The 144,179-nt window shown below is 42.8% G+C and overlaps 2 protein-coding genes and 1 long non-coding RNA gene across 3 annotated transcripts; 1 reads left to right on the top strand and 2 right to left on the bottom strand.

The window, feature by feature from the left end:
* Positions 1 to 1,102: 1,102 nt before the first annotated feature.
* lyrm9 (LYR motif containing 9) lies at positions 1,103 to 2,911 on the bottom strand. Its single transcript, XM_014214974.2, has 4 exons — positions 2,660 to 2,911; positions 2,163 to 2,325; positions 1,919 to 2,011; positions 1,103 to 1,810 (listed from the first exon to the last, which is right to left on the bottom strand). The coding sequence occupies exons 2-4, from the start codon at positions 2,286 to 2,288 to the stop codon at positions 1,796 to 1,798; spliced, it is 234 nt and encodes a 77-aa protein (XP_014070449.1). The 5' UTR covers positions 2,289 to 2,325; positions 2,660 to 2,911; the 3' UTR covers positions 1,103 to 1,795.
* Positions 2,912 to 23,953: 21,042 nt separating this feature from the next.
* Positions 23,954 to 120,799, bottom strand: nlk2 (nemo-like kinase, type 2). Its single transcript, XM_014214972.2, has 11 exons — positions 119,168 to 120,799; positions 76,418 to 76,547; positions 76,182 to 76,237; positions 60,067 to 60,173; positions 59,804 to 59,889; positions 58,257 to 58,466; positions 57,171 to 57,272; positions 34,056 to 34,142; positions 32,263 to 32,461; positions 27,505 to 27,598; positions 23,954 to 26,909 (listed from the first exon to the last, which is right to left on the bottom strand). The coding sequence occupies exons 1-11, from the start codon at positions 119,602 to 119,604 to the stop codon at positions 26,855 to 26,857; spliced, it is 1,563 nt and encodes a 520-aa protein (XP_014070447.1). The 5' UTR covers positions 119,605 to 120,799; the 3' UTR covers positions 23,954 to 26,854.
* Positions 43,057 to 49,015, top strand: LOC123744746 (uncharacterized). Its single transcript, XR_006771206.1, has 3 exons — positions 43,057 to 43,198; positions 46,040 to 46,187; positions 48,965 to 49,015. It is a non-coding gene; the product is annotated as an uncharacterized lncRNA (long non-coding RNA).
* Positions 120,800 to 144,179: the final 23,380 nt, after the last annotated feature.

Below are 144,179 nucleotides of genomic sequence, written 5' to 3' on the forward strand. Positions count from 1 at the left end.
TACTTTGTGCCCCCTTAGTGAATTGATGACCCATTGATGAACTCATTGATGAACAACAGCCCCATTGTCTCTTCTATTGATTGCCTACTTACAGTGGAAACGTACTGTATCACGTTCCACAGAACAATTTACAGGTGATATTTTGTTTTACTTGACTTAGCACCTTGTGCTTTACTTGCATAAAAAGGTTGGATGGAAACTTGGTTAATTAAGCAAGGCCAGAGGGAGTGTGATTTATGGCCAATATACCACGGCTAAGGGCTGTGACGCAACACGGAGTGCCTGGATACAGCCCTTAGCTGTGGTATATTGGCCATATATCACAAACCCCCAAGGTGCAGTATTGCTATTAGAAACTGGTTACCAACGTAATTAGTTTTGTCATACCCATGTTATTCTGTCTGAGCTACCATAGCTGTCAGCCAATCAGCATTCAGGATTTGAACCACCCAGTTTATAATGAAGAGTTTGGCGTTCGCTATAAACTCGCAGTTACAAGCTGCCTCGAATTAACAGCGGTTGCACGATCAATATCCACCTTCATAACATGGATGAAGCCTGAGCTGGAATGTGAAGTTAACTGAAGCTAGCTAACTTCAGAAAACCCTTAAGAGTACACTATAAATCTAGCTAGATGTACTCAGGCTTTTTAGACATTAGCTAGCTTCACATTCCAACTCAGGCTTCATCCAGGTAGATATTGATCGTGCACACGCCGCTTGCTCGAGCGCCGAACTCTTGCTTGAGACAATGCTGAAACAATCCATGTTGAGTCTGTGCCACATTTTCATTTTTGCCTAAATCAAAAAGGGAAAAAGTTAACCATCAAATTCATCAGTGGGCCATTACAAGTGTGGTCTTTCTTACACATATCGTTTCTTTGGTGTGCTTATCAATGCACACGTCCCTTTCCCCCCAACTCCTATGATCAAATACTTGTAAGCTAATATTATGTCATGAAAGCTTTACTGCAAGTTAAGTTTCAAATTAAGTCTATGGTACAAATATATTTTTGGTATTTCCTCAAATATTGTACAGGTAATGAAGGGATGATGACACAAACTTTACAAGAGGGAGGGAATCAAATTTTACTGGAAACACATTGAACTTGATATTTTTATTTGGTACATGAAAACTTAAGCAAAAAAGTACATTGTGTGCACCCAGTCATCGTACACTGATTTGTATCCGCAACAAGTCAATTTGGTGGAAAAATTAAAACAAATTCAGATTTTAGAATTTTCACATGAAAATCTGACGCCAATTGTATGGAAACGTAGCTAGCGTTGGTTTACATATGATAAATACAGACTCAACATAACTCTCATCCTGCTACTGTATTGTAACATTGGCAAATATACAAACAGATTTTTGTAGTAACTATAAATACACATTAGATCAACGTAAGTGGACAGCATGTGCAAATCTTGCTTTGAGGACTAGAAGTGTCAGCTACACTTATGTCAGTGTTCCCCAATCCTCTACTTCGGGACTACCAGACAGCCCGCATTTTAGTTCAAGCCCTGCACTAACATATCTGAATAAACAAATCAAACCCCTTGACTAGTTGAATCAAGTGTGTAGTGCAGCATTAAAACAGAAATGTGGACTGTCCATTGGTCCCTCAGTAAAGAGGGTTGGTAAACATCACTTCTCTTATTGCTACATTGCATGATGCATCTGTCCCTGGGATGTTTCTTGCATGGCAGAACAAGCTAAATCCTGTTTTGATCAAGGCTTGTTCCACATGGAAGTCTCATGGAGCCAGCAGTCTTGTCCTCTTATTTCACACATCTCATTTCTTATTATACTGGAAAACACAACAGATTGAGAACTTATCAAAGTTAGTCTTTCCACATACTGTTGTCTGATTGGTCAATTAAAAAATGAGTTTGAAAACAGCAAGGGCAATGCTCACTTTATCGAGAATCCAATCTGCATCTGATATAGCTCTTTGTATGATCAGTTGAATCCTCTCAGGATCGTCTTCGTCTGTGTGACTATTGTAACCCTAGTTTGATAAAAAAAAAAAGCTAATTGTTGACCAAGTTTGGCCATTATAACCTAGCTCTTTGTAACATTCAATACCATCAGATATGTCTAAGTTATACACTACGTAGCCTACGCTGTAACAACTGTAATGGGCTACAATCAGACTGTACCTGTCTTATAGCATGTTGATAATGTTGCTGCATTGCACGGGTTGGCAATTGCTTGCAACATCTAAGAAGGTAACGGTACAGATGAACCGGTGTACGAACCAACTCAGCGCCTGGTAATGGGGGCATACTGCCCGTGCAGAATTACTTCCTCCTCAATATGCTCCTGTGAATAGCAGGACAATTAACTGGGCACATTTCAGGTAGTCTTAATTGGAGTCACACATTGATATTGTCAGAGCTCACAACGCCTACAAAAATGTTTAATGTTCCAAGAATAGCATTAACATGATAATCGAGCAATCTGCTGAAAAACGCAGCCCGACAGCAAAAAATACCATCTGCAACGCTCCTGCCCTACAAGACGTCAATAAATGAGATGTGCTTGCCCCTTTGGAAGCGTATATCAATTCATTTTATGTGATCAATATCAATTGATACCGTCGTATAAGTTAATGATCAGATTCAGAATGTATGTTAAATTGTGACTGTAGACTTACAGGAAGCTTGCGGTTACTGTACTTTTTCACAACACTGGTGGCAGACAGGCAACTTCCGTTTTTCTTTGAATTAGCCTACTGTTCAAAGTAAAGTAGCGTTATGTCCACTGTCATCTTTTTTAAACAATATTAGTTAGTAAATAAAGCCTGGTAAATGAATAGGCATGCGGTTAAACTGTAATAGGCAAGCATGAAATTCGTCGTTAAATCGAGGTCGAGTTATAAAATATTTGTGTACTCTTTAAACCAACACTGACGGAAACATAGAACGTATAAACAGTTCCTGAATGGATATGGATATTCTGTCAATTATATTTTCAATGTAGGAAATTCATTCTGAATACATTTTTTTTGCTAATTCTAAAATATTCCAATATTTCAGAAAATATAGTGCATCATAATATTGGGCTATGGAAATAACATATTTTGAAGAAAACAGAATGCAACAGGCTATAAACCTATTCATAATTGAGCAATAATCTCTTCAGGAATCTAAGACTTGGAATAACCCAACACCCACAACATGTTGACACAGGTGCTTTCTACGTACGTAACAACGCAAACCACAACGCAAACCACAACACCCCCACTGAATAACGCATAAATAATCTTGCTCTTCAACGGAAAGCTTTCATCCTCAGGTTTCAGATGGCACTGTGCCATCTACAGAGAAAATCCTACTCTGTATCATAAAATACAATCCTAGTTTAATAGCTGCTTTGTGTAGTGTGAGGTGGTGATTGTGAGTCAACTTGACTGTCCGCACCCCAGCCCTGTTGGATGAGTCACAGGCGTCCAGCTGGTTTGCCACAAGCCCCTTGTTTCAGGGCACCTAGGCAAAGGTTTTCACAGTTCTGCTGTGTGTGCTGATGAATGACCTCATTGTGGAGGGGAGGGAAAAACAGCAATGGAATGATAGAGACTGGCCACTGCAGGGAAACAAGAATCACCCCCGCCTGGCTGTCTGTGTGCCCTGTGCAGCGCTGCTGAGACCTGACCCATCCACTCCATCAACACAGTCACTCCCACAGGATTCCCCTTTACCTCAGGTGAACACTCATGTTGCTGTCCCTTTTGACCCTCTGCTAGCCAAAATAAAAGGATTCTTGACAACAACCCAGAGAATTGACATTTTCTAAGCTATGAGATGACCTTTGAAAACAAGGGTACACTGTACAATGCCATATTGAACAAAATAAGAAATTAAAAGTATGTGGTCTGATCTAAACGTCTCCTTGTTTTGCTTCGGAACACCGCAGGTGCTACTAGTGACTAGGAAATACCTGTTGTCTGTTACTGACTAGACCACACTATGCAGTGGGGAGTCAAAGACTCAGTGTCCCCCCCCTCCCTCAGCAGGGCAGTGTTCCCTTTAACCCCCCCCCCCCAGAGGATCAGTGTTCCCTTTCCCCACTCCCCCGGTGGGGTCAGTGTTCAGAGTCTGGTCTTGAACCCGATCAAAGGTCTCTGGAGAGACCTTAAAATAGCTGTGCAGTGACGCTGCCCATCCAATCTGACAGAGCTTGAAAGGATCTGCAGAGAAGAATGGGAGAAACTCACCAAATACAGGTGTGCCTGCATTCACTGCCTAAGGTGCTTCAACAAAGTACTGAGTATAGGGTCTGAATAATTATGTAAATGTGATATTTCAGGTTTTTTCAATTACTAAAAGACATTTTTTGCTTTGGCATTATGGGGTATTGTGTGTAGATTGAGGGATTTTTTTTTTTTTAATCAATTGTAGTGTCACGCCCTGACCTGAGAGAGCCGTTTTTCTCTGTTTAGTTAGGTCAGGGTGTGATATGGGATGAGCATTCTATGTATTTTGTTTCTATGTTTTGGACAGGTATGGTTTCCAATCAGAGGCAGCTGTCTATCGTTGTCTCTGATTGGGAACCATACTTAGGCAGCCCTTTTTCCCTCCTTGAGTTGTGGGATCTTGTTTTTGTGCAGCTGCCTTTGAGCAGCCCCAGAGCATCACATTTCTTTCTGTTTTACCTGTTTATTGTTTTGTTCGATTTTCCTTCAATAAAGTATGTGGAATTACCGGCACGCTGCGCCTTGGCTTATTTACGACAGGGAATTCGAGGACAGTGATCGTGACATGTAAAATAACATAAAATGTTGAAAAAAATCAAGGAGTCTGAATACTTTCCCGAAGGCACTGTGTGTGTGTGTATACACACTATATACCACACCCACAGCCACCCCCCCTTCCCCCACACACACCAACAACACAAGCACCCCCACACATACTTCACACTCATCACATGCTGCTGCTACTTTATTTTACTCATATTACTATCTATCCTGATGCCTAGTCATTTTACCCTAGAGGTCTTCACGAAGCCACTTGTACCCGAATACCCGAAACCCACTCCGGGACCTGATTGGGTCCGGATCCAGAATTGTAAATAACGTCACGGGTCTGGGTCGAATCTGATCTGATTGTCACGGGTATGTTTAATTTTAACTGACTTGTCCAGAAGGACCCATATAAATCCTAACACGACTGCTGCAGTAGAGAGAGAGAACTTTATAATTTATGCTGCTGCTCTTTTCTTTTCACAAAAGGGGCGTGAGTAGCTTGTTGTTGGCCAGCCGTAAGTGGCAATAGGCAACAGTCAGAGCCTCCAGGTGGGGAAAAAGTTAGCAGATATCTAAATCAATGGAAGATGGAATTAAAATGGAATAAAAAAGTTAAAGGAGAAGGAGAGGCTACAATGACCAAAAGCCAACAGTTAGGCTGCTATTAATAGCTATGGCAGCTATTAGTCTACTATAGTGCGAGTCAGCTTGGTTGGTTGCGGTCTCTCCTCTCTCCCTCCCTGTTCCATGTCACTCGCTCACACTCACAGTTGCCTATACACACAGCACAGCCACTGCTAGAGCGTCACCTCTACCTCCTCTCCTTTGCACTTTATCAGTCCTGCAGTGCCCCCAGGCAATAGAAATGAGTTACATCCCATGATCTATAATACATTCATTACATACTGTATTGAACAGTCTAGGTACATTTTCATAATTTTCCTTCCATTCACAAACAAATACATTTATCTTACTGGAGAAAGCATCTGAGTGAGCAAAACAGTGCCCTTCTGTCTCTATGTGTAGGCCATCTATCTGATGCTGTCTGGTCATGAAGCGTATGACCTTCTTGCCACCGTTGCATTGAATGCAAGGGAAGCCAGCGAGCATTTGGCCTCCCTTGATAAAAAAGTATAAAATCATAGCCAATCAGCATTGAGCTAAACTGAGTCAGCTCAACTGTGAATGCTCCTGCGCACAAAAAAAAAAAGTGTCAAGGGAAGCCAGTTTGGATTTGGCTTCACTCCGATCTCTTCGCATCAAGAGAAATATGTCATTAACAGAAATACTTGATTGTTGCTCAGGCAACACACACACACACACACACACACACACACACACACACACACACACACACACACACACACACACACACACACACACACACACACACACACACACACACACACACACACACACACACACACACACACACACACACACACACACTGTCTTGTATAGCTAACCTTGTGGGGAACAATTTATTCCCATTCAAAATCCTATTTTCCCTAAGCCCTAACCCTAGCTCCTAACCATAACCCTAATTCTAAACCTAAACCCCTACAAATAGCATTATACCTTTTGGGGACTAACAAAATGTCCCCAGTTGGTCCAGTGTTTGTTTGTTTACTATTCTTGTGGGGAGTTCTGGTCCAGAAGTCCCCACAAGTATAGTTAAACATGTCCACACACAAATCAGAACCATTGACAGCCACATCATATTTAGCTTCTGTTGATTGGTCTAAATTGTTTTTGGTATATTTTAGTTGTCACTAGCGGACTAAGCATAGGTGATTTGATGATGTTAAAATGGTGCTGGAATAGTGGAGGCAGCTCCTGTTTTCGTTGCGACTTACTCTCCGTGGTGACTTACTCTCCGTGGTTCTAAATCAATAGTTGTTTAGCAGGCCAAAAATGTCTGAAACATTAGTCAGTTGTCCAACTGAATGTATCTTCCGCATTTAGTCCAACCTCTCTGAATCAGAGATGTGCGGGGGGCTGCCTTAAACAACATCCACGGCTTCAGCACCCAGGTAATGGTGGGTTAAGCGCTTTGCCCAGGGGAAGAAAAAACGATTTTTACCTTGTCAGCTCGGGGATTCTATCCAGCAACCTTCCAGTTACTGGCCCAACGCTCTAACCCCTAGGCTACCTGCTGCTTGACCATGTAACTGTTTGTTACATGAAATATGCTTTGCGGACTTCACCTGACCAAGGTCACGCTCCAGTTTTGTTATGAAAGAAAGGCGTGGTAGAATTTATTCTGCCACTTTCATATTGTCTCGGCCTTAGGCCTATATACATCACGGTCACAAGGCGTATGAACTAACAGGTTATAGAGTAAACAACGCAATTATCACAGCACAAGTTGTAATTTGGAAATGTTGTTTCTGGGTTGGTTCCCCAGTGATTTTATCCACACACTGTGACTGGCACTGACGTTCTTTAAAAGTCACATTTAATGAGTTTATCCACTGTACTTCAAATCTATACTTTTCGAAAGAACTTGCATTTTTTCTAACGCACACGAGCACGTCCGAGGAGTCTATATTCAGAACCACATTCCTGTAAAGCTTAGAGATGATCGAATGTTAAATACTGTTGAAGTATTATGGCTACAGGTTCATCTGCCTCACCTAAAGCCCATTCTTGTGAGAAGCTGCTATAGACCACCAAGTGCTAACAGTCAGTATCTGGATAATATGTGTGAAATGCTTGATAATGTATGTGATATCAACAGAGAAGTATATTTTCAGGGTGATTTAAATATTGACTGGCTATCATCAAGCTGCCCACTCAGGAAAAAGCTTCAAACTGTAACCAGTGTCTGCAAAACTGGATCAGGTTGTGTGGTGGCTAATTTCTGCATTACCAAATGAGGAGAGTTACAAACTTCACACACCAGTCAGAGTTATACTTAAAACTACATCTTTAATAATTAAGATGCTTTTGCAAAAGCACTTTGACTTTCAATGATGCGCTATCTCTAATGAACCATTGAAAAGTGACTACACAAAAGTACAAAGATCTTTTATAGCCAAGATACACCCCTCTCAACATACATGACGAACCACAGATACATAGAATGGGTCACAAGGTTAAGTTTTGTATGAAAGATATCTGTAGAACATAGCCGACAGCAACTGCTGTATCAACAGTGTTCATTGTATAGACCAGTGTCTGGTCCTCCTACTCCAAACTGGAACCGTCCCTCCTTGGTACGGTATGGAACAGAACCATTAGCTCATGTCCTCTGGAATGCTCTTTAGGAGTAATTATCAAAAGACATCACAAATCTCCTCTGTCAGTGTTCTCTCATAGAGGCCCATCCTCAGTAAAACATACACACATACCTCTGTAGACAATGTTCCATTCTGTCCTCTTCCCTTTCTGATATTCTGCATATCACCAGAGACATGTAAAAGACAAGCCTGACCTCTCCCCTCTCTGGGCCCCATGTGACTGAGCCCCAGCTGAGGGAAAAGTGCAACTGAAAGACACCAGAGTCCAAAGGGATACATTCTAATGACAATTATCTCACATAAGCATATTATGCAAATAAAACATCTTAATTATCTATGTTACCCAACTAATTCTGATTCATCCACCACAGTTGTCAGTCAACCTACCAGGGTCGTTACAAACAGCACAGGAATTAAATCATCAACATGTATTGATCCCATTTTTACTAACGCTGCAGATATTTGCTTTAAAGCAGTATCCAAATCCATAGGATGTAGTGATCACAATATAATAGCCATATCTAGGAAAACCAAAGTTCCAAAGGCTGGGCCTAATATAGTGTATAAGAGGTCATACAAGAAGTATTGTAGTGATTCATATGTTGATGATGTAAAGAATATGTGCTGGTCTGTGGTGTGTAATGAGGAGCAACCAGATGCTGCACTTCACACATTTATGAAACTACTTTTTCCAGTTACTAATAAGCACGCACCCTTTAAGAAAATGACTGTAAAAACTGTTAAATCCCCTTGGATTGATGAGGAATTGAAAAATTGTATTGTTGAGAGGGATGAGGCAAAAGGTATGGCAATTAAGTCTGGCAGCCCAACTGATTGGCAAGTGTACTGCAAATGAAGAAATAATTTGCAGTATCATGGGGGGGTGTCAATGTAATAGTCTGGTGGCCATTTGATGAATTGTTCAGCAGTCTTATGGCTTGGGGGTAGAAGCTGTTAAGGAGCCTTTTGGTCCTAGACTTGGTGCTCCGGCACCGCTTGCCGTGCGGTAGCAGAGAAAAGTCTATGACTCGGGTGCCTGGAGAGTCTGACAATTTTATGGGCTTTCCTATGACACTGCCAATTATATAGGTCCTGGATTGCAGGAAGCTTGGCCCCAGTGATGTACTGGGCCGTATGCACTACCCTCTGTAGCGCCTTACGGTCAGATGCCGAGCAGTTGCCATACCAGGCGGTGATGCAACCGGTCAGGATGCTCTCGATGGTGCAGCTGTAGAACCTTTTGAGGATCTGGGGACCCATGCCAAATCTTTTCAGTCTCCTGAGGGGGAAAAGGTTTTTCTCGTGCCCTCTTCACGACTGTCTTGGTGTGTTTGGTCCATGATAGATAGTTTGTGACTTGGACAGGTGTGTTAGCTGGGGCTGGGGCATAAGTGTGACACCAATCAGTCCCCCGAGGACTGGAGTTGCCCAGGCCTGTGCTAGTATCATGTTGTGGGGATATTTTTCAGCGGCAGGGGCTGGGAGACTAGTCAGGATCGAAGGAAAGATGAACGGCGTAAAGTACAGAGAGATCCTTGATGAAAATCTGCTCCAGAGCTCTCAGGACCTCAAACTGGGGCGAAGGTTAACCTACCTTAAGCACACAGCCAAGACAACGCAAAAGTGGCTTCGGGACAAGTCTCTGAATGTCCTTGAGTGGCCCAGCCAGAGCCTGGACTTGAACCCGATCAAACGTCTCTGGAGAGACCTTAAAAAAGCTGTGCAGCGACTCTGCCCATCCAATCTGACAGAGCTTGAGAGGATCTGCAGAGAAGAATGGGAGAAACTCACCAAATACAGGTGCGCCAAGCTTATAGCATTATATGTAAGACTCAACGCTGTTATCACTGCCTAAGGTGCTTCAACAAAGTACTGAGTATAGGGTCTGAATACTTATGTAAATGTGATATCTCAGTTTTTTGCAATTACCAAAAAACAGTTTTTGCTTTGTCATTATGGGGTATTGTGTGTAGATTGAGGGGAAAAAAACAATTTAATAAATTGTAGAATAACATAAAATGTGGGAAAAAATTAAGGAGTCTGAATACTTTCCCGAAAGCACTGTGTGTGTGTGTGTGTGTGTGTGTGTGTGTGTGTGTGTGTATAAACACTATATACCACACCCACAGCCACCCCCCCTTCCCCCACACACACCAACAACACAAGCACCCCCACACATACTTCACACTCATCACATGCTGCTGCTACTTTATTTTACTCATATTACTATCTATCCTGATGCCTAGTCATTTTACCCTAGAGGTCTTCACGAAGCCACTTGTACCCGAATACCCGAAACCCACTCCGGGACCTGATTGGGTCCGGATCCAGAATTGTAAATAACGTCACGGGTCTGGGTCGAATCTGATCTGATTGTCACGGGTATGTTTAATTTGAACTTTAAGTTAGGCTAGCGAGCAAGCATTTTAGCCAGGTAGCCCAGTACAACAAAAAATAAAACGTACTGTATGACAGAGTCATAGGCCGGTTCGTCAACATGAAAGAAAGGAGGATGGCATTGGCATTTCTCTACAAGTAGAGTGAGCATACATGTTTTTTTCTATTTGCATGAACGCGCACACACACACACACACACACACACACACACACACACACACACACACACACACACACACACACACACACACACACACACACACACACACACACACACACACACACACACACACACACAGTCTTGTATAGCTAACCTTGTGGGGATACAATTTATTCCCATTCAAAATCCTATTTTCCCTAAGCCCTAACCCTAGCTCCTAACCATAACCCTAATTCTAAACCTAAACCCCTACAAATAGCATTATACCTTTTGGGGACTAACAAAATGTCCCCAGTTGGTCCAGTGTTTGTTTGTTTACTATTCTTGTGGGGAGTTCTGGTCCAGAAGTCCCCACAAGTATAGTTAAACATGTCCACACACAAATCAGAACCATTGACAGCCACATCATATTTAGCTTCTGTTGATTGGTCTAAATTGTTTTTGGTATATTTTAGTTGTCACTAGCGGACTAAGCATAGGTGATTTGATGATGTTAAAATGGTGCTGGAATAGTGGAGGCAGCTCCTGTTTTCGTTGCGACTTACTCTCCGTGGTGACTTACTCTCCGTGGTTCTAAATCAATAGTTGTTTAGCAGGCCAAAAATGTCTGAAACATTAGTCAGTTGTCCAACTGAATGTATCTTCCGCATTTGGTCCAACCTCTCTGAATCAGAGATGTGCGGGGGGCTGCCTTAAACAACATCCACGGCTTCAGCACCCAGGTAATGGTGGGTTAAGTGCTTTGCCCAGGGGAAGAAAAAACGATTTTTACCTTGTCAGCTCGGGGATTCTATCCAGCAACCTTCCGGTTACTGGCCCAACGCTCTAACCACTAGGCTACCTGCTGCTTGACCATGTAACTGTTTGTTACATGAAATATGCTTTGCGGACTTCACCTGACAGAGGTCACACTCCAGTTTTGTTATGAAAGAAAGGCGTGGTAGAATTTATTCTGCCACTTTCATATTGTCTCAGCCTTAGGCCTATATACATCACGGTCACAAGGCGTATGAACTAACAGGTTATAGAGTAAACAACGCAATTATCACAGCACAAGTTGTAATTTGGCAATTTTGTTTCTGGGTTGGTTCCCCTGTGATTTTATCCACACACTGTGACTGGCATTGACGTTCTTTAAAAGTCACATTTAATGAGTTTATCCACTGTACTTCAAATCTATACTTTTTGAAAGAACTTGCATTTTTTCTAACGCACACGAGCACGTCCGAGGAGTCTATATTCAGAACCACATTCCTGTAAAGCTTAGAGACTGTTGAAGTAATATGGCTACAGGTTCATCTGCCTCACCTAAAGCCCATTCTTGTGAGAAGCTGCTATAGACCACCAAGTGCTAACAGTCAGAATCTGGATAATATGTGTGAAATGCTTGATAATGTATGTGATATCAACAGAGAAGTATCATTTCAGGGTGATTTAAATATTGACTGGCTATCATCAAGCTGTCCACTCAGGAAAAACTTCAAACTGTAACCAGTGTCTGCAAAACTGGATCAGGTTGTCAGTCAACCTACCGGGGTAGTTACAAACAGCACAGGAATTAAATCATCAACATGTGTTGATCACTTTTTTACTAACGCTGCAGATATTTGCTTTAAAGCAGTATCCAATTCCATAGGATGTAGTGATCACAATATAATAGCCATATCTAGGAAAACCAAAGTTCCAAAGGATGGGCCTAATATAGTGTATAAGAGGTCATACAAGAAGTATTGTAGTGATTCATAGGTTGATGATGTAAAGAATATTTGCTGGTCTGTGGTGTGTAATGAGGAGCAACCAGATGCTGCACTTCACACATTTATGAAACTACTTTTTCCAGTTACTAATAAGCACGCACCCTAAAAAAGCTGTGCAGCGACTCTGCCCATCCAACCTGACAGAGCTTGAGAGGATCTGCAGAGAAGAATGGGAGAAACTCACCAAATACAGGTGCGCCAAGCTTATAGCATTATATGTAAGACTCAACGCTGTTATCACTGCCTAAGGTGCTTCAACAAAGTACTGACTATAGGGTCTGAATACTTATGTAAATGTGATATCTCAGTTTTTTGCAATTACCAAAAAACAGTTTTTGCTTTGTCATTATGGGGTATTGTGTGTAGATTGAGGGGAAAAAACAATTTAATGAATTGTAGAATAACATAAAATGTGGGAAAAAATTAAGGAGTCTGAATACTTTCCCGAAAGCACTGTGTGTGTGTGTGTGTGTGTGTGTGTGTGTGTGTGTGTGTGTGTGTGTGTGTGTGTGTGTGTGTGTGTGTGTGTGTGTGTGTGTGTGTATAAACACTATATACCACACCCACAGCCACCCCCCCTTCCCCCACACACACCAACAACACAAGCACCCCCACACATACTTCACACTCATCACATGCTGCTGCTACTTTATTTTACTCATATTACTATCTATCCTGATGCCTAGTCATTTTACCCTAGAGGTCTTCACGAAGCCACTTGTACCCGAATACCCGAAACCCACTCCGGGACCTGATTGGGTCCGGATCCAGAATTGTAAATAACGTCACGGGTCTGGGTCGAATCTGATCTGATTGTCACGGGTATGTTTAATTTTAACTGACTTGTCCAGAAGGACCCATATAAATCCTAACACGACTGCTGCAGTAGAGAGAGAGAACTTTATAATTTATGCTGCTGCTCTTTTCTTTTCACAAAAGGGGCGTGAGTAGCTTGTTGTTGGCCAGCCGTAAGTGGCAATAGGCAACAGTCAGAGCCTCCAGGTGGGGAAAAAGTTAGCAGATATCTAAATCAATGGAAGATGGAATTAAAATGGAATAAAAAAGTTAAAGGAGAAGGAGAGGCTACAATGACCAAAAGCCAACAGTTAGGCTGCTATTAATAGCTATGGCAGCTATTAGTCTACTATAGTGCGAGTCAGCTTGGTTGGTTGCGGTCTCTCCTCTCTCCCTCCCTGTTCCATGTCACTCGCTCACACTCACAGTTGCCTATACACACAGCACAGCCACTGCTAGAGCGTCACCTCTACCTCCTCTCCTTTGCACTTTATCAGTCCTGCAGTGCCCCCAGGCAATAGAAATGAGTTACATCCCATGATCTATAATACATTCATTACATACTGTATTGAACAGTCTAGGTACATTTTCATAATTTTCCTTCCATTCACAAACAAATACATTTATCTTACTGGAGAAAGCATCTGAGTGAGCAAAACAGTGCCCTTCTGTCTCTATGTGTAGGCCATCTATCTGATGCTGTCTGGTCATGAAGCGTATGACCTTCTTGCCACCGTTGCATTGAATGCAAGGGAAGCCAGCGAGCATTTGGCCTCCCTTGATAAAAAAGTATAAAATCATAGCCAATCAGCATTGAGCTAAACTGAGTCAGCTCAACTGTGAATGCTCCTGCGCACAAAAAAAAAAGTGTCAAGGGAAGCCAGTTTGGATTTGGCTTCACTCCGATCTCTTCGCATCAAGAGAAATATGTCATTAACAGAAATAACTTGAATTGTTGCATCTCATTGTGTTGTCCTCGGGAGGCTAGCTGGCTAGCTAAAGTGGACCCTTTCCTATATTAGCCATGGATGGAGATAGGGATTTGGACTTGGATACGGGCCAATGATTATAATGGTGATTCTGATCCAACCATAAATTGATACATTGTGTCCTCAGACTGAGAGGATAGAAGTTCAATATGTAGCTAGATGTAGAAGGCTAATGTTAACTAGCTAACGTCGCCCATGAAAGGAAGTTAGGCTAGCGAGCAAGCATTTTAGCCAGGTAGCCCAGTACAACAAAAAATACAACGTACTGTCTGACAGAGTCATAGGCCGGTTCGTCAACATGAAAGAAAGGAGGATGGCTTTGGCATTTCTCTACAAGTAGAGTTTTTTTCTATTTGCATGAACGCACACACACACACACACACACACACACACACACACACACACACACACACACACACACACACACACACACACACACACACACACTCTCTCAGTCTTGTATAGCTAACCTTGTGGGGAACAATTTATTCCCATTCAAAATCCTATTTTCCCTAAGCCCTAACCCTAGCTCCTAACCATAACCCTAATTGTAAACCTAAACCCCTACAAATAGCATTATACCTTTTGGGGACTAACAAAATGTCCCCAGTTGGTCCAGTGTTTGTTTGTTTACTATTCTTGTGGGGAGTTCTGGTCCAGAAGTCTTCTGTTGATTGGTCTAAATTGTTTTTGGTATATTTTAGTTGTCACTAGCGGACTAAGCATAGGTGATTTGATGATGTTAAAATGGTGCTGGAATAGTGGAGGCAGCTCCTGTTTTCGTTGCGACTTACTCTCCGTGGTGACTTACTCTCCGTGGTTCTAAATCAATAGTTGTTTAGCAGGCCAAAAATGTCTGAAACATTAGTCAGTTGTGCAACTGAATGTATCTTCCGCATTTAGTCCAACCTCTCTGGTTGGACTCATTTAGTCCAACCTCTCTAAATGCTGGTCATTTATGAACATTTGGACATCTTGGCCATGTTCTGTTATAATCTCCACCCGGCACAGCCAGAAGAGGACTGGCCACCCCTCATAGCCTGGTTCCTCTCTAGATTTCTTCCTAGGTTTTGGCCTTTTTAGGGAGTTTTTCCTGGCCACCGTGCTTCTATCCCTGCGTTGCTTGCTGTTTGGGGTTTTAGGCTGGGTTTCTGTACAGCACTTTGAGATATCAGCTGATGTAAGAAGGGCTATATGAATACATTTGATTTGATTTGATTTGATTTGGCTGCCTTAAACAACATCCACGGCTTCAGCACCCAGGTAATGGTGGGTTAAGGGCTTTGCTCAGGGGAAGAACGACCGATTTTTACCTTGTCAGCTCGGGGATTCTATCCAGCAACCTTCCGGTTACTGGCCCAACGCTCTAACCACTAGGCTACCTGCCGCTTGACCATGTAACTGTTACATGAAATATGCTTTGCGGACTTCACCTGACAGAGGTCACGCTCCAGTTTTGTTATGAAAGAAAGGTGCGGTTGAATTTATTCTGCCACTGTCACATTGTCTCGGCCTTAGGCCTATATACATCTCGGTCACAAGGCGTATGAACTACAGTGGGGCAAAAAAGTATTTAGTCAGCCACCAATTGTGCAAGTTCTCCCTCTTAAAAAGATGAGAGAGGCCTGTAACTTTCATCATAGGTACACGTCAACTATGACAGACAAAATGAGAAAAAAATATCCAGAAAATCACATTGTAGGATTTTTAATTAATTAATTTGCAAATTATGGTGGAAAATAAGTATTTGGTCACCTACAAACAAGCAAGATTTCTGGCTCTCACAGACCTATAACTTCTTCTTTAAGAGGCTCCGCTGTCCTCCACTTGTTACCTGCATTAATGGCACCTGTTTGAACTTGTTATCAGTATAAAAGACACCTGTCCACAACCTCAAACAGTCACACTCCAAACTCCACTATGGCCAAGACCAAAGAGCTGTCAAAGGACACCAGAAACAAAATTGTAGACCTGCACCAGGCTGGGAAGACTGAATCTGCAATAGGTAAGCAGCTTGGTTTGAAGAAATCAACTGTGGGAGCAATTATTAGGAAATGGAAGACATACAAGACCACTGATAATCTCCTTCGATCTGGGGCTCCACGCAAGATCTCACCCCGTGGGGTCAAAATGATCACAAGAACGGTGAGCAAAAATCCCAGAACCACACGGGGGGATCTAGTGAATGACCTGCAGAGAGCTGGGACCAAAGTAACAAAGCCTACCATCAGTAACACACTACACCGCCAGGGACCCAAATCCTGCAGTGCCAGACGTGTCCCCCTGCTTAAGCCAGTACATGTCCAGTCCCGTCTGAAGTTTGCTAGAGAGCATTTGGATGATCCAGAAGAGGATTGGGAGAATGTCATATGGTCAGATGAAACCAAAATAGAACTTTTTGGTAAAAACTCAACTCGTCATGTTTGGAGGACAAAGAATGCTGAGTTGCATCCAAAGAACACCATACCTACTGTGAAGCATGAGGGTGGAAACATCATGCGTTGGGGCTGTTTTTCTGCAAAGGGACCAGGACGACTGATCCGTGTAAAGGAAAGAATGAATGGGGCCATGTATCGTGAGACTTTGAGTGAAAACCTCCTTCCATCAGCAATGGCATTGAAGATGAAACGTGGCTGGGTCTTTCAGCATGACAATGATCCCAAACACACCGCCCGGGCAACGAAGGAGTGGCTTCGTAAGAAGCATTTCAAGGTCCTGGAGTGGCCTAGCCAGTCTCCAGATCTCAACCCCATAGAAAATCTTTGGAGGGAGTTGAAAGTCCGTGTTGCCCAGCGACAGCCCCAAAACATCACTGCTCTAGAGGAGATCTGCATGGAGGAATGGGCCAAAATACCAGCAACAGTGTGTGAAAACCTTGTGAAGACTTACAGAAAACGTTTGACCTGTGTCATTGCCAACAAAGGGTATATAACAAAGTATTGAGATAAACTTTTGTTATTGACCAAATACTTATTTTCCACCATAATTTGCAAATAAATTCATTAAAAATCCTACAATGTGATTTTCTGGATTTTTTTTCTCATTTTGTCTGTCATAGTTGAAGTGGGGATTGACACACATTCTGTATTTTGAAGACTTGAATGGACTGGTGCTTGGATAGTATGGGAAATCAATGGACAAATGGACCTAAATTTGCCTCAGAGAGTACGCTTTAAGGAAAATACCCACTTTAATCACCACTGTCAGACCTAACACCTATAACCTCATGACTATGGGTTAAGGCCTTTAAAGAATGTTTGTTGGACAAATGGACCTACATTTGCCTCAGGGTATGCTTTAAGGAAAATACCCACTTTAATCACTACTGCCAGACCTAACACCTATGACCTCATGACTATGGGTTAAGGCCTTTAAAGAATGTTTGCTATGATGAAAATGACAGGCCTCTCTCATCTTTTTAAGTGGGAGAACTTGCACAATTGGTGGCTGACTAAATACTTTTTTGCCCCACTGTAACAGGTTATAGAGTAAACAACGCAATTATCACAGCACAAGTTGTAATTTGGCAATTTTGTTTCTGGGTTGGTTCCCCAGTGATTTTATCCACACACTGTGACTGGCATTGACGTTCTTTAAAAGTCACATTTAATGAGTTTATCCACTGTACTTCAAATCTATACTTTTCGAAAGAACTGACATTTTTTCTAACGCACACGAGCATGTCCGAGGAGTCCATATTCAGAACCACATTCCTGTAAAGCTTAGAGACGATCTAATGTTAAATACTGTTGAAGTATTATGGCTACAGGTTCATCTGCCTCACCTAAAGCCCATTCTGGTGGGATGCTGCTATAGACCACCAAGTGCTAACAGTCAGTATCTGGCTAATATGTGTGAAATGCTTGATAATGTATGTGATATCAACAGAGAAGTATATTTTCAGGGTGATTTAAATATTGACTGGATATCATCAAGCTGCCCACTCAGGAAAAAGCTTCAAACTGTAACCAGTGTCTGCAAAACTGGATCAGGTTGTGTGGTGGCTAATTTCTGCATTACCAAATGAGGAGAGTTACAAACTTCACACACCAGTCAGAGTTATACTTAAAACTACATCTTTAATAATTAAGATGCTTTTGCAAAAGCACTTTGACTTTCAATGATGCGCTATCTCTAATGAACCATTGAGAAGTGACTACACAAAAGTACAAAGATCTTTTATAGCCAAGATACACCCCTCTCAACATACATGACGAACCACAGATACATAGAATGGGTCACAAGGTTAAGTTTTGTATGAAAGATATCTGTAGAACATAGCCGACAGCAACTGCTGTATCAACAGTGTTCATTGTATAGACCAGTGTCTGGTCCTCCTACTCCAAACTGGAACCGTCCCTCCTTGGTACGGTATGGAACAGAACCATTAGCTCATGTCCTCTGGAATGCTCTTTAGGAGTAATTATCAAAAGACATCATAAATCTCCTCTGTCAGTGCTCTCTCATAGAGGCCCATCCTCAGTAAAACATACACACATACACACATACCTCTGTAGACAATGTTCCATTCTGTCCTCTTCCCTTTCTGATATTCTGCATATCACCAGAGACATGTAAAAGACAAGCCTGACCTATCCCCTCTCTGGGCCCCATGTGACTGAGCCCCAGCTGAGGGAAAAGTGCAACTGAAAGACACCAGAGTCCAAAGGGATACATTCTAATGACAATTATCTCACATAAGCATATTATGCAAATAAAACATCTTAATTATCTATGTTACCCAACTAATTCTGATTCATCCACCACAGTTGTCAGTCAACCTACCAGGGTCGTTACAAACAGCACAGGAATTAAATCATCAACATGTATTGATCCCATTTTGACTAACGCTGCAGATATTTGCTTTAAAGCAGTATCCAAATCCATAGGATGTAGTGATCACAATATAATAGCCATATCTAGGAAAACCAAAGTTCCCAAGGCTGGGCCTAATATAGTGTATAAGAGGTCATACAAGAAGTATTGTAGTGATTCATATGTTGATGATGTAAAGAATATTTGCTGGTCTGTGGTGTGTAATGAGGAGCAACCAGATGCTGCACTTCACGCATTTATGAAACTACGTATTCCAGTTACTAATAAGCACGCACCCTTTCAGAAAATGACTGTAAAAACTGTTAGATCCCCATGTATTGATGAGGAATTGAAAAATTGTATGGTTGAGAGGGATGAGGCAAAAGGTATGGCAATTAAGTCTGGCAGCCCAACTGATTGGCAAGTGTACTGCAAATGAAGAAATAATTTGCAGTATCATGGGGGGGTGTCAATGTAATAGTCTGGTGGCCATTTGATGAATTGTTCAGCAGTCTTATGGCTTGGGGGTAGAAGCTGTTAAGGAGCCTTTTGGTCCTAGACTTGGTGCTCCGGCACCGCTTGCCATGCGGTAGCAGAGAAAAGTCTATGACTCGGGTGACTGGAGAGTCTGACAATTTTATGGGCTTTCCTCTGACACCGCCTATTATATAGGTCCTGGATTGCAGGAAGCTTGGCCCCAGTGATGTACTGGGCCGTACGCACTACCCTCTGTAGCGCATTACGGTCAGATGCCGAGCAGCTGCCATACCAGGCTGTGATGCAACCGGTCAGGATGCTCTCGATGGTGCAGCTGTAGAACTTTGAGGATCTGGGGACCCATGCCAAATCTTTTCAGTCTCCTGAGGGGGAAAGGTTTTTCTCGTGCCCTCTTCACGACTGTCTTGGTGTGTTTGGACCATGATAGATCGTTTGTGATGTGGACAGGTGTGTTAGCTGGGGCTGGGGCATAAGTGTGACACCAATCAGTCCCCCGAGGACTGGAGTTGCCCAGGCCTGTGCTAGCAACATGTTGTGGGGATATCTTTCAGCGGCAGGATCGAAGGAAAGATGAACGGCGTAAAGTACAGAGAGATCCTTGATGAAAATCTGCTCCAGAGCTCTCAGGACCTCAAACTGGGGCGAAGGTTAACCTTCCAACAGGACAACGACCTTAAGCACACAGCCAAGACAACGCAGGAGTGGCTTTGGGACAGGTCTCTGAATGTCCTTGAGTGGCCCAGCCAGAGCCTGGACTTGAACCCGATCAAACGTCTCTGGAGAGACCATAAAAAAGCTGTGCAGCGATGCTGCACATCCAACCTGACAGAGCTTGAGAGGATCTGCAGAGAAGAATGGGAGAAACTCACCAAATACAGGTGCACCAAGCTTATAGCATTATACGTAAGACTCAACGCTGCCTAAGGTGCTTCAACAAAGTACTGAGTATAGGGTCTGAATACTTATGTAAATGTGATATGTCAGTTTTTTGCAATTTCTGTCTAAACTACTGGCACACAGCTCGGACACCCATGCATACCCCACAAAACATCCCACAAGAGGTCTCTTCACAGTCCCCAAGTCCAGAACAGACTATTGGAGGCACACAGTACTGCATTGAGCCAAAACTACATGGAACTCTATTCCATCTCACAGCACCACCATCCATATTTCTGTCTGCTTGGTTATTTTTTTACACATCTAAAATTAGCATTGGAGATATATTTGAACTATTAGTTGTTAGTATTGAATTAAAGGACTAACAAATACCTAAATATATATAGCATTAAGATTTGGCACTGATTATAAAAAAGATATGCCTTTTTTATAGTGGGAGTGTGACTCCGTTAGCACATGGCTTTTCCCAGTGTAATTGGTTTGAAGTGATGTCAATCACGAAGGGGCAGTGCTCCACCTGTCAAGTTGAAAGGTGACAAGAGAGTGAGGAGATATCTGTGGGGGAGACATGGCGAGCAGGTCCAGAGGGGAACGTGGCTTCTGGGCTTAGCAATATTCCCTGCAAGCTTGATCTTAACACAAGCTTAATTATTTTGTGTTGAGTTCACCTTGTGTAGACCTGCCGGATATAAAAGCATTTGCATAAACCTAAAAGATTAAAACTGCTCACATTCTTATGTTGAGAACATTTAACTCTGTTATCAGTAGCAGAGGTAAAAGAAAAGGTCACGGATGCTGTGTCCATTAAATATATATTTTTTTGCACATTGAACTACTTGCTAGTATGCTTTCTTTTAGATATTTCCAAGTTTTTAGAACAGATAATTTCTTAAAAAAAAAAAAAGATTTACATTAGTCAAATCCATTATCAAATCTTTTTTACAGATTCAAACTTTTAAATTGTCCAATTATTATGTTTATAATGTCCATACTGGAGACGTCATTTGCTCTGGGAATAAAAAGGGGAAAACTTGTCAAGTCGTGCTTGATGTTGTACAGAGCAACACAATGTTTAAACCATCATAACTTTTTACAGGATACAGTTAAACATTTTTCATTTATTTAACCTTTATTTAACTAGGCAAGTCAGTTAAGAACAAATTCTTATTTACAATGACTGCCTAGCTCAGCCAAACCCTACCTTAACCCGGATGACGCTGGACCAATTGTGCACCACCATATGGGACTCCCGATCACGGCCGGTTGTGATACAGCCTGGGATCGAACCCTGGTCTGTAGTGATGTCCCTAGCACTGCCTTAGACCACTGCGCCACTCAGGATACAACCTTACAGTGAAATGCTTACTTACAGGCTCTAACCAATAGTGCAAAGAAAATGTGTGTGTGTGTGTGTAGGTAAGTAAAGAAATAAAACAACAGTAAAAAGACATTTGAAAATAACAGTAGCAAGGCTATATACAGACACGGGTTAGTCAGGCTTATTGAAGTAGTATGTACATGTAGTAAAGTGACTAAGCATACATGATGAACAGAGAGTAGCAGTAGCGTAAAAAGAGGGGTTGGCGGGTGGTGGGACACAATGCAGATAGCCCGGTTAGCCAATGTGTGGGAGCACTGGTTGGTCGGGCCAATTGAGGTAGTATGTACATGAATGTATAGTTAAAGTGACTATGCATATATGATAAACAAAGAGTAGCAGCAGCATAAAATAGGGGTTGGGGGAGGGGCACAAAATGCAAATAGTCCGGGTAACCATTTGGTTACCTGTTCAGGAGTCTTATGGCTTGGGGGTAAAAACTGTTGAGAAGCCTTTTTGTCCTAGACTTGGCACTCCAGTACCGCTTGCCATGCGGTAGTAGAGAGAACAGTCTATGACTGGGGGTGGCTGGGGTCTTCCTCTGACACCACCTGGTGTAGAGGTCCTGGATGGCAGGCAGCTTTGCCCCAGTGATGTACTGGGCCGTACGCACTACCCTCTGAAGTGCCTTGAGGTTTGAGGCCGAGCAATTGCCTTACCAGGCAGTGATGCAAACGGTCAGGATGCTCTCAATGTTGCAGCTGTAGAACCTTTTGAGGATCTCAGGACCCATGCCAAATCTTTTTAGTTTCCTGAGGGGGAATAGGCTTTGTCGTGCCCTCTTCACGACTGTCTTGATGTGTTTGGACCATTCTAGTTTGTTGTTGATGTGGACACCAAGGAACTTGAAGCTCTCATCCTGCTCCACTACAGCCCCGTCGATGAGAATGGGGCATGCTTGGTGCTTGGTGCTCCTTTTCCTGTAGTCCATAATCATCTCCTTAGTCTTGGTTACGTTGAGGGATAGGTTGTTATTCTGGTACCACCCGGCCAGGTTATCTCACAACATTAGACCTGTTAATACTCTAATCCATCAAGGTCTCACTGTTATGAATCCAATAACTACACTACAGATATTGCTGCAATCTCTTTGTCTAAGGGTCCTTGGCCTAATTACATGGTCTGTAACCTGAATGAATGTGTGCATTTTCTGTTGTTTTTGTCAGCAAACAGTTTGTGCCTAGGGAGACAGCAACCTTCCAGGGCCAGCTCTGTCTCTCTTGACCTCATGGTCAGCCAGTCCAATCAGATTATTGTTGGTTCAGATGGTGACTAAACATGTACAAAAAGGAAAAATACAAAAAGACATGCCCAAACTAAAGATTCAAAAGCCAAACGAAAGGCTTTATGGCCACTAAACAAACCCAGCAGCCTCACGGCTTGCCAACTGGTACACTGGCTGAATATCACCCTAATTGGCAGCACCTGATTTGTTTATCCACCATGCTCAACACCTGGATAAGGTTGCTGCTGCCCCCTAGGGGAATGGAGTGTGGAAGTGTATCCTGGACAATTAGTTTGTCTATGTCCTAACACAAACCTTGTACCTACAAGTTTTACATTCCATAACCTCTCCCTCCAACCTCCTGGAAAAACCAATTTGACCATTTCATAGCCTAGAATTAAAACATATCCTACACGTGGATTTATTTGTCCCTTTAAGGAGGGTTCAACATTTGACCTATAATAATTATATTATGCTCTAGTATCCTCCAGACCTATTCAATGAATAAGCAACTATAGCTTCAAACAATGTTCAACATTCTTTATTTTTCTCAAGGAATTGTCTTAATTTACTTCTTCAGACATACAGTTTCATAGACAATAAGGTGTGTTGAGGTTAGACTTGCACAGAGCACCTATCATTGAGATTTTGTCTATATTGATATTCACTTGCCCTCAATGGAACATAAAAGGGTAAAATCCAATGTGAAAGCAATGTGTGATTTGATTGTATATCAGTGTGATCACAAGTTTTGGAATTGCTTAGACTGTTTAAGCTAATGTCCTCCAGTGGGTGGCAGTAAAACTCATGAAATAATCACAATTTTACATTTTGGTCATTTAGCAAATGCTCTTATCCAAAGCAACTCACAGTAAGTAGTAAGTCGAACCTACAACCTTGGCGTTGCAAGATCAATGCTCTACCAACTGAGCAACACGAGACAACACAATCAACCAGGATGAAATCAGACATTATGTATAATACATGATCTACATAACAGTCTAGGTCTATACTGAAGCAGGAAGAAGAATAACAAGAGCCACAGCACTGACGTTCTTTAAAATGTCACATTTAATGAGTTTCACCACTGTACTTCAAATCTACACTTTTAGAGACCGGACATTTTTCCCAAAACACACGTGAGCACATCCGAGGAGTCATTTCTGGTCTCAACTTCACATTGGCTTTAAGGTCCTTGTAAGCAGAGCTTTATAGATATATTTAACGTAAATTGTATTCAAATTACATTACCTCTGAGTATAAACTTCAAATGTCTTATAAAAATGTGTGACAGCACAAGTAGTACCTATCCAAATTTTGCCCAAATATCAGTTGCAGAGTTCAAGTTAGTCTCTCTCACAGCACCACCATCATATTTCTGTCTGCTTTGTTATTATTTGTACATATCTAAAATTAGTATCAGTGGGTTTTTGTACCTAATTTCAACACAAAATCTCTTCACACACAGATATTACACAGGGAGACGGGGGGGAGGGTCATAGACTATCAAATATATGACTCAACGTCAACTAACAGTCTGGAATCGCTTGGCTATTGATAGGGTCTTTTAATACAATGACATGATGAATCCTACCTCTGGCAAATTTAAAATAGTTTTTCAAATGAGTGAAAAAGAAAATTAACTGTTTTTATATATAAAAACAGTTAGTTTTCTTTTATATATATATAAAAGATGTAAGGGACATTCAAGTTGTATTTTTAATTCTCCACATGAAATGATACATTTGTGGAGGTAAACAAACCAAGTAATAGAGCTCAAGAGGTAGAGAGCAACATTGTCATTCTTTATATACATATACACACAGTAGTAAAGTGTTTCTCTAAGGTAGAAATAATAATAAGAAAAAAGCCTTCTACTTCAATATATCCACAGCTCTGCAGTACACACAAGACACAATTAACATAATTGGTTGTGTTTTTTCGTTTGTTTTCTGAATCATTTTTGTTTTGGATTATTTATGTCTTCTACATGTTCGTGTACAGGGGAAAACATAAAAAAGACAAAATAAAATATATACATTTATATGCAAGTCTCAAAAATAAAATAAAATGCACAGCCCTAAAAATGTGCAGGCTAATACACCTATACAGCAGTATTGTTTTGAGTTTTCATTTATTTATCTTTATCCTCCATTGTAGATTTTGTTTAAAATCTATTTGTTTTTCACCTATTGACATATCATATTCCATGGATCATGAGAAAGCATGCCATTGAACATTGACTGAAAGAAATAGAAAATAATCATCTAAAAATATATTAAATAGTTTTCTTCTGAGAGTTTATTTTATTGGCGTAGGTGCAGGTGTGGGTGACATGAAACATCGCAATGGGGAGTGAGGCTTAAAGTAGACCTAATATTACTGGGTAAATTATTAATTGACCTTATTAATTGATGGGAATATCTATCTCTTTGACACCATTCTTGATAAGGTGACACCCCCTAACCTAAGCAAGTCACTGTAGTTAGTTAAACATATTAATTTGCACGTGACAGGACACACGTATAAGCAACACACACACCCCACTTGTTAGAACCTTATGGAATAAATCAACATCTTCCAGAAATGGAAGTATCCCCGTATCATCAAACATCTATTTTTTTTTAAATCTTGGTTTCGCTTTCTCTTTAGAATAGTTTAATTATTTTGGTTTGGCTGATCTTCGTATTATTTTTCTTGTCTGTCTTTAACTAGGTATGTATTGACAGAACATGGACATGCAGTGTATAGTAGGACTATATATTCAGAAGACATGGCAGGGGAACCAGTGAACGTCTGTATCCCTTACACTCTTAACATGCCTGTTCATATGGTACAGTACGTTTAACAGCAGATTACTTGAATTCGGTCTCTCAGAGCCTCCAGAGAGAAAACGCAATGACCAAGTACCACCCCAACATGGCCTTCTTGTTCCTGTAGCACAAAATCTGTGCCGAATACCACAATGTCAATATGTACCCTAAACTACTTTGTGTCTGTCCCCCGTCATGTTACTGTACTTCTACCCAGAGCGGAGGATCTCTTCAGCTCTCAGTGGCGCTTCCACTAATAGCCTATTCTTTGATGCAACCACATTCCATGGTTCCCACATTTTACCCAGCTAATACTGACACAGCACCATACTTCCACATGCCCATACTTGGGTTAGTCATGCGAGTGTGTGTGCCAGGTGGGGTGTGAGGGGTTCTCGCCATACGTATGGCAACCAAGTGGCATGCAGAGCACACACCTCTTCACAAATACTGACTTCTAACCCCGGGGGACAGCAGGCATAGAACAAACAGCAATAGAGCAGGAAAAACAATTGACAAAACAAACAATGAAACCCTCTGACTAAACTGTTTAACAGTACACCACAAATAAATAAAAAGCATTATCTCTAATTGAACGTTGTGATTTCTGGGCTGGGGTTAACTAGCGTGAGCAGGTAGTGTCTTAAATCCTGTGCTATATATAAAAAGAACACCCTTTCCAGAACGCGTCTCCCTCCTTTAATAAATAAGTGATGACTATGCATGTATGGAAGTGGACGGGAGCTGTGCGTTGCCCTCTGGGACTGCAGGCAGAGACTACGAGGACTCTCTGCAGCATACGGTCTCATCCCTGGCTTTACACACACTTTCAAGCCCACGAGGTTGGCCCTTATACCAGCTCTGCACAATGTTTGTATGCACATGTGTGTGTGCATCCATTTGTGGCTTTGCATCTACAGAGCAGTGTGGGCATACACACATAGCACACTGTAAAAGTCCCTCCATAACCCAGTCAGCAGTGGTTGGTTGGGTTCATTTTAAAACTTCATAGTTAGTATTACAGTACACACACAGTGGACATTGCTAGTCCTAGACTCCAGTGAAATGCTACACAGGGTGGGGTTTCTTCTTCATGTCCTCAGTAGTCCAGCACGGGGCCGGGGTGTGGCCCAGACAGCAGCTATTCCCACACCAGGGGGGACGGGGGCATCTCAGAAGGCTGAGCCACAGTGGAACTGTCAGGGAGAGACGGGCGAGAGAGAGAAACATTGAGGGAGACGAGTGAAAGAAAGAACAAAAGAGGAGACAGAAATAGATGAGGGGACAGGGAGAGATGGAAAGATATGTTCAGTCATTGGCACTGCCTCACCACCACTTTCTGTTTAATGAGCAGCATGCATCTACTGTAGAGGACCTGCAGAAAAAGCGATTAACTATTGCACCAAATCCTTCACAATAACTCTCAGCATGTTGGCTGGCAGGCTGGAGGTAGGAGGAAAACTCACAAATCAGATGTTGTAGGCCGGTAATAACAAACTGCAAGGAGAAAGACGTATTGGTTGCCAATGAGGAAAGCTGGCCAATGCTATGGACTGTTACTGTTCTCATTGTGACACAGAAGGACACAGGTATCAAGGTGTGGCAGGTAGATTATGCTGAGGGAAGGTAAGCGGACATGCTCACAGGACCAGGTCAAGTAGGGTCAATGTCATCTAACAAGCTATCAAGTTCCTAAGAAGTGGCTAGCTTTCAAACTATTGTAGCTTAAGTACAAAAATCCAAACAATGAAGAATATTGTGGTATCCACCGGCAGAGGCCTCTAGTCTTACCTGATAAAGCTTTTGAAAGCGGCTGACTGGGGGTTGATGCAGAGCGGCACTCTGTTCCCCTTCTGCTGTTCCAGGATAAACTGGTGAATGATCTCTGTGGAAGACAGAGACAGAGTCAGACTCAGGGAGATGGACCGAACACATTCTTTACAGTTACACCGACTTTCAAAGTAAGCTTTTTAACCGGGGCTAACTTACTGTGTTATACAGTATTTAGGGCTCGTGTTTTAATTTGGTAAAGATCTATTTTGAATTGTGGATTTTCACTTATAAAACACATGGTTTGTACAGTTGAAGTCAGAAGTTTAAATGTATTTGGCTAAGGTGTATGTAAACTCAGTTTTTCACAATTCCTGACATTTAATCCAAGTAAAAATTCCCTGTCTTAGGTCAGTTAGGATCACCACTTTATTTTAAGAATGTGAAATGTCAGAATAGTAGAGAGAATTATTTATTTCAGCATTTCTTTCATCACATTCCCAGTGGGTCAGAAGTTTACATACACTCAATTAGTATTTGGTAGCATTGCCTTTAAATTCTTTAACTTGGGTCAAACGTTTCGTGGTTGGCTTCCACAAGCTTCCCACAATAAGTTGGGTGAATTTTGGCCCATTCCTCCTGACAGAGCTGGTGTAACTGAGTCAGGTTTGTAGGCCTCCTTGCTCGTACATGCTTTGTCAGTTCTGCCCACAAATCTTCTGTAGGATTGAGGTCAGGGCTTTGTGATGGCCACTCCAATACCTTGACTTTGTTGTCCTTAAGCCATTTTGCCACAACTTTGGAAGTATGCTCGGGGTCATTGTCCATTTGGAAGACCCATTTGCGACCAAGCTTTAACTTCCTGACTGATGTCTTCAGATGTTGCTTCAATATATCCACATAATTCTCCTTCCATGATGTCATCTATTTTGTGAAGTGCACCAGTCCCTCCTGCAGCAAAGCACCCACACAACATGATGCTGCCACCCCCGTGCTTCACGGTTGGGATGGTGCACTTCGGCTTGCAAGCCTCTCCCCTTTTCCTCCAAACATAACGATGGTCATTTTGGCCAAACAGTTCTATTTTTGTTTCATCAGACCAGAGGACATTTCTCCAAAAAGTACGATCTTTGTCCCCATGTGCAGTTTCAAACCGTAGTCTGGCATTTTCATGGCTGTTTTTGAGCAGTGGCTTCTTCCTTGCTGAGCGGCCTTTCAGGTTATGTCGATATAGGACTTGTTTAACTGGATATAGATAGATACTTTGGTACCTTTTTCCTCCAGCATCTTCAAGGTCCTTTGCTGTTGTTCTGTAATTGATTTGCACTTTTCGCACCAAAGTACGTTCATCTCTAGGAGACAGAACGCGTCTCCTTTCTGAGCGGTATGAAAGCTGTGTGGTCCCATGGTGTATATACTTGTGTACTATTGTTTGTACAGATGAACGTGATACCTTCAGGCGTTTGGAAATTGCTCCCAAGGATGAACCAGACCTGTGGAGGTCTACAATTTTTTTTCTGAGGTCTTGGCTGATTTCTTCTGATTTTCCCATGTTCCCAGGTACACCTCCAATTGACTTAAATGATGTCAACTATCCTATCAGAAGCTTCTAAAGCCATGACAATTTTCTGGACATTTCCAAGGTGTTTAAAGGTACAGTCAACTTCGTGTATGTAAACTTCTGACCCACTGGAATTGTGAAATAATCTGTCTGTAAACAATTGTTGGAAAGATTACTTGTGTCATGCACAAAGTAGATGTCCTAACCGACTTACCAAAACTATATTTTGTTAACAAGAAATTTGTGGAGTGGTTGAAAAATGAGTTTTAATGACACCAACCTAAGTGTATGTAAACTTCTGACTGTATTTAGTGCGGGGCCGGGGAGATTTCTAAATACAACTGTATTTAGAAATCACGTGGTAAAATGGTAGTTGCATTATATTGATCTGATTATTTTGCTCATTGGGGTTCATTAAAACAAGCGTTGTTGTGTAGATACCACTTAGGACGAAGTAAATAGTTGAAATAAGTACCAGAGAGTACAATATCTGAAGTAAAAGTAAAATGCTATTCATTTCTTTTTTTTGTCACAGGCCTACTCCAGGATATCTGGCACCTGCACTAAGGTTTCAGATGTATTGAGCTATGTTTTGTCATTCATCACATTCCTGCAAACTCCAGCCATCTGTCTTTTGCTGCAGAGGAGGAAAGTGTGATTGCATTAAACAATTGATGACAAATCATCTTAACATTTCAGTCATTTTTACCAGTTTGAGCATGCACGTTTGTGTGTACAGTACATGTGCACACACCAAAGGCCTCTAAACGCTAGCAACTAAAGTGGTGCACTAGAGGCCAGTGCAGCAGTTTGTCAACAGCTTGGAGCTAGCCAGCAGTTAGCCTACCACCAGGCAGAATGGCTAATCTCTCAATGGAAATAAGGGGCAAGCGGATTGAGGGATGGGGGGGGGTGGAGAAGAATGGGGGTGGGGAGGAAGAGGAGTAGGAGGGAGGGAAGAGAAGGGGGTGGGGAGGAGTAGGAGGAAGAGAAAATAAGGGAGAGAAGGAGGAGGGAGAAAGGCTAGGTTTATTTCGACCACCCTCCACCAGAGTAAGCCTGCTTTTAGAAGACAACCTCACTAATACCTGCTGACAGAACAGGCCACCACTGATCTGGGTCTCCCCCTATGTAATGATCATGCTGTTTAAAAAGCTTCTTGATATGTAAAGTCCATGGAGAACAAGAGCACCTCCTCCCAGCTGCCCACTGCACTGAGGCTAGGTAACACGGTCACCACCGATAAATCCATGATAATCGAAAATTTCAATAAGCATTTCTCAACGGCTGGCCATGCCTTCCTCCTGGCTACTCCAACCCCGGCCAACAGCCCCCCCCGCAGCTACTTGTCCAAACTTACCCAGCTTCTCCTTCACCCAAATCCAGATAGCTGATGTTCTGAAAGAGCTGCAAAACCTGGACCCGTACAAATCAGCTGGGCTAGACAATCTGGACCCTCTCTTTCTAAAACTATCCGCCGCCATTGTTGCAACCCCTATTACCAGCCTGTTCAACCTCTCTTTCGTATCGTCTGAGATCCCTAACGATTGGAAAGCTGCCGCGGTCATCCCCCTCTTCAAAGGGGGTGACATCCTAGACCCAAACTGTTACAGACCTATTTCCTGCCCTGCCCATCTAAAGTCTTCGAAAGCCAAGTTAATAAACAGATCACTGACCATTTTGAATCCCACCGTACCTCCTCCGCTGTACAATCCGGTTTCCGAGCCGGTCACGGGTGCACCTCAGCCACGCTCAAGGTACTAAACGATATCATAACCGCCATCGATAAAAGACAGTACTGTGCAGCCGTCTTCATCGACCTGGCCAAGGCTTTCGACTCTGTCAATCACCGTAAAACCAAATGCATGCTTTTCAACCGTTCGCCACCCGCACCTGCCCACCCGGCTAGCATCACCACCCTGGATGGTTACGACCTAGAATATGTGGACAACTATAAATACCTAGGTGTCTGGTTAGACTGTAAACTCTCCTTCCAGACTCATATTAAACATCTCCAATCCAAAATCAAATCTAGAATAGGATTTCTATTTCGCAACAAAGCCTCCACTCGCGCCGCCAAACTTACCCTAGTAAAACTGACTATCCTACCGATCCTTGACTTCGGCGATGTCATCTACAAAATAGCCTCCATTACTCTACTCAGCAAACTGGATGCAGTCTACCACAGTGCCATCTGTTTTGTTACCAAATCACCTTATACCACCCACCTCTGCAACCTGTATGCTCTAGTCGGCTGGCCCTCGCTACATATTCGTCGCCAGACCCACTGGCTCCAGGTCATCTATATGTCTATGCTAGGTAAAGCTCTGCCTTATCTCAGCTCACTGGTCACGATAACAACACCCACCCGTAGCACACGTTCCAGCAGGTATGTCTCACTGATCACCCCCAAAGCCAACACCTCATTTGGCCGCCTTTCCTTCCAGTTCTCTGCTGCCAGTGACTGGAACGAATTGCAAAAATCGCTGAAGTTGGAGACTTTTATTTCCCTCACCAACTTTAAACATCAGCTACCTGAGCTGCTAACCGATCGCTGCAGCTGTACATAGTCCATCTGTAAATTGCCCACCCAATCTACCTACCTCATCCCCATACTGTTTTTATTTTATTTACTTTTCTAATCTTTTGCACACCAGTATTTCTACTTGCACATCATCATCTGCTGATTTATCACACCAGTGTTAATCTGCTAAATTGTAATTACTCGCTCCTATGGCCTATTTATTGCCTACCTCCTCATGCCTTTTGCACACACTGTATATAGCCTTTTTTCACCCTACTGTGTCATTGACTTGTTTATTGTGTTATTGGCTTGTTTATTGTTTACTCCATGTGTAACTCTGTGTTGTTGTCTGTGTCACACTGCTTTGCTTTATTTTGGCCAGGTCGCAGTTGTAAATGAGAACTTGTTCTCAACTAGCCTACCTGGTTAAATAAAGGTGAAATAAAATAAATAAATAAAATGGATGCAATGGATGGATGTCTATCTATCACCCATTGAAACTAATTAGCTTTAGCTAAAGCTGCATCTCTTTGCAAACCCAGTGGAAAAACATAACCCAGCAACATAAAGGGGATAAAAACGGATGAGATAGATAGGCCTAAAACAGAGGATAAAATGATCAAAACAACAAAACTTGAAAGGGCTAATTCCCATAGTACAACTCTGCCCTCTGCTGGTTAGTCGACAGACTCACCTTTGACCTGTCTGACGGAGGTCAGATTCTTCTCGAAGCCGTCGTCGAACTTGGGGTTGGTGACAGGCTCGAAGTCGCTGGTGTAGACGCGGCCAGAGGAGGTGGTGTAGCAGCACTTACACATACAGGTGTGGTACCTCAGTCGGCCCTCGTCCAGGTAGGGGTGGGCCAGGGCATCCTTTGCTGAGATCCGTTTAGACTGAGGGAGGGCCAAACACACACTGATGTACACAGACTACACACACACTGATGGAATACATACAGGACTATGAAATCCCTCCAAATCAAATGGTCTGTTTGATAAAGCATTTGCTGGCTCTCATAAACAGCAGTCTACTGCACATTCTCTCTCTTTCGAGGACACCCATATTAAAACTAGACCTTGGAATCAAACCAAATCAGCCTCAACTGAATAACCATCTGACTAGTCAGCAATATCCCACTTAGATGTGCCAGATTGAAACGAGGGGCGAGAAATACTGCCCTCCGGTCTGGAAAAAGACACCCGAAAAGAAAGGTTGGCTTATTTCCACATTACAGATCTCAATGAGACAACCCTGTATTCAGTAGGCCTCGATAACTCGATGTATTTGGCCACCATCATTACCATATGTCAGATTCCTCCTAATCTGTTAGTGACAGAGCCTCAGAATCATTACAGTGCTCATCTTATTTCCCCAGTCAGTCAGGAGATGCCAAGAAACACCACCGCGTGTGTTCTGTCAACGCTAGCTGCTAGTAGGGTTTCTGCACACACACTCACTCACACACACACCATGGATGTAGGACAAGCATGCAACATTGTTTGGTTTTAATCATCTCCTAAGTGCATGAATAAGTAAACGTGTGGGTCGGGGAGAGAAGATGGCATAGTTAATCAACCTCCCTTTGTTGCATAAGACAGTGAATAAGCGTCAACTCGTCAACCTAACTCATGATAGGAGGATGTTGTTGCAGGGCAGTAGGGTCAAGGCAGTGCTCTTTAGGGGTTGGACTTGGAGACATATGCACTGGGGGAACAGTCTTACACCCTAGCTATTCATCTTTCTGGATTGGCCACTGGCCAGAGGTGAAAGCCTGCCATTGAAGCCAACGTCATTCAATTGAAAGCTGGATTGTTGATTACAGTCAGTGACAGTGGTGTCTAGGGTTACCACCACCTTCCACATGTTCCCTTTGGTCAGGATGTTGAATTCAGATTTTTCCAATGTGTAGTGGAGTTGACTGTACAGAAGTGATGCAAAAACTGTCTTCGTACCATAACGTATACTTGTACGTTTTAGGAAAATAAGGTATGTTATTTAGGCAGAAAGCCAAAAAGCTGCTTCCGTCTGTAAGCAGGAGCCAAAACTCTTGAGTAGTCTTTTTTACATCTCTAGATATGGTGTCCAATCTGCAGGTCATTTAGCCTTTGAACCATTACTTGTAATGAGGATATTATTTTTGTTTAGACAGAAATGGCATCCTATTACTGTGGAGTATAATGATCTGTTTCCCCAACAGGCACGCACGCTCGCGCACACTCTCTCTCTCGTTTACCAAAGCTTGTCGGGACACACAATTGATTCCCATTCAAAATCCAATTTTCCCTAACCCTAACCCCAAAACCTAACCTTAACCCTAAACCTAACTACTAACCCCCCTAGAAATAGCCTTTTTCCTTGTGGGGACTAACAAAATGTCCCCAGTTGGTCACATTTCTGTTTGTTTACTATTCTTGTGGAGGCTTCTGGTCCTCACAAGTACAGCTAAACATGACAACACACACACACACACACACACACACTACTCACCGGATCGAACACAAGCATCCTGCACAGGAGGTGAACAGCTTCGTGGGTGGCCTGGCTGGAGAGGGTGTACAGGACAGGAAGGGATGGCTGCAGAGACAGGAAATTACATACAGTCAGTCAAATAGTTACACCATCAACTTAACCAAATAAAGCTATTTCAATGCTGGCCTTGTTTTTATTACATGCGGATTTTAACAATTGTGAAAACAGCTTGGATGATAATATCACGAACTGTACATTCAACATGAGATTTTTGACATTCAGAAGAAGCATCTACCTGTGAAGGCAGTGTAGATGGTAGTACAGTTTTTGTACAGCAGTCAAGGGCTACTGCATACATATTTCAATGTGGATTCAATTGAATTGCGTCCTACAGTAGATCTTATCTGTGGCATCAAAGCCAGCCACAGCCAACGATTTTACAAATCTCTCCTTCACTTCCAATGGTCTTCCACGCTGCCGCAAAAGGGATCTTTTAAATGACAGCACCGCTGTGTGCTTATCTCTAAGAGTAGGTGGGTCCAAAAGTTATTTTTACACTCTAATTGCTTTCCTGCCCCATCTCTCTCTCTCAAACTCAACAAAGTTGATTGAAAAATCCATTGGTAATCACCTGTTTAGGTTTTGCAGGTGCAAACCCCAACTGGTGATTCACACTCTCCAGGAGATGACTTTCTGTTACAACACACACTCTCCAGGAGATGACTTTCTGTTACAACACACACTCTCCAGGAGATGACTTTCTGTTACAACACACACTCTCCAGGAGATGACTTTCTGTTACAACACACACTTCTCTCTCCGATGTGTTTCAGGAGAGGGGGAGGAGGAGAAGATAAGGAGAGGAGAGGGGGAGCAGAGGAGAGGAGAGGGGGAGGAGGTTGATAAGGAGAGGAGAAGCAGAGGAAGTGGAGGAGAGGAGAAAGAGAAGGGGAGGAGAGCAGAGCAGAGGCGAGGGGGAGGAGAGCAAAGGAGAGGGGGAGGAGAGCGGGAGGAGAGCAGAGGGGGAGCAGAGCAGAGGGGGAGGGAAGGGGGAGGAGAGCAGAGGCGTGGGGGAGGAGAGGGGGAGCAGAGCAGAGGAGAAGGGGAGGAGAGCAGAGGAGAGAGGGAGCAGAGGAGAGGGGAGGAGATCAGAGGAGAGAAGAGAGGGAGGAGAGCAGAGGCTTTTAAAGCTGCATCCTCAGGACAATGGACATGAAATGTTCACCTTTTTTCCAAGGCTGCATAGTGTGTGTGGTGTGGGTGTATGTGTGCATGCGTGCGAGTGTGTCTATGTTCCATTGGGCAGAGTTGATTGCAATGTGTGACAACTCCAGTGATAATTAAAAGTGGACCCAAGTTCTCCGTTACCGGAAGTAGGATTTTCACCTATTAACTCTGTGCTTTGTTTGTGTGTGTTACATCAGTGTGTGTGTGTTACATCAATGTGTGTGTGTTACATCAATGTGTGTGTGTGTTACATCAATGTGTGTGTGTTGCCATGGTGGCAGCGCATTGGGGCATGGTGCTGGGCCGAGAGAGAGAGCGTGGAGGTGCACAGTAGCAATAGTAGGCATTAGTCTGGGATTAGCAGGGGATGCAGTTCTAGACAGATGAAGGGGGAGGAGGGCTGGAGAGAGAGAGAGGTGAGGCTGGACCCCTGTCCCACTCCCTGTCCCGGCCCCATGATGCCACCTGGGGCACCACAATATTAAACAAACAATGACTCAGGAAAAGACTCTGAAACAGCCATGGCGCTGTTTCAGTCTAGACATCACTCAGAAACTCATACTGTGGCAAACACTGTGAAGGAAGAGACTGTCTAAGAGGAAATTAAGGCCCTTTTTAAAGACAACATAGAGATATAGATGCATCTATCTACTTACATGATACACTACATGAACACAAGTATGCGGACACCTGCATGTCGAACAGTAAGCCAGCGTTCCCTTTCTGACTTACGAGAAGAGAGAGAAAGAGGCTCCAGGTTGGTTTAGCTCTGCTCTCTTCTAGGCTTAGCACTAGGAACTTTCCTCAGCTTAACACAGATGAGCCTCCTGTGTGGTGAAACCCATGTGACCCCTACCCCCCCTGCATTCCATCTTCTCCTCAACCCCCCCAACACACAAACAACACACACTATGCCCAAAGACAGTACAGTATGAAGACACACTACCGGTCAAAAGTTTTAGAACACCTACTTACTCAAGGGTTTTTCTTTACTTTTACATCGTAGTATAATATTAAAGACATAAAAACTATGAAATAACACATTTGGAATCATGTAGTAACCAAAAAAGTGTTAACCTCTTACATCTAGACGTTCCGCTAGCGGAACACCTGCTCCAATATCCAATGATGGGCGTGGCGCGAAATACAAATTCCTCTAAAATCCGAAAACTTCCATTTTTCAAACATATGACTATTTTACAGCATTTTAAAGACAAGACTCTCGTTAATCTAACCACACTGTCCGATTTCAAAAAGGCTTTACAACGAAAGCAAAACATTAGATTATGTCAGCAGAGTATCCAGCCAGAAATAATCAGACACCCATTTTTCAAGCTAGCATATAATGTCACAAAAAACAAAACCACAGCTAAATGCAGCACTAACCTTTGATGATCTTCATCAGATGACAACCCTAGGACATTATGTTATACAATGCATGCATGTTTTGTTCAATCAAGCTCATATTTATATAAAAAAACCAGATTTTTTACATTAGCATGTGACGTTCAGAACTAGCATACCCCCCGCAAACATCCGGTGAATTTACTCAATTACTCACGATAAACGTTCACAAAAAACATAACAATTACAGAACTCCTCTATGCACTCGATATGTCCGATTTTAAAATAGCTTTTCGGTGAAAGTACATTTTGCAATATTCTCAGTAGATAGCCCAGCCATCACGGCTAGCCATTTAGACACCGACCAAGTTTAGCCCTGATCAAACTCCGATTTACTATTACAAAAGTTTCATTACCTTTGTTGTCTTCGTCAGAATGCACTCCCAGGACTGCTACTTCAATAACAAAATGTTGGTTTGGTCCAAAATAATCCATCGTTATATCCAAATTGCGGCGTTTTGTTCGTGCGTTCCAAGACACTATCTGAAATGGTAAATCAGGGTCGCGAGCATGGCGCAATTCGTGACAAAAGATTTCTAAATATTCCATTACCGTACTTCGAAGCATGTCAACCGCTGTTTAAAATCCATTTTTATGCCATTTTTCTCGTAAAAAAGCGATAATATTCCGACCGGGAATCTCCGTTTAGCTAAACAGAGGAAAGAAAACAAAGCTTTCGGTCGACGCGGGCACGAGCCTGAGTCTCACAGTACTGTAACCAGCCACTATCCAAACGCGCTACTTTGTTTCAGCCAGAGCCTGCAAAGCCACGATTCAGCATTTTGCCGCCTTCTGAGAGTCCATGTGAGCCGTAGAAAGTGTCACGTAAGAGCAGAGATCCCCTGTAATAGATAGAGATAATCAACAAGGCCAAGAAATAGTCAGACAGGGTACTTCCTGTACAGAATCTTCTCAGGTTTTGGCCTGCCAAATGAGTTCTGTTATACTCACAGACACCATTCAAACAGGTTTAGAAACTTTGGAGTGTTTTCTATCCAAAGCTAATAATGATATGCATATTCTAGTTTCTCGGAAGGAGTACTAATCAGATTAAATCGGGTACGTTTTTTATCCGTCCGTGAAAATACTGCCCCCTAGCCATAACAGGTTAAACAAATCAAAATATATTTTATACTCTTTATAAATCTTCTTACGGCTAGGGTCTATTTTCCTGAATTTCCGTCTGACAGACGTGCCCAAAGTAAACTGCCTGTTACTCAGGCCCAGAAGCCAGGATATGCATATAATTGGTAGAATTGGATAGAAAACACTCTGACGTCTGTAGAAATGTTGAAATAATGTATGAGACTATAGCACAATTGATATGGTAGGCGGAAGTCCAAAGAAAAACAAACCAGAATATATCATTGTTTTTAGGTCCCAGGCTCGTATAATGGAAAGCTATGGGTCCTATGCAATTCTAGCTTCCAGATTGCAATTCCTATGGCTTCCACTAGATGTCAACAGTCTTTGTTCAAGGTTTCAGGCTTGTTTCTTCCAAAACGAGTAAGAATTTGGAGTTTTTATACAAAGAGTCTCAGTGGAAAAATCAGTTTGTTCGCACGCAACAAAGAGGACGTGCGCTAATCTTACATTTCTATTGAACATACTTCTTTCCGTATGAAATATTATAGTTTATTTACATTTTAGGGTACCTGAGGATTAAATAGAAACGTAGTTGGACTTGTTTGAACAGTTTAGCTGTAGCTTTTCGGATTCCTTTGTCTGCATGTTGAACGAGTGGATTACTGAAATCGATGGCGCCAACTAAACTGACATTTTGGGATATAAAGAAGGATTTTATCTAACAAAATGACCACTCATGTTGTAGCTGGGACCCTAGGGATTGCAAACAGAGGAAGATTTTCAGAAGTAAGTGATTTATTTAATCGCTATTTGTGATTATGAAGCCTGTGCTGGTTGAAAAATGTTGATGTGGGGCGCCGTCCTCAAACAATCGCATGGTATGCTTTCACTGTAAAGCCTATTTGAAATCGGACAATGCAGTTAGATTAACAATAATTTAAGCTTTTAACCTAGATAAGATACTTGTATGTTCATAAATGTTTAATATTACAATTATTTATTTGAATTGCGCGCCCTCCAATTTCCCGCTGACGGGACACCTAGCCCTATTATATAGCCACCCTTTGCCTTGATGACAGCTTTGCACACTCTTGGTATTCTCTCAACCAGCTTCATGAGGTAGTCACCTGGAATGCATTTCAATTAACAGGTGTGCCTTGTTAAAAGTTAATTTGTACAATTTCTTTCCTTCTTAATGCGTTTGAGCCAAACAGTTGTGTTGTGACAATGTAGGGGGTATACAGAAGATAGCCCTATTTGGTAAAAGATCAAGTCCATATTATGGCAAGAACAGCTCAAATAAGCAAAGAGAAACGACAGTCCATCATTACTTTAAGACATGAAGATCAGTCAATATGGAAAATTTCAAGAACTTTGAAAGGACCCACTTGCTTGCATAGGACCCACTTGCTTGGGCCAAGAAACACGAGCAATGGACATTAGACTGGTGGAAATCTGTCCTTTGGTCTCTAGTCCAAATTAGAGATTTTTGGTGTGGGTGAACGGTGTGGGTGAACGGATGATCTCTGTATGTGTATTTCTCACCGTAAAGCATGGAGGAGGAGGTGTTATGTTGTGGGGGTGCTTTGCTGGTGACACTGTCTGTGATTTATTTAGAATTCAAGGCACACTTAACCAACATGGCTACCACAGCATTCTGCAGCGATATGCCATCCCATCTGGTTTGGGCTTAGTGGGACTATCATTTGTTTTTCAACAGGACAATGACCCAATACACCTCCAGGCTGTGTATGTGCTATTTTACATCAGGGGCAGCCAGGGCAAGCTGCCTGCCTCTCCCACACCCTCCTCTCAAACATTGTCCTCTCTCTCTGCCCCCATCCCTCAGCACGACAAACAAGTTGTACATCACTCTGCCATACAACAACAAAGCCTTCCCAGGCTACAGCAGGGCACTGTGAAAGGAAGAGTTGCACCTGGGGATGTATGGTGGTGTGGACAAGTGGATGTGATTCCACTGTTTACTCATGCAAACCTGCTGCTAACGCTAGCTAGCTAGCCAGCCTCCTGGAGCTAAGAGATGAGACTGGTGAAAAATGGGATGGGCCAATAAAGATGTAGGTAATTATTTGAACAAACTGCCAGAGACTAGGGTTCAACCAGCGTGTCAACGCCATATCAGACTGTTCTGTACAAAGATTTGGAGAAAGGGGAAGGCGGGTTTATTTGGATTGTGTGTGTGTTGTGTGTGCTCCAGCAGCAGAGTGAAGTGTGTGAGTAGCAGCCTCTGGTAACTTCTCTACCCAGACGGACAGCTCAGGTAACAGCAGACTGGCAGTGAGGCTTCCTGTTTCAGCAGAAAACCCTGCACTTTGCTTTGCCGTGGTTCGAGGGTAGAGCAGAGTGGTTGGGGGGTGTGCGTGCGTGTTTGCATGAGAGAGAGCGAACGACAGGGAGTGACACATACACAGTGTGTGTGCGCGTGCGTGAGTGTGGCGAGGGTGTGCTTAGCAGCTTTCAAGACCTTCTCTGATTTCTAAACTCATTTGGGATGGGGTATTGACCTGTCTAAGCCTCCATAGCAGGGTGGGTGAGGGCTAGCAACCTGGTGTGTTCTATTTTCCCCTATACATCTCATATGACTGGACCAGTTATTGCAGTCCTTTTATGGATGGCCCAGGGTGCATCCCAAGACTCTAAAGTCGTGTCCTCTTCTCATCTCCTCTCTCCCTCATCTACAGCTTGCTCTGAAAACAGAGTAGGGGTGAAGTGATATGGTGGATGACGACCTGGAATTTGCGCTTGCCCGTCTTGTTCTCTCACACCAGTACAGATGAAAGAGAGCTGTTGAGGACAGGAAGCTCCATTAGAGTAGTGAGAAGGAGAGGAAGCTTCATTCGAGTAATGAGGAGAGGAAGCTCCATTACAGTAGTGAGAAGCAGCGAGGACACGAGAGGAGAGGGAGCTCCATTAGATTAGTGAGAAGGAGAGGAGAAGAATCTACATTAGGTTAGTGAGAAGGAGAGGAGAGGAATCTACATTAGGTTAGTGAGAAAGAGAGAAATCTATATTAGGTTAGTGAGAAGGAGAGGAGAGGAATCTACATTAGGTTAGTGAGAAAGAGAGAAATCTATATTAGGTTAGTGAGAAGGAGAGGAGAGGAATCTACATTAGATTAGTGAGAAGAAGAGGAATCTACATTAGGTTAGTGAGAAGGAGAGGAATCTACATTAGGTTAGTGAGAAGGAGAGGAATCTCCATTAGGTTAGTGAGAAGGAGAGGAATCTCCATTAGGTTAGTGAGAAGAAGAGGAATCTACATTAGGTTAGTGAGAAGAAGAGGAATCTACATTAGATTAGTGAGAAGAAGAGGAATCTACATTAGGTTAGTGAGAAAGAGAGGAGAGGAATCTACATTAGGTTAGTGAGAAGGAGAGGAATCTCCATTAGGTTAGTGAGAAGGAGAGGAATCTCCATTAGGTTAGTGAGAAGAAGAGGAGAGGAATCTCCATTAGGTTAGTGAGAAGGAGAGGAATCTCCATTAGGTTAGTGAGAAGGAGAGGAATCTCCATTAGGTTAGTGAGAAGAAGAGGAATCTACATTAGGTTAGTGAGAAGGAGAGGAATCTACATTAGGTTAGTGAGAAGAAGAGGAATCTACATTAGGTTAGTGAGAAGAAGAGGAATCTCCATTAGGTTAGTGAGAAGGAGAGGAATCTCCATTAGGTTAGTGAGAAGGAGAGGAATCTCCATTAGGTTAGTGAGAAGAAGAGGAATCTACATTAGGTTAGTGAGAAGGAGAGGAATCTACATTAGGTTAGTGAGAAGAAGAGGAATCTACATTAGGTTAGTGAGAAGGAGAGGAATCTCCATTAGGTTAGTGAGAAGGAGAGGAATCTCCATTAGGTTAGTGAGAAGAAGAGGAATCTACATTAGGTTAGTGAGAAGAAGAGGAATCTACATTAGATTAGTGAGAAGAAGAGGAATCTACATTAGGTTAGTGAGAAAGAGAGGAGAGGAATCTACATTAGGTTAGTGAGAAGGAGAGGAATCTCCATTAGGTTAGTGAGAAGGAGAGGAATCTCCATTAGGTTAGTGAGAAGAAGAGGAGAGGAATCTACATTAGGTTAGTGAGAAGGAGAGGAATCTCCATTAGGTTAGTGAGAAGAAGAGGAGAGGAATCTCCATTAGGTTAGTGAGAAGGAGAGGAATCTCCATTAGGTTAGTGAGAAGGAGAGGAATCTCCATTAGGTTAGTGAGAAGAAGAGGAATCTACATTAGGTTAGTGAGAAGGAGAGGAATCTACATTAGGTTAGTGAGAAGAAGAGGAATCTACATTAGGTTAGTGAGAAGAAGAGGAATCTACATTAGGTTAGTGAGAAGAAGAGGAATCTACATTAGGTTAGTGAGAAGGAGAGGAGAGGAATCTACATTAGGTTAGTGAGAAGAAGAGGAATCTACATTAGGTTAGTGAGAAGAAGAGGAATCTACATTAGGTTAGTGAGAAGAAGAGGAATCTACATTAGGTTAGTGAGAAGGAGAGGAGAGGAATCTACATTAGGTTAGTGAGAAGAAGAGGAATCTACATTAGGTTAGTGAGAAGGAGAGGAATCTACATTAGATTAGTGAGAAGGAGAGGAATCTACATTAGGTTAGTGAGAAGAAGAGGAGAGGAATCTACATTAGGTTAGTGAGAAGGAGAGGAATCTACATTAGGTTAGTGAGAAGGAGAGGAGAGGAATCTACATTAGGTTAGTGAGAAGAAGAGGAGGAATCTACATTAGGTTAGTGAGAAGAAGAGGAGAGGAATCTACATTAGGTTAGTGAGAAGGAGAGGAATCTACATTAGGTTAGTGAGGAAGAGGAGAGGAATCTACATTAGATTAGTGAGAAGAAGAGGAATCTACATTAGGTTAGTGAGAAGGAGAGGAATCTACATTAGGTTAGTGAGAAGAAGAGGAGAGGAATCTACATTAGGTTAGTGAGAAGAAGAGGAGAGGAATCTCCATTAGGTTAGTGAGAAGGAGAGGAATCTACATTAGGTTAGTGAGAAGGAGAGGAATCTACATTAGGTTAGTGAGAAGGAGAGGAATCTACATTAGGTTAGTGAGAAGGAAAGGAGAGGAATCTACATTAGGTTAGTGAGAAGGAGAGGAATCTACATTAGGTTAGTGAGAAGAAGAGGAGAGGAATCTACATTAGGTTAGTGAGAAGAAGAGGAGAGGAATCTACATTAGGTTAGTGAGAAGAAGAGGAGAGGAATCGACATTAGGTTAGTGAGAAGAAGAGAAATCGACATTAGGTTAGTGAGAAGAAGAGGAGAGGAATCTACATTAGGTTAGTGAGGAAGAGGAGAGGCATCTACATTAGGTTAGTGAGAAGGAGAGGAGAGGAATCTACATTAGGTTAGTGAGGAAGAGGAGAGGCATCTACATTAGGTTAGTGAGAAAGAGAGGTTAGTGAGAAGAAGAGAAATCTACATTAGGTACACAGTGTGTGTGCGCGTGCGTGAGTGTGGCGAGGTGTGCTTAGCAGCTTTCAAGACCTTCTCTGATTTCTAAACTCATTTGGGATGGGGTATTGACCTGTCTAAGCCTCCATAGCAGGGTGGGTGAGGGCTAGCAACCTGGTGTGTTCTATTTTCCCCTATACATCTCATATGACTGGACCAGTTATTGCAGTCCTTTTATGGATGGCCCAGGGTGCATCCCAAGACTCTAAAGTCGTGTCCTCTTCTCATCTCCTCTCTCCCTCATCTACAGCTTGCTCTGAAAACAGAGTAGGGGTGAAGTGATATGGTGGATGACGACCTGGAATTTGCGCTTGCCCGTCTTGTTCTCTCACACCAGTACAGATGAAAGAGAGCTGTTGAGGACAGGAAGCTCCATTAGAGTAGTGAGAAGGAGAGGAAGCTTCATTCGAGTAATGAGGAGAGGAAGCTCCATTACAGTAGTGAGAAGCAGCGAGGACACGAGAGGAGAGGGAGCTCCATTAGATTAGTGAGAAGGAGAGGAGAAGAATCTACATTAGGTTAGTGAGAAGGAGAGGAGAGGAATCTACATTAGGTTAGTGAGAAAGAGAGAAATCTATATTAGGTTAGTGAGAAGGAGAGGAGAGGAATCTACATTAGGTTAGTGAGAAAGAGAGAAATCTATATTAGGTTAGTGAGAAGGAGAGGAGAGGAATCTACATTAGATTAGTGAGAAGAAGAGGAATCTACATTAGGTTAGTGAGAAGGAGAGGAATCTACATTAGGTTAGTGAGAAGGAGAGGAATCTCCATTAGGTTAGTGAGAAGGAGAGGAATCTACATTAGGTTAGTGAGAAGAAGAGGAATCTACATTAGATTAGTGAGAAGAAGAGGAATCTACATTAGGTTAGTGAGAAAGAGAGGAGAGGAATCTACATTAGGTTAGTGAGAAGGAGAGGAATCTCCATTAGGTTAGTGAGAAGGAGAGGAATCTCCATTAGGTTAGTGAGAAGAAGAGGAGAGGAATCTACATTAGGTTAGTGAGAAGGAGAGGAATCTCCATTAGGTTAGTGAGAAGGAGAGGAATCTCCATTAGGTTAGTGAGAAGAAGAGGAATCTACATTAGGTTAGTGAGAAGGAGAGGAATCTACATTAGGTTAGTGAGAAGAAGAGGAATCTACATTAGGTTAGTGAGAAGAAGAGGAATCTCCATTAGGTTAGTGAGAAGGAGAGGAATCTCCATTAGGTTAGTGAGAAGGAGAGGAATCTCCATTAGGTTAGTGAGAAGAAGAGGAATCTACATTAGGTTAGTGAGAAGGAGAGGAATCTACATTAGGTTAGTGAGAAGAAGAGGAATCTACATTAGGTTAGTGAGAAGGAGAGGAATCTCCATTAGGTTAGTGAGAAGGAGAGGAATCTCCATTAGGTTAGTGAGAAGAAGAGGAATCTACATTAGGTTAGTGAGAAGAAGAGGAATCTACATTAGATTAGTGAGAAGAAGAGGAATCTACATTAGGTTAGTGAGAAAGAGAGGAGAGGAATCTACATTAGGTTAGTGAGAAGGAGAGGAATCTCCATTAGGTTAGTGAGAAGGAGAGGAATCTCCATTAGGTTAGTGAGAAGAAGAGGAGAGGAATCTACATTAGGTTAGTGAGAAGGAGAGGAATCTCCATTAGGTTAGTGAGAAGAAGAGGAGAGGAATCTACATTAGGTTAGTGAGAAGGAGAGGAATCTCCATTAGGTTAGTGAGAAGGAGAGGAATCTCCATTAGGTTAGTGAGAAGAAGAGGAATCTACATTAGGTTAGTGAGAAGGAGAGGAATCTACATTAGGTTAGTGAGAAGAAGAGGAATCTACATTAGGTTAGTGAGAAGAAGAGGAATCTACATTAGGTTAGTGAGAAGAAGAGGAATCTACATTAGGTTAGTGAGAAGGAGAGGAGAGGAATCTACATTAGGTTAGTGAGAAGAAGAGGAATCTACATTAGGTTAGTGAGAAGAAGAGGAATCTACATTAGGTTAGTGAGAAGAAGAGGAATCTACATTAGGTTAGTGAGAAGGAGAGGAGAGGAATCTACATTAGGTTAGTGAGAAGAAGAGGAATCTACATTAGGTTAGTGAGAAGGAGAGGAATCTACATTAGATTAGTGAGAAGGAGAGGAATCTACATTAGGTTAGTGAGAAGAAGAGGAGAGGAATCTACATTAGGTTAGTGAGAAGGAGAGGAATCTACATTAGGTTAGTGAGAAGGAGAGGAGAGGAATCTACATTAGGTTAGTGAGAAGAAGAGGAGGAATCTACATTAGGTTAGTGAGAAGAAGAGGAGAGGAATCTACATTAGGTTAGTGAGAAGGAGAGGAATCTACATTAGGTTAGTGAGGAAGAGGAGAGGAATCTACATTAGATTAGTGAGAAGAAGAGGAATCTACATTAGGTTAGTGAGAAGGAGAGGAATCTACATTAGGTTAGTGAGAAGAAGAGGAGAGGAATCTACATTAGGTTAGTGAGAAGAAGAGGAGAGGAATCTCCATTAGGTTAGTGAGAAGGAGAGGAATCTACATTAGGTTAGTGAGAAGGAGAGGAATCTACATTAGGTTAGTGAGAAGGAGAGGAATCTACATTAGGTTAGTGAGAAGGAAAGGAGAGGAATCTACATTAGGTTAGTGAGAAGGAGAGGAATCTACATTAGGTTAGTGAGAAGAAGAGGAGAGGAATCTACATTAGGTTAGTGAGAAGAAGAGGAGAGGAATCTACATTAGGTTAGTGAGAAGAAGAGGAGAGGAATCTACATTAGGTTAGTGAGAAGAAGAGAAATCGACATTAGGTTAGTGAGAAGAAGAGGAGAGGAATCTACATTAGGTTAGTGAGGAAGAGGAGAGGCATCTACATTAGGTTAGTGAGAAGGAGAGGAGAGGAATCTACATTAGGTTAGTGAGGAAGAGGAGAGGCATCTACATTAGGTTAGTGAGAAAGAGAGGTTAGTGAGAAGAAGAGAAATCTACATTAGGTACACAGTGTGTGTGCGCGTGCGTGAGTGTGGCGAGGGTGTGCTTAGCAGCTTTCAAGACCTTCTCTGATTTCTAAACTCATTTGGGATGGGGTATTGACCTGTCTAAGCCTCCATAGCAGGGTGGGTGAGGGCTAGCAACCTGGTGTGTTCTATTTTCCCCTATACATCTCATATGACTGGACCAGTTATTGCAGTCCTTTTATGGATGGCCCAGGGTGCATCCCAAGACTCTAAAGTCGTGTCCTCTTCTCATCTCCTCTCTCCCTCATCTACAGCTTGCTCTGAAAACAGAGTAGGGGTGAAGTGATATGGTGGATGACGACCTGGAATTTGCGCTTGCCCGTCTTGTTCTCTCACACCAGTACAGATGAAAGAGAGCTGTTGAGGACAGGAAGCTCCATTAGAGTAGTGAGAAGGAGAGGAAGCTTCATTCGAGTAATGAGGAGAGGAAGCTCCATTACAGTAGTGAGAAGCAGCGAGGACACGAGAGGAGAGGGAGCTCCATTAGATTAGTGAGAAGGAGAGGAGAAGGATCTACATTAGGTTAGTGAGAAGGAGAGGAGAGGAATCTACATTAGGTTAGTGAGAAGAAGAGGAATCTATATTAGGTTAGTGAGAAGAAGAGGAATCTATATTAGGTTAGTGAGAAGGAGAGGAGAGGAATCTACATTAGATTAGTGAGAAAGAGAGAAATCTATATTAGGTTAGTGAGAAGGAGAGGAGAGGAATCTACATTAGATTAGTGAGAATAAGAGGAATCTACATTAGGTTAGTGAGAAGGAGAGGAATCTACATTAGGTTAGTGAGAAGAAGAGGAATCTACATTAGGTTAGTGAGAAGGAGAGGAATCTCCATTAGGTTAGTGAGAAGGAGAGGAATCTACATTAGGTTAGTGAGAAGGAGAGGAATCTCCATTAGGTTAGTGAGAAGAAGAGGAATCTACATTAGGTTAGTGAGAAGGAGAGGAATCTACATTAGATTAGTGAGAAGGAGAGGAATCTACATTAGGTTAGTGAGAAGAAGAGGAATCTACATTAGGTTAGTGAGAAGGAGAGGAGAGGAATCTACATTAGGTTAGTGAGAAGAAGAGGAGAGGCATCTACATTAGGTTAGTGAGAAGGAGAGGAATCTACATTAGGTTAGTGAGAAGGAGAGGAATCTACATTAGGTTAGTGAGAAGGAGAGGAGAGGATCTACATTAGGTTAGTGAGAAGGAGAGGAGAGGAATCTACATTAGGTTAGTGAGAAGGAGAGGAGAGGCATCTACATTAGGTTAGTTAGAAAGAGAGGAATCTACATTAGGTTAGTGAGAAGGAGAGGAGAGGAATCTACATTAGGTTAGTGAGAAGGAGAGGAATCTACATTAGGTTAGTGAGAAGGAGAGGAATCTACATTAGGTTAGTGAGAAGGAGAGGAGAGGAATCTACATTAGGTTAGTGAGAAGGAGAGGAGAGGAATCTACATTAGGTTAGTGAGAAGGAGAGGAGAGGAATCTACATTAGATTAGTGAGAAGGAGAGGAATCTACATTAGGTTAGTGAGAAAGAGAGGCATCTACATTAGGTTAGTGAGAAAGAGAGGAATCTACATTAGGTTAGTGAGAAGAAGAGGAATCTCCATTAGGTTAGTGAGAAGGAGAGGAGAGGAATCTACATTAGGTTAGTGAGAAGAAGAGGAGAGGCATCTACATTAGGTTAGTGAGAAGGAGAGGAATCTACATTAGGTTAGTGAGAAGGAGAGGAATCTACATTAGGTTAGTGAGAAGGAGAGGAGAGGAATCTACATTAGGTTAGTGAGAAGGAGAGGAGAGGAATCTACATTAGGTTAGTGAGAAGGAGAGGAGAGGCATCTACATTAGGTTAGTTAGAAAGAGAGGAATCTACATTAGGTTAGTGAGAAGGAGAGGAGAGGAATCTACATTAGGTTAGTGAGAAGGAGAGGAATCTACATTAGGTTAGTGAGAAGGAGAGGAATCTACATTAGGTTAGTGAGAAGGAGAGGAGAGGAATCTACATTAGGTTAGTGAGAAGGAGAGGAGAGGAATCTACATTAGGTTAGTGAGAAGGAGAGGAGAGGAATCTACATTAGGTTAGTGAGAAGGAGAGGAGAGGAATCTACATTAGATTAGTGAGAAGGAGAGGAATCTACATTAGGTTAGTGAGAAGGAGAGGAATCTCCATTAGGTTAGTGAGAAGGAGAGGAGAGGAATCTACATTAGGTTAGTGAGAAGGAGAGGAATCTACATTAGGTTAGTGAGAAGGAGAGGAATCTCCATTAGGTTAGTGAGAAGGAGAGGAGAGGAATCTACATTAGGTTAGTGAGAAGGAGAGGAATCTACATTAGGTTAGTGAGAAGAAGAGGTTAGTGAGAAGGAGAGGAATCTCCATTAGGTTAGTGAGAAGAGGAGAGGAATCTACATTAGATTAGTGAGAAGGAGAGGAATCTACATTAGGTTAGTGAGAAGGAGAGGAATCTCCATTAGGTTAGTTAGAAAGAGGAATCTACATTAGGTTAGTGAGAAGAAGAGGAGAGGAATCTACATTAGGTTAGTGAGAAGGAGAGGAATCTACATTAGGTTAGTGAGAAGAAGAGGAGAGGAATCTACATTAGGTTAGTGAGAAGAAGAGGAGAGGAATCTACATTAGGTTAGTGAGAAGGAGAGGAATCTACATTAGGTTAGTGAGAAGGAGAGGAATCTACATTAGGTTAGTGAGAAGGAGAGGAGAGGAATCTACATTAGATTAGTGAGAAGGAGAGGAGAGGAATCTACATTAGGTTAGTGAGGAAGAGGAGAGGCATCTACATTAGGTTAGTGAGAAAGAGAGGTTAGTGAGAAGAAGAGAAATCTACATTAGGTTAGTGAGGAAGAGGAGAGGCATCTACATTAGGTTAGTGAGAAAGAGAGGTTAGTGAGAAGAAGAGAAATCTCCATTAGGTTAGTGAGGAAGAGGAGAGGCATCTACATTAGGTTAGTGAGAAAGAGAGGTTAGTGAGAAGAAGAGAAATCTCCATTAGGTTAGTGAGAAGGAGAGGAATCTCCATTAGGTTAGTGAGAAGGAGAGGGATCTCCATTAGGTTAGTGAGAAGGAGAGGAATCTACATTAGGTTAGTGAGAAGGAGAGGAATCTACATTAGGTTAGTGAGAAGAAGAGGAATCTCCATTAGGTTAGTGAGAAGAAGAGGAGAGGAATCTACATTAGGTTAGTGAGAAGGAGAGGAATCTACATTAGGTTAGTGAGAAGGAGAGGAATCTACATTAGGTTAGTGAGAAGGAGAGGAGAGGAATCTACATTAGATTAGTGAGAAGGAGAGGAGAGGAATCTACATTAGGTTAGTGAGGAAGAGGAGAGGCATCTACATTAGGTTAGTGAGAAAGAGAGGTTAGTGAGAAGAAGAGAAATCTACATTAGGTTAGTGAGGAAGAGGAGAGGCATCTACATTAGGTTAGTGAGAAAGAGAGGTTAGTGAGAAGAAGAGAAATCTCCATTAGGTTAGTGAGGAAGAGGAGAGGCATCTACATTAGGTTAGTGAGAAAGAGAGGTTAGTGAGAAGAAGAGAAATCTCCATTAGGTTAGTGAGAAGGAGAGGAATCTCCATTAGGTTAGTGAGAAGGAGAGGGATCTCCATTAGGTTAGTGAGAAGGAGAGGAATCTACATTAGGTTAGTGAGAAGGAGAGGAATCTCCATTAGGTTAGTGAGAAGGAGAGGAGAGGAATCTCCATTAGGTTAGTGAGAAGGAGAGGAGAGGAATCTCCATTAGGTTAGTGAGAAGAAGAGGAATCTCCATTAGGTTAGTGAGAAGGAGAGGAATCTCCATTAGGTTAGTGAGAAGGAGAGGAATCTCCATTAGGTTAGTGAGAAGGAGAGGAATCTCCATTAGGTTAGTGAGAAGGAGAGGAATCTCCATTAGGTTAGTGAGAAGGAGAGGAATCTACATTAGGTTAGTGAGAAGGAGAGGAATCTACATTAGGTTAGTGAGAAGCAGCCCGAGTGCCTGTACTTCTCTGTGGACGTTCTCGCTGTCTGGGAGAATAAACAGATGTAATGACGTCGCTGATTCAGCTCGGAAAACCTTGTCTTTAAAAGCGGAACTCGCTCCTTCTGCCATGTTTCACTTCTCTCTTCCCCCCCATCCTTCCCTCCCAAGCTCCAAAACCCCAGACACCCATTGCGTAAAAAGGAACCCCTTCTTCCCTCTTCAAAGCTCCTTGGTCAACCTCTCACCCTCTCTCCTGTGCCCTCTCATCCACCTCTCGCAGGTCCTTCACCTCCTCCAGAGGGAAAAGAATGGGGGGATGAGGAGGGCAGGGGCTCTCTGTGATGCTTCATTCTCTCCACCTCTCTGATCTTCACAAAGACCCTGTCCTCTTACGAGAATACGTAGCTCGCCAAACTCTCCAAAAAACCTTCAAGTGTGTGTTGACCTCTGGCTGCATGTTGTACGCTTTGAACTTGCATCTGAAGGAACAGCTAAAACCAGGGCTTTTACAGAGATGTTATGTACTGAATGTGATCAACTTGTGAATAATCATCCACAGAAAGGTGTAAATCAGCCACTGAACAGCCACCCTGCAGGTAGAGCATGGTTGGTAGTGATGGGGGAAAAGAATCCATAGTTACATATCAGGATATTATTTTTGATGATATACTGTATCATATTGTTTTCACAATATCACAATATTATTTTTGTGCTAGTTTGCTGTACCTCCACCAAAACTCAAAGCTTGTTCTCCATATTCTTTTTAAATAGAGAGCCAATTTGTTTTCATGACTCTCTCATCACTCTGCAGCAGACATATGGTTAGCAATATTTTTGCAACATCGAATCGTAATAAATACACAGTATTGAATTGCAATACATTTAGAATCGTGAGAATCAGGGAGGGGGATTCAGATGAACAGCCACCCTGCAGGTGGAGGACCAACATGATTGTTGGGGGTGTAAGATTAACTCCAGATGCTAATATATTTCCTACCACTGCATTTCTGTGAGCGTCATACACTTTTTCAGACTACCGTCAAGCCCCCTCCCTCCCACCTCAACCGCATGATGGCACAATGTGTCCTGGGACTGCACTGGTGGCAGGAAACATGATCCCTTTTGGCTCGCACCCCACCACCATCCTCCAACCCACATCCCCCATCACTCCCCTAACCCTCCCTCCTCTCCATATGCTGTCCCTACCGGCCCCAGGTCTGTAATCTAAACGTCAGTCGATAGACATGATTAAAACATCCTGCTCCACGCATTGCCTAGCCTGCAGGAGACACACACATGGGAGGGAGCGTCGAGTGACAAGGTCATCTAAATGTCAGCGTTTGCTTACAGTGATGGTGGGGGTGGGTGGTGGCCGTATGCATGCACCCACACACACACACAACACGGGGTAGGGAGATGGCAAGGAGGTATAAGAGTGGCCTGGCTTGTGGGTCGATGGGAGGCAGGGGGCAAAGGCACAGTGCTTGCTCTGCAGTTCCTGTTCCCTGCAGGATACCATCTGCCCAAATCAGACATGGAAGACTCACAGAACACACACCCAATACCAATCAACCATTGGCTGGTTACTAGCTATGTCATTCCATTCACAGAGACCCGACCCACTTACGCAAATCTGTCAAGCCTTAGTAATGAAGACAAGAGCTCCAGAGGACTGTAGGATCACACTCACACACACACACACACACACCAGGGCTGTCCCTGACAAGACAAATCTTGGTGACCAAAAGTAATCTGTTCTTTCAACCAATTGATTGGTCGAAATGTTTAAACGTGTATTTTTCCATATATAGACACACCGTATGTGTTTTAATAAAGTCAACTATATATGCATGGAGCTTGTCTGATACTTTAAGCTGACTGTTGAAATAAAACACAAGAGAGAGCCAGATATCTAGATAACCAGAAGAAAGAAAACTTCACCTGACCCAACCATTCTCCTCCTGCTCCTGCTGGCTTTCACAGATTCTGCCATTACTCTCCTGAAGTTGCCGGTAATGGGCTGCACGAGGAGTCGGCAACCTTTCTCATGTGGAATGGCAATTTATTTCACCATTTCTACTGATCTGCGTGCCCGTTATGGTTTTCATCTGCACATTTGTGGAATAGTTTCATTTATTTATAATAACGTCTTCATATCTCAAAATCATTGTCATGTGGTTAATCAAATACTATGAAAATGATACTTTTTAGGTTTGTAACTTCTATTCCCATTGCCAACTATGTAAAAATAGCCTACATAAAGCCAATAAATAAAAACTGCAGCATGCAGGTAGAAAATATCCCGATAAAAATAAATATCCTATAAATCACATTGGCTAAGCATGGCTTGTCTGCAATGAACTTGAATCATTGTATCAACTATTAACTTGGGTCCAGCCAGAAGCTTGCACTAGCGAACTTGTAGCATTGGATAAAATATTCAGGGCCCTCAGAGTTTCCCGCGCCAGTGAGCTTGGGACAGACACAGATGTAGGCTACTTGCGAAAGGGATAAGAAGCAGTGCTTGACTTGGCCAGGAACTCACCAGAGCTGAGTACAGACACCTAATGCGTTTGAGCCAATCAGTTGTGTTGTGACAAGGTAAGGTTGGTATACAGACGATAGCCCTATTTGGTAAAAGACCAAGACAATATTATGGCAAGAACAGCTCAAATAAGCATCATTGCTTTAAAACATGAAGGTCAGTCAACACGGAAAATTTCAATAACGTTGAAGGTTTCTTCAAGTGCAGCCGCAAAAATCATCAAGCTCTACGATGAAACTGGCTCTCATGAGGAACCAGGAGTTCATTAGAGTTGACTGTACCTCAGTTATTGCAGCCCAAATAAATGTTACAAAGTTCAAGTAACAGACACATCTCAACATCAACTGCATGATTTATTTTTTATTTTTTTTATTTCACCTTTATTTAACCAGGTAGGCTAGTTGAGAACAAGTTCTCATTTATAACTGCGACCTGGCCAAGATAAAGCAAAGCAGTGTGACACAGACAACAACACAGAGTTACACATGGAGTAAACAATAAGTCAATGACACAGTAGAAAAAAGGCTATATACAGTGTGTGCAAAAGGCATGAGGAGGTAGGCAATAAATAGGCCATAGGAGGGAATAATTTTCAATTTAGCAGATTAACACTGGAGTGATAAATGAGCATATGATGGCAGCGAACGGTTGAAAATCATGCATTTGGTTTTACTAGCGTTTAAGAACAGTTAGGGCCACAGAAGGAGTGTTGTATTGCATTGAAGCTCGTTTGGAGGTTTGTTAACACAGTGTCCAAGGAAGGGCCAGAAGTATACAGAATGGTGTCGTCTGCATAGAGGTGGATCAGGGAATCGCCCGCAGCAAGAGCGACATCATTGATATATACAGAGAAAAGAGTCGGCCTGAGAATTGAACCCTGTGGTCGTCCCATAGAGACTGCCAGAGGTCTGGACAACATGCCCTCCGATTTGACACATTGAACTCTGTCTGCAAAGTAGTTGGTGAACCAGGCGAGGCAGTCATTAGCAAAACCAAGGCTATTGAGTCTGCCGATAAGAATACGGTGATTGACAGAGTCGAAAGCCTTGGCCAGGACGATGAAGATGGCTGCACAGTACTGTCTTTTATCGATGGCGGTTATGATATCGTTTAGTACCTTGAGCGTGGCTGAGGTGCACCCGTGACCGGCTCGGAAACCGGATTGCACAGCGGAGAAGGTACGGTGGGATTCAAAATGGTCAGTGATCTGTTTATTAACTTGGCTTTCGAAGACTTTAGATAGGTAGGGCAGGATGGAAATAGGTCTAACAGTTTGGATCTAGGGTGTCACCCCCTTTGAAGAGGGGGATGACCGCGGCAGCATTCCAATCTTTAGGGATCTCGGACGATACGAAAGAGAGGTTGAACAGGCTGGTATAGGGGGTTGCAACAATGTCAGGCAATCATGTCATGTCAGGCCATCATGGTTGAATTGCTGCAAAGAAACCACTATACTAAAGCGACACCAATAAGAAGAAGAGACTTGTTTTGGCCAAGAAACATGAGCAATGGACATTAGACTGGTGGAAATCTGTCCTTTGGTCTAATGAGATTTTAGGTTCCAACCGCCGTGTCTTTGTGAGATGCAGAGTAGATGAACGGAGGATCTCCGCATGTGTGGTTCCCACCGTAAATCACCTACAGTGTCACCAGGAAAGCATTTGATGGTGTGGGTGCTTTGCTGGTGACACTGTTGGTGATTTATTTAGAAATTAGAATTCAAGGCACAATTAAGCCGCATTTCTACCACAGCATTCAGCAGCGATACGCCATCCAATCTGGTTTGCGTTTAGTGGAACTATCATTTGTTTTTCAACAGGACAATGACCCAACACACCTCCAGGCTGTGTAAGGGCTATTTGACCAAGAAGGAGTGTGATGGAGTGTGGCATCAGATGACCTGGCCTCCACATCACTTGACCTCAACCTAATTAAGATGGTTTGGGATGAGTTGGACCGCAGAGTGAAGGAAAAGCAGCCAACAAGTGCTCAGCATATGTGGGAACTCCAAGACTGTTGGAAAAGCATTCCAGGTGAAGCTGTTTGAGAGTATGCCAAGAGTGAACAAAGCTGTCATCAAGGCAAAGGGTGGCTACTTTGAAGAATCTATTTGTTTAACACGTTGTTACTACATGACTCCATATGTGTTATTTCATAGTTTTGATGTCTTCACTATTATTCTACAATGTAGAAAATAGTAAAAATAAAGAAAAACCCATCAATGAGTAGGTGTGTCTAAACTTTGACTGGTACGTACATAAACTGTGTATGTATGCATGTATGCATGTATGTATGCATGTACGTACGTACGTACATACATATGTAAACTTCCGACTTCAACTGTGTATGTATGTATGTATGTATGTATGTATGTATGTATGTATGTATGTATGTATGTATGTACGTACGTATGTGAATTATAAGTGAAATAATCTGTCTGTAAACAATTGTTGGAAAAAAAAACGTACGTACATACATACATACATACACAGTTGAAGTCTGAAGTTTACATACTTCGGTTGGAGTCATTAAAACTCGTTTTTCAACCACTCCACAAATTTCTTGTTAACAAACTATAGTTTTGGCAAGTCGGTTAGGACATCTACTAAAATGACATCTACTAAGTCATTTTTCCAACAATTGTTTACAGACAGATTATTTCACTTAATTCACTGTATCACAATTCCAGTGGGTCAGAAGTTTACATACACTAAGTTGACAATGCCTTTAAACAGATTGGAAAATTCCAGAAAATGATGTCATGGCTTTAGAAGCTTATGATAGGCTAATTGACATCATTTGAGTCAATTGGAGGTGTACCTGTGGATGTATTTCAAGGCCTACCTTCAAACTCAGTGCCTCTTTGCTTGACATCATGGGGAAATCAGAAGAAATCAGCCAAGACCTCAGAAAAAAAATTGTAGACCTCCACAAGTCTGGTTCATCCTTGGGAGCAATTTCCAAATGCCTGAAGGTACCAAGTTCATCTGTACAAACAATAGTACGCAAGTATATACACGATGGGACCACGCAGCCGTCATACCGCTCAGGAAGGAGACGCGTTCTGTCTCCTAGAGATGAACGTACTTTGGTGCGGAAAGTGCAAATGAATTACAGAACAACAGCAAAGGACCTTGAAGATGCCGGAGGAAACAGGTACCAAAGTATCTACATCCACAGGTAAACGAGTCCTATATGGACATAACCTGAAAGGCCGCTCAGCAAGGAAGAAGCCACTGCTCTAAATCCGCAATGAAAATGCCAGACTACGGTTTGCAACTGCACATGGGGCCAAAGATGGTACTTTTCGGAGAAATGTCCTCTGGTTTGATGAAACAAAAATAGAACTGTTTGGCCATAATGACCATTGTTATGTTTGGAGGAAAAAGGGGGAGACTTGCAAGTCGAAGAACACCATCCCAACTGTGAAGCTCGGGGGTGGCAGCATCATGTTATGGGGGTACTTTGCTGCAGGAGGGACTGGTGCACTTTACAAAATAGATGGCATCATGAGGACGGAAAATGATGTGGATATATTGAAGCAACATCTCAAGACATCAGTCAGGAAGTTAAAGCTTGGTCACAAATGGGTCTTCCAAATGGACAATGACCCCAAGCATACTTCCAAAGTTGTGGCAAAATGGCTTAAGGACAACGAAGTCAAGGTATTGGAGTGGCCATCACAAAGCCCTGACCTCAAACCTATAGAAAAATTCTGGGCAGAACTGACAAAGCGTGTGCGAGCAAGGAGGCCTACAAACCTGACTCAGTTACACCAGCTCTGTCAGGAGGAATGGCCAAAAATTCCCCCAACTTATTGTGGGAAACTTGTGGAAAGCTACCAGAAATGTTTGATCCAAGTTACACAATTTAAAGGAAATGCTACCAAATACTAATTCAGTGTTTGCAAACTTCTGACCCCCTTTGAATGTGATGAAAGAAATAAAAGCTGAAATAAATAATTCTATCCACTATTATTCTGACATTTCACTTTCTTAAAATAAAGTGGTGAGCCTAACTGCACTAAGACAGGGAATTTTTACCAGGATTAAATGTCAGGAATTGTGAAAAACTGAGATTAAATGTATTTGGCTAAGGTGTATGTAAACTTCCGACTTCAACTGTACAAACATACAGTTGCTACTGCTCGACTAACAAAATATTGGTCGAACAACAGCCTATCAACCAGTCGACTAATTGGGGTCAGACCTAACAAACACACAAACAGCTGGATCTTTTCTCAGTAAGGGGTGAAACCTATGTTCTTTAAATAAATATAGTCAATATAAAAGTCAATGAAACAAAGAGGTGGAACAAAACATCAACAAAACGCCATCTTGCTGTCCAAGAGGACCATTCATCACTGACTCCTGTAATAATTGATATGTAGGACTTCTGAAAACCTTGCTCTGGAGACTCATCTGCTGTCCTGCTCCAGAAAACATCAGTGTCCTTACCTGTTTGTGTGGTCCTCTGAGGATGTGGGCCCTGGCCCCCTCACACGCCGTCCTCATGGCCTCCAGAGAGGGAGTTCCCAGCAGGTCCGTGATCAGATCCAGCTTCAAGACAGAAGAACACCATGCAGTATGTGTTACTGTACTTGAGACATGCACGCACGAACGAACGCACACACAAACAAGCGCTATGGCACATATGCAGTAAAGGCAAAGTAGTTGAGAGAGGCAGGCTAAGTAAATGACTCCAGGGAGCTGTACTGTATGTATTGTGTGTGTACTGACTTATTGCTCCAGAATGCAATTTTGCAGTGTATTGTGAACATACAGTATCTGTCATTTTAGACACGAGCCATTTGTGTTGATATCAGAAGTGAAAGGGAGTAGTGTGTACTGAGACATAAAACTGCATTCATCCCTCCCCAGCTAACTCAACATGTCATCTGTAATTTCGTTTTTTTTACCCCTTTTTCTTTCCAATTTCGTGATATCCAATTGGCAGTCACAGTCTTGTCCAATCACTGCAACTCCAGTACGGCCCCGAAAGACGACTAAATTCAGCCTGCAGGCGCCTGGCCCACCACAAGAAGTCGCTAGAGCGCAATGAGCCAAGTAAAGCCCCCCTGGCCAAACCCTCCCCTAACCCGGACGACACTGGGCCAATTGTGCGCCTCCTCATGGGTCTCCCAGTGGCAGTCGGCTGGGACACAGCCTGGGATCGAACCCAGGTCTGTAGTGACGCCTCTAGCAATGCGAAAACAGTGCCTTAGACCGCTGTGCCACTCGGGAGGCAACATGTCATCTCTGAAAGGGATGTAAACGAGGCAGGACCAGAGCCCAAGGTCTGGAGAGACACGGACACTAAAGGTTCAAGGAAACTCTGTTCTGTTTTCAAATACAAACTTGATATCTGAAAGCTCTGCTCAAGCTGAAAAAAACCCATCTCAGTGAAGTCTACAGACTAACACAAGGATGGCGAATACCTTTTTGTCTTATAAAATAAGCCCAGAAATGCTCTGCACTGAATACTAGATCAGCAAGTATTCCATGTCAGATCAACATGTCCCCAGTGTTTACAGTATTGGTTACCTGCTGGATGGGGCTTTGGGCCTGGAACAGGATGCGTCGGCCCAGTAGCTCGGCGAAGATGCATCCTATAGACCAAATGTCGATGGCGTTGGAGTAATGGTGGCTGCCCATGAGGATCTCTGGCGCGCGGTAATACTGGGTCACCACCTCCTGAGTCATGTGACGAGACTCGTCCAGCTCCTCCACCCGCGCCAGCCCAAAGTCACAGATCTGGAGAGGGATGAAGGCAGAGAACATGTTCACATTAATACAGCCATCGATACCAATATACAAATAGACTAGTCCTCCCAAACCAACTTAACCCAAGGTTTAGATGCATGCAGCTTCTTGTAAGATACACTATTTATTATTTGGCAGCTTACTGTGACTGTTCTGAGTCAATTGTTACATAACTGAATGAGAACATCGTCTGATACATCTAAAAGACACAAAAGAAAGGAATAGTTGGATCGTTCATAAACGGACTAACGAGCTGCTCTGAAATTCTTTGTTCCCTCATCTCTTTCCCCCCAAACTCTTCAAGGGATGAGCAGCTTTGCAGAAATGCATGGCGCACCACTAATTCTATTTTCCAATGAAAACACTCACTGAAGTTGATTAGCAACCTCTTCTATGGTGTCCCTACAGGAACACACTTCCATCTCGGTCTCCCCCCCACCCTCACCTCCTCCAAAGAAATCTTAGGACAACACAGCTACGTGCTAAAAAAAAAAAAAAAAAAGCAATTTTTTTTCAATTTCTTCTTGTTGCTCTGTTAGCTAAATATACATTCTGGTCAGAATGACAGAAAGTGAAGGATTGGGGAGCCACATTAGTGTCGCACTACTCCAGACAATTGCTCCCCATCAGCTTGTACACAACTGAATCAAACTGCTTGAGTAGCTGATGCTGCTGAGGGAGATTTTTGGAAGGGGATGTTTATCATCAGAAATTAAATGACCGCCTCTCTAAAATAATGGCAGACTTGGTAGAGAAGGAACACAGCAATATCATGGGCAGACAGCACCCAATCATATGCAGGGAGCATCACAGAGGCAGGCAGGGATGGGTTTGTCTGAAAATAGTCCAGAATGTGTAGGGAAGGTTTTTGGGAAATGAGAATTAGGAGCTAAATTAGTAAATGTCTGCTAGAGACAATCTGTTCTCCAGAGTCAGCCAGAGAATGAATCTCTCTCTCTCCCTCTCCCCCTCTCCCTCCCAGTTGTCTGTGAGGGGGAGCTAAGGGTAGAATAAACCCAGGCAGGGCCTCCATTATTAGACCCCAGGATGAAGATTTAGGTGTCAGGAGCCCAGCATCATGTACTGTAGAAGTCAGACCCCCAGTAACACAGGCTACAGAGACTCAGGGCGCCAGACAGCGAGTGAGGGCAGGAGTGTGTGTGTGTGTGTGTGTGTGTGTGTGCGCATTTCAGATACTGTACTTCCACAGAGCAAACTCCAACCCCAAGTTGACCTCATAAATATCATACTGTAGATCTCAGTTGAGTAATACATGTCATCATCACAGGAGGATGGAGATGTTAGATAGCAGGGGACAGTAGATCAACCTTAAGCACACAGTTGCTGTTGACCAGGAGGTTGCCAGGTTTGATGTCTCGATGTAGGATGCCAGCTGAGTGCAGGTACTTCAGTCCTACAGACAAAACACATGCCGGGAAGGATTCAGTTGAACGGTTTTCAAACAGTTCCTTGTGTGAAGGTCCCACCCCGTTTTTTATCATGACGATTCAAACTGATATGTGTGTGAATATCACATTTTAATGTTTGCAATGTGATCTGGGAGTGTGTGAGCATGTCGGAGAGGTCTTACCTCGGAGGATCTGATAGAGAAACACTTTGACGTGGTCTGGGCTGAGGGGCTGAGGTGACACGATGATCTTATGGAGGTCACTCTGCATCAGTTCTGTCACCACATAGCTGGACGAGGAGTGGTCAAGGAAAACAACACCACAAAGACTACACAGATATTCTGCAGAGAAGAGCTAGCTAGGTAGTGAAGAGGGGTTAATGGAAGTAAGTGGGAATGGGTCGAGGAAAGACTATTCACAGTGTCTGTTCTGTTACATTCTAAACTACATAAAATGTTGCCACCCTAAATGGATGTTACTGACAGAGGTTGTTCCAATTCCTCTGCAAGTAGCAGTACGGTATCGATCCATTTTCACAATGGACTACTGCTGAGAGTTTTAATTGACCTCTATGGTGGGGTCTCTATTTCCTTCTTTCGTTCTGCCCCTTTCACACTCTCCTGGGAAAGACATTCAGGCAGCCCTGTTTTGCTCTCCCGCCTCAGTCATTCTGGCAGGGTAGACACAAAATACATTACATGTGGCATACCTGAACCACAGCGCATAGAAACGCCTCTCTGATAGAAACAACTTAATCCTGCCATCTAGCACTGTCAGCAGGCAGGCCAACTCCCAGAGCACACAGGCAGCCCAGCCCACCCCTGTCGTGTGTGTGTGAGAGAGAGTGAGAATGATTAGAGCTGAGTGTGCGACACTGCCTCATCGATCCTCCACAGCTCAGGCAGGGACTTTAACAAAAGTGCGCACGCACGCACACACACACACACACACACACACACTTCAATAAAGATGGAATGAAGCTACTTGTGGCATGATATCAGAAGAAGAACAGAAAAGGCAGTGCACACACACCCCACCAGGAAGGTTGAGGCTACGTACCCGCTCGTGCACACGCCTGAAACACACGCACACACAGCCACAGCCAGTTGGAGAAGGCTGAGGACACTGGGTGCCTTGTGCTCCGTTGGGTCCTCGCCTCCCTGCAGACCCCCCCCATGTCAGCTGCTCAACAACTCCCACTCTTTTACAGCCATTTTTTGTTAGCTGACGCCAATGGCGACAGCTAGACCTCCTGGGGTCTGACACATAAAAAATACATTACAGAAAAAAACAATTTACAATTTACATACCATTTTAAAACAATAACAGACATTACAGACATACACAATTTCAGTGCATTCAGTAAGTATTCAGAGCCCTTCCCTTTTTCCACATTGTTACGATAGACTTTCTAAAATGGATAAATATAAAATGTTCCTCAGCAATCTTCACACAATGCCCCATAACGACAAAGCAAAAACTGTTCTTTAGAAAATGTAGGCAATGTATTAAAAAAAAAAAAACTGATACCGTATTTACATAAGTATTCAAACCCTTTGCTATGAGACCCAATAATTGAGCTCAGGTACATCCTGTTTCCATTGATTATCCTTGATGTTTCTACAACTTGGAGTCCACCTGCGGTACATTCAATTGATTGGACATGATTTGGAAAGGCACACACCTGCCTATATAAAGGTCCCACAGTTGACAGTGCATGTCAGAGCAAAAACCAAGTCATGAGGTAGAAGGAATTGTCCGTAGAGCTCCGAGACAGGATTGTGTCAAGGCACAGATCTGGGGAAGGGTAAAAAAAGATTTCTGCAGCATTGAAGGTCCCCAAGAACACAGTGGCCTCCATCATTCTTAAATGGAAGTTTGGAACCACCAAGACTCTTCCTAGAGCTGGCCGCCCGGCCAGACTGAGCAATCGGGAGAGAAGGGCCTTGGTCAGGGAGGTGACCAAGAACCCGATGGTCACTTTGACAGAGCTCCAGAGTTCCTCTGTGGAGATGGGAGAAGGACAACCATCCCTGTAGCACTCCACCAATAAGGCCTTTATGGTAGAGTGCCAGATGTATGCCACTCCTCAGTAAAAGGCACAACAGCCTGTTTGGAGTTTGCCAAAAGACACCTAAAGGACTCTCATACCATGAGAAACAAGATTCTCTGGTCTGATGAAACCAAGATTGAACTCTTTGGCCTGAATGCCAAGCGTCACGTCTGGAGGAAATCTGGCACCATCCCTATGGTGAAGCATAGTGGCGGCAGCATCATGCTGTGGGGATGTTTTTCAGTGGCAGGGACTGGGAGACTAGTCAGGATCGAGAGAAAGATGAACGGAGCAAAGTACAGAGAGATCCTTGATGAAAACCTGCTCCAGAGCGCTCAGGACCTCAGACTGGGCGAAGGTTCACCTTCCAACAGGACAGCGACACTAAGCACACAGCCAAGACAATGCAGGAGTGGCTTCAGGGAAAAATCTTTGAATGTCCTTGACTGGCCCAGCCAGAGCCCAGACTTGAACCCGATCGAACATCTCGAGAGACCTGAATATAGATGTGCAGCGACGCTCCCCATCCAACCTGACATAGCTTGAGAGGAATGGGAGAAACTCCCCAAATACAGGTGTGGCAAGTTTGTAGCGTCATACCCAAGAAGACTCATGGCTGTAATCACTGCCAAACGTGCTTCAACCAAGTACTTAGTAAAGGGTCTGAAAACTTATATAAATGTGATATTTCTAAAAACCTGTTTTTGCTTTGTCATTATGGGGCATTGTGTGTAGATTGATAATAAGATTTTAAAATAAGGCTGTAACGTAACAAAATGTGGAAAAAGTCAAGGGACTGAATACTTTCTGAATGCACTGTACATACATTACTACATGTGCCTTAACGCGTCACCCCTCCCTGTCTTATCACTCGCCTCACACACACACTCCCTCCCTCTATCACAAGGCCTCTCCCTTGCATACTACTATCCCACCCCCTCTCTGCTAGCGTCTCACACACATGGAGAAGTGCCAACCGGCCACACCACAGTGGAGAACACGAGGCCCAGGGGCCAAGGACCCATCTATCTGGCCTCGGCACAGCTCCAGATGCTTCCTTTCTGCTTGATAAAACTAAACGCTTAATTACCACTTAGCGTCTCACCGACAGCATTTTCTGTATTTTATATATACACACTGTGTGCATGTCTTCTTCAGCAAGAGACATGCACGGTTTAGCCTTCAACATTTATTAATAATTCATGTTTTGTTACATTGGTCTAAATTTAGAGCCACGCCAAATTGGGAGCAAATTACATTTCGCTACGCATCCATGTCATCTCAAAGTGACAATGACTAATAACGACAACATATATTTTCCATAATAGTTGTGAAATCCCACGCAATAGGTATTCTGACAATTCATGGATGAAACAACTCATTGCCAATTACAATTTGCTAAATTGTCAGGAAATAACCTAAGCCCAGAAGGAGTCCAATAATTGTATCAGTGACAAGGCAGGGAACAGATTACTTTTGTCCTGCCTCTAATACTGTATAATTATCCTCACGCAAATCATCTGCATGCTTGATTCCTCCACTGAAATGCAAACTACACTCTTTCCTCTGAGGCCCATGCTCGCTCGGTGGTGGTTGACTCTCTCTCTGCTGTGGTGACAATAACAAGGCTCTCTCTTTCTGCGAGTAAAAAGGCATGCCCTGATGGTGGGTGGGTGAGTGAGTGAGTGCGGGAACACCAGCCACTAGGGCTCTGGACACCTCTAGTCATTCAGAGGAGTGATGGAGATGGAGCAGAGAAACGTGTGAAGAGGGGAATGGTTTGGAATCTGGGGATCAGTTCCTGTTATAAGAATTGAGTGCGCAACATATATAAAGGGTAGATCCCTGTGGACTGAGGTAGCTAGTTATATTTTTCTACAATGAAGCTCCAGTATTATTGTGTGTATAGACTTTAGTTGAGTTAGTCTGTGTAGGGTATGGCACCGCTGGCCTTCCCACCTGTGAGCATTCATTCTCCTTTTAACCATGTGACCTGGCGCTGAACACATTCCCAGAGGGCTCTGGTTACCTGTTACTATGCCAACCAACGCATCCAAGAAGTGGGAAGTGGCAGAGAGGCACCTGGGGTCTGCTGTATGTCAGGGAGCCAACCCTCCCCCTCCCTGCAGGACTAACCCACAGAAGAGAGGATGTGGAGCAAGAGGCAAAGTACTCATGTAAACACACACGTTGACAAGGTGAGGTAAGGGGAAACCTAAGAGACATTTTAAGACCTCTTCTGGTTTTCCCTGTTTAAATGACAGTGGAACATGAGGTAAAGCCCCCCCCTCCCTCCATTAACCTGTTGGGTCTAGGGGGCAGCATTTGCACGTCTGGATAAAAAAAATGTACCCGATTTAATCTGGTTACTAATCCTACCCAGTAACTACAATATGCATATACTTATTATATATGGATAGAAAACACTCTAAAGTTTCCAAAACTGTTTGAATGGTGTCTGTGAGTATAACAGAACTCATTTGGCAGGCAAAACCCTGAGACATTTTCTGACAGGAAGTGGATACCTGATGTGTTGTATTGACTTTAAACCTATCCCATTGAAAAACACAGGGGTTTAGGAATATTTTGGCACTTCCTATTGCTTCCACTAGATGTCACCAGCCTTTACAAAGTGTTTTGAGTCTTCTGGAGGGAGATCTGACCGAACAAGAGCCATGGAACGTTGATGTCCCATTAGACACCTGGCGCGCTAGTTCATGTTGGGTACCCTCGTTCCAATACGTTATAAAAGAGTATGCATTCGTCCACCTTGAATATTATTCATGTTCTGGTTAAAAAAGGCCCTAATGATTTATGCTATACAACGTTTGACATGTTTGAACGAACGGAAATATATTTTTTCCCTCGTTCATGACGAGAAGTCCGGCTGGCTTACATCATGTGCTAACGAGACGGAGATTTTTGGACATAAATGATGAGCTTTTTTGAACAAAACTACATTCGTTATGGACCTGTGATACCTGGAAGTGACATCTGATGAAGAGAATCAAAGGTAATGGATTATTTACATAGTATTTTCGATTTTAGATCTCCCCAACATGACGTCTAGTCTGTATCGCAACGCGTATTTTTCTGGGCGCAGTGCTCAGATTATTGCAAAGTGTGATTTCCCAGTAAGGTTATTTTTAAATCTGGCAAGTTGATTGCGTTCAAAAGATGTAAATCTATAATTCTTTAAATGACAATATAATATTTTACCAATGTTTTCTAATTTTAATTATTTAATTTGTGACGCTGACTTGACTGCCGGTTATTGGAGGGAAACGATTTCCTCAACATCAATGCCATAGTAAAACGCTGTTTTTTGATATAAATATGAACTTGATAGAACTAAAAATGCATGCATTGTCTAACATAATGTCCTAGGAGTGTCATCTGATGGAGATTGTAAAAGGTTAGTGCATCATTTTAGCTGGTTTTATGGTTTTGGTGACCCTGTCTTTGACTTGACAAAACATTACACACAACTCTTGTAAATGTACTGTCCTAACATACTCTAAATTTATGCTTTCGCCGTAAAACCTTTTTGAAATCGTAAAACGTGGTTAGATTAAGGAGATGTTTATCTTTCAAATGGTGTAACATAGTTGTATTTTTGAAAAATTTGAATTTTGACATTTATTTGGATTCAAATTTGCCGCTCTTGAAATGCACCTGCTGTTGATGGAGTGCACCACGGGTGGCACGCTAGCGTCCCACCTAGCCCCAAGAGGTTAAAGGTCATATTGTAGCAGGACTCAGAAACATGAACCAGGCTCCCTAGTCAGGAAGTCTCAAATCAGCACACACACGACACATCCTCCTACTAAACTCAGCAAAAAAAAAGAAACCTCTCTTTTCAGGACCCTGTCTTTCAAAGATAATCCAAATAATTTCACAGACCTTCATTGTAAAGGGTTCAAACACTGTTTCCCATGCTTGTTCAATGAACCAGAAACAATTCATGAACATGCACCTGTGGAACGGTTGTTAAGACACTAACAGCTTACAGACGGTAGGCAAGTAAGGTCACAGTTATGATAACTTAGGACACTAAAGAGGCCTTTCTACTGACTCTGAAAAACACCAAAAGAAAGATGCCCAGGGTCCCTGCTCATCTGCGTGAACGTGCCTTAGGCATGCTGCAAGGAGGCATGAGGACTGCAGATGTGGCCAGGGCAATAAATTGCAATGGCCATACTGTGAGACGCCTAAGACAGAGCTACAGGGAGACAGGATGGACAGCTGATCGTCCTCGCAGTGGCAGACCACATGTAACACCTGCACTGGATCGGTACATCCGAACATCGCACCTGCAGGACAGGTACAGGATGGCAACAACAACTGCCCGAGTTACACCAGGAACGCACAAACCCTCCATCAGTGCTCAGGCTGTCCGCAATAGGCTGAGAGAGGCTGGACTGAGGGCTTGTAGGCCTGTTGTAAGGCAGGTCCTCACAAGACATCACCAGCAACAACAACGTCGCCTATGGGCACAAACCCACCGTCACTGGACCAGACAGGACTGGCAAAAAGTGCTATTCTCTGACGAGTCGCGGTTTTGTCTCACCAGGGGTGATGGTCGGATTCGCGTTTATCGTCAATGGAATGAGCGTTACACCGAGGCCTGTACTCTGGAGAGGGATCGATTTGGAGGTGGAGGGTCCGTCATGGTCTGGGGCAGTGTGTCACAGCATCATCGGACTGACCTTGTTGTCATTGCAGGCAATCTCAATGCTGTGCGTTACAGGGAAAACATCCTCCTCCTTCATGTGGTACCCTTCCTGCAGGTTCATCCTGACATGACCCTCCAGCATGACAATGCCACCAGCCACACTGCTCGTTCTGTGCATGATTTCCTGCAAGACAGGAATGTCAGTGTTCTGCCATGGACAGCGAAGAACCTGGATCTCAATCCTATTGAGCACGTCTGGGACATGTTGGATCGGAGGGTGAGGGCTAGGGCCATTCCCCCCAGAAATGTCCGGGAACTTGCAGGTGCCTTGGTGGAAGAGTGGCGTAACATCTCACAGCAAGAACTGGCAAATCTGGTGCAGTCTGAGGAGGAGATGCACTGCAGTACTTAATGCAGCTAGTGGCCACACCAGATACTTACTTTTAATTTTGACTGCCCCCTTTGTTCAGGGACACTTTATTCCATTTATGTTAGTCACATGTCTGTGGAACTTGTTCAGTTTCTCTCAGTTGTTGAATCTTATGTTCATACAAATATTTACACCTGTTAAGTTTGCTGAAAATAAACGCAGTTGACAGTGAGAGGACATTTCTTTTTTTGTTGAGTTTATATCGCTATGTGCATTGGGATGAGTCATTTTGTTTCATGATGAAAAGTCAAGCACGTCCATCCATTTCATAAAGCACCTGAAACGTCTTCCTAAATCCACATTTACATTTAATCTAATTGCCTGTGAGTGTCCCTCCCTCCCTTATTGTTGCAGTGCATCAGGCTGTAATCATCACGTCTTCCTGTGTCAGGAGCAGTTTAATCATTATCAGGCTGTAATCATCACGTCTTCCTGTGTCAGGAGCAGTTTAATCATTATCAGGCTGTAATCATCACGTCTTCCTGTGTCAGGAGCAGTTTAATCATTATCAGGCTGCACAGGCCTGGCTGTGTGTGTGTTTGTATAGAAGAGTGTATTCACTTTAACATGCTGCCTGATTAAAAACACCCCCTCTACATAATAACCAGCGTGTAGATCTGGGGAGATGACATTCATATTCCTGTTCTGACAGAGCAGACCAAGACGGAGCACACACCAGCCTACAGTGCTCTGCCGTTGGTGCTGAATAAACACACATGCATGCACAAACACATGCACAAACACACACACAAAGACAGAAAGGGTGTCAGACCTCTCGCTCCCTCTCATTCATAAATGCACCCAAGCAACTTCAGTAGAGACCTTAATACTAAAATAGGTACAGTCACTTCCGGGAACAGCAAATAACTGACTATATCTGACACATGGATGCAGTCAGTCCTGAGTCAAACACACCACACTACTCCGAGATAGAGAGCCTATTCAGATTAGCCACCCATTCCCAGACTCTGTATTCAGCAGGATAATATAATTTTCCGAGGGGGTATTTATAGGAATTCTAAGAAATAGAAAGAGCAGTGGGCAACCAACCCTAAGCATGGTGATTGTGGAATAGACTCAATATCCAAGTCATTTCCTGACAATGTTTAACTCCCCATAACAGACTTGTGAAAAGCAGACAGGCATGTGGTTGCCCTGAATGTGCTCTCTCTTTCTCTTGGCAGGTTGTGATAGCCCCATGCCATGTCACATTGAGGGCTATATACAGCCTGTTGTTGTGTCAGTAATTCACTAGCCTTCCTTGATGTGTGTGTGTGTGTGTGTGTGTGTGTGTGTGTGTGTGTGTGTGTGTGTGTGTGTGTGTGTGGTAATGAACATAGGGGTGCCATGGTAAAGATATGGAGACACGTTGGCTCAGATAACTCTGGAGATTACCCTCAGTGGAAGACAGTGAAGTAGTTGTTTATCAGGACTAGTAGGGGTGTTGGTAGGTGGTAAAATGTTAACCTCTCAAACCAGGCTGGAAAATGAGATGAGGGGAGCTAACCCCCTACAAAAGTACACCCAAGAAAAACAGCATGCACACCAAAACCCACATAGGAAATGCTTACAAGTTAGCAGAGCTACCAGCCTCAACCCCTACCAGGGCTCTAAACTACGACCAATTTGGTTACATTTGTGATTCATTTTTCTGTGCGACCAAGCTCATCACTAAGCTCCGGACCCTGGGATTGAAAACCTCCCTCTGCAACTGGATCCTGGATTTCCTAACGGGCCGCCCCAGGTGGTGAGGGTAGAAAACAACACATCCGCCACGCTGACCTTCAACATGGGGCCTCTCGGGTGCGTTGCTAGTCCCCTCCTGTACTCTCTGTTCACCCACCACCATCATAAAGTTTGCTGACGACACGACGGTGGCAGGCCTGATCACCAATGACGATGAGACAGCCTTCAGGGAGGAGGTCAGTGACTTGGCAGTCTGGTGCCAGGACAATAACCTTTCCCACAACGGCAGCAAGACAACGGAGCTGATCGTGGACTAGAGAGAACGGAGGGCAGAGCACACCCCCATCCACAGGACTGTAGTGGAACGGGACGAGAGCTTCAAGTTCCTCATGTCCACATCACTAAGCATACATGCAATGTCATCAGAGGCTGACGTATGCTGAAAGTGGAACAAGAGAGCTCGGTTGTTTTTGAAAGTTTGTGGGACCACTACTATCTGTCCCGGGATACTGCCAAACCCTAATAACCTGCGGCTTGGTAAAGCGGTTAGCCTATCTGCTCGCTATGAAGCTAGCCAGGTTTCCTTGACAGTTTGAACACCGCCCTCGATACGGTTAGCCCTTGCGGCTGGTACTGCGGATAGTTCCGGGCTTGTGGCTGTATAAATCCCAGCTGTTTGTTGACGTTTCCGTCGGCCCTGAGAGCTGTGCTGGCTGGAACTGCGTTGAGTACCAGCGTTAGCCTACGTTGCTACCATGACAAAGACCAAAGCCTAAAATCTTTGAAATTGTTGCATGTTTAAAAGCCAGTGAGCTCACTGAAATTATAAATAAGGAGTTGGTCAGTATAAAAATAAGGGATAAATAATAAACGGGTCATAAATAGAGAAACTAAAAGCATTGCATTTGTTTTAAAACATTCTCTAAAACCTAAACCTCAATTGGAATTGTGTAGAAATGGTGTGACCACTGAGCAAGTTGAGTAAGCTAAACTGCTAGGTATAACATTGGATGGTCAATTATCATGGCCAAGTCATATTGACAAAGTTGTTAAGATGGAGAGGGGTATCTGTTAAAATAAACGTTAGGTATTTTTTACACAATTCAACTGTACTAGTTGTTCAGGCTCTGGTCTTGTCCCATCTCGATTACTGTCCACTAATATGGTCAAGTGCAGCAAAGAATGACCTAGCAAAGCTGCAGCTGGTTCAAAACAGAAGCAGCACACCTTGCCATTAATTACACATACAGAACTAACATCAACAACATGCATGCCAGTCTTTCCTGGCTGAGGGTTGACGAGAGACTAACTGCAGCAAATCTTGTTTATGTGATAAATATTATTAAATTCACATTTCCAAACTGTCTGTATAATCAACTTACATATAGCTCTGAAAGACATACTTACCCTACCAGACATGCCGCTGGGAGTCTCTTCACAGTCCCCAAATCCAGAACGAATTCAAGGCAACGCACAGTATTATATAGAGCCCTGATCACATGGAACTCAATTCCATCTGAAATTACTCAAGCAATTGCAAAATTTGCTTTAAAAAAAACAAATAACACACCTCACCTAGTTGTAATGGCTATGTTAATGATTTAAATGTATCTAAATTGTAAAGTGTATTTTTCTTTCTGCATTGTTGGGAAGGGCCATAAATAAGCATTTCCCTGTTTGACTACACCTGTTGTTTATGAAGCATGTGACAAATACATTTGATTTGATCATAATTGTTGTAATGATAAGGCTTCACTGTACTGTTATTTCCAGTGGTGGAAAAAGTACTCAAATGTCATACTGTAGTAAAAGTAAAACATACCTTAACAGAAAATGACTCGAGTGAAAGTAACCCAGTGAAATACTATTTGAGTAAAATTCTAAAAGTAATATAAATAGTAAAGTGCAGATACCCCAAAAACGACTTATGTAGTACTTTAAAGTATTTTTACTTATGTACTTCACACCACTGGTTATTTCCAAGCGCCAAAAAGATATGCCCCATTAATATAGCAAAAACGGTTTTCTTCTAGCCCAACCAGGTCAAAAGATCTGACCCATATTACCGGGGCAAGGTTTTTGTCTTCCTATAGTGGATCGCCGGGACTGCATTTTACATTCATAAACCATGCCGTGGGCCATTCTAAAACTACTTGCGCGTATTCAGTGACGTTGCCTGGTTTTGTACCGGAAGGCCTGCCGACTTCAAGTGCTTCCTACTGGGTATCACGGTCGGTAGCTAACGTGGCCTACATAAGAAATAATTAATATTGACAGCCATCTAGATGTCAACTTGATACATAGCCTAAATACAGACTACTACTCAATGGGGAGAGCATGAATCGCAGCACCGGGAAACAGTGCCCTTGACAAGCACTACTGTCCGGTAACGGAGTGGCATGTAGCTACCTAGTAGCCAATATCAAGGTAACCGTCACAGTAAGCACACGCATACAACGCACGAAGCAACAGTACACCCATAATAAATACTTTTAATCCAAAATAAACAATTGTCAGTTTTATAACTGAAAATGTACAATTATTTGTGTAAAACAAACAGTGAAATACGACTCAGACTCATCCTCTGGTTTAAAAACAGAAGTCCAAACTCTCGCGGTACGGTCGCTCAACGTACGGTAATTGCGTGGTAGGAAATAATTTCCCTTTATCCGGTTTACAACCTCACTGCCAGTTAATTGAAAATGGAACCTTTTTCAAAATATCACCCTTTCTAAAACAAGCCATATACAGCTGGTTGCAAATCCATTTTCACCCTCCAGAAAAGACAGAACAAATATTACAACAAATAATGGTTAAAATTAAATATAATATTTTTTTTAGCAATTAGTGTATGAAAAAAATGAATTATCTTTGGTAATGATATTATGAATGGGAAAGGTGGAGTTATGTCACGTGTAGTTAACAAACATATATGGAAATGTTTGCTCTATCCAAAATTACAACCAACAGATTGCAGCATTACCGCAAAAATGGAGAAGGCAAGTGCCCTTAATTTATTGACCAAAATTGGCAACCAGTTTAACTTGAGGACCAGAATGTTGACCGCGGCGCCACACAAGTGGCAAAATAGTTGGCAAGAGATTTTTTTATGTGCCAATTCTGTGGCACGTGGTTTTTGAACCGACACATAAAACAACGCTTGCGAGTTTTTCAATTTAAATTATTATACAAATTTCTTGCCACAAACAGAATGTTATGTATTTGGGGCATACAACCATCTCAGCTCTGCAGATTTTGCTACGAAGAGACAGAATCATTAGATCCCTTATTTTGGTATTGCCCCTATGTAGCTTGTTTCTGGTCACAGGTTCAGGAATGGCTGAAAAATCACAACATTTATCTCAAATTAACCCTACAAATAGCACTGTTGAGAGATTTGGAAAACCATAATCAATCAATCAACAATATAACAATAGTTTTAGTAAAAATATTTATCTTTAACTTACAATCTGTAGATACTATGTAATTAGTCAGGTTCAGAATTTCTGTGAAACAGCACAGTTGAAAAATATATGGCACATGGAAATCATAAGAGGGCAGTTTACAGAGATAGGTGTGATGGACTAAGAGTAGCTGAGGGGTGGGTTTACAGAGATAGGTGGGATGGACAGAGTAGCTGAGGGGTGGGTTTACGGAGATAGGTGGGATGGACTAAGAGTAGCTGAGGGGTGATAATGAAACCGAAGAAAAAGAACACAGCTTAATCAACACCGTCCAACCTATAGCAGAGCGCTTTCCACACACCCACTACTTTCCACACGCCCACTACTTACCTTTTCGACACACCCACTTGCCCATACTCAGGTCGCTTAATTGGGATGCAGCTAACGCCTTCTCCATCTCAACTGGAAAATTGTGCTTTTACACAATGTACAAACCTTATATTCTGCTAATTACTTTGTAATTTCAATGACAGGTATTCGATCAACATTTTCGTTTTTCTAATAAATTAACGTCTTTACGGTATTACATATTAGTTTCTAGGGCACAACAATATAGGCTGTATCTAAATCAATAAAAAATAGTATTTTCTGATGCTCCTAAATTTCATGTGGTGCTCCTAACTGTTTTAAGTTGGGAACACCAGTGCTACCAATTATTTCATTTTTTTAAATTTAGAGCCCTGACCCCGACACACACATGCATCTGTAATGGCAGCCTTCTTCCTTCGCAGGATGCAAGCAGCAGCAAAGTAGTGTGTGTGTGTGTCAGTGAAGGCTCCTCAGAGGAGGAAGGGGACAACCATGCTCCTCAGTGAATTTCATAAAACATTTAAAAAGTTCACCTTTTTAGATAAAACTATACTAAATATATTCACGTCACCAGTAGCCTCAACAGCACTACGTAGGGTAGCACCATGATGGAGCCGGAGGACAGCTAGCTTCCATCCTCCTCTGAGTACATTGACTTTAATACAAAACTTAGGAGGCTCATGGTTCTCACCCCTTTCCATGGACTAACACAGTAATTACGACAACTTCCGGAGGACATCCTCCAACCTTTCAGAGCTCTTGCAGCATGAACTGACATGTTGTGCATCCAATCAAAGGATTAAATGAATCAATCTAGTACTGAAAGCATAAGTTATAGCTAGCTAGCACTGCAGTGCATAAAATGTGATGAGTAGTTGACTCAGAGAGAGAAAGACAATAGTTGAACAGTTTTAAACAAATACATTTCGTATTTTTTTTTTCACTTTCAGTTTCACTTACTTAGCTAGCAAATGCAGTTAGCTAGTTTAGCCTACTCAAACATCCTGCTCAAAAAGAGGGATGCTATGTTAGCTAGCTGGATATGACTATCCAACAACACAAAAAAAGCTTCCAAGCGAAGGTAAGCGTTTGGTTTTACAAATGTATTGCCACCAAGGCCCGCCGGTGTTAGTTCTAAAATGCCTACTGACTGTATACTGTAACGTTACTGCATGATTGTAGCGGGTTTACTAACACGTTATTTCTATTAGCTATGTTGACTATGCCATTACTTTAGCAGATATGGTGACAACGATATAGGCTATGTGTAGCGGTTATGATATGGTTTGGCTTGGAAAGTTTTTTTCGCCTGGTCACATACAGCTGATGTGTTGTGCATTGAAGTTCACAAGCGAAGGGAAAAGGTGAGAGGAGGAGAGTGCATAGATACGAGAAGGAATATAACGTGGCAGCTATGAAAGTGAACTGTGTTTACAGGTGATCAGGGTTGTATTCATTCTGCCTATTAAGTTGAAAAACATTTCTTAAACAGAATGAAGTGGGGATAAACATATCTGAATTTGTCCAATAGAAACTCTTGTTTGCAACTGTTGGACTAATGATTACACCCTAGATCAGCTAGCTGCAGGCAAGAGTGTGCAAGGCGGTATTGAATGTGTCACTGTCTGTCCATGTGTTACTGTCTGTCCCCTCAAATTTTTCTCGCGACATGTGTGCATCTAGGTTGTAAACGTTCATTCATAGACTAGGTTCTAGCATCATCATGATTGCTATAGAGAAAATTTGAGTATCATGTAAACCTATCGCTGTTACATTGAACTGGGTGAATGGAATATGAATGACAGTCATCCAATATACTGTATTAATAACAAGGCAATGCTCATGGAAAAAAAATTATTGTCCTCCCTCATCTTAAACAGAAACGGGACCGACCGCCACTGGTGTGTGTGTGTACATGTGTGTGTGCCCCCCAGGATATACACAGAACAGGATAGTTATATCACAGAGGCCCAAGCTCCAACCACTACGCCTGAAGGACTCATTCTATCAACGACACTCTGATTTATTCATAGCTTTAGTGTTACGCTACTAAACAAAAACATGAATGTCGTTTCTCACTCAAAAAATATATATAAACACAGAAAAATACAATTGAATTGGATTCATAGTGGAAAATCTACATCAGCAAAGTGGAGAAAAATTCCTGGTTTCCCTGCCTTCAAATAGACCGATGCCTGAGTTCAATATGCCACCACTCACCCACTCTCAAAGGCACAAATTGTCATGCACGTGAGAGCACAGCATATATTCCAGTTGTTGTTGTTTATTCTATTATCAAAAAGCACACAGAGAAATCCTGCTATACAGTACACTCATTAGGGCCTTCCATTGTGTGCTTTAAAGCGAGTCCAAAAGCAGCAGAATGTCACACAATTTAGAGTAAAGTGAATAATCACTCTGCCGAATGAGTAACAGCTAAAAATACAGAGGCAAATAAATCTCTCAGCTAAGTGGCTTTTGTTTCTTTATTAATGAGAGATCAATTTCTCTCATAATTCACTAGAAAGACTGCCAAGACAGAACTAAAGAAAGCCCACTTGGTTTAGAGAGATCTAAACTAGAAATAAAGAAATGTAGTGAAGGGTTTATAAGAGCATATGGAGTGACCGGGAGCCAGTTTAATACAAGGGAGCAACGTGTCATTTGTATGATTAAATTATATGCTAGATTACAGAGAAAGCTCGGAAAGCCTCAAGCCTCATTCCTCCCAATTCCAGCCCATAAAGGAAATATTAGAAATAAGAATGGAAACTAAATGGGACATCTCAGCATTTTACACTCCCTCCCTCCTTACCTCCCTCCTCATCCTCCTACATCCAAAAATAAACCATTAGGCAGTTATGTGCTGGGGCGCCAAGGAAAAGAGAACTAAAAGGTGTCGGTGAGAGGCTTGTGCCTTTCCCTTCACACTGAACATGCAGAATGGGAGCAGGCTCAACTTATTTTTCCAAAGCTACAGTATTCAGTCAGTCACTAGACACCAACTGATGGTGCTGTTGACTGATGAGGACCAATATGGGGGATAGCAGTGGGTAAACAAACAGCCAAATGACCCCCCTCCATCCAAACCACCTGTAAGAGTGAAAACATAAAGACTGAGAAAGAGGTACACGCTACCTGCCAGTAGATCACCCACCCATCTATCTCCCACTGAATCAGCAAGCTCAGCTCCTTTCCTCCGGTCTCCTCCCACGCCCCAATCGTCACTCCTAGAAGCAAAATAATGTCAATGAGACAGGTCAGTAAAAATCTCACCATTTTAACAACCCCAGCAGACATAGACTTCCCTGGGGATAGGCGATAGAGAGAGAGAGTTTCTAAATCTGATAGGGGCCTTCCAGCAGGTAGCATAAGACTGGATCTGGACTGACTCCATACAGGCTGAGCCCACTTAGCAGCAATGACACAACACATCCCATCTAAACAACGCAATGCAAACAGATCAGATTTAATCTACAGCAGACAAGTCTGTCCACTTTAATCTGTGGAAGGAACCAGCAGCCGGGGAGATTCACTGATAGCTAAGATAGTTGCTTAAACAAAATTGCATGGAATATCTGTAAGAAGTGGTTTTAAACTCCTACGATTGTGAGACTGGAAGGAAGGGGTTTGATGAATACAGGCCACAGACTGGCCACTGTGTTATCATTTAAGGATACATTTCCTCAAAGTAGTCGATGTGTGGAGGCTGTAGGATGTCGAGAGCCGAGAGCACCTGTGGAGAGGAGAGGAGGTCAGGCACATCCGCAGGGAGGGGATGGAGAGGGATCAGAGAGAGAGAGTAAAGAGAGAAAGAATCGGAAAGGACAGAGAGGAAGAGATGAGGGTGGGAGGTGACAGGGGGAAGAGAAAAAGAGGAACCAAGAGAGGGGAGGGAGGCTAGCCATCCACTCACGTTATCATGTTTGAAGAAGCACAGCATCTTCAGCTCGCGGAAGACCCTCTTACAGGAGACGAGGTTCTGGAAGACGTTGGGCATCTTTTTGAGGGCGACTCGCTTTCCATCCCGGGGGTCCGTCACTGACCTGGAGTGGAGGGAGAGGATCAGAGAATGAGACGAGACCCTCACAGACAGCACACAGCAAGCTCCTGTCATAGCCCTGTAGTTGATACCCAGCCACATATTCAGAGTGAGTGGCAACACAGTAAATTATTAAAAACATGAAAAACATAGCATGAAAAAACAAGCAGTCTAAGAAATGATCAATATTAACAGTGCTAAGAGAGAAATAAGTGCAATTCAGGTTAAACACTGCTTTGGTTACGCTAGTGAAGCTACTATCATCTAAACAGGGGTGCGATTTGGTCACACTACTAAGGTACTATCATCTTAGCAGGGGTGAAGTAACTGTAAACCCAGAAATACAAATACATCTCACACCAGGAAGTTCACATTCAGTGGTGTTCCTGTATTGAATAACAATATTTATTTACATTTTCCTTAAAAGGAAATGTCTTCATAACAACCACCTAACCCCAGCCTTAAGAGGAAGATTAGTCCAGAGCATTTTACAATTCCCATTAGCAGAAAACAGAAAGGTCGTGAAATAGAGGTTATTTATTTTCACTGAGACGGTGGTCATTGAGGCACACTGTGTAGTTTGTCAACATGCATCTAATGTAACACGGACCAGAACAACCTGAACCCTTGACACACACAATTAAGTATGTACAGTACCAGTCAAAAGTTTGGACACAACTACTCATTCAAGGGTTTTCTTTATTTTTACTATTTTCTACATTGTGTAATAAGAGTGAAGACATCAAAACTATGAAGTAACACATACGGAATCATGTAGTAACCAAAAAAAGTGTTAAACAAATCAAAATATGTTATATTTCAAATTCTTCAAAGTAGCCACCCTTTGCACACTCTTGGCATTCTCTCAACCAGCTTCATGAGGTAGTCACCTGGAATGTTTTTCAATTAACATGTGTGCCTTGTTAAAATGCTTTTGAGCCAATCAGTTGTGTTGTGACAAGGTAGGGGTGGTATACAGAAGATAGCCCTATTTGGTAAAAGACAGAGTCCATATTATGGCAAGAATAGCTCAAATAAGCAAATAGAAATGACAGTCCATCATTACTTTAAGACATGAAGGCCAGTCAATCTGTAAAACCATCAAGCGCTATGACGAAACCTCCACAGAAATGGAAGACCCAGAATTACCTCTGCTGCAGTTACCAGCCTCAGAAATTGCAGCCCAAATAAATGCTTCATCAAGGTGACCCGATCCTGTAGGTTCATGCTCTACAACATTCGCAGAGTACGACCCTGCCTTACACAGGAAGCGGCGCAGGTCCAAATCCAGGCACTTGTCATCTCCCGTCTGGATTACTGCAACTCGCTGCTGGCAGGGCTCTCTGCCTGTGCCATTAAACCCCTACAACTCATCCAGAACGCCGCAGCCCGTCTGGTGTTCAACCTTCCCAAATTCTCTCACGTCACCCCGCTCCTCCGCACACTCCACTGGCTTCCAGTTGAAGCTCGCATCTGCTACAAGACCATGGTGCTTGCCTACGGAGCTGTGAGGGGAACGGCACCTCCATACCTTCAAGCTCTGATCAGTCCCTACACCCAAAGAAGGGCACGTAAGTTCAAGTAACAGAGACATCAACTGTTCAGAGGAGACTGCATGAATCAAGCCTTCATGGTCAAATTGCTGCACTACTAAAGGACACCAATAATAAGAAGAGACTTGCTTGGGCAAAGAAACACGAGCAATGGACATTAGACCTATGGAAATTTGGCCTTTGGTCTGATGAGTCCAAATTTGAGATTTTTTGTTCCAACCGTTGTGTCTTTGTGAGACGCAGAGTAGGTAAACGGATGATCTCAACATGTGTGGTTCCCACCATGAAGGAGGTGTAGGGGTGCTTTGCTTGTGTCAGTGATTTATTTAGAATTCAAGGCACACTTAACCAGCATGGCTACCACAGCATTCTGCAGTGATATGCCATCCCATCTGGTTTGCGCTTAGTGGGAATATAATTTGTTTTTCAACAGGACAATGACCCAACACACCTCCAGGCTGTGTAAGGGCCATTTGACCAAGAAGTAGAGTGATGGAGTGCTGCATCAGATGACCTGGCCTCCACAATCACCTGACCTCAACCCAAATGAGATGAGTTAGACCACAGAGTGAAGGAAAAGCAGCAAACAAGTGCTCAGCATATGTGGGAACTCCTTCAAGGCTGTTGGAAAAGCATTCCAGGTAAAACTGGTTGAGAGAATGCCAAGAGCGTGTAAATCTGTCATCAAGGCAAAGGGTGGCTATTTTGAAGAATCTAAAATATATTTTGATTTGTTTAACACTTTGTTACTACATGATTCCATGTGTTATTTCATAGTTTTGATGTCTTCACTATTATTCTACAATGTAGTAAAAATAAAGAAAAACCCATCAATGAGTAGGTGTGTCTAAACTTTTGACCTACCCACATAATCACTCAAATTATGTTTCAAAGGTAATGGTAATAAAAGTTATTAACAAAGTGTGGAGACAAGAAGAAAGTGTGATCTGATAGAGAGAATATGGTAAATGGTTAACTGGATGAAGTATTTGTTTAATTTATCATGCCTGCATTGATGCCGCAGATGGATCACTAGCAGACAGAGCAGAAAGCCATGTGAGTCAGACAGGCCAGACCACCCTTGGAACCCACATCTCACTTAAAGGACACACACACACACACACACACACACACACACACACACATTTACTTACGCACACTACAGCACCTCGCACAGTCGCACACAAACTCACATTCACCAACATACCCATGAACCCTCTCACTCAGACACACACACACTTCCAGGCCGAGAGATGAGAAGCAGTAACCACCTTGAGGATCTCGCAGACCCTCACAGTTTTTAATCAGCAAGCCTTTTAGAGATGAAACGCTTTTCCAAAATAATATTATCCCCCACTTCAAACAGGAAAAATAAACCCTAAAACCATAAGAGTTTAATCTAAGAAGAAAAGCCTGGTTCCACATTCTATTTCCTTCCCGAATGGCCAGGAGTGAAAAATGTATCCATCAATTGTGGTTTGATTCAAACCTACAGCCAGATACCATGCAGCAAGCCTTTGATGTGGGTCGAAATGGTACCTGCTGATCAGGGCATCACTGGGAGAGTACAAGGAGGCGTGGGCCTGATGCGATTTTTCACTTGGACGGCCGTCTACGCACTGACTCACAGCGACAAGTTCAGAAGAGAGCAAAGGGAACCCCAGTTAGAACTCAGGGCTGAAGCCTGTCTGACCAACCAGATCTTGTCATAAATACAACATACAGAGGACACCGCTGCTGAAACAGTCTGCATCTCTGGCAGAACATTGATCCGTGTGGTTGAGACCTGTGTGCTGTGCCGCCTGCTATCCACTGCCCAAATCATGCAAGAATCCAATTCGATACTGGATTCAATACTGGATTACGCTAGTGAGCGTAACATGTTTTTATAATTGGCATTTTTAGGACAATACCTATGAATATTTGAAATGTACCATATTGCTTTCGCGGGGGTATTGTGCTGCATAAATTTGCTAATGCAATATCCACACCTCCGCGGAGTAACCTACACACCTCCGCGGAGTAACCTACACACCTCCGCGGAGTAACCTACACACCTCCGCGGAGTAACCTACACACCTCCGCGGAGTAACCTACACACCTCCTTGGTTTCCTGTTGAAAATATATTTGGAGATATAGGTTTTAACACCAGCCTGGGCTCTCTCATGCGTCAGCCTTATGGGGAATGTACTAGCTAATGTGCCACAGTTCCTCTTGTCCCATCGCTACATTACAACAACTACAGTAGGGCCATCCCCGACTACAATAAAATATTGGTTCGACCAATTGACTGGTCGAAATGTTAAAACATGTATTTTTCCATATACAGACACACCTTATGTATTTTAATAAAATCAACTACATGTAGGCTACTGAGATTGTCTGATGCTTTAAGCACACTGTGAATTAAATAATTAAGACACACAAATGACTCAAGAGGGAGCCAGAGATCGAGATAGCTTAAACAGAAGAAAAAAAAAAATGTTCCCGAACCACCACCTCCTGCTGCTGGCCTTCCCAGATTCTGCCATTACACTCCCGAAGTAGCTGATAATAGGCTACACTAGGGGTCAGCAACCTTTTCCATTTAGAGTGCCAAATTTATCTTACCATTTCTACCGATCTGCGTGCCAATTATGATCTTCATCTGGACATGTTTGTGGAACAATTTCATTTATAATATAGTCTTCATATCTCATAATCATTGTCATGTGATTATTAAGAATTCTATCTAAATTAAAATTATACCAAATCTAAAAGTAACTTCTATTGCCATTGCCAACTTGGGAAATATAGCCTACATAAAGCCAACGAATAAAAACAATGCAGCTTGTAGTTACAAAATATCCTGATAAAAATAAATCACATTGGCTTTGCATGGCCTTTCTGCAAGGAACTTGAAACATTGTATCAACTATCAACTATCAGCCCCTAGTTTGCTCTAACAAACTTGCAACATTGTATAAAATACTCTGGCCCATCAGTTTCCCAAGCCAGTGAGATCCAGACAGACACAGCTGTAGGCTATTTGCGCAAGGTATAAGAAGTAAATAAGGTAGGCCTACTTTATGACCTTTCCACCTGATAAAAGCATGATAGTTTTTCCCTTTCACGAGAGTGGTTATAGAAAGGGAGCTGGAAAGATTTTTCAAATAGGCTACATTGAGGAACTATTGTCACTCTCAATGGATGTACAGTACCAGTCAAAAGTTTGGACACACCTACTCAAGGGTTTTTCTTTATTTTTACTCTTTTCTACATTGTGGAACAATAGTGAAGACATCAAAACTATAAAATAACACATATGGAATCATGTAGTAACCAAAAAAAAAGTGTTAAACAAATCAAAATTTGACATTCTTCAAAGTAGCCACCCTTTGCCTTGATAACAGCTTTTCACACTCTTTGCATTCTCTCAACTAGCTTCATGAAGTAGTCACCTGGAATGCATTTCAATTAACAGGTGTGCCTTGTTAGCAGTGAATTTATTTCCTTCTTAATGCTTTTGAGCCAATCAGTTGTGTTGTGACAAGGTAGGGGAGGTATACAGAAGATAGCCCTACTTTGTAAAATATAATAATATGGCAAGAACAGCTCAAATAAGCAAAGAGAAATGACACTCCATCATTACTTTAAGACATGAACTTCAGTCAATACGGATAATTTCAAGAACTTTGAACGTTTCTTCAAGTGCAGTCGCAAAAACCATCAAGTGCAATGATGAAACTGTCTCTCGTGAGGACCTCCACAGGAAAGGAAGACCCAGAGTTACCTCTGCTGCAGAGGATAAATTCATTAGAGTTAACTGCACCTCAGATTATAGCCCCAAAACATGCTTCAAAGTTCAAGTAAGACATCTTAACATCAACAGTTCAGAGGAGACTGCATGAATCAGGCCTTCATGGTCAAATCGCTACTAAAAGGACACCAATAAGAAGAAAAGACTTGCTTGCGCCAAGAAACACGAGCAATGGACATTAGACCGGTGGAAATGTGCTTTGGTCTGATGAGTCCAAATTTGAGATTTTTGGTTCCAACCGCCCCATGTCTTTGTGAAACACAGAGTAGGTGAACAGATGATCTCCGCATGTGTGGTTCCCACCGTGAAACATGGAGGTGTGATGGTGTTGGGGTGCTTTGCTGGTGTCACTGTTGGTGATCAATGGATGTAAAAACAGACTTTGTTTACTTTCTGTTTGAGGTGAAGACATTTTTTATTTGAGAAGCTTCACAGCTCATTAGTGGTGGTGAGTTAAGCCAATCAGAAATACTATCAGATCCCCAAATGGGCACATTCATACGCCTCCATTTGTGCGCAGGACAGGTAACCTAGGCCTACTTCTATGCGTAATCAGCTGCGCGTCCTTACTCAACATTGACAGAGCACTTCAAACAAAACACAATGAATAAATTGACAACTCGTAAATGAAATGAACCACAAGTGTAGCCTAGGTTTTGCGCTCTGCAAACAACGTGTCCACTCTGACAATGAGAACTGTAAAAGGCCGTAATAGTAATATATTGAATGCACTAACAGAAATTACGTTAACCAAACAAACATTGTACATGACAAATTATGACCAAACAATCGACCAGTCGACAAAATGGGGTCAGCCCTAAACTAGTGTCATATTTAGAAGATTCAAACAAAGGTATGTTTGAAATGTCAATAATCATGTTATATTTTGCCTCACACGGCAGGCGGTCTGGTGAGTTTACTGACAGAAACAAGCCTTCTTTCCACCACAAGGTTAATGCATCATAATGCATTTTTTAGAAGGTGTATTTTAGATCCAAAAAAGGGGAGGCGGAAGGAAGAAGCGGAAGGTATCTCATCTGTTTATTATTAATAGATGGTGTGTTTCAGGCAGCTAGTGAAGGATCTGCAGTCACAGCAGCAACATTCTGTGGTTTCTAGGCCCTCTGTCTCCCCTATAGAGCAGCACAGACCGCAGCTGCCTGCCTGCCTCTCCCCCAGCCTGTATGCTCATCATGACCAGTGTCGCTCTCTCTCTTCACAAACACAGGAATGCTTTTATTATTGTTGCTGTCGTGTCCTGGCCAGGAGGAAGGGAGGGACAGGTAAAAACCTCTCTGAATAAACCAATGTTAGGCCTCACCTGACCTGTCACTGGCCACAATGCAGTCCACAGCTACACATCACACTCATAGTGGATCTGGTTCCACCCCGGCACGGGCAGCTTAGAAGAACAGGCACAAGTTACTCCACAAACCACTCAAACATTGGAAGGTTTCACACTCCTCATTAATCAAAAGCAGAAGTGTTGAGTAACTGATCAGTCAACAGTGGGAAGTCAGCTTTGCCCCTTGATTACATTCCACCTAGCAGATGCATGGTTTAAATCACTATGATGGAAACCATGTTCATACATACATCCACCCCACACACCCATCATTTTCCATATACTTGTTACTGGCCATGGGAGGGTGATTGTTGCAGAAACCCCACAGGTGGGTATTAGGTCAATGCCCTGACGACCAGGGCTGGGCGGTATACCGTATTTTACTATATACCAGTATTGATGCATGGACCGGTTTGGGTTTTTACTTTACCTTCTATAACGGTATTTGAATGTTTGGTTTGTTAAATGTGATATGCCGTGTGTAACGTCCCATTTTTATAGTTTACTCCGCTACTTGAGTCATCCCTCTCCGCTCTCTCTCCCTCTCTCCACACAGACAAAGTCCCACCTCCTGTCACTCAAGGAGCGCATTTGTTGTTGCTTGACCACGAGACACTTTCGTTCGGTCTACATGGTCAATGCAGCACATGCAACAATGTTGATGACAACGATGTGGTTTCCAATTTGATCTTGATATAAATCCACAAGCGTTCTATTATTACAATATTAGTTCGTGTTTCTTACATCTGCAAACAGCTAGTTTGTATTTTCTTAGCAAGTTAAGCTAAATCGTGTTAGCCACTAATGCTAATCGCGAGTTATCAAATAAAAGTACTGAGTCAGAGCAATCGTAGCTAGCTAATACAGCCTGATACCAGTACTGGTGGAGGCCTAAATCAGCATGTTGTTTGTGCAGCAGTATCTTCTAAATCAAAGAGGAATAGGCGAAGCATGAATGTGTTGGCTATATGAATAAAGATATAACGTAGCCAAAGATTATATGGTCCCCTAGGAAACACAGAACATTACATTGGTTCCTCAGAACCTGCCACTATAACTCGACCATGGCATTTTCATTCGTTGTCATGTCAAACAACACTGTATTCAAAGTGCCCACTATTATTTATATTCTAACTATAGAATTATAATAAACATTCTATTTCCATGATTCCAAAAGTTCACCCAAGTGTTTTGATCTAAATCTCAATTGCAACATTTGGTTAAAAATACTGTAGCAGTGTGGAAAGGATCTCAAATAAGTGCAGGAAATGCAGAAATTGATGGAAATGCAGGAAATGATTTTAGGTTGAAGTTGAATTGAACAGTATAAAACAATCAGAATGGAGAAAGACCCATTGAAATCGTTTAGAATATATGTGTTGTCACGCTAGGGTCACGCACTACTCATGAAGCAAATGTAGAACTTTTATTAAATCAAAAACATCAAATACCATCATACTGCCAATTTTATTTTTAAAACATATGATATTTTGGCCATAGACTCCAGCAGCTAATGGAAAAATTGTGGGGGTTATGAAACCTTTTATTTTTTTACTTAACCTTTATTTAACTAGGCAAATCAGTCAATAACAAATTCATATTTACAATGATGCCCTAGGAACAGTGGGTTAACTGCCTTGTTCAGGGGCAGAACGACAGATGTTTACCTTGGCAGCTTGGGGATTCGGTCTAGCAACCTTTCGGTAACTGGCCCAACGCTCTAACCACTAGGCTGCCTGCCGCCCCAAACATGTGACAACAACAAACACTATATAACACCAGCACAGAGAACACCAGTCGTGCTCTACAGGCAGGAACAGTTTGTCCCAACTTTTGTTAAAGAGAAGAATAGCAAGTTTAGTCCCACAATAGCCACAAAACAAATGCCTGTTTGTGTAATGTGCTACTCAGATAAAAGGCAGTAGTTTAGATTAGAGGTCGACCAATTAAATCGGCATGGCCGATTAATTAGGGTCGATTTCAAGTTTTCATAACAATCGGTAATCTGACTTTTGGGATGCCGATTATGGCCGATTACATTGTAATCCACAAGGAAAATGCGTGGCAGGCTGACCACCTGTTATGCGAGTGCAGCGTCAAAAGGACCTTGTGGCTGCAAGGAGACAAGGTAAGTTGCTAGCTAGCATTAAACTTATCTTATAAAAAACAATCAATCTTCACAATCATTAGTTAACTACACATGGTTGATGATATTACTAGGTTAACTAGCTTATTCTGCGTTGTATATAATCAATGCGGTACCTGTTAATTTATCATCGAATCACAGCCTACTTCAACTTCGCCAAACGGGTGATGATTTAACAAAAGCGAATTTGCAAAAAAAGCACAATCGTTGCACAAATGTACCTAACCATAAACATCAATGCCTTTCTTAAAATCAATACACAGAAGTATATTTTTTTAAACCTGCATATTTAGTTACATTTCTTTTATGTTAGCAGGCAATATTAACTAGGGAAATTGTGTCACTTCTCTTGCGTTCAGTGCAAGCAGAGTCAGAGTATATGCAACAGTTTGGGCCGCCTGGCTCGTTGCGAACTGTGTGAAGAGCATTTCTTCCTAACAAAGACCATCATTAATTTGCCAGAATTGTACATAATTATGACATAACATTGAAGGTTGTGCAATGTAACAGCAATATTTAGACTTAGGGATGCCACCCGCTCGATAAAATACGGAACGGCTCCGTATTTCACTGAAAGAATAAACGTTTTGTTTTCGAAATGATAGTTTCTGGATTTGACCATATTAATGAATCTATGACTTGATATTTGATAGAGCAGTCTGACTGAGCAGTGGTAGGTAGCAGCAGGCTCGTAAGCATTCATTCAAACAGCACTTTACTGTGTTTGCCAGCAGCTCTTAGCAATGCTTGAGGCACAGCGCTGTTAATGACTTCAAGCCTATCAACTCCCGAGATTAGGCTGGCAATACTAAAGTGCCTATAAGAACATCCAATAGTCAAAGGCATATGAAATACAAATGGTATAGAGAGAAATAGTCGATGCATCATAATTCCTATAATAACTACAACCTAAAACTTCTGAACTGGGGATATTGAAGAACTGGGAATATTGAACCACCAGCTTTCATATGTTCTCATGTTCTGAGCAAGGAACTTAAACGTTAGCTTTTTTACATGGCACATACTGCACTTTTATTTTCCTCTCCAACACTGTGTTTTTGAATTATTTAAACATGTTTCATTATTTATTTGTGACTAAATAGATTTTATTTATTTATTATATTAAGTTAAAATAAGTGTTCATTGTTTATTCAGTATTGTTGTAATTGTTATATATATATATATATAAAAATCGTCCGATTAATCGGTATCGGCTTTTCTTGGGTCCTCCAATAAATTGGTATCGGCGTTGAAATATCATAATCGGTCGACCTCTAGTTAGATTACTGTAGATTACTGACGGATTTAGATTAAATTACTGTAGATTATGGACGTATTTAGATTACTGACCTATTTAGATTAAAGTTTGCGTTCAGTGCTGAGTCGTCAAGCAGTGTTTCCCCTATACTCAGTTTTAGTTTTGTTTGAGTCACTCAGATAGCATAAGAACACAGCATAAACTATGGCAAAATGAGTTGCAGGAAAATAGCTTTAAAACTAAAATGTTCTTACCCCTTTTTGCCACTGCTGCTGAGAAAAATCCTAGGGGAAACACTGTCTAGTCAAGCAGAACAAAGCAACTGCTAACTTTGCCTGGAACATTTCTATCCCTACTTATTTAAAACAACCCTTTTTTTGTAAGAATAAGTATGTGCTAGAATATATCCCAAATGGTATGAATCAACACATAAACTAAACAGGGCTAGGGCTTGGAGTCTGGTAGCTGCAGGCCTGGTACTGTGAGGTGGACCACAAAAAGCAGCCCCTTTCAAAGTGAAGCCTGAGAGGACACAGAGGCAGTACTGTGCTGGCACTGGCATCTAGTTAGCCATTTTCCCGGCCTCTTTCATTTCCCTAATTAAGCAACAAAGCCTGGCCTCCTCACCCATCCTCCTTCCCCAACACACGCTCCTCCTTCAACCCAGGGACCAAGGCACTCACCTCAGGAAACTTCACAACAGTAGACACATGCCTGTTGGGCCCAGCCTGCTCCACGTACCGCCTGGCTCCTGGGAGTCTCAGAGAGGGGGGTCACCAGGTGTTACCAGGTGTCGGCCGGGATGGACGTGTGAGTTTGGTCGGTATGAGTCACACTCATAAGTAGGCTTGGCCGGTATACCATATATACCTTATACCGGTGTATTTGGCAACAGCCACGGGATGGTTTTTCAATACCGTCAATACTGATGAAACTATTTATTTTGAAAGTATTTTTTTTAATACATTTGAATATTTGTAGATACTTTTTAAATGAATCGCTGCAGTCATCTTGTGGAGGTAAAGCAGATCGTGGTCTTCATTTCACCTGTCACATCATTTATGATGATGCTTACCGGTAGTCCCCAGTCACGTGGTGTTGGTTTATGAGCACACAACAAGTCACTGTTGTGCAGCACACACCAGGTGATCTAGTTACAGTACGGAATTCACAACTAAATGTTTGCCAGCTAGATATCTTCTAACTATTAAGTTAACTGTCTACATTTTTCAAAATGCTCTGCAGTTGCGTATTTGGTTTGCTAATTTAGTAGGTAGTTATCTAAGTGGTTAGCTTCTTGCAAAATCAAGCTTCTCTTGGTAACAGCAGAGAATCCCCTTCTGGGTTAAGAGCCTTGCTGTCTAATATTTGTTTTGTGAGTGCAGCAAAACTGAGTAGCATTCTTTTGTTACTTGTATAACTTTATGAGCTGGGGGTGTCTGTCCTGCTAATAGTTTGTCAGAGATGTTCGCAACGTGCTCATTAGCATTTAGCTGGCATTCGCTATGGGATTGTACATGTACTTGTTAGCATTGCTAACTTTCAGATTAGAGAGGCTCAGTGGGGTTTGAAAATAGCTCTCCTTGTGTTCAGTGCCAGTATTACTGAATATCCCAAGATGGCACAAGGTTGGTATGACAATCTGGATACCTCCCAAGCCTAATTACAAGGACTGATTCTTTCTGTTAAAAAGCTCAAACCTCACCACAGGAATCTGGTTAAATTAATTGTTTTTATTGATCTTTTTACAGGTAGTCAATGCTGAGACCAAGGTCTCTATTCCAGATGAGACCTGTTTTGCAAAATAAAACATATCAAAATACAATATACACATTAAATTACACATCCAAATACACAACAATAGTATGGGGAAGAATTAGCATATGCTTGCATGGCAGCAGTGAGGGGTGTTGGGGACAGCATGTGAGGCCCCTCTCGTTCACATAACACACTTTCACGTCTACCTCTTACTAATCTGGGAACCCAGAACCAAAACTAGCTAGCGCTGGCCAGCTCGACTGTTACGAGAGACTAACCTCCTACAATCACAATATCCAGAAACAGTTATTGTGCTGCAAACAGCAGCATCTGCTGTAGCCATTAGCAACCTCTCCAACAATTAGCTGACAAATGAAGAAGAGTGCTGCAGGGATGGCACCAGAGAGAGAGAGAGAGAGAGAGAGAGACTACACATTATGGCCAGCCATTCATTGTCTGCTAACTTAATCCCATTTGCCTGACTGGAGAAGTAGGGCTCTAACACTTTTATTCACATCTAACCTAAAGTGCCTGTGAGAAACAGATATTTATTGAGGAGCCCTACTTCAAAGTTCTTAACAGCTATGAGACAGAAATGGGGTGCATGGCTTTTTCATAGTTTACCTTGGGTTTCAATTATATTTCTGGATGATAGAATGTAGTAGTTGAATTAATAGTAGAACAACATATCCCATTGGGTTCACATCACAATCATTTTTTTTTTTTTACTTTTGAATTAGTCTCTATGGGGGAAGAACACATCAATGCTAAATTGGCAGAAACAGTAGTAACAGACATAATAGTAAGCCCTTTAAAGAGGTTCAGCACAGCCTACTGTAGTGGTCGTGCTCCCATGCATGTGTTAGTGTCAAACAACCTATGGCTGTTCTAACAGGGCTTAGAGACGATCTGGTGGCAGCTAGCATAGCGCTCCCTCTGCTTGTTTCAAAGCTCTGCAGAGGTGTCAACGACCTAGTTATTTTAAAAAAGTGTTATAGTTATTCTTAAAAAGTGTAATTACAGTCACAGATGCACAACGGAAGCATTTTTAACATGCCCAGGGCAGAGAAGAACATGGAGGATGAAAAGTGACAGACGCGAGAAGGTTTTAAGAAATTGTTTTAAGGAGAGAGACACAGATCACAGCACCACCGGGTCACTTTCTCCAGTCTAATTTCGCCAGATAATCAGATTGGGAGGAGTTGGTGACAGCAAGAGAATAGGAAGATGATTGAATGTCTGTGGTGAGAAAGAGAGTGGCCTACGACATGTCTTGATTATTTTTGTGTCAATGCCAATTGCATCATGTAGTCCATTTAGTTTATCTCACCAGAAAGATTGAGACACAAAAAATGGTGTGATTTGAATTAACAAAGAGGAGACAAAGGTCTGTGAGACATGGGTTTGATTTTAGACACATGAAAAGTGGGATGTATATGGAGGGTACGGGGCAACAGAAGACGAACAGTAGAGTGGCTAATGACTTTGGAGATCGGGAAAGGGCAGATCCCGGGTGGACAGCCATACCCTCTGCCCGAGCCGATACCGGGGAGCCTGGGTCCGGTGACAGTCCGCTTGTCGTTGATACCTGGAGGTGGTCTTGAGAAGGGCTGACTGGGCTCTCTTCCAGGTACGATGACAGCAGCGGACAAACATCTGAGCCGACAGTATGCCAATCTCTTCCTCTTGCTCAGGGAAGAGCGGGGGCTGATAGCCCAGAGAACACTCAAAAGGGCAAGAGACCCGTGGGGTGTATTTGACCCACACTAGTTGCTGGCTCCAGGTGGTGGGGTTGGCGGACACCAGGCAGCGAAGAGCCATTTCCAAGTCTTGGTTGGCTCGGAACCCGGAAGACAGGCTGGCCGACGACCCAATGCGTGTGCAGAACGCCTTCCAGAACTGAGGACCCTGGTCGGAGACAGTGTCCACCGGGAGTCCATGGATCCGGAAGACGTGCTGCACCATGAACTGGGCTGTCTTTTTGGCATAGGGTAGCTTGGGGAGAGGAATGAAGTAGGTGGCTTTGGAAAACCAGTCCACTACTGTCAGGATGGTGGTGTTGCCATCAGACGGGGGAAGACCCGTGACAAAGTCCAGGGATATGTGAGACCAGGGACAGTGAGGGACAGGCAGTGGTTGAAGAAGACCAGCCGGCGCTTGCCAAGTAGTCTTGTTCTGCACACAGACCATGCAGGCAGTGATGAACGCGGAGACGTCCGGGACCATGATAGGCCACCAAAAGCGTTGTCGCACAAAGGCCAGGGTCCGACGGGAGCCTGGGTGGCAGGCAAGCCTGGAGGAGTGGGCCCACTCCAGGACTGAGGAGCGGACACCATCAGGCACAGACATCCGGTTATCTGGGGCCCCTCCTTGGTTTGGCTGGGAACGCTGTGCCTCACGGACCTGCTTCCCTATTCCCCAGCTGAGTGCCATCGCCAGACACGAGTTGGGAAGGATGGTATCGGGGTGCGAGGGTGTAGCAGCGGGGCTATAGCAGCGAGACAGGACATCTGGCTTAATGTTCTTGGATCCTGGTCGGTAGGAGAGGGATAAGTTGAACCGGGTGAAGAGCAGGGCTCACCGAGCTTGCCTGGAATTGAGACGCTTGGCGGTGCGGAGATATTCCAGGTTCTTGTGGTCGGTCCACATAACGAACAGATTTTCCGCACCCTCCAGCCAGTGCCTCCACTCCTCCAACACCATCTTCACCGCGAGAAACTCATGATTACCCAAATTGTAGTTCCTCTCCGTGGGGATGAGAGAAGGTGGCACAAGGATGTAGCTTGAGGTCCAGGTACTCCGTGGGAATTAAAGAGATCCGGGGCAACATCCGAGCCCACAGGAAGACATCCCGGACAGGATATGCTGACTTCAGACAATGGGCGTGGCAGAACGGGTTCCAGCCCATAATGGCACCAGCAGTCCAGTCAATAATGGGATTGTGTCGCTTAGAGCCAAGGGAATTCCAATACCACGGAACCTGAGGAGACTTAATCAGCATAAATTGGATTGCCTCGCTGTGGTTCCCTGACACTTGTAGGTTGATGGGAGTGGTATTGTGAGTGACCTGGCCTATAGAGCTCCCGTCCAGAGATCTAACGTCTAACGCTGAGTGGAGATGCCCAGCTCGGACGCCAGGATAGCTTCCAGAAATAACTCTCATCAGCTCCAGAGTCAATGAGTAACCGGAGAGATTTTGACTGGTTCCCCCACAGCAGGATGGCAAGGAAAGGGGTGCGAGTAAGGGGAGAGGAAAAGTTATCCATAAGGCCCACCAGAGTACTCACCCCTTCTTGATGAGCCTGGTATTTTAACCTGTTAGGGCTAGGGGGCAGTATTGACACGGCCGGATAAAAAACGTACCCGATTTAATCTGGTTACTACTCCTGCCCAGTAACTAGAATATGCATATAATTATTGGCTTTGGATAGAAAACACCCTAAAGTTTCTAAAACTGTTTGATCGGTGTCTGTGAGTATAACAGAACTCAAATGGCAGGCCAAAACCTGAGAAGATTCCATGCAGGAAGTGGCCTGTCTGACAAGTTGTGTTTCATCTTGGCTCTTTTTATTGAAGACTGAGGATCTTTGCTCTAACGTGACACTTCCTACGGCTCCCATAGGCTCTCAGAGCCCGGGAAAAAGTTGAACGATATCGAGGCAGCCTCTGGCTGAAACACATTATCGCTTTTGGCAAGTGGCCGATCAGAGTACTATGGGCTTAGGCGCGTGCCCGAGTCGACCCCATGCTTTATTTTCTTTCGTCTGTTTACCTAAACGCAGATTCCCGGTCGGAATATTATTGCTTTTTTATGAGAAAAATGGCATAAAAATTGATTTTAAACAGCGGTTGACATGCTTCGAAATACGGTAATGGAATATTTATAATTTTTTTGTCACGAATTGCGCCATGCTCGTCACCCTTATTTACCCTTTCGGATAGTGTCTTGAACGCACGAACAAAACGCCGCTGTTTGGATATAACTATGGATTATTTTGAACCAAACCAACATTTGTTATTGAAGTAGAAGTCCTGGGAGTGCATTCTGACGAAGACAGCAAAGGTAATAACATTTTTCTTATAGTAAATCTGACTTTGGTGAGTGCTAAACTTGCTGGGTGTCTAAATAGCTAGCCCTGTGATGCCGGGCTATCTACTGAGAATATTGCAAAATGTGCTTTCACCGAAAAGCTATTTTAAAATCGGACATATCGAGTGCATAGAGGAGTTCTGTATCTATAATTCTTAAAATAATTGTTATGCTTTTTGTGAACGTTTATCGTGAGTAATTTAATAAATTCACCGGCAGTGTTCGGTGGGAATGCTAGTCACATGCTAATGTAAAAAGCTGGTTTTTGATATAAATATGAACTTGATTGAACAAAACATGCATGTATTGTATAACATAATGTCCTAGGGTTGTCATCTGATGAAGATCATCAAAGGTTAGTGCTGCATTTAGCTGTGGTTTGGGTTTATGTGACATTATATGCTAGCTTGAAAAATGGGTGTCTGATTATTTCTGGCTGGGTACTCTGCTGACATAATCTAATGTTTTGCTTTCGTTGTAAAGCCTTTTTGAAATCGGACAGTGTGGTTAGATTAACGAGAGTCTTGTCTTTAAAATGGTGTAAAATAGTCATATGTTTGAAAAATTGAAGTTTTTGCATTTGAGGTTTTTGAATAATGCGCCACGGGATTACACTGGCTGTTACGTAGGTGGGACGATTTCGTCCCACATACCCTAGAGAGGTTAATAGGCAGGTAGCTACGAAATGACCCATAGCTCCACAATATAGACAGGTCTGGGTGTGGAGTTGGAGTCAATCTACACCTGCCCAGGTGCCTGGACTCCGTAGGAGGTGAGCCGGCAGCCCTCGTGATTCCCAAGAGAACTCAGGTGACGTCGGGTTCACTCGGACATGTAAACTTCGGGAGTCTCCGGGATTCTTCGGAGGCGAGGTGGGAATCTAGGGTGACATGGCACAGATTACCTCTCCCTCGTACGTTCTCGAAGCCACCCATCGAGCCGGATGGTCAAGGCTATGAGGGAGTCAAGGTCCATGGGCAGCTCCCAGGCTGCAAGCTCATCTTTGACCACCTACAATCATCCGTGAAGGAACATGTCGAACAATGCTTCCGGTTTCCAGGCACTTTCAGCCGCCGACGTGGAAAAATCCAATGCGTAGTTTGCCACACTATGTGAGTTTTGACATAGCTGGAGCAGCTTACAAGTAGCCGCTCTCCCAGACAACGGAGAATCAAACACCTTCCAAACTTCTGCAACTAACTCCTCTAGACTGAGGCAAACAATTGCCACCACACCGCCGTAGTCCAGTCGAGTGCCCTCCCGGACATCACCGTTTATGATGTACGCTGTCCTTGAGCGGTCTGAGGGGAACGAAGAAGGGTGCAGCTCGAAAATGAGGGAGCACTGGGAGAGAAAAGCCTGGCAGGTTCCGGAATCTCCAGCGTAGCACTCTAGAAGAGGGAAGCGGGGTTCTCAGGACAATGGGGTAGGCTTCGAGATTACGGGTGTGACCCGCTGCCCAGTGGGGAATCCGCGTAATTGCTCCAGCAAAGTCTCGAACGCCTGGTCATGGCGTTCTGCCAGGGTATGGAGTCCCTCCATAAGACATTGCAGTAAACTCCTTGTGACATTCAATGGTGGCTCCTTGCAGGGAAACACCATTATGGAGCTGGTCTGAGTCTGCTGGGTCAGTCAGGGCCAGTTTGTACTATCATGTTTTAGAGAAGACCCAGATGCAGACAGTGTCAAAGTAACAAAAGTTTATTACTAGAATGGGGCAGGCAAACCGACAGGTCAAGGGCAGGAAGAGGTCAGTAATCCAGATCAGAATCAAAAGGTACCGAAAGGCAGGCAGTCTCAGGGTCAGGGCAGGCAGAGGTAAATAATCCAGGGCGGTGTGACAAGGAACAGAACGGCAGGCAGGCTCAGGGCAGGCAGAAGGATAAAAACCGTGAAAACAGGAACTACAGAAATAGACAGGCGCAAGGGGAAAAAACGCTGGTAGGCTTGACGGACAAAACGAACTGGCAACAGACAAACAGAACACAGGTATAAATACACAGGGGATAATGAGGAGATGGGAGACACCTGGTGGGTGGTGGAGACAAGCACCACGACAGGTGAAATAGATCAGGGTGTGGCACAACAAGTAGATCCTTATACGCCTCCATAAGGTAAGTCTGAATACCAACTACTGAGAAGTACATAGGAAAGGCTTGCATACTTGTTTTGGTCCTGACGTCAGAGTGTGCAGCTGAATACACTCGGTTTGTTATTTTAACTAAAACATAACCAATCTTTTGTTTAAACATAAATACTGAACTTGTTTTTGCATGGACTCCACGACGCAGTTAGCTTTTAACAGCTAGGACTGCTATTTCTTGTCCCAGAATCCCACTTAACTGTTAGAACGGACGAGCCGCTAACCTAGCTAAGCTGCTAACGTTAGCCATCAAGATCCTAAATTAGTTTTCCAATGGAACCCTCTGTCTGGATAACTAAATGAACGGTTCCAGCGGAGTAGCTGTATCTACTCCGCTTTGTTTCGGGACAAACTGGATCAATGGTTCCAATGCGGCAATTGTTTGCTTGCCGAGGATTATAGGCTTAAGGTGGCTTCCTTGATCATGCAGGTAGCCAGACTACGTAAGAAACTGGGGAAAACGCAGAGTGGAATGTTTTTGACCTTTTCTATGCCGGTGGCTAGACGGCATTCACGCATGATGGATGCATCTCTGTCTCGTCATTTGTCGTTATCCGAATGACCGGTGTTGCCTGGAGTTCGTTCGCCAGGGGAGCCATCTCCTGCCTCTCCTCCCCCATCTGATAGCGGAGTCGAAGGAGCACAGCAAGAGGAGCATGTCAAGCAATGATGGTCGCGTGTCACGAGCTGTGGAAGCCGAAGACAGCGTCCTCCCGTAAAGCAGTCTACATTCCCAATGAAAGGCCCGGAGCGGATACAAACAACGAATAGTTTTGGCGCCCTGGAGCCTTATCTTCCTGCACGTTCGTCACTGGGGGTACCTGTGTCTGCAGCCACTGTGCATACTCCTACTCTATCCCCTACGATTTCGAAGTCGACGTCGGCAACCTTCCGTCCCTGCTCTGGATTGAGCGGGGCTTCTCTATCTGTCAGAGGCCTGCACCATCCTGTGAAGCGTGGGAGTGGACGGATTTCCTTGTCCTTCTCGCCAGCCGTGATTTTGGGCAGCTCAATGGTAAGAAATGTGACTGTTCCTGGTGCAAAAACAATGTCCTATCCCGGAGCTCGAGTAAATTACATTACTAAGCTGCTCACGAATGTACAACGCTAGGACATGGACATCGATTCTATCGTAGTCCATATGGGTTTTAATGACATTATGAAGGGCATCTCTGAACAGTTGAAACTGGATTTCAAAGAGCTGATTGACTCTCTGCTAGACACTACTAAAATACCCATCATATCTGGCCCTGTGCCCTCTCTGAATCGTGGCATTGAATGCTTTAGCAGGATTCTCTCTCTTCACAACTGGCTACGTGATTATTGCAGCTCAACCTTTTGGAAACAAAACACGTTTTATAAGAAGGATAGGATCCACCCAAATCATTTGGGTTCCTGGGTCCTTTCACAGCATTATAAGGCTGCATTGAGATAATGACTTATCAATGACCCAAGCCCAGCTCAGTTAATCCCTACTATTGTGTCAGTGAGTCATCATAATGCTTTAGCAAATGTACATTATACCAGGGGCATTGGTAGACACAATGTAAGTAACCTAATCTATGTCCCTCTAACTGCCCTGAATGCCTCTGCTGATCCTACAGCTATTGTATGCAGCAATCATGTGCCTATGAACCAGATTTATGCTGGAGGCACTGAGGCAGTGTGCCCTAGTAGGAAGTTCAGTGTGCAGCTCACCCTGCACTAACATGAATAACATGAGATTATCTACTTCTGCTAAGCTTCCCAGCAAAACAATGAAAACAAGCAAGCATTCCAGAAAAGTGCTCAAAATAGCCCATGTTAACATATGTAGCTTAACCTCTCTAGGGAAGGTGGGACGAAATCGTCCCACCTACGTAACAGCCAGTGGAATCCTGTGGCGCGTTATTCAAATACCTTAGAAATGCTATTACTTCAATTTCTCAAACACATGACTATTTTACACCATTTTAAAGACAAGACTCTCGTTAATCTAACCACACTGTCCGATTTCAAAAAGGCTTTACAACGAAAGCAAAACATTAGATTATGTCAGCAGAGTACCAAGCCAGAAATAATCAGTCACCCATTTTTCAAGCTAGCATATAATGTCACATAAACCCAAACCACAGCTAAATGCAGCACTAACCTTTGATGATCTTCATCAGAAGACACGCCTAGGACATTATGTTATACAATACATGCATGTTTTGTTCAATCAAGTTCATATTTATATCAAAAACCAGCTTTTTACATTAGCATGTGACGTTCAGAACTAGCATACTTCCGCAAACTTCCGGTGAATTTACTAAATTACTCACGATAAACGTTCACAAAAAACATAATTATTTTAAGAATTATAGATACAGAACTCCTCTATGCACTCGCTATATCCGATTTTAAAATAGCTTTTCGGTGAAAGCACATTTTGCAATATTCTAAGTAGATAGCCCGGCATCACAGGGCTAGCTATTTAGACAACCACCAAGTTTGGCACTCACCAAAGTCAGATTTACTATAAGAAAAATGTTATTACCTTTGCTGTTCTTCGTCAGAATGCACTCCCAGGACTTCTACTTCATTAACAAATGTTGGTTTGGTTCAAAATAATCCATAGTTATGTTCAAATATCCTCTGTTTTGTTCGTGCGTTCAAGACATTATCCAAAGTGTAAAGAAGGGTGACGCGCCCGACGCGTTTCGTGACAAAAAAATTATAAATATTCCATTACCGTACTTCGAAGCATGTCAACCGCTGTTTAACCTCTTACATCTAGACGTTCCGCTAGCGCAACACCTGCTCCAATATCCAATGATAGGCGTGGCGCGAATTACAAATTCCTCAAAAATACAAAAACTTCAATTTTTCAAACATATGACTATTTCACAGCATTTTAAAGACAAGACTCTCCTTTATCTAACCACACTGTCCGATTTCAAAAAGGCTTTACAGCGAAAGCAAAACATTAGATTATGTCAGCAGAGTACCAAGCCAGAAATAATCAGACACCCATTTTTCAAGCTAGCATATAATGTCACAAAAACCCAGAAGACAGCTAAATGCAGCACTAACCTTTGATGATCTTCATCAGATGACACACCTAGGACATTATGTTATACAATACATGCATGTTTTGTTCAATCAAGTTCATATTTGTATCAAAAAACAGCTTTTTACATTAGCATGTGACGTTCAGAACTAGCATACCCCCCGCAAATATCCGGAGGAATTTGCTAACAATTTACTAAATTACTCACGGTAAACGTTCACAAAAAGCATAACAATTATTTTAAGAATTATAGATACAGAACTCCTCTATGCACTCGATATGTCCGATTTTAAAATAGCTTTTTGGTGAAAGCACATTTTGCAATATTCTAAGTACATAGCCCAGGCATCACGGGCTAGCTATTTAGACACCCGGCAAGTTTAGCACTCACCAATATCAGATTTGCTATTATAAAAGTTTGATTACCTTTTGTTGTCTTCGTCAGAATGCACTCCCAGGACTGCCACTTCAATAACAAATGTTGGGTTGGTCCAAAATAATCCATCGTTATATCCGAATAGCGACGTTTTGTTCGTGCGTCCCAGACACGATCCGAATGGTAAAGAAGGGTCGCGCGCATGACGCAATTCGTGACAAAAAAATTCTAAATATTCCATTACCGTACTTCAAAGCATGTCAACCGCTGTTTAAAATCAATTTTTATGCCATTTTTCTCGTAGAAAAGCGATAATATTCCGACCGGGAATCTCCTTTTCGGCAAACAGAGGAAAAAAATCTCAAAGACGGGGGCGGCCAGGTCAAGCGCCTAAGCCCACAGTCCCTTGATCGGCCACTTGAGAAAGGCGATAATGTGTTTCAGCCTGGGGCTGGGATGACGACATTCAGGTTTTTCCCGGGCTCTGAGCGCCCATGGACGACGTAGGAAGTGTCACGTTAGAGCAGAGATCCTTTGTAAAAGATAGAGATGGCAAAGAAGTTCCAGAAATGGTCAGACAGGCCACTTCCTGTAAAGGAATCTCTCAGGTTTTGACCTGCCATTTGAGTTCTGTTATACTCACAGACACCATTCAAACAGTATTAGAAACTTTAGGGTGTTTTCTATCCATATATAATAAGTATATGCATATTCTAGTTACTGGGTAGGATTAGTAACCAGATTAAATCGGGTACGTTTTTTATCCAGCCGTGAAAATACTGCCCCCTAGCCATAAGAGGTTAAAATCATTTTTTATGCCATTTTTCTCGTAAAAAAAGCGATAATATTCCGACCGGGAATCTGTGTTTTAGTACAAAGAGAGAGAAAATAAAAACATGGGGTCGCCTCGTGCACGCGCCTCAGTCTCATTGTCCTCTGATAGACCACTTACCAAAGGCGCTAATGTTTTTCAGCCAGGGGCTGCCTCGACATCATTCAGCTTTTTCCCGGGTTCTGAGAGCCTATGGGAGCCGTAGGAAGTGTCACGTTACAGCAAAGATCCTAAGTTTTCAATAAAAAGAGTCAAGAAGCCCAAGGAATGGTCAGAGAGGGCACTTCCTGTACAGAATCTTCTCAGGTTTTTGCCTGCCATATGAGTTCTGTTATACTCACAGACACCATTCAAACAGTTTTAGAAACTTTAGGGTGTTTTCTATCCAAAGCCAATAATTATATGCATATTCTAGTTTCTGGGCAGTAGTAATAACCAGATTAAATCGGGTACGTTTTTTATCCGGTCGTGCAAATACTGCGCCCTAGCCCTAACAGGTTAACCTGTTGGGGATAGGGGGCAGTATTTGCACGGCCGGATAAAAAAAACGTACCCGATTTCATCTGGTTACTACTCCTGCCCAGTAACTAGAATATGCATATAATTATTGGCTTTGGATAGAAAACACCCTAAAGTTTCTAAAACTGTTTGAATGGTGTCTGTGAGTATAACAGAACTCAAATGGCAGGCCAAAACCTGAGAAGATTCCATGCAGGAAGTGGCCTGTCTGACAAGTTGTGTTTCAAAACCCTGAGACAAATCCTAACAGGAAATGGAAATCTGATGTGTGGAATCACTTCAAACCTTTGCCATTGAAACACACAGGGACTTATTAATCATTTAGCACTTCCTAAGGCTTCCACTAGATGTCTCCAGTCTTTACAAAGTGGTTTGAGTCTTCTATGGTAGAAACTGACCCAAAGAGAGGCTTGGGAAGTTGGTCACAGGGGGAGGGCTATTACTACTATGACACGGGCGCCCATGGGAACCATTTTGTTCCGAAACGTTTAGTAAGACAATGCAATCGTCTGCCTTGAATATTATTGAAGCTCTGGTTGAAAAAGGCCCTAAAGATTTGTGTTATACAACGTTTGACATGTTTGAACGGACGTAAATATATATTTTTTGCACATTCGTGACGACAAGTCCCGCGCGCTTCAGTACATTATGAGTAGCCTTCGGAACGCGCTAACAAGAAGGAACTATTGGTACATAAATTATTAACTTTTTCGAACAAAACTACATTTGTTGTGGACCTGGTATTCCTGGAAGTGCCTTCTGATGAAGATAATCAAAGGTAAGGGAATATTTAAAATAGTATATTGATTTTAGATGGTTCCAAGATGGCGCTAACATGTATCGCCTAGCCTATTTCTCTGAGCATACCACGTTGTTTATTGCAAAGTGTGATTTCCCAGTAAAGTTATTTTTAAATCTGGCAATGCGGTTGCATTCACGAGATGTTAATCTATAATTCTTTGAATGACAATATTACATTTTAACAATGTTTTCGAATAGTAATTTTGTAAATTGTAGCGCTGATTCACCGGAAGCATTTGAGGGAAAATATTTTCTGAACGTCACGCGCCGATGTAAAATGCTGTTTTTATATATAAATATGAACTTTATCGAACAAAAAATGCATGTATTGTATAACATTATGTCCTAGGAGTGTCATCTGATGTAGATCAAAGGTTAGTGCTGCATTTAGTTGTGTTTTGGGTATTTGTGATGCATGTAGTTGCTTTGAAAATGGCAGTGAGATTGTTTTTGACAGGGTACTCTCCTAACATAATGTAATGTTTTGCTTTTGCTGTAAAGCCTTTTTGATATCGGACAACGTGGTTCGATTCAGGAGAGGTCCATCTATAAAATGGTGTAAAATAGTCATATGTTTGAGAAATTGAAGTTACAGCATTTGAGGTTTTGTATTTCGCGTGACGCGATTCCACTGGCTGTTGACTAGGGTGGGACACAAGCGTCCCACGTTCCCAGACAGGTTAAATAATATGGCTACAGGTTCATCTGCCTCACCTAAAGCACATTCTTGTGTGAACTGGTATAAATACCAAGTGCTAACAGTCAGTATCTGGATAAAAATGTGTGAAATACTTGATAATGTATGTGATATCAACAGAGGTATATTTTCCTGGGTGATTTTAAATATTGTCTGGCTTTCATCAAGCTGCCCACTCAAGAAAAATCTTCAAATATGTAACCAGTACCTGCAACCTGGTGTGGTTATCAGTCAACTTACCAGGGTAGTTGCAAACAGCACAGGAATGAAATCAACAACATGTATAGATCACATCTTTACTAATGCTGCAGAAATGTGCTTGAAAGCAGTATTCAGATCCATTGGATGTAGTGATCACAAAATAGTAGCCATATCTTGGAAACCTAAGATTCCAAAGGTTGAGCCTAATATCAAATCAAATGTATTTATATAGCCCTTCGTACATCAGCTGATATCTCAAAGTGCTGTACAGAAACCCACCCTAAAACCCCAAACAGCAAGCAATGCATGTGAAAGAAGCACGGTGGCTAGGAAAAACTCCCTAGGAAAAACTCCCTAGAAAGGCCAAAACCTAGGAAGAAACCTAGAGAGGAACCAGGCTATGAGGGGTGGCCAGTCATCTTCTGGCTGTGCCGGGTGGATATTATAACAGAACATGGTCAAGATGTTAAAATGTTCATAAATAAATAGTGTATAAGAGGTCTAATATAGTGTATAAGAGGTCATACAATAAGTCTTGTAGTGATTCATATGTTGTTGATGTAAAGAATGTGTTGGTCCATGGTGTGTAATGAGGAGCAAACGGATGTTGCACTTGACACATTTATGAATTTGCTTATCCCAGTTACTAATAAGCAAGCACCCATTAAGAAAATGACTGTAAAAACTGTTAAATCCCCGTGGATTGATAAGGAATTGAACAATTGCATGGTTGAGAGTGACGAGGCAAATGAAATGGCAAATAAGTCTGACTGTACAACCGATTGGCAAACATACTGCAAATTGAGAAATCATGTGACTAAACTGAATAAAAAGAAGAAACTAAACTATGAAACAAAGATAAATGATATAAAGAATGATAGTAAAGCGCTTTGGAGCACCTTCAATTACATTTTGGGAAAAAAGGCAAACTCAGCTCCATCATTCATTGAATCAGATAGCTCATTCATTACAAAACCATCTGATATTGCCAACTACTTTAATGATTTTTTCATTGGCAAGATTAGCAAACTTAGGCATGATATGCCAGCAACAAATGCTGACACTACACATCCAAGTATATCTGACCAAATTATGAAAGACAAGAATTTGAGTAAAGCCAGTGTGTCCATGTATGCGGATGACTCAACACTATACACGTCAGCTACTACAGTGACTGAAATGACTGCAACACTTAAAGAGCTGCAGTTAGTTTCAGAATGGGTAGAAAGGAATAACCTAGTCCTAAATATTTCAAAAACTAAAAGCATTGTATTTGGGACAAATCATTCACTAAACCCTATATCTCCAGTAAATATTGTAATAAATAATATGGAAACTGAGCAAGTTGAGGTGACTAACTGCTTGGAGTAACCCTTGATTATAAACTGTCATGGTCAAAACATATTGATACAACAGTAGCTAAAATGGGGAGAAGTCTGTCCATAATAAAGCGCTCCTTTAACAACACTATCAACAAGGCAGGTCCTACAGGCTCTAGTTTTGTCGCACCTGGATTACTGTTCAGTCGTGTGGCCAGGTGCCACAAAGAGGGACTTAGGAAAATTGCAATTGGCTCAGAACAGGACAGCACGGCTGGCCCTTAAACGTACACAGAGAGCATGTAATGACATGCATGTCAACCTCGCATGGCTCAAAGTGGAGGAGAGATTGACTTCATCACTACTTGTATTTGTGAGAAGTATTGACTGTTTTATGTCCGTTTTATCTTTATTAAACTACTAGCACACAGCTCAGTCACCCATGCATACCCCACAAGACATGCCACCAGAGGTCTCTTCACTGTCCCCAAGTCCAGAACAGACTATGGGAGGCGCACAGTACTACATAGAGCCATGACTACATGGAACTCTATTCCACATCAGGTAACTGATGCAAGCAGTAGAATCAGATTTAAAAAACCAAAATACACTTTATGGAACAGCTGGGACTGAAGCAACATAGGCGCACACACACACACACACACACGTACACATGGATTTTGTGTTGTATGTGGTAGTGGAGTAGGGGCCTGAGGGCACACAGTGTGTTGTGAAATCTGTTATAAAGATATTGTAATGTTACTGCCTTAATTTTGCCGGACCCAGTAAGAGTAGCTGATCCATAATAAATACAAGAATAATTGGGGAGGGGGGGGCGTGTGCCGTGAGGTGTTGCTTAATTCGTTTTTTTTAAACCAGGTTTGCTGTTCACTTGCACTATATGGGATGGAAGGGAGTTTGGTTGTTCGGTAGCAGGAACATGCCTTCAAACCTACAACCTATTCTACTGCATTATGGACTTGTGTAATGTAAAACCTTCACACAGACAAACCATTATATTCCCTCCAAGAGTTGAAAGGTAAAATGTCTTACTGGCAATGGCAACATACTGTATTACAGCAGATTTCCAGGAAGAGCTGTGAGCGTACAATACCGTTCAAAAGTTTTAGAACACCTACAGTCCCCCGACCTCAACCAAATTGAGATGGTTTGGGATGAGTTGGACCGCAGAGTGAAGGAAAAGCAGCCAACAAGTGCTCAGCATATGTGGGAACTCCTTCAAGACTGTTGGAAAAGCATCCAGGTGAAGCTGGTTGAGAGTATTCCAAGAGTGTGCAAAGCTGTCATCAAGGCAAAGGGTGGCTATTTAAAAATATAGATTTTGATTTGTTTAACACTTTTTTTGGTTACTACATGATTCCATATGTGTTATTTCATAGTTTTAAATGTCTTCACTATTATTCTACAATGTAGAAAATAGTAAAAATAAAGAAAACCCCTTCAATGAGTAGGTGTTCTAAAACTTTTGACCGGGTAGTGTACGTGTGTGTGTGTGTGCATGCTTGTGTTTGTGTGGGGTCAGTAGAAGAAATGGGCTGTGTCTGTCAAACCTCAGAACTTTATTACTGTGTTCCAGGCAGTAGCCTGGTTGTTTGAGCATGTTAGCAGCACTAACATGGATCAGGGGTTGGATCAGGGGTTGTTGATAGCACACAGCAATTACATATTATAAAAAGGCCTCCAATCCCCTGCCTAATTCATATTGGCTCTGCCACTATCAGTGAGGATGCATGGCTGCTCTGGCCTGGGCTAGCCTGGAAGGCATGGGGGTAAGGGATGGCAGGGGGGTGGACATGGTACAATTGAAACTGTATGTGCTGCAAATATGTGCTAAACAAAAAGCCCTCTCTTATTAAAGAAGTTCAGAGATCACCGTGAGAGGCATTATACAACTGACTAGTTCTTAATGAATTTTCATACATATGAACCTTCCACCGTACTAGGGAGAAATATTCCCTCTAAACTGCATGCTATGCAGAAGAATTGCCAGCCCGCGCAGAGACGCACAAGACTGAATTTCTCTAAAATGTACACTATCTTTCTGGCTTTAAACAGATCATATTTTACCTCTACTGTGGAAATTGGTATTGAATCAACATAACAGTCCCTTTCAACGCAACAAACCAAATCTCACTTCAAGACTGAGTTGGTGATTTTGTAGTAGGCTGAGGAGCGCGTCGGAGTATGCGCTAGCAGCTTGGTCGATCCAGCATCTGCATTGGCAGTACAGCATTTACTGTGATGCCGCCTCTGCAGAAGTCGGGGCATTCATACTTCTTGCACTTCGCGGAGCATAGCAGAGCTGTTGTGAAGGAAGTTATCAAGGAAGGGAGTTTGTGTTTATACAGGATGTACCGCCCCCACCTACAGTCAACAGATCATGTCAGTGCGGACCTATAGAGTTATATGGAGCCCTCCGCATTGTTACAAAATTTGGAAGGCACACGGCATCTTCGTACAGAGCTTAAATTTGGCCTCCGCAGACCTCCGGAGACTCCGATTGCGTCACCCGCACAGAGCCTCAGAACCGCATTAAAGGATCAACCATAAATTGGCTTTTATTCTATTTACATTTACGTCATTTAGCAGACGCTCTTATCCAGAGCGACTTACAAATTGGTGCAATCACCTTATGATATCCAGTGGAACAACCACTTTACAATAGTAGTATTATATTTCACAGGCGTTTTGGGGGTTTCGGGGAGAGAAGCCTATATGCGCACTTGAGATCACTAACCAGAGTTGTGTGTAGCCGTGTGTGCACATTTGTTGATATTCTTTACTAGTCAGTGAGTTACTACCCAGTTTATAGCTTAATTTGGGCAGCAATGCGGGAGTGATTGCTTCCTACAAGAGCACAAAACTTGTACATATTGTACAGTGCATTTGTGAAGTATTCAGATCCCTTCACTTCTTCTACATTTTGTTACGTTACAGCCTTATTCTAAAATTGATTAAATAAAAATATTCCTCAATCTACACACCATACCCCATAATGACACATTTTATTAAAAACAAAAAACAGAAATAACTTATTTACATCAGTAGTCAGACCTTTTGCTATGAGACTTGAAATTGAGCTCAGGTGCATCCTGTTTCCATTGAACATCCATGAGATGATTCTACAACGTGATTGGAGTCCGCCTGTGGTAAATTCAAATGATTTGGAAAAGCACACACACACACACACACACACACACACACGTCTATATAAAGGTCCCACAATTGACAGGCCATGAGGTTGAAGGAACTGTCTGTAGAGCTCGGAGACAGGATTGTGTCAAGGCACTGATCTGGGCAAGGGTTACAAAACATTTCTGCAGCATTGAAGGTCCCCAAGAACACAGTGGCCTCCATCATTCTTAAATTAAAGAAGTTTGGAATCACCAAGACTCATCCTAGAGCTGGCCGCCCAGCCAAACTGAGCAATCGGGGGGAAAGAGCCTTCGTCAGGGATGTGACCAAGAACCCGATGGTCCCTCTGACAGAGCTCCAGAGTTCCTCTGTGGAGATGGGAGAACCTTCCAGAAGGACAACCATTTCTGCAGCACTCCACCAATCAGGCTTTTATGGTAGAGTGGCCAGACGGATGCCACTCCTCAGTAAAAGGCACATGACAGCCCGCTTGGAGCTTCCTAAAAGGCATCTTAGACCATGAGAAACAACATTTTCTGGTCTGATGAAACCAAGATTTAACTCTTTGGCCTGAATGCCAAGCCTCACATCTAGAGGAAACCTGGCCCCATCCCTACGATGAAGCATGGTGGTGGCAGCATCATGCTGTCCAACCTGAAAGAGCTTGAGAGGATCTGTAGAGAAAAATGGGAAAAACTCCCCAAATACAGGTGTGCAAAGCGTGTAGTGGCATACCCTGTAATCGCTGCCAAAGGTGCTTCAACAAAGTACTGAGTAAAGGGTCTGAATACTTATGTAATTTTGATATGTTTTTTTTTTTTTTTTTTACATTTACAAACATTTCTAAAAAACAGTTTTTGCTTTGTCATTATGGGGTATTGTGTGAAGATTGATAAGGGAAAAAAAGAAAAAAACTATTTAATCAATTTTAGAATAACGCTGTAAAATAAAAAAAGTGGAAAAAGTCAAGGGTCTGAATACTTTCCAAATGCACTGTATCCATGTGGAAATGTTATGGAATTTGCTTCATTGGTTTTGTTGATAGGTCACTCTGATAGGCCTACATTATGCTTAAATAGCCACAATAGCCTATTGACCCCTGTCTGAAACTAACAAAGTGAGTACAGCCTCAGTGTTCACAGTTAATAATGCGCGCCGGAAGTCGCACAGAATGCTCGCAAAATACAGTGCCCACTCAGTAGCAGACCTGAAATTTGCTTTGCCACATTTTATTTTTTACATTGCTAAGGGGTGACACCAACTGCTGTTTCAAAAGAGAAAATGACTGATTGGATGTCATGTTTTCCCTAAGCTGGGACAACTATACTGACAGCTGTTCTGATGGACAGCAAGATCAACATCTACAGTCTCTCTGCTTGTTACTGGACTTCCCCTCACAACACCCATGACCCATATTCATGTTTGAACACCAGTCTCAAGGTATTTCTTTTCCCTTGGACAAGCAGCATGTTATAAATGTTAGCTGGGTTTCATCTTTTGACCAGTTCACAGTGTCCCTGGTTCTTTTCAATTATGGGATCCAGGTTGATTGGATGACGATTGATTTAAAGAACCATACAATGCGTATGGCAGCCATCTTATGCCACATTGGGTTCCCATTTGCTGGGTGTTAAACAAGGTCAGTTCATTTCCGTTGACAAATTGATGTGTTCATGCTATCACAGTCCCAAAGAAGCCACTTGAATTTGAGAGGCTTGAAATGGACTGAGGGCATTTTGTTATGTAATTGGATTCGATGTTCAAGTGAGAGGACTGTGAGGTAAACTCTCATGTTTTTGTTGCTATTCTCCCACTGTTGCGTCGCTCACCTTCTAATAAATCAAATGCCTGTGACATCCCCTTGTTCATCCCAAAAATAATGGAGTTGTGTTAATTAGAAATGTTAATGATCGTACAGGCTAATATTAGAAAAAGCCTCCAGGCACGAAACACTGAAGAACAGGGGCTACACACACACACAGTTTTGTACAGCTAACCTTGTGGGGACACACAATTCAGTCCCATTCAAAATCCTAATTTCCCTAAACCGTACTCTTAACTTAACCCTAACCCAAAAACATAAACCTAGCTCCTAACCCTAACTCTAACCCTAAACCCCCTAAAAATAGAATTTGACCTTGTGGGGACTAACAAAATGTCCCCAGTTGGTCAAATATTTGTTTACTATTCTTGTGGGGACTTCTGGTCCCCAGAAGAATAGTTAAACACACACACACACAGAATATTGAACATAACTACACTCTCTTATACATTCACACACACTGACTCACAAATAATCACAGAATAATAAATGCAGATACCAGTGCACACATTTTAACACACACAGTGCATTGCAGTAGCTATGTCAGGATCAATCAGCCATAGACAGTGGAGGCCCAGGGGAAAGATGGCAGATAATGGTTTATAGCACAACTCGTGTCCCTCCAGGCTCACACAGTCAAAAACACAGGCACACAGTGGAGCGCCAGCCTGCCTGTATGCTGCAAAGTGTGTGTGTGTGTCTGTAAAGTGGATGATTCTCTATATCCGCTTCTTTTCTCTTCCAACAGAAATCAAATATTTTATTTCATCTCTCTTCAAAGTACAATAGAGGAAGAAAACACAAGACATTTGTGTAGTTCCCTATAGACACAGAGGTTTGAGCGCCTGCCTCTTCCCTCTGTCCTGCTCCCTCTGTACTGCTACACACCCAGCACAGTACATTCAGCCTGGCTTCTCCTGCCTTCTTTACCTGGCCTCTGACATAGAAGAGGCTCTTGGTCCTGTAGGAATAAGAGGCCCCATTAACTGTACTGCATGGTATTGTGGTGGGAATAGAGTTTAAAAAGCTGGATGTGTCAGTCCTGCTTTCTAGCTAGCAAGGGCCAATGGGGCTCAACCAGCCGAGGCCCTATGAGGTGAAGAGGTTGCTGTAGCTCAGTACAGCCAGGGGCAGAAGGGCAGGCCTGGGGCATTAGCAGAGAGCAGCCCTCTCAGCCAGCTACACACACACACACACACACACACACACACTACCCCCCATGGTAAACCCTTTCAAATAGGATCAGGGAGCCAACCATATGGTTGCCGCCTAACAAAGGAGGATGATTGGGAGAGGGATGTGCTTGGCTGGCTAGGAAGGACATAAGCTTGTCAGTAATACTGAAGGAAACTAGGTAGCAGCCACGAGAAAAACTATGCCCAATACAAGGAAAACAAAATCAACATTAAATGGCAGAAAAGGAACCATTACATCCAGTGCAGCTGCTGCTCTGAAGGACATGATTGATTAGTGTGTTAGTTGCAGAGACCCCGAGTCAGCAAAAACCTGGTTGAAGAAGCTCTGGAGGGAACACACACACACTAACTGAAAGTTAGCCGGGCTAATTGAGAGCGAGATACCGGTCCATGCAGTTCACTGTGTGATCTCTCCAGGGCAGCCCTTTACTTGACGTCAGCAGGTGGTGGTGAGTGGCAGCCTGGACTGTGCCAAGAGGAAGGTGTTACACACAGATAGCACGGCCTACAGCAGCACAGACACACCCAAGGTCCCCCCCTTACCACCCCACAAGCCAAGCCAGCCCTTACATCTCAGGCTAGCCACCCAGAAAAACAGCTTTCCCACTCTACGGAAAACAAGTCACGGTAAATGCTAGCCATCTGCTGCATGGGTGTCACAACCTCTGGCTGTTGAGGACACTACCTTGCAGATTAGGTGAAAGGAAACTACATCAAACCATTGGATGGTTCCTCATGGTTTATCAACAGTAGAGGAAAGGGTTCAGGATTAGTCTGGAATACTGATTGACTTATTTTATTTTCTGGGTGGGAAAGATGCACTGAGTACTACACTGGGGATAACATGTTAAAGTGAAATTCACTTGTTTTGAACATGGGCCCCTGGTTTTGGGACCATCCTGCCATGCTGCCAAAACACAAAGAATAGATTCTCAAAGGACACGATTCTCTGATATCCACAGTTCTGATTGGTCTAGGCCATTCAGGCTAGGAGAAACTCCCCCTCCTTGATTTGTGGCCTTCCTCTGAAATATCCACATGCACTTTACTGCATCACCATTAGTTTCAACACGCAATTTAAAGTAGGAAAATTCAACTTTAAATCACATAAAGCAATACAATTAGAATTAATTTACTTTGACAACTGAACATAGAATTTGTCACACAAATTATTGGAAACACCAGTTATTAAATGCATTTTAAAGTACCATATTATTAGCAAATGTTATGCTAGTGATTTTTTGACCGTTATCGCAACATAAGCTACAGTAATTTTAGTTATGCAAATGGTATAAGTAGCAGTCACTGTTCCTGTTGTAACAAAAATGCAATTACTAAAGTTCTGTATAACAATATGTTAATACTACAATGTTACTGCACAGTTATAATAAAAACTTCAAGCCCAAGTGTTACCCATTCTTCTTTCAATGTGTCAATAAAAAGCTATTTTTGAGTTTTTTATTTTATTTTTACAGGGACAGTGCACATTAATCAACGTTTCAGTAAAAGTGCCGGTTTTAGCCAGCCGGCTAATTTTCAACCACAGTCCCTGGGCAGGTTATTAAAAACAATTACAATACAGACAATCAATGAGCAGTGAGCACACGCAGAGCAACATAGGACAAGCAAGACGTAGCATACAGACAGAACAAAAAGCAACAAGACAAAATCCATAAAAGAAACAAAGTTCAATGAGCACACAACTCATATGCAGGAAGTATTGCCCAACTGGCACTTCAAGAATAATAGACCTTCACTAGTAGCACAGTGGACATTATTAACTGCCAGTTGGTCTCAATTGACAAACACTAGCTAACGTGGCCTATTGCTACAGAGAATTGAGCAGAATTGTTTAGAGCTTCATTCAGATTCAATACTTATTTTTTTAAAACACTGTTAAATTAATGACTATTTGCACCGTCTCCTGTATTGAGCCACTTATGGAGCCAGATAATGCTTTAAAAAAAATTGGTCCGTGCCGCCCCGGGAGGGACTGTAGTGGTAGAAGCGGGAACAGTAATGGAGGACGACAACACATGGTTTTCCTGCTCCCTGTCAGAGATGCAATCAAACGCTGTCACGCAGGGGTCTAGGGGGAGGTTCTACTGAGAATGCCTGCAAACATCTTTATCTTCATAGACAACTCCCCTCTCTGCTCTGAGAGGACAGGAAAAAAACATGTGCAGTGTGTGTGTGTTTATGGAAAAGGGGGTTAGAAAGTTTTGGTAATTTAAGGTGCTTTCAGACAATTTCTGTGAACTTTGTGCGGTTGGCTTAATTTTTTGTGCAGTGTGAACACCCCAAAAGGAACTCAGACTGCTCAACACAGCCCCTGAAGCAAACCGAACTGAGGCCTCCCGAAGAGGTGGTCTGAGGTTGATTTGCTTGATGTCCGTAGTCCGATTACCTTTTAGTGCTACGTGAACACAAAGCTCTCCAGGATCGCTTGCCATTATTCCAGCACCACACACTAGCCTACTGCAACACTGTTTCCTTGCCATAACCCTTAGCATTGGTGCCACAAACGAGGGAAGATGCGCAGGCAGGTTGGCATAAAAAACATGTGCTGTTTTTGGACATTGAGTAGCGACTGTCAAGGATGCACAGAAATTTCAAAAAAGGTTTGTACTGACACAATGTTTTGATTATTTGTTTGCGACATGTGATCTATAGGCTACGAAGGAGCTTCATCGGCTATTTATTTGATTGTGGGGTTTAAATAATGTGAGAAAACGACAACATATTTGGTGAGAATCACATCATAGGGGTACAAAATTAATGCAAGCTCTTAAAGGTGTAATAGCCTACATTGAGAGTACTTTTCAATTATAGCATTATTCAATCTGCAATTTTTCTTCTGCTATTTATCCTGTTACAAGTACTATTTACATGTCAATATTATATTTGGATTATAATTATGTATTATCTTAAGTAAATACAATCTACTAGCTTTCTAAATGGTATGACTTGGCCAACATTTTCTTAAAGTGAACTGGCAAAAGAGATGAGTCCTCATTCAAAGGAAAGGGTAGTGTGAATACAAAGAGAGCCGAGTTATTTGGCTTTTTTTTCACCCCAGAGTTCACTTTAAAGAGGACTGATTGGTTATTTTAAAAGAGGACTATATGTGAAGACACCGTTATACGCTAGGCTCCCCTCTCCCTCCCCTTTTCTCTCTTCCTGTTCCTCATAGCCTTCTAAATTGATGGCCTTATCTGCCCATCTCCCACATTTCCTCAGGATGCTGTAATGAGTAAAGTCTACCTCTCCCTCCCTCCGTCCAGTGGGCCAATATCCAGGGATATAAGTATTACTTTAGCTCTAGCATGCATGGATCACAGAGCACACTGGGCTAAGCTGGCACGTTAGTTGTGGGCATTCCTGGCCCTCCTCCATGGCAATTCCACAAGTGTCAACCAAACACTGAGTCACACCAGCTGGTCACCAGAGGTTCCCACAGGTGGTACGTCTTGCTGTATGTGAAGACAGGTTAATGTGTGGAAGAGTCTAGAGTGACTACAAGAGGGCCATATGGGGCACGGAGGACCCGTCTGTAACAAACCAGTAAGAACAGTTGATTTGCAGGTAAATATGAGTCCCTAGAGCCCTATTCTCAGCATAGGAGTCCTGAGGAGGCTGATGGGAAATGTGCTCACAATCAAATGCAGTGACTACTAGAGAAGCTAAAAATAAACATGAGGAATGTGTTAAGTGCCAGGCCTTTAAATCAAGATGTCGTCTTTGGCAGTGCGTTTTTAATTAACATGTGAATTTTCCCAGGATGAGAGGGACATTGTGTCAAGTATTTGTCATCCCTGCTTTAGCAAAGCTAGAGACTCTCTGATTTAGTATTTTAACAGTCATTTAAGTTCTGCCTCATCCTCAACAATGACATTTTTTTTTCAATACGATCTAGGGCCGACCAATTGCTCCGATTACAAAACATTCACACAACAACTGACATCAGACAGTGTGTTCTCTCTGTTGTGAGGCTTCTTTCTCTTCGTCCGTTTCTCAGCCAAGATCTGCTAAACTAAGCAAACATGGAGAGTTTCTTTTAAATTTGATTTGAGCGGCATGTTGTTTATAGAAGCCAAACCCCCTAGTTACATGACCACCGCAATCTGGACCCCCTCTGCCCTACGAGGAACATTCTGAAACAGATGTTGATTGCTGTTATGAAGTATGGAGCTGTGGACAGGGTCAACGAGGTCGGGGATAAGCTGCCAGCCGCAGGTGACTGTAGGGTTAAACAAGCATACATCCATAACAGTATTTCCCTCCATCCACCCCAGCAGTACTTCAAAAGGTAAGCCCTGCGCTCGCCGCTGTTCTCAGTCTGTGCATCTGCCAAACGCAGGCCTCGTAAGAGCTGCTTCTGACTGCCACGGCTGCTGCTACTGTAGAGAGAACAGGCTGTCTGGGAGCCTTTCATGCTCAAGGTACTAAAAGCCTCAGGCAGCCAGTCTACAGGCTTCATAATTATCCCAAAAAACAAAGACATTACAGTGAATGAGGCTGGCAAGTCAATGGCTAACGTAGGTCATCTGTAAGGGGAAAGGGGTGTTTTGTTTTTGACTAGGACACAACACGATACACACAACCTTTGAAATGATGCGGTGTTGGTGAACTTTAAAGTTGATACTGAGCTGCAGGTATGGTGGTGTGCTGTGCAAGGTTCATTGTGAGTAACAGAAGGTCAAAGGTCACCGTAAACGCAGCACTCTCTTCATGTCAGCCCTTGAATCAGCGACGTAGGATAACGTGTGGATTACCAGAAGCCCAGTCAGAGACTAGCTACACAGTGTGTCCTGAATAAGGTAGCTTTTACTATGAAATAACTAACTGCAGGCAAGACTAGCTTTCTCTTAAAAGGTTGATGTAAGAAGGTTTCCAACAATGTATTCGTTTGTTGTTCTAATATTTTGATATACTTAAAGTCTCTTATTTACCCAGGTATTGTACCTGAAGGTTAACAATTAAACAGCTAAATGAACTGATGTCATCCTTAATCCTACATTGATTGTCATTCACCTCCTAATGCTTCTCTTAAACTCATTCAACAGCGTTTGTAGGTTAAACCTATATCACCTGCCCTGCAAAGACTTCTGGGAGAGTGATCTGACCCGTGTTTGATCATCATCTCACTGCAGGTCACAGAGGCCAATGAGTCTGACACGGGGTAAGGCAAGAGAAAACACACACACCTGAACGTTTCCTCACTTCTTGACCCTTTAAAAAAAAACTACTGGAATAAAGAAGATCAGGTCAAACATGTAGAGGGCAAACGAGAACAACCAGCCTCTTTTCAACCAATAAACCAGAAGGATATAATCCTTCTGGTTTATTGGTATGCATGTGTGTGAGAGGGCTATTAGGTGGATGGGGCTACTCTTAACACCTCAAACCCCACTCGTCTCTCAGCGACCACACAAACACATCCCACACAAGGATCAAACCACAGCTGCCAGCATGGAAACCAACTACTTAAAGGGATAGTTCACCCAAATTACACATGGGTTTCCTTACCTTGTAAGCAGTCTATGGACAAGGTATGACAGCAATCCATGCTTTGATTTTATTTCCATGGCACTGTTCCAAATGCTAACGTTTTAGCATTTGAGGCACAAATCCCATGATTTGAACATGATGCACGAAAAATGCTAATATCGGTCCCATAACTTGAATGGGATTTGTGCCACAAATGCTCAATTCTAAATAAGGTTGTGTGCCACAAAATGCATTTGGAAACATAGGGCCCTATAAAATCTGCATTGTGGAGAACAAGGACTGATTCACGGAATCCAGACATTCAAATGGAATTCAACAATATTCAAAAGGTATTAAACTTAGTAGGAAGTCACCTAAATGTATTGAACTTATTCGAAAATTCATAAAATTTGCCCAAGTTAATCATAAGACATGAACACAAAGCATCAGTGGTTAGATATTTCCCTGCAACTTTCTGAAACGGCACAGGAAGGCCCATGGGGCAGCAGGTAGCCTAGTGGTTAGAGCGTTGGGCCAGTAACCGAAAGGAAACATTACAGAAACATTGCTAACCAAACAACAGTCTCTTGATTTAATAAGCAATGAAACGACAAAGGACATTCCTAACAAACAGCACCTCCTGCACAAAATGTGAAGACAGACATGTTCTAAAAGCTCTACTGTCCTTTGTTTAGTCACAAAAAACATGATTTTATTCAAAATGTTACGGGTTACCAATGTCTAATGCTCCTTACAACTGTGTTATTCACAGAAGCAAATTGTATGGTTTTGTAATGGCTTTGATAACAACAAATCCCCGTAGGTCTTTAGAGTAAAGTTTGGTTGAGAAGTGGAGAGATGAGCTGGGTCCAGTACACTCCTGGAGCAGACAGAGAAGTAATCAGAGTGGAGCCAGCTTCTCAACAGGTGTTGTTGTATAGGCTGCTATCCTAATCTCCTTTTGTACACTGATCTGAAAACACAGGATGGGTGAAAGAAAGGTGGTTGATAACTACTGGGATTTTGATTTCCAAAGGGATGAATACATTATTTTTTTCTTCAAATAAAATGTTCTCCCTTTTCTAGAGTCAAAAGAACACAGGCAGTGAATGAGTTTAAAATTAATTTCTAAATAAAGATTTTACCGATCATCTCCGTGAAGTCGGCCCGGCCCCACTTTACAATAACCTCTCCATCACCCACCACAAATAATCATTCCCAACCATTATGTAACTAAGATTCTTTGCTTCCAAATCTACTGGACAACTATTGGAAAAGAGATTTGACTCTCCATCATGTGTTGCTGATGACCTTTACGTTGTTATTCTAAATTCATTTCTGCATCCGCCCATATGAATCATTGTTTTTCATTACTGATATTTCCATGACATTTATAAACCATCTATAAGTCTTTTCATGACTTTAGAATTCATGAAAGTAATGATCATGTTTGGCCAAAATACTTGAAGTTTGCAACATGCATGAGTCATGACATGAATAACCTAACTAATGGATAAACACTCAATGCAAGACAAAATACCCTCCTTGCCCGTAGGAAGAGATTAGCTGCACTGCCATGTGCTGTTAGTTTTAGAGCCCTTGGCTTAAGCGTACAGTTAATGAGAGATAGCCAAAGGAATTAAAATTTAACCTGAGAAGCCAAATTCCATCTGGACTGTATGCAGTTGAGCACATGACACAAGCTCTCTATGCCAGGGCAAAGCCAATTTACTCCACGTATCACAGCTGCACGCATCGCTGAGCACTTACTGCACTGGAGGGCACTCCAAGAGAGATGGTCCACTGATAACTAATAGCCCCCCTCTGCAGGTTTCCTGCCCCGTATTTTGGCACGGGTCTGGAATGGATAGCCATGCAGTTATTTATGCCTTTAACTAACTCCACAACATGAGCCAGACTTGTAACATGGTGTTGAAGGGAGCCACCACTGCTTCGGGATATCCCCGATCATGTGCCTGCCAGACCAGCGCTGGTGTTGGTCTGCTCACATGCAGCCTATATAGTCAGTTTCTATAGATTTTTAGGACAAGTAAAACATAAATAAACACTACCATTCCTTGAACACCTGGCTGGAAAACTGTCATAGTGCAATGATTCATTAATAATTGGAATTTCACCAATAGAAAACCATTAAATTGCTGACGTTTGCCTGTTCAAACTAAACCTCACACCAAGCTTTGAAAACACCCTCCTCATTCTGAAGCTGTATTTTCAAGATTCATATTTAGTACTGAAACCACATTGGACTGAGTCTGAGTGGAAGTTTGTTTTTCAAACGAGAGGCCTAGAGAGCTCTCAGCTGGATGGGTCTCTGGGAGGGAGTGGCGAGCTCCTGAAAACCTCTGTGCCTTCAGTGAGTGCAGAGCTATAAATATCCAGGCGGGCAGCAGCGGTGCAGATTAAAATCAGACAATGAGCAACAGGAAGTGATTTTGAGGAAAGGTCAGGCTAAGATTACAGAGGCAGTCGTAGCGGGGTGGGTCTGGTGTTGCTGGGGATGCGCAGAAGAGGAGGAGCAGGAAAAGGAGGAAGATGGTGACCCTGACCAATGGTGTGCGCAGCAAAAAGAATACAACAAGCAGACATCCTCACCCTGCGACTCCAAACATAAACCCAGCCAGAGACACTGTATATGCCCAGTCCCTTTATCACTTTATTGTTTTCAGATCTGATGAGAGTAAGCAATAGGGTGAAAGGTTCTCTAAGGCCATTGGAAGACTAGGTTGCCAACAACATATTGCTTAAATACCTATAGGACGATTCCATGCCAGAATAAAAGATTTTTGGTATCTCAGATTATTCAGGCAATTCTCACATAGAAACTTAATTGGGAGGAAGGATGTTTGAATTGCTTTTTACATTTCTACCACACATTTTATTTTTAAAATCATGATGAAAGTGGCCCTTTAGACATATACACTGAGTGTACAAAACATTAGGAACGCCTGTTCTTTCCATGACATTGACTGACCAGGTGAAAGCTATGATCCCTTACTGATGTCACTAGTTAAATCCACTTCAATCAGTGTAGATGATGGGGATGAGACAAGTTAAAGAAGGATTTTAAAGCATTGAGACAATTTGGATTGTGTATGTGTGCCATTCAGAGGGTGAATGGGCAAGACTAAATATTTAAGTGCCTTTGAACAGGGTATGGTAGTAGGAGCCAGGCGCACCGGTTTGAGTGTCTCAAGAACTACAATGCTGCTGGGTTTTTCAAGCTCAACAGTTTCAAGAATGTATCAAGAATGGTCCACCACCCAAAGGACATCCAGCCAACTTGACACAACTGTGGGAAGTATTGGAGTCAACATGGGCCAGCATCCCTGTGGAACACTTGACACCTTGTAGAGTCCATGCCCCAACAAATTGAGGCTGTTCTGAGGGCAAAACGGGGTTCAACTCAATATTAGGAAGGTGTTTTGTACACTCAGTGTACATGCCTCCGGTAAGAACTTATGATCCGTGAACCATACATGACAGACAACATCTTGGTATAATTATAGTTTGCTCTAACATATGGATTATGTCTAGATTCTGAAATACACATTTACATTCAATTATTCAACATTAAGACTATTAACATGAGTATCTGAAAACTCCCCTTTTTGATTTTGCTTATTTTTTTTTTTAGACATTATTTGGAACAATATACTCTTCAAAACACATACAATTTCCAGAGTGGGTTCTCTGGTACTTTTAATGATATGACCCATTTTATAGATAGAAATTGACATTATAGATCATTAACCAATCACAACCATCCCTTAGGATTGCACATTCAGCAAATCACCAGAAGAGAGAGTTCCCTTTAAATACATTTACCATTCACTGTGTTGGTGGTGCTCATTGATCAGAATTTCAGAATTGGCAGAGCCCACTCTGGAAATGTGATGTACTTGTAGAGTATACTGTTCCAAACAATAGGTTTTAAAATGAACAAAATCAAAAATGGTTGTTTTGAGATATTCATATTAATATTTGTAATGTTTAATAAATTGATGTGAAAATGTGTATTTGAATCTAGACATGATCCATATGTTAAAGGACACTATAAGGACTATAACGACACCAAGACGTTGTCTGTATCATGTATGATTTACGGGTCATAAGGTCTTACAGGAGGCACGTATAGGTCTAAAAAGGGCCTAAAATGGCCACTCATCATTATTCAAACATTTAAAGCATGTCAAACATTTTTATGTGAGAATTGCCAGAACAATCTGGGATCCCAAAATTATTTTCCACTCCCACTGGCATGGAATCACCCTATATAGCCCCTTGAGATGTGCAAATACCGAAGGGGTAGCTTAAGGAAGTGTATGGGTTGTTTTTAGAGGGGAGAAAAGAAAAAGGCAGGTAGAGTTTGACTGACCACTGACTGTTCGGAGACACACAGGACATTTGCTGAGTGATAACAGTGCTACTGCAATACTGTTGTAGTAATAACGATGTTTTGCACAGGTAGCAACTTCAAGGCCCACCAGAATTCACATGTGCTCTGTACTTCAAAGAAGTGAAGAGCACAATGTGGTAATATAGGCCAACTAATCTATTTCCAAAACGAAGGCACTTGAACATGGTCAGGTTGAGAGCCCTGGCCCCTTGATGAGAGCCCAGAAACAGATGAAAGCCTAATCCCAAATCGAGTCTGTGGATGTTACCCCCAGGACAGATCCCTGGAGCAGAGAGCTGTGTATCAAAAGCCATTTAACCCCCCACCTTCACTCACATTTTGCACCTCAACTTTAGAAAATAAATAGGCTTCATAAACTCCTACAGTACATAAAGATAACTCAGTTTTGAGGATTGACAGAGATAGGGGAGGTGAGTTAGGTCTCACTTCTGAAGATTTTTGGCCTGTGCGTCCACCTCATGGGAAACCAAAATGTTGAATAACTAACTGTTACTGACATAATCACAACATAGGCCTACATACTTATTCATATCTAACTTTGTAGCCTACTAAACAAGGTCAGTACACGTGCACACGGCCAGTTTATTGAGAGCGCACGGCATCATATTCTTAGACTAATCCAGCAGGGAGGTAAACATATTTGTAACACTTACCAGACCACCCCAAAAGCTCCATAGCCGATGGGTCTGTCGGGCTCTATGTCCAGCTGCGGCTGTAAGTGGTGTGAGTGTTGATGGTGGTGGTGAGCTTTGACAGCCGCAGCTTGAACTTGGGCAGGTGCGGCAGCCGCTGCCGGACCGGGGGCTTGTCCAGGAGCTGGCGAGGGAAAGTATGGTTGCTGCTGGCTCGGGTTCAACATTACCGCTGCAGCTGTAGAAGCGTGCTGTTGTACAGGGTGAACAGCGGCGGCAGAGCCGGGGTGTTGCAAGTGATGTTGGCCCGGGTGGTGATGGTGGTGGAGATGGGGAGGTGGGAGATGCGGTAGTTGGTGGTGATGGTGCGGGTGATGGCCAGCAACTGCCGAGGCGCCACCGTTGTATGCAGCCATCATTTTTGCGGCATTGGCTGCCGTTGTTCCGCACAGAGCCATTCACTCAATAACAATCAAAAAGAAAGGAAAAGGAGGGAAATATGGGTAAAATTGGCCGTTTATTTTACGAGGAAATAATACCCCAGGTGAAGATATGCTGTGGGATTGGGCAGATGGTTTTTAACTGATCATTTGGTTGTGACCCGATGCATGAAATCAAAAACTCTTGAAACGGTTTGAATTAAATAAACATGTCAGCTATAATTCTGAGAGCAACCTCACTCTACCTAACAGCCTCATCATTACACGGATCTGACCTACTTATTGTAATGGAATTTATTTCCGCATGCACTGACAACAGATACGCTACTAAACTAACAATAATTAATATGTAAATGCAGTGCACCTTGTAAAAAATTTTCAATAAAAATGCGACAGAAAATAACCCGTACCCCCCACAATAAATAAATGATCGCGGCCCTAGATCGCCCTCATGTTGGAAGTGGCGGCCCCCTCTCCACTGACGAAACTCTCAATTTCCCCTAATTGATATGAAAAGAGAAACCGATATGTATCACATGGGAAATAGCACAGCATTCATCTTTCAAATGTACTCAAGTTTTCCATATTGTCTGGTCCACCACCGCTGTTGTTCCCACAGCCTTTGCAGAAGTTATTCGGCTTTTAGGTCAAGCTACAGTTGCTAGCTTGATAGCCACTTGTATTCGGCGTTGCAAGAACAGTATGGGATACTTCAAATGTTCCGCATATAACAACAATTCCCATATTATGTAGCAGTAGACTGCGAGAACAAATAGACCCAATCAAAGCGAGAACGCGAACGAGAGGTGTGATACAATGTAGCCGTCTTGTAGAAATGGGATATGGACCGTTGTCCTCCCTCAGATGTCACAATTCCCGTAACCCCACACTCCAGAAATCCAAATCATGTTGGTAAAATTAGCTATCTTTTTTTCCTGGAACGAGGAAAACAAATTATTCCGAGAGCACAGTCAACTTCTTTTCCCCATTGGATCCAGTGTGTTCAGTTTGTTCCGCACACTATCTCCTTACGCAGCACACACATACAGCCATTAAAGGAAAATATGAATAAAAACTAAAAATATGAAAAAGTCCCTTGTATTTAGAAAACAAGCTGCCAGTGTTGACTCCCTCAAGCCGGATGGTGCTGCCCGGACCGAAGCAGAAACAAGATCAGCCAGAGTCCCCGACCAGTCGGTGATGGAAGGATGTCCAATCAAAACACGAGTCTGGCGTTTTTTATGTTGTTCAGCCAATCAGTTGGATCCAGATAGCAACCGAGGAATTACCACACAAGTCAAAGCCTGTGACACTAGAAACTATCGCCATTGTGGAGATCTAGACTTGTAGGTCGCAGTGAAATATGAATGGAACAGTTGAACCCGAATGGAGAACACGAGCTCCAGTTGCTCACAGAGATTACGCGAGGAGCGCGACCCAATCATTATCCTCTCAACACGAACGTCCCCTATAACGCACAGTGATAGACATGGGATGTAACCAATAACTCCTTACGTCTCTTCATATATCGCAAGGGCTATGAAAAGGGCATTCAGTAGCCTAGCTATGCTATCTATGTATACTCCACAAAAAATCATTCATTATTTCGTAGCCTATTTGTTGTGATTATAGACTTACTAACAGTATTACACGACAAAATGACAGTCACACAAAACACATTTGTCCATGACTCCCCCTGATACAACATTATCAATAAATAAATACAAATCGCAGCACCACTACCACCAAACTACTTCCCATGGCTATAACTATAATCTCTCTGTGTGTCTGGGGAGTAGGTTTACTATATTCTCTCTCTCTCTGTGTCTGGGGAGTAGGTTTACTATATTCTCTCTCTCTCTGTGTCTGGGGAGTAGGTTTACTATAATCTCTCTCTCTCTGTGTCTGGGGAGTAGGTTTACTATATTCTCTCTCTCTGTGTCTGGGGAGTAGGTTTACTATAGTCTCTCTCTCTGTCTTTGGAGTAGGTTTACTATATTCTCTCTCTCTGTGTCTGGGGAGTAGGTTTACTATAGTCTCTCTGTCTCTCTGTGTCTGGGGAGTAGGTTTACTATAGTCTCTCTCTCTCTGTGTCTGGGGAGTAGGTTTACTATATTCTCTCTCTCTCTCTCTCTGTGTCTGGGGAGTAGGTTTACTATAGTCTGTCTCTCTCTCTCTCTCTCTCTGTGTGTCTGGGGAGTAGGTTTACTATATTCTCTCTCTCTCTGTGTCTGGGGAGTAGGTTTACTATATTCTCTCTCTCTGTGTGTCTGGGGAGTAGGTTTACTATATTCTCTCTCTCTGTGTGTCTGGGGAGTAGGTTTACTATAGTCTCTCTCTCTCTGTGTCTGGGGAGTAGGTTTACTATATTCTCTCTCTCTCTGTGTCTGGGGAGTAGGTTTACTATATTCTCTCTCTCTCTGTGTCTGGGGAGTAGGTTTACTATAATCTCTCTCTCTCTGTGTCTGGGGAGTAGGTTTACTATATTCTCTCTCTCTGTGTCTGGGGAGTAGGTTTACTATAGTCTCTCTCTCTGTCTTTGGAGTAGGTTTACTATATTCTCTCTCTCTGTGTCTGGGGAGTAGGTTTACTATAGTCTCTCTGTCTCTCTGTGTCTGGGGAGTAGGTTTACTATAGTCTCTCTCTCTCTGTGTCTGGGGAGTAGGTTTACTATATTCTCTCTCTCTCTCTCTGTGTCTGGGGAGTAGGTTTACTATAGTCTCTCTCTCTCTCTCTCTGTGTGTCTGGGGAGTAGGTTTACTATATTCTCTCTCTCTCTGTGTCTGGGGAGTAGGTTTACTATATTCTCTCTCTCTGTGTGTCTGGGGAGTAGGTTTACTATATTCTCTCTCTCTGTGTGTCTGGGGAGTAGGTTTACTATAGTCTCTCTCTCTCTGTGTCTGGGGAGTAGGTTTACTATATTCTCTCTCTCTGTGTCTGGGGAGTAGGTTTACTATATTATCTCTCTCTCTGTGTCTGGGGAGTAGGTTTACTATAGTCTCTCTCTCTCTCTGTGTCTGGGGAGTAGGTTTACTATAGTCTCTCTCTCTCTCTCTCTCTGTGTCTGTCTGGGGAGTAGGTTTACTATATTCTCTCTCTCTGTGTCTGGGGAGTAGGTTTACTATAGTCTCTCTCTCTCTCTCTCTCTCTCTCTCTCTCTCTGTATCTGGGGAGTAGGTTTAATATATTCTCTCTCTCTGTGTCTAGGGAGTAGGTTTACTATATTCTCTCTCTCTGTGTCTGGGGAGTAGGTTTACTATAGTCTCTCTCTCTGTGTCTGGGGAGTAGGTTTACTATATTCTCTCTCTCTGTGTCTGGGGAGTAGGTTTACTATAGTCTCTCTCTCTCTTGTGTCTGGGGAGTAGGTTTACTATATTCTCTCTCTCTGTGTCTGGGGGAGTAGGTTTACTATATTCTCTCTCTCTCTGTGTCTGGGGAGTAGGTTGACTATATTCTCTCTCTCTGTGTCTGGGGAGTAGGTTGACTATATTCTCTCTCTCTGTGTCTGGGGAGTAGGTTTACTATATTCTCTCTCTCTGTGTCTGGGGAGTAGGTTTACTATATTCTCTCTCTCTGTGTCTGGGGAGTAGGTTTACTATATTCTCTCTCTCTCTCTGTCTGGGGAGTAGGTTGACTATATTCTCTCTCTCTCTGTCTGGGGAGTAGGTTGACTATATTCTCTCTCTCTCTCTGTGTCTGGGGAGTAGGTTTACTATATTCTCTCTCTCTCTCTGTGTCTGGGGAGTAGGTTTACTATATTCTCTCTCTCTGTGTGTCTGGGGAGTAGGTTTACTATATTCTCTCTCTCTGTGTCTGGGGAGTAGGTTTACTATATTCTCTCTCTCTGTGTCTGGGGAGTAGGTTTACTATATTCTCACTCTCTGTGTCTGGGGAGTAGGTTTACTATATTCTCTCTCTCTGTGTCTGGGGAGTAGGTTTACTATATTCTCTCTCTCTCTGTGTCTGGGGAGTAGGTTTACTATATTCTCTCTCTCTGTGTCTGGGGAGTAGGTTTACTATATTCTCTCTCTCTGTGTCTGGGGAGTAGGTTTACTATATTATCTCTCTCTCTGTGTCTGGGGAGTAGGTTTACTATAGTCTCTCTCTCTCGCTCTCTGTGTCTGGGGAGTAGGTTTACTATAGTCTCTCTCTCTCTCTCTCTCTGTGTCTGTGTCTGGGGAGTAGGTTTACTATATTCTCTCTCTCTGTGTCTGGGGAGTAGGTTTACTATAGTCTCTCTCTCTCTCTCTCTCTCTCTCTCTCTGTATCTGGGGAGTAGGTTTAATATATTCTCTCTCTCTGTGTCTGGGGAGTAGGTTTACTATATTCTCTCTCTCTGTGTCTGGGGAGTAGGTTTACTATAGTCTCTCTCTCTCTCTGTGTGTCTGGGGAGTAGGTTTACTATATTCTCTCTCTCTGTGTCTGGGGAGTAGGTTTACTATATTCTCTCTCTCTCTCTGTCTGGGGAGTAGGTTGACTATATTCTCTCTCTCTCTGTCTGGGGAGTAGGTTGACTATATTCTCTCTCTCTCTGTGTCTGGGGAGTAGGTTTACTATATTCTCTCTCTCTGTGTCTGGGGAGTAGGTTTACTATATTCTCTCTCTCTGTGTCTGGGGAGTAGGTTTACTATATTCTCTCTCTCTCTCTGTCTGGGGAGTAGGTTGACTATATTCTCTCTCTCTCTGTCTGGGGAGTAGGTTGACTATATTCTCTCTCTCTCTCTGTGTCTGGGGAGTAGGTTTACTATATTCTCTCTCTCTCTCTGTGTCTGGGGAGTAGGTTTACTATATTCTCTCTCTGTGTGTCTGGGGAGTAGGTTTACTATAGTCTCTCTCTATGTGTCTGGGGAGTAGGTTTACTATATTCTCTCTCTCTCTGTGTCTGGGGAGTAGGTTTACTATATTCTCTCTCTCTGTGTCTGGGGAGTAGGTCTACTATATTCTCTCTCTATGTGTCTGGGGAGTAGGTTTACTATATTCTCTCTCTCTGTGTCTGGGGAGTAGGTTTACTATAGTCTCTCTCTCTCTGTGTATGGGGAGTAGGTTTACTATATTCTCTCTCTCTTGTGTCTGGGGAGTAGGTTTACTATATTCTCTCTCTCTGTGTCTGGGGAGTAGGTTTACTATAGTCTCTCTCTCTCTGTGTCTGGGGAGTAGGTCTACTATATTCTCTCTCTATGTGTCTGGGGAGTAGGTTTACTATATTCTCTCTCTCTCTGTGTCTGGGGAGTAGGTTTACTATATTCTCTCTCTCTGTGTCTGGGGAGTAGGTTTACTATATTCTCTCTCTCTGTGTCTGGGGAGTAGGTTTACTATATTCTCTCTCTCTGTGTCTGGGGAGTAGGTTTACTATAGTCTCTCTCTCTCTGTGTATGGGGAGTAGGTTTACTATATTCTCTCTCTCTCTGTGTCTGGGGAGTAGGTTGACTATATTTCTCTCTCTCTCTGTCTGGGGAGTAGGTTTACTATATTCTCTCTCTCTGTGTCTGGGGAGTAGGTTTACTATATTCTCTCTCTCTGTGTCTGGGGAGTAGGTTTACTATATTCTCTCTCTCTCTGTGTCTGGGGAGTAGGTTTACTATATTCTCTCTCTCTCTGTGTCTGGGGAGTAGGTTTACTATATTCTCTCTCTCTCTGTGTCTGGGGAGTAGGTTTACTATATTCTCTCTCTCTCTGTGTCTGGGGAGTAGGTTTACTATATTCTCTCTCTCTCTGTGTCTGGGGAGTAGGTTTACTATATTCTCTCTCTCTGTGTCTGGGGAGTAGGTTTACTATATTCTCACTCTCTGTGTCTGGGGAGTAGGTTTACTATATTCTCTCTCTCTCTGTGTCTGGGGAGTAGGTTTACTATATTCTCTCTCTCTGTGTCTGGGGAGCAGGTATACTATATCCTCTCTCTCTTTTTTCTCTCTGTATGTCTGGGGAGTAGGTTTACTATATTCTCTCTCTCTCTGTGTGTCTGGGGAGTAGGTTTACTATATTCTCTCTCTCTCTGTGTGTCTGGGGAGTAGGTTTACTATATTCTCTCTCTCTCTCTGTGTCTGGGGAGTAGGTTTACTATATTCTCTCTCTCTGTGTGTCTGGGGAGTAGGTTTACTATATTCTCTCTCTCTCTGTGTGTCTGGGGAGTAGGTTTACTATATTCTCTCTCTCTCTGTGTTTTTCTTGTAGGTTTACTATAGTCTCTCTCTCTGTGTCTGGGGAGTAGGTTTACTTTTTTCTCTCTCTCTCTGTGTCTGGGGAGTAGGTTTACTATATTCTCTCTCTCTCTCTGTGTCCGGGGAGTAGGTTTACTATATTCTCTCTCTATGTGTCTGGGGAGTAGGTTTACTATATTCTCTCTCTCTCTGTGTCTGGGGAGTAGGTTTACTATATTCTCTCTCTCTGTGTCTGGGGAGTAGGTTTACTATAATCTCTCTCTCTCTCTCTCTCTCTGTGTCTGGGGAGTAGGTTTACTATATTCTCTCTCTCTGTGTCTGGGGAGTAGGTTTACTATATTCTCTCTCTCTGTGTCTGGGGAGTAGGTTTACTATATTCTCTCTCTCTGTGTCTGGGGAGTAGGTTTACTATATTCTCTCTCCCTGTGTCTGGGGAGTAGGTTTACTATATTCTCTCTCTGTCTGGGGAGTAGGTTTAATATATTCTGTCTCTCTCTGTGTCTGAGGAGTAGGTTTACTATATTCTCTCTCTCTCTCTGTGTCTGGGGAGTAGGTTTACTATATTTCTCTCTCTCTCTGTGTCTGGGGAGTAGGTTTACTATAGTCTCTCTCTGTCTGTGTCTGGGGAGTAGGTTTACTATATTCTCTCTCTCTCTCTCTCTCTGTGTCTGGGGAGTAGGTTTACTACATTCTCTCTCTCTGTGTCTGGGGAGTAGGTTTACTATATTCTCTCTCTCTGTGTCCGGGGAGTAGGTTTCCTATATTCTCTCTCTCTGTGTCTGGGGAGTAGGTTTACTATATTCTCTCTCTCTGTGTCTGGGGAGTAGGTTTACTATATTCTCTCTCTGTGTCTGGGGAGTAGGTTTACTATATTCTCTCTCTCTCTCTCTCTCTGTGTCTGGGGAGTAGGTTTACTATATTCTCTCTCTCTCTGTGTCTGGGGAGTAGGTTTACTATATTCTCTCTCTCTGTGTCTGGGGAGTAGGTTTACTATATTCTCTCTCTCTGTGTGTCTGGGGAGTAGGTTTACTATATTCTCTCTCTCTGTGTCTGGGGAGTAGGTTTACTATATTCTGTCTCTCTCTGTGTCTGGGGAGTAGGTTTACTATATTCTCTCTCTCTCTCTCTCTCTGTGTGTCTGGGGAGTAGGTTTACTATATTTTCTCTCTCTCTGTCTGGGGAGTAGGTTTACTATATTCTCTCTCTCTGTGTCTGGGGAGTAGGTTTACTATATTCTCTCTCTCTCTGTGTCTGGGGAGTAGGTTAACTATATTTTCTCTCTCTCTCTGTCTGGGGAGTAGGTTTACTATATTCTCTCTCTCTGTGTCTGGGGAGTAGGTTTACTATATTCTCTCTCTCTGTGTCTGGGGAGCAGGTTTACTATATTCTCACTCTCTGTGTCTGGGGAGTAGGTTTACTATATTCTCTCTCTCTCTGTGTCTGGGGAGTAGGTTTACTATATTCTCTCTCTCTGTGTCTGGGGAGCAGGTATACTATATCCTCTCTCTCTCTCTCTCTCTCTCTCTCTCTCTTTCTCTCTGTATGTCTGGGGAGTAGGTTTACTATATTCTCTCTCTCTCTGTGTGTCTGGGGAGTAGGTTTACTATATTCTCTCTCTCTCTGTGTGTCTGGGGAGTAGGTTTACTATATTCTCTCTCTCTCTGTGTCTGGGGAGTAGGTTTACTATATTCTCTCTCTCTCTGTGTTTTTCTTGTAGGTTTACTATAGTCTCTCTCTCTGTGTCTGGGGAGTAGGTTTACTATATTCTCTCTCTCTGTGTCTGGGGAGTAGGTTTACTATAGTCTCTCTCTCTGTGTCTGGGGAGTAGGTTTACTATATTCTCTCTCTCTGTGTCTGGGGAGCAGGTTTACTATGTCCTCTCTCTCTCTCTCTTTCTCTCTGTGTGTCTGGGGAGTAGGTTTCCTATATTCTCTCTCTCTCTGTGTGTCTGGGGAGTAGGTTTCCTATATTCTCTCTCTCTCTGTGTGTCTGGGGAGTAGGTTTACTATATTCTCTCTCTCTCTGTGTTTCTGGGGAGTAGGTATACTATATTCTCTCTCTCTCTCTGTGTCTGGGGAGTAGGTTTACTATATTCTCTCTCTCTCTGTGTGTCTGGGGAGTAGGTTTACTATATTCTCTATCTCTCTGTGTGTCTGGGGAGTAGGTTTACTATATTCTCTCTCTCTCTGTGTGTCTGGGGAGTAGGTTTACTATATTCTCTCTCTCTGTGTGTCTGGGGAGTAGGTTTACTATATTCTCTCTCTCTCTGTGTGTCTGGGGAGTAGGTTTACTATAGTCTCTCTCTCTGTGTCTGGGGAGTAGGTTTACTATATTCTCTCTCTATGTGTCTGGGGAGTAGGTTTACTATATTCTCTCTCTCTGTGTGTCTGGGGAGTAGGTTTACTATATTCTCTCTCTCTGTGTCTGGGGAGTAGGTTTACTATGTTCTCTCTCTCTCTGTGTCTGGGGAGTAGGTTTACTATAATCTCTCTCTCTCTCTCTCTCTCTCTCTCTCTGTGTCTGGGGAGTAGGTTTACTATATTCTCACTCTCTGTGTCTGGGGAGTAGGTTTACTATATTCTCTCTCCCTGTGTCTGGGGAGTAGGTTTACTATATTCTCTCTCCCTGTGTCTGGGGAGTAGGTTTACTATATTCTCTCTCTGTCTGGGGAGTAGGTTTAATATATTCTGTCTCTCTCTGTGTCTGAGGAGTAGGTTTACTATATTCTCTCTCTCTCTGTGTCTGGGGAGTAGGTTTACTATATTCTCTCTCTCTGTGTCTGGGGAGTAGGTTTCCTATAGTCTCTCTGTCTGTGTCTGGGGAGTAGGTTTACTATATTCTCTCTCTCTCTCTCTCTCTCTGTATCTGGGGAGTAGGTTTCCTATATTCTCTCTCTCTGTGTCTGGGGAGTAGGTTTACTATATTCTCTCTCTCTGTGTCTGGGGAGTAGGTTTACTATATTCTCTCTCTCTCTGTGTCTGGGGAGTAGGTTTACTATATTCTCTCTCTCTCTCTCTCTCTCTCTCTCTCTCTGTGTCTGGGGAGTAGGTTTACTATATTCTCTCTCTCTGTGTGTCTGGGGAGTAGGTTTACTATATTCTCTCTCTCTGTGTCTGGGGAGTAGGTTTACTATATTCTCTCTCTCTCTCTGTGTCTGGGGAGGAGGTTTACTATATTCTCTCTCTCTCTGTGTCTGGGGAGTAGGTTTACTATATTCTCTCTCTCTCTGTGTTTTTCTTGTAGGTTTACTATAGTCTCTCTCTCTGTGTCTGGGGAGTAGGTTTACTATATTCTCTCTCTCTGTGTCTGGGGAGTAGGTTTACTATAGTCTCTCTCTCTGTGTCTGGGGAGTAGGTTTACTATATTCTCTCTCTCTGTGTCTGGGGAGCAGGTTTACTATGTCCTCTCTCTCTCTCTCTCTCTGTGTGTCTGGGGAGTAGGTTTCCTATATTCTCTCTCTCTCTGTGTGTCTGGGGAGTAGGTTTACTATATTCTCTCTCTCTCTGTGTGTCTGGGGAGTAGGTTTACTATATTCTCTCTCTCTCTCTGTGTGTCTGGGGAGTAGGTTTACTATATTCTCTATCTCTCTGTGTGTCTGGGGAGTAGGTTTACTATATTCTCTATCTCTCTGTGTGTCTGGGGAGTAGGTTTACTATATTCTCTCTCTCTCTGTGTGTCTGGGGAGTAGGTTTACTATATTCTCTCTCTCTCTGTGTGTCTGGGGAGTAGGTTTACTATATTCTCTCTCCCTCTCTGTGTGTCTGGGGAGTAGGTTTACTATATTCTCTCTCTCTCTGTGTTTTCTGGGGTGTAGGTTTACTATAGTCTCTCTCTCTGTGTCTGGGGAGTAGGTTTACTATATTCTCTATCTCTCTGTGTGTCTGGGGAGTAGGTTTACTATTTCTCTCTCTCTCTGTGTCTGGGGAGTAGGTTTACTATATTCTCTCTCTCTCTCTGTGTCCGGGTAGTAGGTTTACTATATTCTCTCTCTCTCTGTGTCTGGGGAGTAGGTTTACTATATTCTCTCTCTCTTTGTCTGGGGAGTAGGTTTACTATATTCTCTCTCTCTGTGTGTCTGGGGAGTAGGTTTACTATATTCTCTCTCTCTCTGTGTTTTTCTTGTAGGTTTACTATAGTCTCTCTCTCTGTGTCTGGGGAGTAGGTTTACTATATTCTCTCTCTCTGTGTCTGGGGAGTAGGTTTACTATAGTCTCTCTCTCTGTGTCTGGGGAGTAGGTTTACTATATTCTCTCTCTATGTGTCTGGGGAGTAGGTTTAATATATTCTCTCTCTCTGTGTGTCTGGGGAGTAGGTTTACTATATTCTCTCTCTCTGTGTGTCTGGGGAGTAGGTTTACTATATTCTCTCTCTCTCTGTGTCTGGGGAGTAGGTTTACTATATTCTCTCTCTCTGTGTCTGGGGAGTAGGTTTACTATATTCTCTCTCTCTGTGTCTGGGGACTAGGTTTACTATAGTCTCTCTCTCTCTGTGTCTGGGGAGTAGGTTTACTATATTCTCTCTCTCTCTGTGTCTGGGGAGTAGGTTTACTATATTCTCTCTCTCTCTCTCTGTGTGTATCTGGGGAGTAGGTTTACTATATTCTCACTCTCTGTGTCTGGGGAGTAGGTTTACTATATTCTCTCTCTCTGTGTCTGGGGAGTAGGTTTACTATATTCTCTCTCTGTGTCTGGGGAGTAGGTTTAATATATTCTGTCTCTCTCTGTGTCTGGGGAGTAGGTTTACTATATTCTCTCTCTCTCTCTGTGTCTGGGGAGTGGGTTTACTATATTCTCTCTCTCTGTGTCTGGGGAGTAGGTTTACTATATTCTCTCTCTCTGTGTCTGGGGAGTAGGTTTACTATATTCTCTCTCTCTGTGTCTGGGGACTAGGTTTACTATAGTCTCTCTCTCTCTGTGTCTGGGGAGTAGGTTTACTATATTCTCTCTCTCTCTGTGTCTGGGGAGTAGGTTTACTATATTCTCTCTCTCTCTCTGTGTGTATCTGGGGAGTAGGTTTACTATATTCTCACTCTCTGTGTCTGGGGAGTAGGTTTACTATATTCTCTCTCTCTCTCTCTGTGTCTGGGGAGTAGGTTTACTATATTCTCTCTCTCTGTGTCTGGGGAGTAGGTTTACTATATTCTCTCTCTCTGTGTCTGGGGAGTAGGTTTACTATATTCTCTCTCTGTGTCTGGGGAGTAGGTTTAATATATTCTGTCTCTCTCTGTGTCTGGGGAGTAGGTTTACTATATTCTCTCTCTCTCTCTGTGTCTGGGGAGTAGGTTTACTATATTCTCTCTCTCTGTGTGTCTGGGGAGTAGGTTTACTATATTCTCTCTCTCTGTGTCCGGGGAGTAGGTTTACTATATTCGCTCTCTCTGTGTCTGGGGAGTAGGTTTACTATATTCTCTCTCTCTGTGTCTGGGGAGTAGGTTTACTATATTTCTCTCTCTGTGTCTGGGGAGTAGGTTTACTATATTCTCTCTCTCTCTCTCTCTCTCTCTCTTGTGTCTGGGGAGTAGGTTTCCTATATTCTCTCTCTCTCTCTGTGTGTCTGGGGAGTAGGTTTACTATATTCTCTCTCTCTCTCTGTGTCCGGGGAGTAGGTTTACTATATTCTCTCTCTCTCTGTGTCTGGGGAGTAGGTTTACTATATTCTCTCTCTCTCTGTGTCTGGGGAGTAGGTTTACTATAGTCTCTCTCTCTGTGTCTGGGGAGTAGGTTTAAAATATTCTCTCTCTCTGTGTCTGGGGAGTAGGTTTACTATATTTCTCTCTCTCTGTGTCTGGGGAGTAGGTTTACTATATTCTCTCTCTCTGTGTCTGGGGAGTAGGTTTACTATATTCTCTCTCTCTCTGTCTGGGGAGTAGGTTTACTATATTCTCTCTCTCTGTGTCTGGGGAGTAGGTTTACTATATTCTCTCTCTCTGTGTCTGGGGAGTAGGTTTACTATATTCTCTCTCTCTGTGTCTGGGGAGTAGGTTTAATATATTCTCTCTCTCTGTGTCTGGGGAGTAGGTTTACTATATTCTCTCTCTGTCTGGGGAGTAGGTTTACTATATTCTCTCTCTGTCTGGGGAGTAGGTTTACTATATTCTCTCTCTCTCTGTCTGGGGAGTAGGTTTAATATATTCTGTCTCTCTCTGTGTCTGGGGAGTAGGTTTACTATATTCTCTCTCTCTGTGTCTGGGGAGTAGGTTTACTATATTCTCTCTCTCTGTGTCTGGGGACTAGGTTTACTATAGTCTCTCTCTCTCTGTGTCTGGGGAGTAGGTTTACTATATTCTCTCTCTCTCTGTGTCTGGGGAGTAGGTTTACTATATTCTCTCTCTCTCTCTCTGTGTGTATCTGGGGAGTAGGTTTACTATATTCTCACTCTCTGTGTCTGGGGAGTAGGTTTACTATATTCTCTCTCTCTGTGTCTGGGGAGTAGGTTTACTATATTCTCTCTCCCTGTGTCTGGGGAGTAGGTTTACTATATTCTCTCTCTGTGTCTGGGGAGTAGGTTTAATATATTCTGTCTCTCTCTGTGTCTGGGGAGTAGGTTTACTATATTCTCTCTCTCTCTCTGTGTCTGGGGAGTGGGTTTACTATATTCTCTCTCTCTGTGTCTGGGGAGTAGGTTTACTATATTCTCTCTCTCTGTGTCCGGGGAGTAGGTTTACTATATTCGCTCTCTCTGTGTCTGGGGAGTAGGTTTACTATATTCTCTCTCTCTGTGTCTGGGGAGTAGGTTTACTATATTCTCTCTCTGTGTCTGGGGAGTAGGTTTACTATATTCTCTCTCTCTCTCTCTCTCTCTCTTTCTCTCTGTGTGTCTGGGGAGTAGGTTTCCTATATTCTCTCTCTCTCTGTGTGTCTGGGGAGTAGGTTTACTATATTCTCTCTCTCTCTCTGTGTCCGGGGAGTAGGTTTACTATATTCTCTCTCTCTCTGTGTCTGGGGAGTAGGTTTACTATATTCTCTCTCTCTCTGTGTCTGGGAGTAGGTTTACTATAGTCTCTCTCTCTGTGTCTGGGGAGTAGGTTTAAAATATTCTCTCTCTCTGTGTCTGGGGAGTAGGTTTACTTTTTTATCTCTCTCTCTGTGTCTGGGGAGTAGGTTTACTATATTCTCTCTCTCTGTGTCTGGGGAGTAGGTTTACTATATTCTCTCTCTCTCTCTGTCTGGGGAGTAGGTTTACTATATTCTCTCTCTCTGTGTCTGGGGAGTAGGTTTACTATATTCTCTCTCTCTGTGTCTGGGGAGTAGGTTTAATATATTCTCTCTCTCTGTGTCTGGGGAGTAGGTTTACTATATTCTCTCTCTGTCTGGGGAGTAGGTTTACTATATTCTCTCTCTGTCTGGGGAGTAGGTTTACTATATTCTCTCTCTCTCTGTCTGGGGAGTAGGTTTAATATATTCTGTCTCTCTCTGTGTCTGGGGAGTAGGTTTACTATATTCTCTCTCTTTCTGTGTCTGGGGAGTAGGTTTACTATATTCTCTCTCTCTGTGTCTGGGGAGTAGGTTTACTATATTCTCTCTCTCTGTGTCCGGGGAGTAGGTTTCCTATATTCTCTCTCTCTGTGTCTGGGGAGTAGGTTTACTATATTCTCTCTCTCTGTGTCTGGGGAGTAGGTTTACTATATTCTCTCTCTGTGTCTGGGGAGTAGGTTTACTATATTCTCTCTCTCTCTGTGTCTGGGGAGTAGGTTTACTATATTCTCTCTCTCTCTCTCTCTCTCTCTCTCTTTCTCTCTGTGTGTCTGGGGAGTAGGTTTCCTATATTCTCTCTCTCTCTGTGTGTCTGGGGAGTAGGTTTACTATATTCTCTCTCTGTGTCTGGGGAGTAGGTTTACTATATTCTCTCTCTCTCTCTCTCTCTCTCTCTTTCTCTCTGTGTGTCTGGGGAGTAGGTTTCCTATATTCTCTCTCTCTCTCTGTGTCCGGGGAGTAGGTTTACTATAGTCTCTCTCTCTGTGTGTCTGGGGAGTAGGTTTACTATATTCTCTCTCTCTCTGTGTCCGGGGAGTAGGTTTACTATATTCTCTCTCTCTCTGTGTCTGGGGAGTAGGTTTACTATATTCTCTCTCTCTGTGTCTGAGGAGTAGGTTTACTATATTCTCTCTCTCTCTGTGTCTGGGAGTAGGTTTACTATAGTCTCTCTCTCTGTGTCTGGGGAGTAGGTTTACTATATTCTCTCTCTGTGTCTGGGGAGTAGGTTTACTATATTCTCTCTCTCTCTGTGTCTGGGGAGTAGGTTTACTATATTCTCTCTCTCTGTGTCTGGGGAGTAGGTTTACTATATTCTCTCTCTCTCTGTGTCTGGGGAGTAGGTTGACTATATTTTCTCTCTCTCTCTGTCTGGGGAGTAGGTTTACTATATTCTGTCTCTCTCTGTGTCTGGGGAGTAGGTTTACTATATTCTCTCTCTCTCTCTCTCTCTCTGTGTGTCTGGGGAGTAGGTTTACTATATTTTCTCTCTCTCTGTCTGGGGAGTAGGTTTACTATATTCTCTCTCTCTGTGTCTGGGGAGTAGGTTTACTATATTCTCTCTCTCTCTGTGTCTGGGGAGTAGGTTGACTATATTTTCTCTCTCTCTCTGTCTGGGGAGTAGGTTTACTATATTCTCTCTCTCTGTGTCTGGGGAGTAGGTTTACTATATTCTCTCTCTCTGTGTCTGGGGAGTAGGTTTACTATATTCTCACTCTCTGTGTCTGGGGAGTAGGTTTACTATATTCTCTCTCTCTCTGTGTCTGGGGAGTAGGTTTACTATATTCTCTCTCTCTGTGTCTGGGGAGCAGGTATACTATATCCTCTCTCTCTCTCTCTCTCTCTCTCTCTCTCTCTCTCTTTCTCTCTGTATGTCTGGGGAGTAGGTTTCCTATATTCTCTCTCTCTCTGTGTGTCTGGGGAGTAGGTTTACTATATTCTCTCTCTCTCTGTGTCTGGGGAGTAGGTTTACTATATTCTCTCTCTCTGTGTCTGGGGAGTAGGTTTACTATATTCTCTCTCTCTCTGTGTGTCTGGGGAGTAGGTTTACTATATTCTCTCTCTCTCTGTGTCTGGGGAGTAGGTTTACTATATTCTCTCTCTCTCTGTGTTTTTCTTGTAGGTTTACTATAGTCTCTCTCTCTGTGTCTGGGGAGTAGGTTTACTATATTCTCTCTCTCTGTGTCTGGGGAGTAGGTTTACTATAGTCTCTCTCTCTGTGTCTGGGGAGTAGGTTTACTATATTCTCTCTCTCTGTGTCTGGGGAGCAGGTTTACTATGTCCTCTCTCTCTCTCTTTTTCTCTGTGTGTCTGGGGAGTAGGTTTCCTATATTCTCTCTCTCTCTGTGTGTCTGGGGAGTAGGTTTCCTATATTCTCTCTCTCTCTGTGTGTCTGGGGAGTAGGTTTACTATATTCTCTCTCTCTCTGTGTTTCTGGGGAGTAGGTTTACTATATTCTCTCTCTCTCTCTGTGTCTGGGGAGTAGGTTTACTATATTCTCTCTCTCTCTGTGTGTCTGGGGAGTAGGTTTACTATATTCTCTATCTCTCTGTGTGTCTGGGGAGTAGGTTTACTATATTCTCTCTCTCTCTGTGTGTCTGGGGAGTAGGTTTACTATATTCTCTCTCTCTGTGTGTCTGGGGAGTAGGTTTACTATATTCTCTCTCTCTCTGTGTGTCTGGGGAGTAGGTTTACTATAGTCTCTCTCTCTGTGTCTGGGGAGTAGGTTTACTATATTCTCTCTCTCTCTGTGTCTGGGGAGTAGGTTTACTATATTCTCTCTCTCTCTCTGTGTCCGGGGAGTAGGTTTACTATATTCTCTCTCTATGTGTCTGGGGAGTAGGTTTACTATATTCTCTCTCTCTGTGTGTCTGGGGAGTAGGTTTACTATATTCTCTCTCTCTGTGTCTGGGGAGTAGGTTTACTATGTTCTCTCTCTCTCTGTGTCTGGGGAGTAGGTTTACTATAATCTCTCTCCCTGTGTCTGGGGAGTAGGTTTACTATATTCTCTCTCCCTGTGTCTGGGGAGTAGGTTTACTATATTCTCTCTCTGTCTGGGGAGTAGGTTTAATATATTCTGTCTCTCTCTGTGTCTGGGGAGTAGGTTTACTATATTCTCTCTCTCTCTGTGTCTGGGGAGTAGGTTTACTATATTCTCTCTCTCTGTGTCTGGGGAGTAGGTTTCCTATAGTCTCTCTGTCTGTGTCTGGGGAGTAGGTTTACTATATTCTCTCTCTCTCTCTCTCTCTCTCTGTGTCTGGGGAGTAGGTTTACTATATTCTCTCTCTCTGTGTCTGGGGAGTAGGTTTACTATATTCTCTCTCTCTGTGTCCGGGGAGTAGGTTTCCTATATTCTCTCTCTCTGTGTCTGGGGAGTAGGTTTACTATATTCTCTCTCTCTGTGTCTGGGGAGTAGGTTTACTATATTCTCTCTCTCTCTGTGTCTGGGGAGTAGGTTTACTATATTCTCTCTCTCTCTCTCTCTCTCTCTCTGTGTCTGGGGAGTAGGTTTACTATATTCTCTCTCTCTCTGTGTCTGGGGAGTAGGTTTACTATATTCTCTCTCTCTGTGTCTGGGGAGTAGGTTTACTATATTCTCTCTCTCTCTGTGTCTGGGGAGTAGGTTGACTATATTTTCTCTCTCTCTCTGTCTGGGGAGTAGGTTTACTATATTCTCTCTCTCTGTGTCTGGGGAGTAGGTTTACTATATTCTCTCTCTCTGTGTCTGGGGAGTAGGTTTACTATATTCTCACTCTCTGTGTCTGGGGAGTAGGTTTACTATAGTCTCTCTCTCTCTGTGTGTCTGGGGAGTAGGTTTACTATAGTCTCTCTCTCTGTGTCTGGGGAGTAGGTTTACTATATTCTCTCTCTCTGTGTCTGGGGAGTAGGTTTACTATATTCTCTCTCTCTCTGTGTGTCTGGGGAGTAGGTTTACTATATTCTCTCTCTCTGTGTCTGGGGAGTAGGTTTACTATATTCTCTCTCTCTGTGTCTGGGGAGTAGGTTTACTATATTCTCTCTCTCTCTGTGTGTCTGGGGAGTAGGTTTACTATATTCTCTCTCTCTCTGTGTCTGGGGAGTAGGTTTACTATATTCTCTCTCTCTGTGTCTGGGGAGTAGGTTTACTATATTCTCTCTCTCTGTGTCTGGGGAGTAGGTTTACTATATTCTCTCTCTCTCTGTGTCTGGGGAGTAGGTTTACTATATTCTCTCTCTCTGTGTCTGGGGAGCAGGTATACTATATCCTCTCTCTCTCTCTCTCTTTCTCTCTGTGTTTCTGGGGAGTAGGTTTCCTATATTCTCTCTCTCTCTGTGTGTCTGGGGAGTAGGTTTACTATATTCTCTCTCTCTCTGTGTGTCTGGTGAGTAGGTTTACTATATTCTCTCTCTCTCTCTGTGTCTGGGGAGTAGGTTTACTATATTCTCTCTCTCTCTGTGTCTGGGGAGTAGGTTTACTATATTCTCTCTCTCTCTGTGTTTTTCTTGTAGGTTTACTATAGTCTCTCTCTCTGTGTCTGGGGAGTAGGTTTACTATATTCTCTCTCTCTGTGTCTGGGGAGTAGGTTTACTATAGTCTCTCTCTCTGTGTCTGGGGAGTAGGTTTACTATATTCTCTCTCTCTGTGTCTGGGGAGCAGGTTTACTATGTCCTCTCTCTCTCTCTCTCTCTTTCTCTCTGTGTGTCTGGGGAGTAGGTTTCCTATATTCTCTCTCTCTCTGTGTGTCTGGGGAGTAGGTTTACTATATTCCCCCTCTCTCTCTGTGTGTCTGGGGAGTAGGTTTACTATATTCTCTCTCTCTGTGTGTCTGGGGAGTAGGTTTACTATATTCTCTCTCTCTCTCTGTGTGTCTGGGGAGTAGGTTTACTATATTCTCTATCTCTCTGTGTGTCTGGGGAGTAGGTTTACTATATTCTCTATCTCTCTGTGTGTCTGGGGAGTAGGTTTACTATATTCTCTCTCTCTCTGTGTGTCTGGGGAGTAGGTTTACTATATTCTCTCTCTCTGTGTGTCTGGGGAGTAGGTTTACTATATTCTCTCTCTCTCTGTGTTTTTCTTGTAGGTTTACTATAGTCTCTCTCTCTGTGTCTGGGGAGTAGGTTTACTATATTCTCTCTCTCTGTGTCTGGGGAGTAGGTTTACTATAGTCTCTCTCTCTGTGTCTGGGGAGTAGGTTTACTATATTCTCTCTCTCTGTGTCTGGGGAGCAGGTTTACTATGTCCTCTCTCTCTCTCTCTCTCTTTCTCTCTGTGTGTCTGGGGAGTAGGTTTCCTATATTCTCTCTCTCTCTGTGTGTCTGGGGAGTAGGTTTACTATATTCTCTCTCTCTCTGTGTGTCTGGGGAGTAGGTTTACTATATTCTCTCTCTCTCTCTGTGTGTCTGGGGAGTAGGTTTACTATATTCTCTATCTCTCTGTGTGTCTGGGGAGTAGGTTTACTATATTCTCTATCGCTCTGTGTGTCTGGGGAGTAGGTTTACTATATTCTCTCTCTCTGTGTGTGTCTGGGGAGAAGGTTTACTAAATTCTCTCTCTCTGTGTGTCTGGGGAGTAGGTTTACTATATTCTCTCTCTCTCTCTGTGTGTCTGGGGAGTAGGTTTACTATATTCTCTCTCTCTCTGTGTTTTTCTTGTAGGTTTACTATAGTCTCTCTCTCTGTGTCTGGGGAGTAGGTTTACTATAGTCTCTCTCTGTGTGTCTGGGGAGTAGGTTTACTATATTCTCTCTCTCTGTGTCTGGGGAGTAGGTTTACTTTTTTCTCTCTCTCTCTGTGTCTGGGGAGTAGGTTTACTATATTCTCTCTCTCTCTCTGTGTCCGGGTAGTAGGTTTACTATATTCTCTCTCTCTCTGTGTCTGGGGAGTAGGTTTACTATATTCTCTCTCTCTTTGTCTGGGGAGTAGGTTTACTATATTCTCTCTCTCTGTGTGTCTGGGGAGTAGGTTTACTATATTCTCTCTCTCTCTGTGTTTTTCTTGTAGGTTTACTATAGTCTCTCTCTCTGTGTCTGGGGAGTAGGTTTACTATATTCTCTCTCTCTGTGTCTGGGGAGTAGGTTTACTATAGTCTCTCTCTCTGTGTCTGGGGAGTAGGTTTACTATATTCTCTCTCTATGTGTCTGGGGAGTAGGTTTAATATATTCTCTCTCTCTCTGTGTGTCTGGGGAGTAGGTTTACTATATTCTCTCTCTCTGTGTGTCTGGGGAGTAGGTTTACTATATTCTCTCTCTCTCTGTGTCTGGGGAGTAGGTTTACTATATTCTCTCTCTCTGTGTCTGGGGAGTAGGTTTACTATATTCTCTCTCTCTGTGTCTGGGGACTAGGTTTACTATAGTCTCTCTCTCTCTGTGTCTGGGGAGTAGGTTTACTATATTCTCTCTCTCTCTGTGTCTGGGGAGTAGGTTTACTATATTCTCTCTCTCTCTCTCTGTGTGTATCTGGGGAGTAGGTTTACTATATTCTCTCTCCCTGTGTCTGGGGAGTAGGTTTACTATATTCTCTCTCTGTGTCTGGGGAGTAGGTTTAATATATTCTCTCTCTCTGTGTCTGGGGAGTAGGTTTACTATATCTCTCTCTCTCTGTGTCTGGGGAGTAGGTTTACTATATTCTCTCTCTCTCTCTGTGTCTGGGGAGTAGGTTTACTATATTCTCTCTCTCTGTGTCGGGGAGTAGGTTTACTATATTCTCTCTCTCTGTGTCTGGGGAGTAGGTTTACATATTCTCTCTCTGTGTCTGGGGAGTAGGTTTACTATATTCTCTCTCTTCTGGGAGTAGGTTACTATCTCTCTCTCTCTCTCTCTCTCTCTCTCTGTGTGTCTGGGGAGTAGGTTTCCTATATTCTCTCTCTCTCTGTGTGTCTGGGGAGTAGGTTTACTATATTCTCTCTCTCTCTCTGTGTCCGGGGAGTAGGTTTACTATATTTCTCTCTCTCTGTGTCTGGGGAGTAGGTTTACTATATTCTCTCTCTCTCTGTGTCTGGGAGTAGGTTTACTATAGTCTCTCTCTCTGTGTCTGGGGAGTAGGTTTAAAATATTCTCTCTCTCTGTGTCTGGGGAGTAGGTTTAAAATTTTCTCTCTCTCTCTGTCTGGGGAGTAGGTTTACTATATTCTCTCTCTCTGTGTCTGGGGAGTAGGTTTACTATATTCTCTCTCTCTCTCTGTCTGGGGAGTAGGTTTACTATATTCTCTCTCTCTGTGTCTGGGGAGTAGGTTTACTATATTCTCTCTCTCTGTGTCTGGGGAGTAGGTTTACTATATTCTCTCTCTCTGTGTCTGGGGAGTAGGTTTAATATATTCTCTCTCTCTGTGTCTGGGGAGTAGGTTTACTATATTCTCTCTCTGTCTGGGGAGTAGGTTTACTATATTCTCTCTCTGTCTGGGGAGTAGGTTTACTATATTCTCTCTCTGTCTGGGGAGTAGGTTTAATATATTCTGTCTCTCTCTGTGTCTGGGGAGTAGGTTTACTATATTCTCTCTCTCTCTGTGTCTGGGGAGTAGGTTTACTATATTCTCTCTCTCTGTGTCTGGGGAGTAGGTTTACTATATTCTCTCTCTCTGTGTCCGGGGAGTAGGTTTCCTATATTCTCTCTCTCTGTGTCTGGGGAGTAGGTTTACTATATTCTCTCTCTCTGTGTCTGGGGAGTAGGTTTACTATATTCTCTCTCTCTCTGTGTCTGGGGAGTAGGTTTACTATATTCTCTCTCTGTGTCTGGGGAGTAGGTTTACTATATTCTCTCTCTCTCTCTCTCTCTCTCTCTCTCTGTGTGTCTGGGGAGTAGGTTTCCTATATTCTCTCTCTCTCTGTGTGTCTGGGGAGTAGGTTTACTATATTCTCTCTCTCTCTGTGTCCGGGGAGTAGGTTTACTATATTCTCTCTCTCTCTGTGTCTGGGGAGTAGGTTTACTATATTCTCTCTCTCTGTGTCTGAGGAGTAGGTTTACTATATTCTCTCTCTCTGTGTCTGGGAGTAGGTTTACTATAGTCTCTCTCTCTGTGTCTGGGGAGTAGGTTTACTATATTCTCTCTCTCTCTGTGTCTGGGGAGTAGGTTTACTATATTCTCTCTCTCTGTGTCTGAGGAGTAGGTTGACTATATTCTCTCTCTCTCTGTGTCTGGGGAGTGGGTTTACTATATTCTCTCTCTCTCTGTGTCTGGGGAGTAGGTTTACTATATTCTCTCTCTCTGTGTCTGGGGAGTAGGTTTACTATATTCTCTCTCTCTGTGTCTGGGGAGTAGGTTTACTATATTCTCTCTCTCTCTGTGTCTGGGGAGTAGGTTTACTATATTCTCTCTCTCTGTGTCTGGGGAGTAGGTTTACTATATTCTCTCTCTCTCTGTGTCTGGGGAGTAGGTTGACTATATTTTCTCTCTCTGTCTGGGGAGTAGGTTTACTATATTCTCTCTCTCTGTGTCTGGGGAGTAGGTTTACTATATTCTCTCTCTCTGTGTCTGGGGAGTAGGTTTACTATATTCTCACTCTCTGTGTCTGGGGAGTAGGTTTACTATATTCTCTCTCTCTCTGTGTCTGGGGAGTAGGTTTACTATATTCTCTCTCTCTGTGTCTGGGGAGCAGGTATACTATATCCTCTCTCTCTCTCTCTCTTTCTCTCTGTGTGTCTGGGGAGTAGGTTTACTATATTCTCTCTCTCTGTGTCTGGGGAGTAGGTTTACTTTTTTCTCTCTCTCTCTGTGTCTGGGGAGTAGGTTTACTATATTCTCTCTCTCTGTGTCCGGGTAGTAGGTTTACTATATTCTCTCTCTCTCTGTGTCTGGGGAGTAGGTTTACTATATTCTCTCTCTCTCTGTGTGTCTGGGGAGTAGGTTTACTATATTCTCTCTCTCTCTGTGTCTGGGGAGTAGGTTTACTATATTCTCTCTCTCTCTGTGTCTGGGGAGTAGGTTTACTATATTCTCTCTCTCTCTGTGTTTTTCTTGTAGGTTTACTATAGTCTCTCTCTCTGTGTCTGGGGAGTAGGTTTACTATATTCTCTCTCTCTGTGTCTGGGGAGTAGGTTTACTATAGTCTCTCTCTCTGTGTCTGGGGAGCAGGTTTACTATGTCCTCTCTCTCTCTCTCTCTCTTTCTCTCTGTGTGTCTGGGGAGTAGGTTTCCTATATTCTCTCTCTCTCTGTGTGTCTGGGGAGTAGGTTTACTATATTCTCTCTCTCTCTGTGTGTCTGGGGAGTAGGTTTACTATATTCTCTCTCTCTCTCTGTGTGTCTGGGGAGTAGGTTTACTATATTCTCTATCTCTCTCTGTGTCTGGGGAGTAGGTTTACTATATTCTCTATCGCTCTGTGTGTCTGGGGAGTAGGTTTACTATATTCTCTCTCTCTCTCTGTGTCTGGGGAGAAGGTTTACTAAATTCTCTCTCTCTGTGTGTCTGGGGAGTAGGTTTACTATATTCTCTCTCTCTCTCTGTGTCTGGGGAGTAGGTTTACTATATTCTCTCTCTCTCTCTGTGTCCGGGTAGTAGGTTTACTATATTCTCTCTCTCTCTGTCTGGGGAGTAGGTTTACTATATTCTCTCTCTCTTTGTCTGGGGAGTAGGTTTACTATATTCTCTCTCTCTGTGTCTGGGGAGTAGGTTTACTATATTCTCTCTCTCTTTGTCTGGGGAGTAGGTTTACTATATTCTCTCTCTCTGTGTCTGGGGAGTAGGTTTACTATATTCTCTCTCTCTGTGTCTGGGGAGTAGGTTTACTATATTCTCTCTCTCTCTGTCTGGGGAGTAGGTTTACTATATTCTCTCTCTCTGTGTCTGGGGAGTAGGTTTACTATATTCTCTCTCTCTTTGTCTGGGGAGTAGGTTTACTATATTCTCTCTCTCTGTGTGTCTGGGGAGTAGGTTTACTATATTCTCTCTCTCTCTGTGTTTTTCTTGTAGGTTTACTATAGTCTCTCTCTCTGTGTCTGGGGAGTAGGTTTACTATATTCTCTCTCTCTGTGTCTGGGGAGTAGGTTTACTATAGTCTCTCTCTCTGTGTCTGGGGAGTAGGTTTACTATATTCTCTCTCTCTCTGTGTGTCTGGGGAGTAGGTTTACTATAGTCTCTCTCTCTGTGTCTGGGGAGTAGGTTTACTATATTCTCTCTCTATGTGTCTGGGGAGTAGGTTTAATATATTCTCTCTCTCTCTGTGTGTCTGGGGAGTAGGTTTACTATATTCTCTCTCTCTGTGTGTCTGGGGAGTAGGTTTACTATATTCTCTCTCTCTCTGTGTCTGGGGAGTAGGTTTACTATATTCTCTCTCTCTGTGTCTGGGGAGTAGGTTTACTATATTCTCTCTCTCTGTGTCTGGGGACTAGGTTTACTATAGTCTCTCTCTCTCTGTGTCTGGGGAGTAGGTTTACTATATTCTCTCTCTCTCTGTGTCTGGGGAGTAGGTTTACTATATTCTCTCTCTCTCTCTCTGTGTGTATCTGGGGAGTAGGTTTACTATATTCTCTCTCTCTGTGTCTGGGGACTAGGTTTACTATAGTCTCTCTCTCTCTGTGTCTGGGGAGTAGGTTTACTATATTCTCTCTCTCTCTGTGTCTGGGGAGTAGGTTTACTATATTCTCTCTCTCTGTGTCTGGGGACTAGGTTTACTATAGTCTCTCTCTCTCTGTGTCTGGGGAGTAGGTTTACTATATTCTCTCTCTCTCTGTGTCTGGGGAGTAGGTTTACTATATTCTCTCTCTCTGTGTCTGGGGACTAGGTTTACTATAGTCTCTCTCTCTCTGTGTCTGGGGAGTAGGTTTACTATATTCTCTCTCTCTCTCTGTGTCTGGGGAGTAGGTTTACTATATTCTCACTCTCTGTGTCTGGGGAGTAGGTTTACTATATTCTCTCTCTCTGTGTCTGGGGAGTAGGTTTACTATATTCTCTCTCCCTGTGTCTGGGGAGTAGGTTTACTATATTCTCTCTCTGTGTCTGGGGAGTAGGTTTAATATATTCTGTCTCTCTCTGTGTCTGGGGAGTAGGTTTACTATATTCTCTCTCTCTGTGTCTGGGGAGTGGGTTTACTATATTCTCTCTCTCTCTCTGTGTCCGGGGAGTAGGTTTACTATATTCTCTCTCTCTCTGTGTCTGGGGAGTAGGTTTACTATATTCTCTCTCTCTCTGTGTCTGGGAGTAGGTTTACTATAGTCTCTCTCTCTGTGTCTGGGGAGTAGGTTTAAAATATTCTCTCTCTCTGTGTCTGGGGAGTAGGTTTAAAATTTTCTCTCTCTCTCTGTCTGGGGAGTAGGTTTACTATATTCTCTCTCTCTGTGTCTGGGGAGTAGGTTTACTATATTCTCTCTCTCTCTCTGTCTGGGGAGTAGGTTTACTATATTCTCTCTCTCTGTGTCTGGGGAGTAGGTTTACTATATTCTCTCTCTCTGTGTCTGGGGAGTAGGTTTACTATATTCTCTCTCTCTGTGTCTGGGGAGTAGGTTTAATATATTCTCTCTCTCTGTGTCTGGGGAGTAGGTTTACTATATTCTCT

Source organism: Salmo salar, chromosome ssa09 (genome assembly GCF_905237065.1).
Source record: "Salmo salar chromosome ssa09, Ssal_v3.1, whole genome shotgun sequence".
NCBI classification, from domain to species: Eukaryota; Metazoa; Chordata; class Actinopteri; order Salmoniformes; family Salmonidae; genus Salmo; species Salmo salar.

Excerpts from the sequence above, each read along its gene's own strand:
- nlk2 (XM_014214972.2), bottom strand. The coding sequence starts at position 119,604 with ATGGCTCTGTGCGGAACAACGGCAGCCAATGCCGCAAAAATGATGGCT. Across the intron at positions 76,548-119,167 it reads GGAGCTTTTGGGGTGGTCTG|GTCAGTGACGGACCCCCGGG; the intron begins GTAAGTGTTACA and ends CCTCCACTCCAG. Across the intron at positions 60,174-76,181 it reads ATCGACTACTTTGAGGAAAT|CTATGTGGTGACAGAACTGA; the intron begins GTATCCTTAAAT and ends CTCCTCGTCCAG.
- lyrm9 (XM_014214974.2), bottom strand. The coding sequence starts at position 2,288 with ATGCCCCCATTACCAGGCGCTGAGTTGGTTCGTACACCGGTTCATCTG. Across the intron at positions 2,012-2,162 it reads ATCAACATGCTATAAGACAG|GGTTACAATAGTCACACAGA; the intron begins GTACAGTCTGAT and ends TTATCAAACTAG.